The sequence below is a fragment of the Ruditapes philippinarum genome, unplaced genomic scaffold (assembly GCF_026571515.1).
Source record: "Ruditapes philippinarum isolate M1 unplaced genomic scaffold, ASM2657151v2 ctg3495_1_1_1_1, whole genome shotgun sequence".
Taxonomy (NCBI): Eukaryota; Metazoa; Mollusca; class Bivalvia; order Venerida; family Veneridae; genus Ruditapes; species Ruditapes philippinarum.
Genome location: NW_026853797.1, coordinates 187754 through 297133, shown reverse-complemented (window position 1 = coordinate 297133; position 109380 = coordinate 187754). Strand labels below are relative to the sequence as shown.

General features: G+C 34.3%; 5 protein-coding genes and 1 long non-coding RNA gene across 9 annotated transcripts; 2 read left to right on the top strand and 4 right to left on the bottom strand.

Moving 5' to 3' along the window:
* Positions 1-336: 336 nt before the first annotated feature.
* Positions 337-7703, bottom strand: LOC132737911 (uncharacterized). 2 transcript variants are annotated; one of them, XM_060725284.1, is made up of 9 exons: positions 7556-7703; positions 5498-5536; positions 5000-5101; positions 4496-4598; positions 3215-3250; positions 2518-2636; positions 1739-1904; positions 1190-1339; positions 337-639 (listed from the first exon to the last, which is right to left on the bottom strand). In XM_060725284.1, the coding sequence occupies exons 1-9, from the start codon at positions 7634-7636 to the stop codon at positions 398-400; spliced, it is 1038 nt and encodes a 345-aa protein (XP_060581267.1). In that variant the 5' UTR covers positions 7637-7703; the 3' UTR covers positions 337-397. The 2 variants fall into 2 exon arrangements, with proteins under 2 accessions (XP_060581267.1, XP_060581268.1); XM_060725285.1 differs by lacking the exon at positions 7556-7703 and adding an exon at positions 6922-7192 and having other exon boundaries at positions 344-639.
* Positions 7704-16793: 9090 nt separating this feature from the next.
* LOC132737926 (uncharacterized) lies at positions 16794-20249 on the bottom strand. Its single transcript, XR_009626798.1, has 2 exons — positions 20129-20249; positions 16794-17818 (listed from the first exon to the last, which is right to left on the bottom strand). It is a non-coding gene; the product is annotated as an uncharacterized LOC132737926 (long non-coding RNA).
* A 20668-nt stretch (positions 20250-40917) lies between these two features.
* On the bottom strand, positions 40918-49608 carry LOC132737925 (peroxisomal 2,4-dienoyl-CoA reductase [(3E)-enoyl-CoA-producing]-like). Its single transcript, XM_060725307.1, has 8 exons — positions 49449-49608; positions 47891-47959; positions 44292-44409; positions 43904-43973; positions 43467-43591; positions 42518-42611; positions 41941-42045; positions 40918-41492 (listed from the first exon to the last, which is right to left on the bottom strand). The coding sequence occupies exons 1-8, from the start codon at positions 49523-49525 to the stop codon at positions 41278-41280; spliced, it is 873 nt and encodes a 290-aa protein (XP_060581290.1). The 5' UTR covers positions 49526-49608; the 3' UTR covers positions 40918-41277.
* A 4447-nt stretch (positions 49609-54055) lies between these two features.
* On the top strand, positions 54056-65621 carry LOC132737924 (SUMO-conjugating enzyme UBC9-B). Of its 3 annotated transcripts, XM_060725306.1 has the most exons (8): positions 54056-54144; positions 57579-57663; positions 58867-58950; positions 59458-59530; positions 59911-60020; positions 61628-61707; positions 62141-62224; positions 64982-65621. In XM_060725306.1, exons 2-7 carry the CDS (start codon positions 57598-57600, stop codon positions 62205-62207), a joined length of 480 nt encoding a protein of 159 aa, XP_060581289.1. In that variant the 5' UTR covers positions 54056-54144; positions 57579-57597; the 3' UTR covers positions 62208-62224; positions 64982-65621. The 3 variants fall into 3 exon arrangements, with proteins under 3 accessions (XP_060581289.1, XP_060581286.1, XP_060581288.1); XM_060725303.1 differs by lacking the exon at positions 62141-62224 and having other exon boundaries at positions 54059-54144; XM_060725305.1 differs by lacking the exon at positions 62141-62224 and having other exon boundaries at positions 54080-54144; positions 57583-57663.
* Positions 65622-67354: 1733 nt separating this feature from the next.
* Positions 67355-94225, bottom strand: LOC132737922 (transducin beta-like protein 3). Its single transcript, XM_060725301.1, has 23 exons — positions 94069-94225; positions 85650-85701; positions 83788-83931; positions 82359-82436; positions 81969-82117; positions 79643-79813; positions 79006-79081; positions 78419-78515; positions 77374-77603; positions 76713-76913; positions 75898-76004; positions 75278-75479; positions 74211-74300; positions 73495-73563; positions 72863-72933; positions 72282-72438; positions 71948-72006; positions 71420-71523; positions 70520-70591; positions 70077-70235; positions 69360-69450; positions 67993-68839; positions 67355-67666 (listed from the first exon to the last, which is right to left on the bottom strand). The coding sequence occupies exons 1-23, from the start codon at positions 94086-94088 to the stop codon at positions 67415-67417; spliced, it is 3498 nt and encodes a 1165-aa protein (XP_060581284.1). The 5' UTR covers positions 94089-94225; the 3' UTR covers positions 67355-67414.
* A 5-nt stretch (positions 94226-94230) lies between these two features.
* LOC132737923 (ankyrin repeat domain-containing protein 40-like) lies at positions 94231-98076 on the top strand. The gene is made up of 4 exons (XM_060725302.1): positions 94231-94429; positions 95467-95615; positions 96225-96404; positions 97270-98076. The coding sequence occupies exons 1-4, from the start codon at positions 94302-94304 to the stop codon at positions 97581-97583; spliced, it is 771 nt and encodes a 256-aa protein (XP_060581285.1). The 5' UTR covers positions 94231-94301; the 3' UTR covers positions 97584-98076.
* Positions 98077-109380: the final 11304 nt, after the last annotated feature.

The window sequence follows — 109380 nt, the reverse complement described above, 5'->3', positions numbered from 1 at the left end:
TAAAAAAAACTGGTACTCTCCTGCGCATCGGTAGAATGTTTCACTATCGCTCACTTCGTCTGAAGTAACGTGAGTGTATTCAGTGAGCTGCGAAGGGAGCGTACTCATCTGGCAACACCATGTCAGATGAAACTTCTGGCATAGGTAAAACTAACGGACACGCCAGTCTGATATGTAAGAACAATCTATCTTAATTTGTAAATTTTACGCTATTGCTTTGCGTTGTTCTGCTGCTGGAAAAGCATTAATTCTTACATCAGAAAAGCCATTGAACATATGATACTCTGAACCTGAATAAAATGAAGCTCCTTAAATGAAGATAATGTGATTAATAAATATAAGCTCGATTCGAATTTGAATTGTAAATGAAATGGATTAGATCACTCATCGTACCGATCTATAATAAATAGCTACATTGTATATATTCTGTTAAATACCAACCTTTTTTCTGTACTGCATAATCATTACAACCTGGTAAACTAAATTCTCGTTTGTAAACTTCTTCTGTGCCCTGCATTAACAGACAGTACAGATGCGACCCGTTACCATATTGGTAGATAACATCACTCGAGACTTCAGTGTTACATGACACAGTGTAGCCGTCGTCGCCGGAATACACTGTCTTGCAGGACATAGTTTCTAAGACACAAACAAAAAAGTTAAATTGCATTTCACATTAAAACTTACACAAGAGCTTTAATAGTATCATGCGTTGTTATACCAATGATAACGTCGTTGAAAACAAACAAGCGTTCTTTGAATTAATAGCGAAATTTGTAACATCAATGGAGTTATAGAACATGTTTCGATATATTCTGCCTTGGATAAAATTAATTCAGCAGAAGAAAAAGAAGAAGAAGAAAATGATGTTTTTTGTTTTTATATTTCAGGGTTTTTTTCTCATGTTATAATCAAAAATAGCGGGGTGAATCAATATCGAAAGCGGCATTGGTTCCTCATATTTGTTTCCTTTAAAATGCTTATATTGTCATGTTATAAGATCCTGCAAAGTTTAATTCAGTTTTTCATTCTGCTGATATGTCTTTTAAAATATGGCATACAATTTTAAATTTGTAAATAAGTGTTGTTTATTCTATGCGGATAATCGCTGTTAAAAGAAAATGTGATAAAATAGTTGGACAAAGAAGCATTTCATGAACATCTGAATCTTTATCAGAAAATGTTTTACCAGTTATATCTTTAATTGTTTTATACTCCACAAATTTCATATCATGGCTCAAACAATAGCCTTTACTTTCACAGCTTAGATGAAATGTTGATGTTGAACCATTTCCATTGTAAACCTGCTTGGTTGTAGTACTGAAATCTCTGTCATGAACTGAAACAAAATAAAGAACACAAATGTCAAAACGCCTAAGTGCGTGTGACTTTTTTGCGTTTAATCGTTATCATATTTTCATTTCGGAAAGAAAATAAAATTCTTTTTTACGATGTGTGTCCGTTGCAATGTAAATTAAGAATACCATGCAAGTGTCTGAGATTACAAAATTTATCAGACAAGGCTTCGTGTCGAGTCTGATAGATTTTATAATATCAGACACTATTTACATGTATCATGTTTGCAATTTTAATATGCGTTTCTTTCGTTAACTTTTAAATGAAACCATAACCTGTCGAGAACTTCACGAGGTCATGCTGTACGCAGTATTATGCCAAGGGGCATGTTTATAAGAAATAGTCCCAAATGTTTTATTCTTTAAAATCAATATAAATTTACCTTTTATATCTATACCAACTGTCCTCGTATGTTTCACTTTATTTTTAGAGTCTATTAACCGAATTTCTACATCACCAATTGAACTACACTTAGTTGCATTAACCGATGTACATTGCACATTGATTGTTTTATTAACTTTCATAGTACACCTGAAATCTGATGTTTTCTGAAACGATAAAAAATAAGTCATTGCTTTCAATATCTATGAAGTAGGAATTTAAATGTTTTCCCTGCTTGTCGATTTCTTTTTTTATACTTTTTATGTTTGGCACTTTAAAGTCTGATATATATTTTTGTTTTTGCAGATGTGTACGATCAAACAGACAAAGTGTTTTTCTTAACAATGGATAACCACACCACTCTTTTTCAGAACTTTAATACTTCTTATACAATAAGAAAAATATGATTTCTAGACTACCATACTAGAATGAAGTATGATATTATTTTGGACTCTGAAAATGAGGCTATAATGGGTACTTTGTGCATTTGATATGACCTTTTGGACTGTTGAAATAGAAACGACGCTGGAAAAGATAGGATCCAATAGAACATCACAGGTCAAACGCTGAATAGAATGGTTCGTTGTATATATTACAGTAGGACTGGTGACTGTTAGAACATCACGTTTTTCAAACACGGAAAGAGCATCGATTATATTTTTATTTTTATTAAGTGTGACGGTACTGGTATAATTCTAGACGTCAGCTTTACATATTTTGAAAATCAATATTTGATATAACTAATGTGGATTTTATTCTCCAATTATGTAATCAACATACCGCATCAGCAACGTTCTTATATATAGCCGTTACGTTAGAAGGATTCAACCTGGTGGGGAATGTACATTGAATAGAGTATGTTTCTCCGAGTACGACACTTATCTTGTCCGGACATTCCTCTGTAAATAAGTAACAATTGATAAAAATCATTATATTTTGAACCCCATCAGCAATATTTCAATAAAATGTGTATTTGTCATGGTCATTCGTTAGAATGGCGATCAGATAAGCGTTTTGATGGCGACCTTTAAATACTACCCGAGGCATTTGCGAAACTACACTGAATTCATCCAGAATACCCTTGAAAAGTAAGGTATTTGATTGGTCAGAAATTTTTCCAGAATGTACACTGACCAATGAAAATCTGAGATTTGAGACAGAACTCAGAAAAATGTTTTATAATTATTTGGTGAAAATGGTGCTAAAAACTGACTCAAGAGTGAATCTGTAATAAAGATTCTTACATAACTGACAATTAAACTAATTGTGTATTAACTATTCTAAAATCCACAGGAAAAGGATAATAAATCTGAATTCACTCATAAAAAAACTATGACATGCAGTATCATTTTAGTCTGTGCTTTATGTTGCAGATATCACACATACAGAAGAGTTTCTTATCCAAGGTATATAAAATAAATTTAACTCTAGCATGGACCTTTTTCATTATAGGAACAAATAATATATTTATACATACCTTGAGGTCTTTCAGTGAATACTCGACCTCTTGATGCTGCAAAAATAACAATGTATGAGCCACGTCACGACAAAACTAACATAATGCGTTTGCGACCAGCATGGATCGAGACCAGCCTGTGCATCCGCGCAGTCTGATCAGGATACATGCTGTTTGCTATCATTATACTTGTTATAGGGCCTGTAAGCGAACAGCGTGGATCCTGATCAGACTGCGCGGATGCGCAGGCTGGTCTGGATCCATGATGGTCGCAAACCCATTATGTTGGTTTTGTCGTGACACGGCTAATATATTGAAAACTGAGCCACTGCATGTCTGAATTAATAACACAAGTTTATACTTTCTACACAGGGGACCATTTTTGTCAATTTTAGGTTTATTTTCTTGTCGCATTTAAATGGATAGAAGCCAATAATGTCAGCTTTTCATCGATGTCGGCATTCTTAAAAATTGGAAAAAATTGAGAAAAAAATGCATTGCATTTTGACTTATCATCGGTTTCATGAGTTTACTTTTGTAAAACTTGAAGAATTTGATAAATGAGTATTTAAAAGCGAAAATCTGTTCTGCAATTTATCAACCACAAGAACGAACATCAGTATGTTATGCTCTTGTGTGGTCTTACTACGTTCTTGGATTTTCCTTCAGTTTACAATACCATAATACCACATATGATTTTCCTGTGTGGTATTAGTAACCCTTGGGTTTCCTTCAGTTTACACGGTCATATGTGAGGTTTTCTTGAGTGGTCTTATTTAGACCTTAGGTTTCCTTCAGTTCACACGGCCATTTTTGAGGTTCATGTTTGGTCTTATTTAGACATTGGGTTTCCTTCAGTTTGCACTGCCACATGTGAGGTTTTCCTTTGTCGTCTTACTAAGACCTTGGGTTCCTCCAGATTACATAGCCACATGTGAGGCTCTTGTGTAAATTTTTTAAGATAGTTTACACTACCCAATGTGAGGCTCTTGTGCGTCTTACTTAAATCTTTGGCTTTCTTTATTTGTTAGTTTATTTTTTGTTTGTTTCATTTTACGCCTTTTCTTAACAGTATTTCAGTCATATAAGCGGGTAGTTTCCTAACCATCGTTCCTGGAGAGTTGCACCAGTACTAGACTACCTTCCTCCGCGCTAAAGTACCAAAGCATCTCCCGGGGATCGAACCCACGACAGAGAAGTAACTGGATTAGAAGTCATCGACTCTAACCCCTTGACCACGGAGGCTTTCATCATTTAACACTATTACAAAAAATCAGTTTAGTAAAATTGTAAAGTACTCACTAGGATCATCATCCTTATTGGCCTCAACAACAATTACAGCCGTTCCGATAAGTAATGCCAAAAATACTGTTACGAGAATCAAACATTTCAGTACGAAGACGACCTGTTACGTAAAAACGAAATATTCATAACACATTATAATTGTATGTATATGTAGAACTTTGATTTTGTAGAAATATACATAGGATGGCTGTGCAACTACATGTACTTCAAAGTTTAATTTTATTTTTCTTTAGATAAACATCAATTAGATGAAATAAAATAATAAATTGTTGTTGGTTTGTTGTTGTTGTTGTTTTTTGTTTTTGTTTTTTTTTTGTTGTTGTTGTTTATTTGAGTAGGAACATGAATCTTCCGGTAGCTTGCTTAATAGCTTTTTCACGTCAAAGAGTTTAAAGTCTGTGGGGGATCCGAACTCACAACGGTGAGGTGCAAGTGGTTCTTTGACTATTCAGATATTAAGTCGGCAAAGGGGTTGGGTTAAAAATAATGAAAAATAATTACTGTCTGTTCTTTTGCTTGACTCTTATTCGTGTTCATGTCTACACTAACTTGGTCTGTGCTAACGACATTGCCCAGCTCTTCAATTTCAATATTTTCGTTCCTCTAAAAAATAATAAACTGCATGAAGCATGACATTGACTCACATGACTTTTTTCTCTTTTTATCGTCTTTCTCTTAAAAGATTGTCACCCTTTAAAAATACGAAAAGCAATAGGATATACATATTACCAATATTATCTACACAACCACCACCCTCCTCCCACCACCACCCCGGAATAAAACCACTCCATTTGCCATTGTCGTTTTTGCCTCTCGTGTCCATATTTTTGTCGCTACGTATTATATGCCTAAAATTTCATGCTTAAAATCTGTCATATTTAAGTAAGTTATTTTTTGGAAATTTGATATAGACATATGCAGCATTCAATTATAAATGATTGGCAACAATACTAAGTCTTAATAATGACATATCAATACTTAATAATGACATAACAATACCTCATTATGATGACGAATGAAATCTCGTTGTGTTGCTGCCTGTAATAAGAAAACAAATGAAATTGTGGTTTAATCCGCATTTAATCAAACACTTGTAGAAATATGATATTTTATAATTGAGCCGTGTCATGACAAAACCAACATAATGGGTTTGCGACCAGCATGGATCCAGACCAGCCTGCACATCCGCGCAGTCTGATCAGGACCCATGCTGTTCGCTATCAGTTTCTCTACATGTTATATGGTTTGTAAGCGAACAGCATGGATCCTGATCAGACTGTGCAGATGCGCAGGCTGGTCTGGATCTATGCTGGTCGCAAACCCATTATGTTGGTTTTGTCATGACACGGCTCATATACTGGAAACGACAACAAACGTTAACTACGATTAAAAGCGACTGTGCAACCTGGTGTCTCTGTTCTTGTGGCTAATGTTAACGGTGAAAATTTTCAAAGTTTATATTGTACAATATTTTCTTTTTTGTGGGGGGGGGGGGGGCATTATAATTAATTAGATATAACCCTATTCAATTCAAGGGCAAGTAATTTACCGATTATTTAAAGTTACACGGCTGAAGGAATAATCATAAATAATAAATGTTCTTTACGTAAAATAAACAATACTCGTAGCTCAGAAATCAATAAACGTATAGAAAATGAAATTATCGACCAGGAAGAGTTTCTCCCAATCCATTTTATGCTTAATTTTAATAGTCTTTTTTAAGCGACATAGTCTTTAGTTAACAAAACACATTGTAGTGTTTTTTTGTGTTGCGTGTGTAAAACTTACTTCTTCACTTTTTCCTTATTTACTTATTTACTTCTATACCATGTTTGTATTATTATTTTTGTTTTGCTTGATTGTTCACTCTTATGCCCTTAAGGGCCATGAGTCTTTGTTTATAAATTTAAAAAAAATAAATAAATAAAGTCACATAAAGTCACTTCCTGCTTATAAAACAGTGAGCACTGCATAATTTAATATACAAATATCGGTCTTATTGGTGGAGGGTGGCGGCTGTAAAAAGATCGCCACATGATTTATCTACACAAGCAACACGCGCTTAATAGTCTCATTAAAAACTCAAACAGATCAAGTTCTTGTATAACTGTTTTCTTCTATTTATAGTCATGCGCTGCATATTTTCTTTTACTTATGATCGAAAATGGCATGTTCTGATCTGTTTTTACATAAGTATACCATATCGCTTATATATAGGCTTCAGTTTCTTTAATTTAAATCGTGCTTATATCAATAGTGGTTCACAAAATAAAGTTAAACATTCAAAGTTAAAAAAAGATCAGACAATAATAATACATCCACACAAAAAGGAAGTTAAAAATAAATGAAATAAAGTCGAAATGAGTGTAAAATTTACATTTAAATATCTACTGGTTTTATAAAGCCGGAATAATAAAACTTACCAGTGGATTCATTATTCTATATCCTTATTTACCAGTTATTTCATACTAACAATTGCTAACTTTTGTAAAATTAAAATCCCACAAAATAAAATATCATTTTAGCTTATATGAAACGTGTGCACGCTATTGTTTGCTCCGTTAAATATATTGTACAGTTTAAATGCCATGTAATAGTATATACTTTTCAAATTGATATAATTACCGACATTTGAAACGTGTATCTCAACGTATAATAACAAACATTGAATGGAAAAATATCATTATAAATTAAAGTAGTAATTTGATAGTTATATTTGCAAAACATTCATTGATCTGCAAGGCTTTCTTGCTCGTTTGGGGTTATTTTTACAATCGTAAATACTCGGGTTTCTCCGGCAACTCCGTAACTTCTTAAAAGTCGCCTGAGGTGTTCCGAGTGTTTCTTCATAAAACGTGACGTACAATGACATTACATTTCAAATATTGCGATTTGTAATAGTATGATTGTAGTCAGTCAGATTATATTCTAGTTACTACAGAATGTATAATAATAATAATAATAATAATAATAATAATAATAATAATAATAATAATAATAATAATTATAATAATGATAATAATAATAATGATGAAAAATATTTTAATTTTAACTTACTAGTCCAAATGTGTCTCTCAGAAGATTGCCTCTAGTGACTGACCCCTGAAGTAATAGAATAAACGATAAGCTGACAATCATATTACAAAAAAAAATAAAGTTGAAAATTCAAAGTGATAAAAGCGACACACAATTTAAGTCCATTCCCAAAAAATACAAAGCAAAACAAAATAAACAAACGCTAAATGAGGCTAAGTAAAAATGAATGTACTTTTCACAGTTAAAATGAGCCGTGCCATGACAAAACCAACATAATGGGTTCGCTTAAGCACCAGTCACATTAGAGCTTACGACCAGTGAAGACACGTTCACGATCACCTGTGACCTTTGGTCGCGGACAATCTTTAAAACGTCTTACGACGGTCATCGGTGATCTTTGACAGTCGCAGGTTATCTTATTTAGGTCCCACGACCAATTTCAGTCGTAGAGAGGTTTTTGAGCTTGCACAAAAACCTCCTTGCGATCAAACAGGTCGCTATAGTGATCTTATAAGGTCTTAAAGCTGTCGCACGATGGTCGTTCGGAAGTACGACAATCTTACGACAGTCTTTATAAATTGCCACTAGTCACTGATAATCTTAAGTAGTCTTTAGTAATCGTGTGATGGTCGTACGACAAGTTGTAGGTGATCGCATGTTATGTCAAGAGTAGTCGTAAGTAATCCCAGGCAATCTTGAGACCATCGTACGTTAACTTATGACCTGTCGTGCGATTGTCAATGATGACTTGTCTACGATACTCGCAAAAGTAAATTTATCTGTGCAAAAATGGTTTTGGTCGCAGACAATCGCTGATGATCGTCCGTTTTACAAGTCGCCGGTGGTCGCAAGTAATCGTAATCTCTAGTACCAACTCTATACTGATAGCGAACAACATGTGTAGCGCCGATATATGTCCAAACGTCGAAAAATGTCCAAACGACGATAAATGTCCAAAAATTGACGATAAATGTCTCAATCGCCGATAAATGTCCAAAACTCCTTTAACGATAAATGTCCAAAAATTGACGAAAAATGTCGCAACAAATTAGGTGCTCATAAATGTCCAAATCGGTTAACGATAAATGTCTCAACTTTTCATATGTTAATTGCACTTATATCTGTGATCAACAGTAATGCATCAGCCAGTTATAAAGGTTTCCATAGGGATTAAAAGTACCGATTTAAGTAGCGTTCTCACCAGCATCCCGGCAAAGCCATGCAGGTCCACCCCAGACGATCGGGATGAAAATATTGCTGCAGTCTCAATAACCCCGGTAGCGCTACAGCGATACCCAATTTCCATACTTATAACAACCAGGATTAACTCCGGGCCATCCATGCAGAGTCCAGTTGAAACTACGGATAATGCAGATAGTAAGTGGACGACGGATGACCTAACACGATATTCAAACGCTGTTAAGTCTTCGACCAAAGAGATAATAAAAGCTAAGATCCATGCTAGCACAGCCCCGGATGATGTCGGCAGAGTCCCGGATGATCCCGGCAGAGCCCCGGTACGGTCAGATAGAGTGCCGACAATCACCGGTAGAGTCCCGGCAGAGCCCTTGATCATCCCGGACGTTGCCGACAGAGTTACGGACGTACCCCAGTTGTTCCTGGATCACCCGACCGACCACCGGAACTCTAGCGGGATGTTTGTGAGATTGTTAAAAAAAGTTTAAAAGTGTATTTGAAAATAAGTTGATTGTTGGATACAGTCTATCTCACTTACTATTAAAAGGGAAAAAAATAAGTTAAACCGAAGTGCATTGTACTGGTGCTTTGCAAGAACCAGGGTCGCCTCTGGAACGGGGCGTCTTCTGTATCATGCACCGAAAAATAATATACTAACAATCTTCAGGGGGCGTTGGTCATATGGGCAACCGGTACCAACGATAAAAAAGTCAAATAAAATAAGTTATTATGCCCCCCTTCGAAGAAGTGGGGGTATATTGCTTTGCCCATGTCGGTCGGTCGGTCCGTAGACCATGCCATTTCCGCTCAATAACTAGACAATGCTTTGGCTGATGGTCCTCATATTTGGTGTGGAGGTTGGTCATGACTAGTAGATGACCCCTATTGATTTTGGGGCCAGAAGGTCAACGGTAAAGGTCACAGTGACCTCACCATGAAAAGCTTGTTTTTAGAAGATATTTTGTGTGTAACATTGTCTCATTGACAACTACAGGGTTTACTCAATTCATTGCCCCATGGGTCATATTGGTTCTGCCCCATGGCAATGATATACATGTATTCCATAACAAATGTACTATGCATTTTTATACACATTTAAAAATATAATGTTATAATATTAAATAATTGGCTATGTTTAGGGGGCATAAATGTTTTACAAACATATCTTGTTAACATCTGCATTGCGTTACTCTACACTTATAGCTATATTCAGTGTCGTCACTCGAACTCAACCTCCACTCAAACTCGGGAAAGGCTTCCTTAAGGACGAATTGAGGACGCCTTGGTCAAGGTGAACTCAAGTGTAGAATTAGTATTCATATTTGAAAGTCTTCCTCGACTTACCCGAGAAAGGTTTGAATAGCAAATCACCCTTAAAATCACTATTATAGGTGATCTGTTCAATAAAATATACAATAATTACATAATTCGTACTACTGATGCCCTTTGTTGGTACGAGATTGCAGATATATGGTACAGAAGACCGTAAGAAATGGCATCAGTACATTACCGAAGTTGCAACCAAGACATAACCAAGTGTAAACCAGTTAATGTATGGGTAAAAACAGTTTAAAGATGAAAATATTCATTGACAAGTTGTGATAATTTCAAAATAACGTTTGTCGAATGGAGAAGAAATGTTTTTGTCAACAGATTAAAATAAATATTACACAGTATTCGAATAGTAACATTATAATTGCTATATGATGGTGTCATTGTGTCGCCTCTACGGAGTAGTGGCGACATATAGGGATCACTTCTCCGTCGTCTGTCTGTCCGTCTGTCTGTCTGTCTGTCTGTCTGTCTGTCCGTCCGTCACAAAACTTGTCCGGACTACTCCTCATAAACTACTGGTGCAATTTCATCCAAACTTTACAGGAATGATCAGTACCAAGTCTAGTTGTGCATATTGTCAGCATTTTCCGGTTCAATGATTTTTGTCAGAGTTATGGCCCTTTAATAATTTTTATTTTTAAAGTTTGTCCGGACTACTTCTCTTATACCACTCATGCAATTTCAATGAAACTTTACAGGATTGATCTGTAGCTCAAGTCCTTGCGCATATTGCACTGGTTTTCCGGTTGAATGATTTTTGGCCGAGTTATGGCCCTTTGATAAAAAGGTGTTTTTTTTCTGTGTGTTGCCAGATACGCAAAAGCTTGTCCAGACTACTCCTCATAAACTACTGGTGCAATTTTATCCAAACTTTACAGGAATGATCAGTACCAAGTCTAGTTGTGCACTGTCCGTCTGTCTGTCCGTCTGTCACAAAATTTGTCCCAACATGAAATTGGCCATCATGAGGCGACACATGTGATTACTGATCGCTCTTGTTTAAACATTTATATTATTATACCTCAATATATCCGGATCTGCAACTGGCCATGCACAATAATGAATGATACATTTTACGTGGGGGTAAACCAGAGGGTAAAATCACGAGTTAGTTGGATAGACTGTTACAGTATCCAATACAATAAATTACAAATTAAAAATTGAGACATTTATCGTTAACCGATTTGGACATTTATGAGCACCTAATTTGTTAAATTTGATAAATGTCCAAAAATTGACGATAAATTTCTCAATCGCCGATAAATGTCCAAAACTCCTTTAACGATAAATGTCCAAAAATTGACGAAAAATGTCGCAACAAATTAGGTGCTCATAAATGTCCAAATCGGTTAACGATAAATGTCTCAACTTTTCATATGTTAATTGCACTTATTTCTGTGATCAACAGTAATGCATCAGCCAGTTATAAAGGTTTCCATAGGGATTAAAAGTACCGATTTAAGTAGCGTTCTCACCAGCATCCCGGCAAAGCCATGCAGGACCACCCCAGACGATCGGGATGAAAATATTGCTGCAGTCGCAATAACCCCGGTAGCACTACGGCGATACCCAATGTCCATACTTATAACAACCAGGATTAACTCCGGGCCATCCATGCAGAGTGAAGTTGAAATTACGGATAATGCAGACAGTAAGTGGACGACGGATGACCTAACACGGTATTCAAACGCTGTTAAGTCTTCGATCAAAGAGATCATAAAAGCTGAGATCCATGCTAACACAGCCCCGGATGATGTCGGCAGAGTCCCGGATGATCCCGGCAGAGCCCCGGTACGGTCAGATAGAGTGCCGACAATCACCGGTAGAGTCCCGGCAGAGCCCCGGTACGGTAAGATATAGTACAGATATATCGGCGCTACATCCCGGTCTAAAAACGACGATGCCAAATCTCCTAGATATTTTGCTTGGGTTAGGGCATTTGACTTTATATTGTTTAAAGAAGACCTTACATGTTGGTTTTGTCGTGACGCGGCTCATATTATGGATCTTTAAGGTTGATGTAAAACCGTCTGATTTTCTTGAATCCTAATTTTTGAATAATATATATGAGCCGTGTCATGACAAAACCAACATAGTGCGTTTGCGACCAGCATTGATCCAGACCAGCCTGCGCATCCGCGCAGTCTGATCAGGATCCATGCTGTTCGCTTACCAACCCTTTTACAAGTAGAGAAAATAATAGCGAACAGCATGGATCCTGATCAGACTGCGCGGATGCGCAGGCTGGTCTGGATCCATGCTGGTCGCAAACCCATTATGTTGGTTTTGTCATGACAAGGCTCATATATATATATGATCGTCTTGACCCTGTAAAGTAAGTTTGCTTTCTTCTTTTGTGGTTTGTAACCGCATTAAATATACTACATAGATATGTATGAGTATTATATTTGAATGTCATGAAAGACATTATATACGACTGATTGGGACAGAACAATGAGTTCAAATATAAAGACATTACATTGTAATTTGCTTATCTATAAAGTATTTCGAGAGCGCAAGTACTTGTATAATTTGCCTTATTTTTTTTCGCTGAAATTTGGTAAATCTTTTAATTTGACAGAGCAATGATTTCAAATATAAAGAAAATTATTCGCAAATCTATAAGACGTTTCTCAAGTGTGCAAATATCTTAATGATTGTTTATGTATTAGTAGACGATATAAGTGATCAAATGTTGTCGCATGTTCGTGAAGTTGGCAGCCTGGCAGTCTAGCAGCCTGAAGTTGGCAGCCTAGCAGCCTAAAGTTGGCAGCCTAACAGCCTGAAGTTGACAGCCTAGCAGCCTAAAGAAAACTAAGAATAGTATAAACATGAAAATGTTCGGAAATACATAAGTATCACTTCTTTATATCATTCCATGCCTCTTTTTCAATATCGTGATCTTTGCTTTTTAAGATGTTGAACTTTATCATAACATCTTTTTTTCATTCTGACGCTTCGAAATTTGTGAAGTTAGCAGCCTAGTGTCGTATGGTCCTTTTCAGATGTATGAATGGTCTGTTTATGCCTGTAAGGACATAAACATACGCCTTGATAAATAAATAAATAAATAAGATGACAATTTCTGGCGCAAACCAAGAGAAATATTTATATCAAAGTGCATTTATAAATACAGATCCGAAATACATAAACGATCAATGGAAATATGCATGATAATGAAACATAATGAATAACAAAAATTACCTGTAAGGACATAAACATACGCCTTGATAAATAAATAAATAAATAAGATGACAATTTCTGGCGCAAACCAAGAGAAATATTTATATCAAAGTGCGCATGCGTGAGGTGGATTTTCCGGGAAGTTTGTAAAAACTGAGGCCCGGCATGCAAATTATGTCAAAATGAAATATGAGAAATTAGTTGTTATAATGAGATGATGAAATGGAATGATATAGGAATGATATGGGATAATGGATTGTATATCGGACTGTAAACAGACAAATACAAGAGATATATATACAAATACAAGGACAAAATGATACATAAAAACGATATTCAAAAACACGAATATCGACCACATGACACTAGCAACCCAGCAGCCTAGCAGCCTCAAGAAAACTAAGGATAGTACAAACATAAAAACGTCGGAAATGAATCGGTAGCAAATACTTTGACCATTCCACGTCTTTTTTCAATATCGCGATCTTTATTTTGTAAAATATCGTTTGTGGCGAATTCCTAAAAGTCGTAGGTAGTCGTATAAGTTGTAGTCGTTATCGTAGTCATAACTGTACTCGTAGTCATTAATGGTGTAGAAGACGTAGTCGTGGTCGTGATCGAAGTCGTAGTGATCGGAGCCGAATTAAAAGTCGCAAAAATATAGACGTGGTCTTTGTCCTTGTCGTGGTCGAAGTTGTTCGGACGATATTTCGCCAAGTTAACCCTTGGCATTAACAACAACATATTACTTGAAAATATTACTAAAATTCATTTTTATTGGTTAGATTTTTATGACCCCAAAGTGCGGTCGTTTGTCTGATGTTAGAAATTGCGTATGTATCTGTGTAACGCACTTTGGGGTCAAAATTTGAACCCAAAGTGCGTGACGCACTTTGGGGTCCAACCCCAAAGTGCGTTTGACACCAAAGTGCGGTGTTACAAGGCATAATGATAAATCGTTAGATTAAGAAAGTGTTTTACTAAAAAATAATTGGGATGAGGAAGGCGTAATGATGATAAAGTTATGAAACGTCAAATGATCTAAATTTCACAAATGAAAAGTTTTCTTTGTTGTTGTTGTTTTTAGTTATTGTCAATTTCAACAAGGAAAGCCCTATCATAGGTATAACACAGTCACGTTGTTAATAACCAAACCCAGATTAAATTACAGGTGAACATCATGGTTCTGTATGTCAAACATGTCACTAGTGAATTAATTGTAATGGCAATAAAATATTGACTAAATTGGTCTAAATTTGTATTTATACAATTACATTTAAATGTCACGGGATCACTCGTCGGTAGAGATCTCGCAGCTAATAAGCTGGTCTGTGAATATACACCTGTCTGATGGACATGGGTCCTTTGGAAGGGATTGAAACTCTGTTAACAAAGATATATCAAAGATACATAAACATAATTTATTTGTTGTTTTACTAAATATACCTGTGTACTATACACAGATAAATGGTAAATGCAATGAAGCATTGTAATTGTGATCAATGTTAACGGGTCACATGTTAGAAAGAAAGCTAGATAGATTTATTGTTATGAGATTAAATTAGTATATAATGGGACGGATAATCCGACGATTGTGTAGGAGGTATACAGGTAATGCACGATGTAAAGTAATCTAGTATATGCGTAATGAGCTAATAAAGAGAGTAATAATCTGAATGAGGCGTAATGGTGATAATTATACTGATTATGAAACGTTATGAGCCAGATAAGGCGTAATGAGGTACATAAGCGTAATGAGCAAAAAAGATGCTTAGCAAGCTTGTTAAGCTGTATGGATCTGGAAATATATAGGCGTAATGAGCTAGTTTCATGGGGTACCAAATCAGAACGTTTTGAGTTAAATATATGTATTTATATCCCAATAGCAACGTCTGACCCCTAGCGGGAAGATATACATTTTAACTAATGACCGACAAGAATCATAAAGAGAGTCGGGAACATGTTTTTTTTTATGTATATTTTAAGTGGAACTAGAGTGTGATGTAGCTTTTACAGATACTCTTAGCAACAGTTTCCATCCAAACCGAACAGTTGTACATCATAATCATCATATCACCAGCAACACCCATTACACGTCACAGGTTAAATTCTTTGCAGATGGTACTTTCTTTAAAGAAATAAGTGGCAATCCCCTTTCGCTAAAAACATGGTACGTTTCGCTCTTTGTATTATAAACATTGTCGACAATTACTCAACTATACGCAAGAGAGCTATCTGAATAATAATGTTACAGTTGTAACAAATAATTATGTTGTGTGTTTATTTTGTTTTCGTGGTAATCTCTTTGGCTAAGCTGGTGGGCTTGCTGACTTCGAACCACTTGGCCCTCACCATTTTGGGTTCGAAACCCGATATGGACTGGATTCTTTTATGTCAGTAGGCTATCCAGTTAATTTCCTAAGGGTTGGTAGTTCTACTGGGGTGACCGCGTGGGCATAAATTCATGCACATATGGGCATCAGACATGTTTTTTGTATATTATATGTTTTTGTTTTGTTGTTGTTGTTTTTATTATTTATTGACTTTTTGTGTTTCTTTTCTTTTTTTTCTTTTTTGTTTTGTATATGGGATAATTTTGTGAATGTGATATTTTTTAAGGGTGTTTATTTCTTTATGACTGATATTTACTTCTACCTAGGTGAAGATGTGTACGTAATGGTAAAAATGTCGTCTGATGACGTCAATATCAAGATGAGAGTTTACAGCTGTTACACAAAGCCGTCTGCTAACGCTGGCGCAGCGTTAACGTTACCACTTATCCAAAATGGAGGTACTGCTCAAACATTGTAGAGAGTTAAATCCCTTTAAAACGCGTTTAATACACATATGATATAGACTTACTCTTCTTGTTTGCATGTCGTTGATTTTTTTCTTCTGTCTATTTCATACCACATGGCACAGCGCTTTAAAATATCGTCAAAAAGTCTTATACATGTAATTATTTTGGAAAACAATATTTTGCGATTTTCTGATTCTCTGATATACTACTAAACTTATTGTCGTTTGGTTATTTTCAAGGTGCGTAGATGATTCTTATCGCAGGGGAACCTCGAGACCAGATTCGTGTTTACGGCGTTCGAGTTTCCCGATAGTCGAGATACAGTTAACATCTATTGTAACACGACTTATTCACGGGGGTGGAACCCCATATGAATCTCAAAAATGAGCATCGGTAAAAATGATATGTGAATTTCCGCTGCACCAGATGTGAAGCATAACATCAGATGTGACTGGAAAAATAGGCCGATCGCAGGGTAAGTTTTCATCTTTTTAAACATTTATATAAAATTCAATCCTTTTTTTAAGAAAATCGAAATGTGATTCTACCCGCCTGACTCTCCTCTATATTACCCCTTGTTGTTTTGGATTTCTATGCAGTCTTCATCGAGATATTCTTTCCGTCGTGGGTTCTGGTGTGTCCAAAACATGCAATATGAATGAAGAAAATGTCACTAAACGGACTCAAAAAACATAGATTTTACGAAATCTCACTACAGGTCGATGCTAAACATTCAAACAAATCCTGGTTTAAATATTTATTGAGATTTGGCTACATACAAGGGAATCGCTGCTCAAAATTGCATTTGAGCTCCAGATGTGCTGAAGAGATTCATAAGTGATGTAGAAAACCATCTACAAAACTACGGACCTCTTCCATATAATCATTGAATAGCCAATGTATAGAAACAATATAGGTTTTGCATCTTTGGCTGAAAGTTTAATTGTAACATTAGTGTGTTTGATTACCACAGTGACAGAGCTTACTAGCTTATACTAGCATTAGAAATACTAAAAGGCTCGAGTACATGAAAATGTTGACGCAGAGCGGATAGTACTCTTATGAGTACCTATCGTGTCATATAATATGTTTCTTTAATAATGTTTACATTCATAAAAATATCTATAACTTTAATATTCCACAAGTTATAGTTATAGCGACAGACTGTTATGTGTAAATATCATGGCCTGATGCGACATCGAAGGTTTTTCTTTACAGGATATGGGCCGAGAACATTGTCTGTAAGGAAAACCCGAGATGCCGCCCCAGGTCATGATATTTCTACATAATAGTCGAGTTCGATATATTATAACTGTTTTATCGCATGATAAACAGAAATGAGAATTTTAATAAACATAAAATTTCAATTTATGATTGGCTTCTCTCCATAAATTAAATTTCCCACCCGAAACCTCGGTTACTTTTTATGTAACCCATGTCATCCATAATGTCTATCTGTTCATTGCAACTGACTTTATTTATCTTTGCAAATCCTTTCTGTGGAGAACATTTCATGGGACTTAATAGTTGTGAATTGAATATTAAGCGTTTTTTCTTTGAACTGGAAAAAGTAATACGTGCACTTTCTGGTGAATTCTTGGACTTTGGAGTCTGCGATACGCGGAATCTTTTGACACATGGGGACAATTTAAAAGGCGAAAAAAGGATATGTAAGCGCTGATGACTTCCTCTTTTCACGATACACGTGACGTTTTATTCTTGAAAGTTTTAAACCTTTCCTTTTTGTGCCTAGAAAACGACCCATTTTCCTGAAAAATAACAAAAGAAACGAAATACGAAAGTGTTTATAATTTACAGTTCCCACTGAAACAAGAGCCATGTCAACATGGCCATCCCCCGCCGAATGTGTTTGCTCATTGGAAGAATGTATATGTAGTAGAGCAGAATAATTCCATTTTAAGAGGTCTTTTGGTAATGAAAACTGATGGCTATAGTGATTACAGATTTGAAACCTATGTGAATACTGATGGCTGAAAATAACAAAGGGCAATAACTGAAAAATAATGCAGGGTAGGTTATCATTCTTGTGTGCTGCATCCCTCCTCAGTAAAATCTATCCACCTATGAAATTTCAAGTTGATACCTCAAATACTTTGTGAGAAAAAAATTGAATTGAAAAATTAAGTATGAAAAATAACAAAGGGCAATAACTCAATAATTATAAAAGGTAGAGTTATCATTCTTAGGCAGTGCACACCTCCTGAGTGAGATCTATGCACCTATGAAGTTTCATTTTGATATTTCAAAGGCTTTTTGAGTTATGCTCTGGACAAAAATTAATTTTGAAAAATAACAAAGGGCAATAACTCAAAAATAATGCAGGGTAGAGTTATCATTCTTAAGCACTTCACTCCTCCTCAATGAGATCCATCCACCTTTGAAGTTTCAAGTTGATACCTCAAATACTTTTTGAGATAAGCTCTGGACAAAATAGCATGAAAAAAAAGGGCAATAACTCAAAAATTGTATAGGGAAGAGTTATCATTCTTGCGCACACAACATTCCTCCTCAATAAGATCTATCCACCTATGACATTTCATGTTGATATCTCAAACACTTTTTGAGTTATGCTCCACTCAGGTGAAAAATTAGGTATGAAAAATAACAAAGGGCAATAACTCAAAAATTATGAAAGGTAGAGTTATCATTCTTGTGCACTGCACACCTCCTGAGTGAGATCTATGCACCTATGAAGTTTCATGTTGATATCTCATAGGCTTTTGGAGTTATGCTCTGGACAAAAATCAATTTTGAAAAATAACAAAGGGCAATAACTCAAAAATTATGCAGGGTAGAGTTATCATTCTTGTGCTCTGCACTCCTCCTCAATGAGGTCTATCCACCTATGAAGTTTCAAGTTGATAACTCAAATACTTTTAGAGATATGCTCCGGACAAAAATGTCGGACGGAAGGACGGACGGAAGGACGGAAGGTCGGACGGACGGACGGACGGACGGAGACTATTTCTATATCCCCCGCCGAACTTTTTCGGCGGGGGATAATAACAGTTATAAAGCGGAGAATACAATGTAAGTTTAGTGATCTTTTTGCGTACATGAACATTTTCAGGAAACAGTCTATGTGCATTATGAGCTACGCATGTCCGCTCAAAACGGTTAAGATATGTTAAAGTTTCTTTAAAACCATTCAAAGAATTACAGAGCAGGCATAAAATTCAGATAGGCATTGACCCATAATTGCGACTGTGGGCATGAAGTGAACCATGTAAATATTCTACAGGGACGTTTCTTAATGTGGAAAATAAATATGCAAATCTTCTTTGATCTTTTTTTTAAAAGTTTATCACTAACTTTCTTACAGCATCATAACAAATTCAAACACGCTTCACGTTACTCTCCTATTAAGCAGTGCAGTCGAGTGAATAATTAATTAATTAATTAATTAATTAATTAATTAATTAATTAATTAATTAATTAATAAATGCATGGTGGCATAAAAAGGGAAATATTGCAATACACACAACGTCAATAAGTCAAAAAAGCAAGGCCTTCCCACCATATCTACGTATTTTAAAAACCTTTCGTATGCAGAATGTCTTATATCTCTTTCTATATGGATACTATGTTATTCAAGCTCGTCTCGTGAAAATGTGTCTATTTCGGATAAAAGTATTTATTACAGAATGATACACAATAGAATAAATTCTAGATTGTTGCAAATTTTTCATGCTATGCACGTATGAATCTCTTCAGCACATCTGGAGCTCAAATACAATTTTGAGCAGCGATTCCCTTGTATGTATCCAAATCTCAATAAATATATAAAACAGGATTTGTTTGAATGTTTAGCATCGACCTGTAGTGAGATTTCGGAAATCTATGTTTTTGAGTCCGTTTAGTGACATTTTCTTCATTCATATTGCATGTTTTGGACACACCAGAACCCACGACGGAAAGAATATCTCGATGAAGACTGCATAGAAAACCAAAACAACAAGGGGTAATATAGAGGAGAGTCAGGAGGGTAGAATCACATTTCGATTTTCTTTAAAAAAGGATTGAATCTTACATAAATGTTTGAAAAGATGAAAACTTACCCTGCGATCGGCCTATTTTTCCAGTCACATCTGATGTTATGCTTCACATCTGGTGCAGCGGAAATTCACATATCATTTTTACCGATGCTCATTTTTGAGATTCATATGGGGTTCCACCCCCGTGTTATTGTGACGTCAGAGACACTTCTAACAAATGACCCAGCTGTGCCATGGCTCCCCATCACTTGTTGTCCGAGAAATTGGCTCATGGGGTTATGATGACAAAATACATTGTATGATGAATATATATAAAAACTCCATTATGATTCTATTCGTAATGACATTGACTTATTCCGATGGTCATGCTCACAGGCGTTAGTTACATAATCAAATATTTTACATAATCGGCCTATATAATATATGTATATTAAGATACTGTATAAGGCCCCCAATGGACTTTCGTTCAGTTAAGAAAAAGAGTTTGTTTAAGGAACGTATGTGGAAATTTTAGCCATTTTCTGTTTATTTCGTAATCGTGTTTGTATACATGAATAGAATGGACGTCGAAAACGACATGGATTGAAAATATTGGCATTTTGTGAAACTTTTCGTCATTTCTTTAATATTTTAGTGATTTTAATGAAATAAAAAGCTTTAACGCTGGGATTGATCCTTTTCAATGGCGACGAAAAGGAGATAACTGTGATCTGGTCGTTTCTTGCAGCAGTGGTCTTGTTTGTTCGGCATGATGTTTTTTGTTCTGTTGGAGACCGTATATCTTATTATAGTATATAGCCTATATAGAACATAAAAAGTTTGTTTCAAACCCCTGTGGTCATGATGCAAGCGATTGTAACCTGAGTATTCGAAGTAGTTCACTCCCTGACTGGAAAGACAAGCTTCTGTCAGCTTTGTACAATAGTCTGAAATGTAATACAAGATAAAAAGTAAAACAATTACAAGTGCAATTATGATCAGACGTAATGCTATGAAGCGATCTTATAATGAGTGAAAGTGATGTTTGTGACGTACTCTTAGTGACAAAATATGCAAAGATGTGATAGTAAGGAGGAGTAATGATGATGATGAAGCTAAAGATAATGGGATATAATGCATTTGATGAGACGTTTTAAAAAAGACAAAATGAGGTAGGTGATATGTTACAATCTAGTACAGATAAAGCGCATAGTAATATCAATTTAATAAATAATTCAGCCAAAGTATACATTATCAATTACTCAATTTGCTTAAAATACCCTTTTAACTTCGCTTTATTATTACCCCATCTCGCATATTATGTTCTGCTTACGCCCCATTACAACATACTATCTTTATTAAGTGTTTAATAGTGCTAAGACAGTATGATGCTGACGGTAATTATTCAAGAAAAATATCATAACTTGGCGTTCTGATGGAAAGACGAGATAAAATTGGCGTTATGGTAATTCATAATGGTAATTAGGCGTAATGTTGACATTGCGCTACGAAAAGGTGAAATGGTAATAAGGCGTAATGTTGATATGGCGTTATTAAAAGGTGAAATGGTAATAAGGCGTAATGGTGATATGGCGTTATGAAAAAGCGTAATAGTAATTAGGCGTAATGTTGATATGGCGTTATGAAAAAGGTGTAATGGTAATTAGGCGTAATGTTGACATTGCGCTACGAAAAGGTGAAATGGTAATAAGGCGTAATGTTGGTATGGCGTTATGAAAAGGTGTAATGTTGGTATGGCGTAATGATAAGGCGTAATGACGAGAATGATAGTAAATACAGAAATGAGTTTAGTTCGTTTGTTAATCAGTTAATAAACACACACTTAATCTTGTTCTTGGAACCAACCAGGACCGAGCAATGAGTGTGCAGTTTTATGCTCAATTAAACAATTAGAAGCTATAAGCTTATCGAAACACTCTGAAATTAGTTCCTGGAACTAACAAGTACTAAGAAATGAAAGTAAAGGAACAACGGTTTGCCCCCGACGGTGTTTAAACCGAGGCAGGTATTTGTTTTATTTTTTGTCCGACACGTTAACAACTCGGCCTGCCGCTACTTATGACAATGGTGGTGAAAATGTTGATTAAAACAGAACAGAATATTTCATTGACATTAACAATAAACCGTATTTAAAGCCATACTATTAGGCGTTATGGTAACGGCTAAAAAGTTATTTCATTAAAACGTGTTAATGAAATTCAATGATATTCAGGTGTAATGATAATCGAACGTAATGATAATCAGTCGTAATGCTAATCAGGCGTAATGATAATCAGGCGTAATGATAATCAGTCGTAATGATAATCAGGCGTAATGATAATCATGCGTAATGATAATTAGGCGTAATGATATTCAGACGTAATGATAATTAGGTGTAATGATAATCAGTCGTTATGATAGGTGTAATGGTTGTTAGGGTGTGAGGATAACACATTATTACATATGTAATGTATTATGACATAATTGAATAAGTGGAACGTGCTTGTCTTAATGAATTTTCAAAAGACTGTTACCCAAGTTGTCAAAGTTAAAGGAATTTCAACCAATGACAAACTTGATACTATGATTTTGATATTCCAAACATAATACATTGTCAGGACAAAGAAATATTCAAACATTTAGCCACTGAACATTTACGCATTAGTACAAACTTTCTTATGTTAAATTATGCCTCAATTGTGGTCTAGTCGTCTGTGCTCATTAAACATCTGCTGTTAATGTTTGTTTTTTTTTGATCATTTAGCGTTATCGTTATGTTAACGTTCTGGTTGAGACTTAGACATTTCAGAAATGATAAAAATGATGATGATGAGATTTTTGTTCCCAATAGAAGTGTTGCGAAAGTATTGAAAAGAAACGAGCATTTAATAAAGATCGTTCAATCTTTGTCTGAAGAACATGTTTTAAAGTAAATTGTACGACAATGCCTGTTCATCGTCACGCCTATTCATTATTACACCTTGTTATAAGGTAACATAATAACTCACCATCACGCCTCTTTTCTCACATTACTTTTTTCTACATATGAGCCACGTCACGACAAAACCAACATAGTGGGTTTGCGATCAGCATGGATCCAGACCAGCCTGCGCATCCGCGCAGTCTGATCAGGATCCATGCTGTTCGCTATCAGTTTCTCTATACTTGTAATAGAGTTGGTAAGCGAACAGCATGGATCCTGATCAGACTGCGCGGATGCGCAGGCTGATCTGGATCCATGCTGGTCGCAAACGCACAATGTCGGTTTTGCCGTGACGCGGCTCATATATTACATTTGAGGATATCAGGCCACATCTAAATAATCATTATTTCTCATGATTTCTCCTTTTTTTCTTACTATACGCTTATTATATGCGATTACACTTTCTGTAATTACCATTTTTCTCTTTACTCATTACTCCTTATAAATCACACATTTTGCCTCATTATTCACGTTTACAATATTTTCTCAATAAAAAACACCAAAGTAACGTTAGTTGCCATTTTGCATAATATTTCACTATTATGTCTCCTTAATTTACCCCATTATTCCACATTTTTTCCTTATTTGTATACCATCATGCCACATTATTCGTTCTTACGCCTCTTTATTCTATAAACGCATCATTATTAACTATAACGACGTTTCAATATTCCCATTACGCCTCATTATTCGCCATAATGTCTCATCATCCACAAGTACGCATCATTTATTTACGCTTTAAGTGTTTTAACTCCTGATTCGCTATTGTAACTCTTACTCACAATAAAACTTATATTATACCATTGTGTCTTATCAATATAATGCCTTAATATTATCACACCTAAAACTTATCAGTGTCACCTCATTATTAAACCTATCATCAAACATTTTGCTATTTCCTAATTCGCTAGGCTCAAACGTAAATAAAATTTATACCCCATAATAAAGGCAATCGAAGGAAGAAAGAACAACACGTACATAAATTCACATTTAGGATTTGTTATCTACAATGCCGTATATATACATTACTAATACATGATCTTAGAAACAGCATACATGACATAAACATCTCAACGTTTCATAAATCGGTGTAATCTGAAATGACTTTCTTGACAATAATCTCATATCTTAATTATGAACAACAACATGGAAAACACACGGTTATGAACGTACTTTCCCTGTCAGTATGCTGCGAGTCGGCTGCGCAACCCTACTCCATCGTGGGAGGGGGACATAGAAGGAAACCAAAACTCAAGACCAGCCACCTTCCGTAAGTGTTCTGACATAATGTAATGAGAAAACCCATAAGAATACTATGTAAAATGTAATTAAAAGCCGAATATGTAAGCTCAATAACTGCACACCTTCCATCAATAAGTTCAGAACATTTACAAAAACGTATAAAATATGGAATCTCTTCTTATATACAGAATATAAAAATTGAAATCAGAAAAGTTCAAGGTATCTTATTTCACTAACTAAAGAATCGTTCTCCAAAATAACGAACATAATGGAAAAGTAGTGCATCTTATTCTTGGAACAAAATCTGAAAAATATAAACTAAATTAATTAACAATATTTTAGTTTAATTCAAACGTAACCAAAACGTAAAAAACTTGACTGAATTAATAAAAAAAATGCATCTTTATAATATCATTTACCATTAATACATTTTGTATTTATTAGTCAATTATATACCTTGCAAAATTATTCTGCAGTTGTAAGAATAAGCTTCACAATAAATATTACATAGAGGATATTTGTTTAGTTCAGTGTAAGATCGGAATATATTTCACCGAGTGAGCACCAAAAGGTATATTTCAAGAGTGGCGCAGCCACGAGTGAAATATGAACTTTTGGTGTTCACAAGGTGAAATATATTTCAATCTTACACTAAACTAAACAAATTTTCTTTTTATTACATGCAAAGAAACGTTTTAAAAAGACAATAAATCTAATAATTAATGAAAAGCGCGCCAAATAATAATGCAACGTGACGTCATTTACGACGTCACGTCATTAAGTTGGTACCCAGTACTGTGCACGCTGCTATTTCACTGAAACAACGTAAGGGGCTTAAATTCAAACAGTGAAATTATCAAAGTGGAAATTTCACTGTTTCAAACAGTGAAATTACCCGTTTTATATCACTGATATATTTCTATAAACCACCAAAAAGCATGTAATAAGCCTCATTATTTGTCATTCCTCTTCATAACTCATTATTACTCCCTTTTATCCATATTACGCCACTTCATTCCTTTTACGCCTATTTATTTACCATTACGCTTCATTATACAAATTATGCTTCATTATTTGTCATTCCTCTTCATAACTCATTATTATACCCTTTTATCCATATTACGCCATTTATATGTCCTTTTAAAGCCTAATTATTTACCATAACGCTTTATAATAAATATCACGCCTCATTATTTGTCATTCCCCTTCCTCATTATTTGTCATTCCCCTTCTTAACTCATTATTACTCTCTTTTATCCATATTACGCTACTTTATTCCTTTTACGCCTATTTATTTACCATTACGCTTCATTATACATATTATGCCTCATTATTTGTCATTCCCCTTCTTAACTCATTATTACTCCCTTTTATCCATATTACGCTACTTTATTCCTTTTACGCCTATTTATTTACCATTACGCTTCATTATACATATTATGCCTCATTATTTGTCATTCCTCTTCTTAACTCATTATTACTCCCTTTTATCCATATTACGCTACTTTATTCCTTTTACGCCTATTTATTTACCATTACGCTTCATTATACATATTATGCTTCATTATTTGTCATTCCCCTTCTTAACTCATCATTACTCCCTTTTATCCATATTACGCTACTTTATTCCTTTTACGCCCATTTATTTACCATTACGCTTTATTATACAAATTATGCCTCGTTATTTGTCATTCCTCTTCTTAACTCATTATTACTCCCTTTTATCCATATTACACTTCTTTATTCCTTTTACGCCTATTTATTTACTATAACGCTTCTTTTTTATATTACGCCTCATTATTTGTCATTTCCTTTCATAACTCATTTATGATTATTACACTTTTTTAACGTTATAATACTCATGTTTGCCCTATCTGATGAGAGAAAATTGTTTTAATTTCTAAAACATAATGTGCCTTTAAATACATTTTCAAAATTTTCATGAGTGAGGGCCTCCTGCTTTCAAACATTGCTAACATTGTGATCATCATAAGTATGCTAAATTTGAAACCTCCAAGTTTTTATTTATATTTGTGTTTCCCGAGATTATCAAAGAACACTCAATATTAAGGACCAAAATGGATAAACTTTTCCTCCTGATTTCATCTCTTTTATCTACCTATACCCTATGTAGCTTATTAACATCTTTATTTGAAATTACGTCTCTTTTTCACACAATATGCTATAAACCTCCCTGGTCCCTATCGAAAATGCATAATAGTGAGACGTAACGAGCAATATTATGAGTAATGATGTGGCGTTACCTATAACTTGTAATTGTATCTCACCGTCTTTACGTATTGTCATCATTACGCTTCATTACATTACTTTGACATAATGGTTTAATATTTCTTTACCATAACAATTTAACAATGTTTGTAAATCAAAACATTCATTATACCCTATTTGAAATAAGTTTTAGGCATTCTGTATTAAGTCTTTAATAGTCGGATATTGTCGAGGAGAAAATGCTATAAAACGCAGAGTTAGAGCGCTAAAAATAAAGAAAGTCATTGAAGTATTGATAATTAGACGTAATAATTATGTGGCGATAATAGGGAGGCAAAAAGAGTTGAAATTTCAACGAGACAAAGTCTGTTTACGGAAACATTTCGTAGTCACATGACAAATACATGGATTCTGGCTTAGAAAATACTTAATGTGAGAAATATTACTGCAACATGAATTCCTTATTTGTTAACCGAAGATAAAAAAGCAAAGAGCCAAAACTGCTAAGAAAATGTTCAAAATGATTCTGGATTACAAAAAGTACTGATGCTGTTTACCTGAATTCACTACTTCGACAGGGTCTTCAAAATAAAATCAGGTTAACCAAAAGTATATTCAACAAAGTCAATTATATTAATCATTTTATTTATACATGTATTAGGGAAATACATTAAGGTAATTTGATTTTTTCTCGCGCTCTGATTCCAATGTCCACAGTGAGCGTCCCATAAGTGACGGTGAGCCGTGACAAATTTGCGTGCACATGTCGCTAGTGTCCGTAGTCTTACAGAACGTGGAGTTACAGAAAATATACACGCTGTTATGAGTCTGGGGGAATTCAAATGCACTGAAGACAAACCGGGTCTCGTGTGTTCCTTGTGAAAAAATATGAGTTTCGGGATCTACCACACATCTGAAAAAAAAATGAAAATGTTCTTAAAAACAGATATAATAAGAAACGGATAATGTCCATAAAGAATGCAGTTAAACCTGTGAACACAAGAACTGTAGAGGAAAAACCAAACACGGCCACTATACACAGGTTGTCTTTATTTGGAGGTACTTTTGTTCTATCTAATCAATGAAGGTTTGCGAAGGGTGGCTTTTATTTACAGGGTGGTCTTTATTTGGATGTCACTTTTTCACTTTGAACGTTTGTCAAAGAGTGGTCTTTATCAAAAGAGTGGTCCTTATTTGAAAAGTGTTCTTAAACACATGTTTGGGTGAATGTGATTTATCATATCAACTAAAAAAGCAAATAAAAAGCGAAGCATGTCTTGAAAAATTGTGTTTGTTCATGAAACTGTTTATATCACAAATAATATAATATTAAAGAAAAATGCGCCGAAAGCAACGACATTTTTTGACGTCATTTATAGCTGAATGACGTTTACTCCAAAAAGGGCTCTTTTTGCGTGGCCGGTCACATGAATAATTCAAAAAGTAATCAGACAACCTTTTTATGAAGAAGCGTACCATCATTAAGATTAAAATTTGTAGAATTTCACAGGTCTTACCCGTTTTGTATTAAAGGATATGTTACTCTTGCATCCGCATTAGGATCAGGTTTTGTGTAACATATATGAAGATGCATCTTCACATACACATCATCAGAGTTTATTTTAACCGCAACATTACAAGTAAAACAAAGAAATATGAGCCGCGTCATGACAAAACCAACATAGTGGGTTTGCGACCAGCATGGATCCAGACCAGCCTTCGCATCCGAGCAGTCTGATTAGGATCCATGTTCGCTTACAAACCTTATAACAAGTAGAGAAACTGATTGCGAACAGCATGAATCCTGATCAGAATGCACGGATGCGCAGGCTGGTCTGGATCCATGCTGGTCGCAAACGCATTACGCTCATTTATCAATAAAAAAGGGGAAACATAAATGCATTAAGTCCTTCGTGATGTAATGAACTAGATGTATTTTAGAAATAATTGCACCTTAATTGTATCATGAATAGTTAACATTTTAATTTTTAATAAGAATCCGCGCCTACTTTAAATGCAATTTATATGAATATTCTACCGACGGAAAAGCAAGCACTGTTTTTATATTAATGTGTTACTCATACAGTATTTTTCATCCAGAATGCTTTTCAATTTTCAGGGTATACAAGCTGATGATTCTAAAACAAGATTCGTACTTCATCAATAACTTAAATAAAGTTTAAATCAAACGAGCCAACGCAAAGAACTATATTTTATACGAGGCAATGCAAAATTAGAGCAGTATGTGCACTTCAGTCACTCAACAATATATTGTACAGTTGCTTTATGTTTATTTCTATCTTGTAATCAATGGGCTTCCACATGTGCAACAAATTTGCACAGTTAAATGAGGTTTCTATACATATTCGGTGTCCTTTCAGAATTATACGAATTTGTCACATTGATTTTTAACTGCCACATTTTTGGACGTTATCTCAAGAATTTGCTTCCGATATTTTAATGTTGAATTTTACTATATATTGCTTATACTGACGTCATAAACAATTGTCGTTGTCATTCCTGTCGTGTCTACGTGACCCTCAATATTTACATTTTACTAGGAGTCAATTAGTCAATACTGATATACTGGTATGCGTATTTCTGTTTTAAGCGATTTGAAAGTATCGTGTAATTTAACATAATTAATGAGCCGCGTCATGACAAAACCAACATAATGAGTTTGCGATCAGCATGGATCCAGACCAGCCTGCGCATCCGCGCCGTCTGATCAGGATACACGCTGTTCGCTTATACAAACCCTATTACAAATGGAGAAACTGATAGCGAACAGCATGGATCCTAATCAGACTGCGCGGATGCGCAGACTTGTCTGGATCCATGCTGGTCGCAAACCCATTATGTTGGTTCTGTCATGACACGGCTCGTATATGCATCTTTAAGGTTGATGTAAAACCGTCTGATTTTCTTGAATCCTAATTTTAGAATGATATTCACAGATCTATATTTTTAAAATTGGCAAAGAAATTTTGGATTTGGGTCAATATATATGATCGTCTTGACCCTGTAAAGTAAGTTTGCTTTCTTCTTTTGTGGTTTGTAACATCATTAATAATAGTACATAGATATGTATGAGTATTATATTTGAATGTCATAAAAGACATAATATACGACTGATTGAGACAGAACAATGAGTTCAAATATAAAGACATTAATTTGCTTATCTATAAAATATTTCAAGAGCGCAAGTATTTGTATAATTTGCCTCATTTTTTTCGCTGCAATTTGGTAAAACTTTTATTTTTGACGGAGAAATGATTTCAAATATAAAGAAAATTATTCGCAAATCTATTAGATGTTTCTCAAGTGTGCAAATATCTTCATGATTGTTTAATTTCTATGCGGGTTTTACCAAATATATATGTGTACCATACACCGATAATGGTTAATGCAATGAAGCATTGCAATTGTGTTCAATGTTAACGGGTCACATGTTAGAAAGAAAGCGACTTATTGTTATGAGATTAAATTAGTATATAATGGGACGGATAATCCGACGATTGTGTAGGAGGTATACAGGTAATGCACGATGTAAAGTAATCTAGTATATATGCGTAATGAGCTAATAAAGAGAGTAATAATCTGAATGAGGCGTAATGGTGATATACTGATTATGTAACGTTATGAGCTTTATAAGGCGTAATGAGGTACATAAGGCGTAATGAGCAAAAAAGATGCTTAGCAAGCTTGTTAAGGTGTATGGATCTGGAAATATATAGGCGTAATAAGCTAGATTCATAGGGTACCATATCAGAAAGTTTTGAGTTAAATATATGCATTTATCTCCCAATAACAATGTCTGACCCCTATCGGGAAGATATACATTTTCATTAATGACCGACAAGAATCATAAAGAGAGTCGGGAACATGTTTTTTTATGTATATTTTAGGTGGAACTAGAGTGTGATGTAGCTCGGACAGATACTCTTAGCAACAGTTTCCATCCCAACCGAACAGTTGTACATCATATTCCTCATATCACCAGCAACACCCACTACACGTCACAAGTTAAATTATTTGCAGATGGTACTTTCTTTAAAGAAATAAGTGGAAATCCCCTTTCGCTAAAAACTGGTACGTTTCGCTCTTTGTATTATTAACATTGTCTACAATTACTCAACTATACGCAAGAGTGCTATCTGAATAATAATGTTACAGTTGTAACAAATGATTTTGTTGTGTGTTTATTTTGTTTTCGTGGTAATCTCTTTGATTAAGCTGTTGGGTTTGCTAACTTTGCCCCTCACCATTGTGGGTTCGAAACCCGTCATGGACAGCCTTTTATATACGGCCATATAACCTGTCGTCAACCATCTTTATAACGAATTTATAATACAGCAAGCATCATTTTTAGAGAAAAAAGTAAGATTTCTTCATGAATGACAGCAGCCGTGTATACAAAACTATGTAAACGTCATGATTATCCAATGAAAAATGACGTTACAAACGTGCAGTATTATAAAGTTCTATGACGAACAATTTCAAAAGTATTAGAGTTAATCACAACTTTCAGAAATTAAAATTTCAATCTTATCTTAAAGAGAATCATTGAAAAAGAAGTTTCCGGCTACAATTATTCATGATGAAAATTTTAACGACTTTAGATATGTTATATTATCTTTACTGGTTAATATTTTGATGGCATTTTCAATTACAAGGGACATTTTAAGTTGATTGAATATAATGGAGTCAGGCTTTGAACACGGTCTTTATCAGAACATGTTTATGGAGTGTTTTAGGTGATTAATAAATAAGTGATTAAAGGGAGTTTATCACATGGCGTAATTTGATTTCAATGATAATATAACCATAATTATAATTATGTTGCTTTGCAGTATATATGCACATTTTGCTTCATATGGTAACAATGGCGAATGACCCTATATCGCAAGCATAAGCTTCAATGTTAGAAACGGTAACAATTCTTCAATGTAGAAGAAAGTAAGTAGATCACATTTTGTTTGTCATTATTAGAATGTTATTATCGCAAGTAAACCTACGGTGATATCCTCAGAGAATGCAGAAATACTCACAAAACCCACGGCCTGTAACGGGTTGCTTATCTCAATAAAACCCATAGTGATAGCCTCAGGGTATGCAGTAAAGCTCACACAGCGCACGGTGATAGGCCTTTTAGGGGGTTAATATGGCAAGTTAACCCGCGGTGATGGCTTCATGGAATGCAGTAAAGCTCACATAATTAACTGTCACAGACCTTTTAGAGGGTTCTTGAAGTTAACCCACGCTGAAAGTCTGAGGAAATACAGTAAAGCTCACACAACCCATGGTGATAGGCTTTCTAAAGGGTTCTTATCTCAAGTTAACCCGCATAGATAGCCGTTAAGAATGCAGTAAAGCTCACTCAACTCACGATGATAGGCCTTTCAGAGGGTTCTTATCGCAAATTAACTCACAGTGATAGCCTCAGGAAACGCAGTAAAGGTTAAACAACACATAACATAGTGTTACGGATTTTAAAAGGTTCCTGTTAGATAGAGGATATTTGTTGAGTTCGGAAGTAAAGCTTACGCAACACCCGATAAAAATCTTTTAGAGGGTTCTTGTCGCACAAAAGAAACCCCACGGTGATAACCTCAAGGAATGCTGTGAAGCTCACACAACCGCCGATGATATGCCTTTTAGAGGGCTCTTATCGAAATAAAGGCGATCGCTACAAGGAATGCAGTAAAGCTAAAAACAAACCCACGTTAATAGGCCTTTTGGTGGGTTCTAATCACAATAAGACCAAAATAAATGCAGTAAACCTCACAAAACCACGAATTACCTACGGTGATAGCCTCCGAGAACGGATTAAGGCTCACAGAACACATTGTGATAGGCAATAAAACAAACAGTGATAGCTTCGAGGAATGCTGTAAAGCTCACTCAACCAACAATGATAGACCTTTAAGAGGGTTCTTATCGCAATGAAACCCACTTTGATAATCTATAGGAATACTGTAAACATCCAACAACCGACGGCGATAGGCCTTTTAGAGAGTACTAATCGCAATAAAACCTACGGTGTAGCCTCAAGGAATGCAAAAACGCTAAAACACCCCATAGGAAAATAGACCTTTAAAGAGGGTTCTTATCGCAATAAAACAAACAGTGATAGCTTCAAAGAATGCTGTAAAGCTCACACTGCCAACAATGATGGGCTTTTTAGATGTTTCTTATCGCAATGAAACCCACTGTGATGGTTTCAAGGAATGCTGTTAAAACATAACACAATGCACGGTGATAGGCCTTTTAGAGAGTTCTTTTCGTCATAAAATAACAAGAATAAAGATCAACAAGGCAAAGGTGATAGCCTAAAAGAATGCAGTAATTGCAATAACACACAATCATAATTATCATGAAATGGGTGAAACTCACACAACTAAATGTGATTGGCCTTTTAAAGGGTTCTTATCGCAATAAGCTGATAGCCTCGGGGAATGAAGTAAAGTTTATACAACCAACAGTGATGTGACTTTTAGAGGGTTATTATCGCAATAAAACCCAAAGTGATAAATTCATTGAAAGCAATTAAACTCACACATCCCAGATGATAGGTTTTTTAGAGTGTTCTTTGCAATAAAGCAAATGTTGATAGCCTCAAGGAATGCTGTCAAGCAAATACAACCCATCGTGATAGGCCTTTTAGAGGGTACTTATCGTTATCAAACCCACAGTGATAGCCTCAAAGAATGCAGTTAACCTTACATAATCTACAGTGAAAGGCCTTTTAGTGGGTTCATAACGCAATAAAACCGCTTATGATAGCCTCAAGGAATGCAGTAAAGCTTACACAGCCCACGGTGATAGGCCTATTGTAGGGTTCTGATCGCAATAAAATCCACGTTGATAGCCTCAATGAATGCAGGAAATCTTACACAACCCACGGTGATAGGACTTCTGGAGGTTTATGATACAAGTACAACCCACGGTGAAAGCCTCAATGACTGCAGAAATGAACCAACGGTTATAGGTCTTTTAGAGGGTTATTATTGCAAGAAAAGCCACAGTTATAGCCTCAAGGAATATAGAAAACCAAACACAACTCAATTGAAAGGCCTTTTAGTTGGTTCTGATCGCAATATAACACATAGTTTCAAGGAATGTAGTACATTTAATACAACTAATATGCCTTTTGAGTTTTCATATCGCAATCAAACACAAGGTAAAAGTTTCATGGATTCAGTAAAGCTCACTTTAACCAGTTGATAGGCTTTTTAGAGGGTTCTTATCGCAACTAAACAATAAAAGCCTAAATGAATGCAGTAAACCCAATATTACCCACGGTGATATGCCATTAGTGGGTTGTTATCGCAGTAAAAACCTACTGTGATAGCCTCATGACATGCAGTAAAGCTTATACAACCAAAGGTGAATGGTCTTTTAGTGGGTTGTTATCGCAATAAGACCTACCATGACAAACTCAATGAATGCAGTAAACCCAACATTACCCACAGTGATAGGCTTTCAGTGGGTTGTTATCGCATTAAAACCTACAGTGATAGCCTCATGGAATGCTGAAAAGCTTATCAACCCAAGGTGATTTGCCTTTTAATGGGTTGTTATCGCAATAAAACCTTCTTTGGTAGCCTCAATGAATGCAGTAAATCTCGCACAGACCATGGTAAAAGGCCTTTTAAAAGGTTGTAATTGCAAAAAAGCCAAGCTTCATGGAATGCAGTAAAGCCCAAACAACCCACGTTGATAGGCTTTCTAGAGGTTTCCTATCGCAATAAAACACACGGTGATACCCTCAAGGAATGAAGTAAAGCTCACACACCCCACGGTGATATGACTTTTAGAGGTTTATGATACCAGTACAAGACACTGTGAAAGCCTCAAGGACTGCAGAAAAGAACCCACAGTTATAGGTCTTTTGGAGCGTTCTTATTGCAAAAACACCAACGTGATAACATCATGGAATTCAGGAAAGCTAACAAAACCCATGGTGATAGGACTTTTAGAGGCTTCTTATTTCAATAAAAACCCACAGAGAAAACCTCAAGGGATGCAGTAAAGCTCATACAACCCATGGTGATAGGTCTTTAAGAGTGTTCATATCGAAATACGGTAATATTGACGGTAATAGCCCCAAGAAATGCAGTAACCTAACACAACCCACGGTAAAAGGTCTTTAAGTGGGTTGTTCTTGCAATAAAATCTCAATCGTGATAGACCCAAGGAATTCAGTAAAGGTTGTACATCCCACCGTGATAGGCCTGCTTTAGACCTATTATTGAAATAAAGTACACAGTGATAGCTTCAAGGAATGCTGTAAAGCTAAAACAAACCACGGTGATAGGCCTTTTTCAGGGTTCTAATGGCGATAAATTCCACAGAGTTAGCCTTAAAAATGCTGTAAAGCTTACACAACCCACGGTGATAGGCCTTTCAGAGAGTTCTCGTCGTAATAAAACCCACGGTGATAGCCTAATGTTTAAACAACGCACGGTGGCCGGCCTTTTCATTGGTTCTTATCGGAATAAAAGCACCGGTTATATCCCCTAGGAATGTGGTAAAGCTCAAACAACTAATGGTGATAGACACTAAAACGGGGTTAAATAGCAATTAAATACACGTTAATAGCTTCAAGTAAATGCTGTAAAGCTCACACTAACCAATTTGATAGGGCTTTAAGAGGGTTCTTATCGCAATCAAATCAACGGTGATAGACTCAATGAATGCTGTGAAGCTCACATAACCCCGGTTACAGGCCTTTAGGATGGTTCTTATCGTAATAAAACCCACTGTGATAGCCTCAAGTAATGCAGTAAACCTTACACAACACACTGTTATAGACCTTTAAGTGGGTTCTTATCGCAATTACACTACCGGTGATAGCCTCAAAAGTTACAGTAAAGCTCACACAATCAACGGTAATAGGCCTTTTAGAGTGTTGTTATCGCAATAAAACCGAAGGTAATAGCCTAAGTGAAGGGAGTAAAGTTTACAAAACCAACGGTAGTATGCCTTTTTGAGTGTTTGCTTTTAGCTAAACCCCACTATGATAGCATCAAGGAATGCAGTAAAGATCACAAAACCCACGGTGATAAGCCTTTTAGATGGTTCTTTTCGCAATTTTACACACGGAGATAGCCTTATGAAATTCAGTGATAGGCCTTCTAGAGGCTGTTGATACCAAAACAACCCACGGTGATAGCCTCAAGACATACAGAAACCTTAAAGAACGCACGGTGATAGGCCCGTTTGAGTGATGTCATTGCAATAACACCCACGGTGATAGCATAATGGATTACAATAAAGCTCACAATACTCACGGTGATGGGTCTTTTAGAGGGTTCTTATCAGAAAAACACCCACGGTGATAGCCTCAAGGAATGCAGTTAATCTCACATAACATACGGTGATAGCCTCAAAGAATAAAGTAAAGTTACCCGCGGTGATAGCCCTTTAAGAGGGTTCTTATCGCAATAAAACCACGGTGATAGCCTCAAGAAATAACTTGAATCTCACACAAACCACGGTGAAAGGCCTTTTACAGGGTTCTTTTTAGGGATGTCATCTGGAGCCGAAACGGCCATCCGGATATCCGAATAAAACATCCGGATACATCCGGATGTTCGGATCGTTGTTATATTCTTAGTTGGCTGATACGACGTAACCATTTTTTCGCGAACTTTTTCAAAGAGTAGCATTTTTTTCAAAGTGTACTGTAGTATTTTGTTTCATTTCCTTTTCAATTGAATGTTACGTATCAAAATAATTTTGGTATTGATTTTATTTTTTCTATATAGAATATGACTGTTATCGATAAATTAAGTGCGTATGATACTTACGATTTCAAATGAAATGAAAATGAAATTCATCGCCGATTGTCTAAATTCCTTAATTAGTGCTATAATACACAATAACACTTGCTCACATTTGTGGAAACAAAATAACACCCGTAAAAAATTAAAAGTTTCCATTGTTCAATAACATGCATACAATTTACACACGATGACCTTTGACAGGTGTGTAGTCAGCTTTTCAAAAGAATCTGCCAATCTTTGATGTTTACCAACATGTAGACCTGGCTGTTTGATTCGAATCATCAAAGAAGTTGCCGAAACTTACATGAATTACACACATTTTAAGTGTTCATTAGTGAAAAAAACTGTGTTTTTAAAAAAGGTACATGTTTGATAAATACTAAGGAGAAAGTTATTTTGCCGGATAATTATCGTATCAATTTCAAAAAAAGCTGTGATAATTAACATATTATTATTCGTAAGTGCATTTCTTTATTTGCTAATTTTATTTCTGCAGATTTTTCATTTTCTCAAAATATATGGAGACGACGGGTCGGTAAGCCGAAATATATGTAAAAAAGCCTAATTAAATATTTAAATTTGGACATAAAAAATGTAAAATCGTTGCCGATGACAATCGCACGGAACTTAGAACATTCATCTTGGATCCTACAAAACTTAAATTTGTTTGGTGTTAACATACATGTAGATTAACAACATGTGTCATACACGACCCGTAATTATTATAATAATAATTATTGATTTTTTGGGGGGTCTGCAGAGATAATGATGTGTATTGTCAAATTAAGGTACAATATGCAATATAGTGTCAACACCAAGTCTACGTCGATTATCGTCGATTATCTCAAGGCATGTTCATGTATTTTTCACATTTTCTCAATATTCTGAAATATTTTATACGAACATCCGGATCCGAAAATCGGCTCCGGACACCGAATCGTGATCCGAACGTTCGGATATCCGGACTCCGAATGACATCCCTAGTTCTTTTTGCGATTAAACCCAAGGTGATAGCTTCATGTAATGCTGTAAAACTGCCACTACTCAAGGTGATAGGGCTTTAAGAGGGTTCGTATCGTAAAAAAACCCGCGATGATTGTCTCAAGGAATGCTTTGAAGCTCACATAGCCCCGATTTATAGGCCTTAAGGAGGGTTATCATCGTAATAAAACCCAAGGTGATAGCATCAAGAAATGCAGTAAAGCTCACAAAACCCACGGTGATAAGCCTTTAAGATGGTTCTTTTCGCAATTATACACACGGTACCTTTAGGAATGCAGTAATGCCCACACAACCCACGGTGATAGACCTTCTAGAGGCTTTTAATACCAAGACCACAAATGGTGACAGCCTCAAACCATACAGAAAACCTTAAAGAATGCACGGTGATAGGCCTATCTGAGTGATGCAACCCAAGGTGATAGGACTTTTAGAAGTTTCTCATCGCAATAAAACCCACTGTGATAGCTTCAAGGAATGCAGCACAGCTTATACACAACCCAAGTGATAGACCTTCTAGAGGCATATTATCGCAATAACACCCATGGTGAAAGCTACAAGGAATGCAGTAAAGCTCTAATAACCAACGGTGATAGGTCTTTTAGAGGGTTCTTATCACAACAAAACCCACAGTGATAGCCTCAATGAATGCATTGAATCTCACATAACCCACGGTGATAGGCTTTTTAGAGGGTTCTTATCGGAAGAAAACCCACGGTGATAGTCTCAAGAAATGCATAATAGCTAAGACCATCCACGGTGATAGGCCTTTTTGTGGGTTGTTATCGCAATAAAATCTTTTGTGATAGCATCAAGGAATGCCGTAAACCACACACAACCCTCGGTGATAGGCCTTTTACAGGGTTCTTGTCGCAATGAAACCACGGTGATAGCCTCAAGGAATAAATTGAATCTCACACAAACCACGGTGAAAGGCCTTTTCGAGGGTTCTTAACCCAAGGTGGTAGCCTCAAGAAATGCATTAAACCTAAGTCAACGTACAGTGATAGGACTTTTTGGGGGTTTTCATCGCGATAAATTCTCTGGTAATAATTAGTTTGAAGGAATGCAGGAAAGCTCACACAACCCTGTATCCACGGTGATAGGTCTTTAAGAGCGTTACTTATGCAATAACACCAAAGTGATTGCATCATAGAATGCAGTAAAGCTAAGAGCAACCCATGGCCTTTTACAGGGTTCTTTTTTGCAATAAAACCCACGGTGGTAGCTTTATGTAATGCAGTAAAACTCATACATCCCAATGTGATAGGACATTTAGAAGTTTCTTATCGCAATTAAACCCGCGGTGATAGATTAAAAAAATGCAGCACAGCTTACACAACCCACGGTGATAGACATTAAAGAGGCTTTTTATCGCAATAAAACCCACGGTGAAAGCTACAAGGAATACAGTAAAGCTCTAACAACCAACGATAATAGGCCTTTTCGAGGGCTCTCATCGTAATAAAATAGACGTAAATAGCCTCGAGATTTGCTGTTAAGTTAACACAACCCACAGTGATATCCCTTTTAGAGCTTTAACATTGTTTAACGCAATAAAGCCCAAGGTGATAGCCTCAAACAATACAGTAAAGTTCGCAAAACCCATAGTAACAGGCCTTTTAGAGGGTTCTAATCGCAATAAAACCTAGCGTGATAGCCTCAAAGAATGCAGTTAACCTAACACAACTCACGGTGATAGGCCTTTTAGTGAGTTGCTATCGCAATATAACCCATGAAGATAGCTTCATAGAATGAAGCAAACCTTTCAAAACCCACGGTTATAGGCCTTTTTGAGCGTTCTTATTGCAATAAAACCCATTGTGATAGCCGCAATTAATGCAGCAATCCTTTCACAACCCACGGTTATTGGCCTTTTAGAGGTTGCTTTTTGCAATAAAACGCTAAGTGATAGCCCCGATGAATGCAGGAAAGCTCACACAAAGCACGGTGTTATGCCTTCGAGTGTTCTTATCACAATAAAATCTGCGGTGAAGGCCTCAAGGAAAGCAGTCAAGCTCAGACAACCCACGGTGATGGTCCTTTAAAGGTTTCTTATAGCAATACAAACCACGTTGGTAGCCTCAAGGTATTCAGTAAAGCTTAACCTTGGTAATAGGCCTTTTAGACTACTTTTCTTATCACAGAAAAAAAAACACGGTGATAGCTTCTTGGAATGCATTAAACCTTACACAGCCCAGAGTGATAGGCCTTTTAGAGTGTTCTTAACGCAATAAAAAAAACAGTGATAGCTTTAGGGAATGCTTATCTCTCACAACCCATGAGAATGCTGTAACGGAGAAACAACCCACCGTGTTACAACTTTTAAAAGCTTAATTCTTATCTCAAGTTAACCTATATACATGGCCTCAGTGATTGCAATAATGCTCACACAACCCACGGTGATACGCATTTTAGAGGATTTTTTATTGGAAGTAAATCCACGTTGATAGCCTCGGGGAATGCTGTAAAGCTCTTCCAATCTTTAAGAGTTTTCGTATCGGAAGATAAGCAACGGTGACAGTCATATTGAAAGCAGGAATGCTCCACAACACACGATGATAGGCCTTTCAGTGGGTTCTCATCGCAGGTTAACCCACGGTGATAGTCTCGGAGAACAAAGTAAGGCTCACATAAGCCATGGTGATAGGCCTTTCGGTGTATTCTTATCGCAAATTAATTCACGATGATAGCCTGAATGAATGCAGTAACAGTAAACCGCACACAATGTACGGCAGTAGGCCTTTTAGAGGGTTCTTTTCGCAATAAAACCCATGTTGATAGTCTCAAGAATAGCAGTAGAGCTGACACAACCCACGGTAAAAGACCTTTTTCTCAATAAAACCCTCGGTGATAGCTTCAAGGAATGCAGTAAAGGTCTTACCACCCAAGGTGATAGGCCTTCTAGAGGTTTCTAATCGCAATTTAAAACCCACGGTGGTAGACTCAAGGAGTACAGTAAAACTCACACAACTTACGGTGATAGACCTTTTACAGAGTTCTTATCTCAATAAAACTCTCGGTGATAGCTTCAAGCAGAGACATAGATAACATGTTATCTATGTTTCTGCTTCAAGGAATGCAGTAAAGGTCTTACAACCTACGGTGAGAGGCCTTCCAGGCAATAAAACCAACGGTGATAGCCTCAAAGAAATGCACACCTCACACAACCCAAGGTGATAGGCTTTTCAGAGGTTTCTTAGCCTCAAGGAATGCAATAAACCTCACCCCCTCCCCCGCTGATAAGCCTTTTAGCGGATTCTTATCGCAAGTTAGCCCACGTTGAAAGCCTAAGGAAATGCAGTCACAATAGCCACGGTGATAGGCCTGCTAGAGACTTATTTTCGGTGATAGCACTAAAATATAGACACTTAAAGGGGCACAAATCTCACAGAGAGCAGGAAGGTTATGGCATTGAAATTTTTTAAGAAAGAGTGTAACAAAATGACGTAGTATTTGTTACTTTTTAATACATTGACTCTACTGTTTAAAATTTACATACATGCAGTTACAAGAAATGCAATTTAACATAAATACTAACAAAAACATTTAGAAACATATACATGTAATAACAAATGTCAAAATTACTTCATTTGAATATGAACATTTTTTCTTTCACTATTAAAAAACATTAAGGGCAACATGTTTGTATACATGTATAACTATTCTTTAGCTGTTTGAGCAGAGAAGATATTCGCCCCGTGGCAAAAAAAGGGCATCATGTGGATTAACCAACTGCATGTAATAAAAGACCAGTTAATTGTTAACAAAAACAATTGTGTCCTGTACATCAATTCAACAATGCGATTCTTCAACTGGTAACAGTACTGTTGCACTTTACTGCAATATCTTATATATAATTGACTTCAATAAAATGACTTTATAATTGCAATATTTCTACATAATTCACTTCAATAAAATTTTACTTTTCTTATGTTGGTATAAATAATATAAAATAGTTATCATATCGCATTTAAGTTTTGATCTGTTCACAATTTTGAATACATCTCCACAATACGCCTAATTCTGCCTAGATTGTTTTCACTTGTCAACCAGGCTCCACCGTCAGCTATCACAGTTGTTCCAGTTAACAGCTGGGCAGCATCACTGATGCAGTAGAGTACAGTATTAGCAATGTCCTCCCGTTTACCCAGACGTTGTACGGGAATGGTTTTAATGTAGTCATCTCTTATAGCCTTTCCTCCTAAAAAAGTTAAATTAAAAAATAATCCCATTTAATTCGGGCAAGAACTTGACAATTTGATTTGATTCAAAACTTTTTTTTATTTTTGTGAAATAAGAAAGTCAATTCATACAACTTTTCCCTTTGAGCCATTGTTTGTTCTGGTTTTATGCTGATTTAACACATTTTAAGTCAAATCTCGATAGCCAGTTCATCTTACCTATTTTCCCGGATACTAGTATCAATCCAGTTAATACCAATTTCTTCTAAAGGGACTAAATGACCATTAAGACTACATGTCTGAGATCAACCGTCACAGAAACATTTCCCTCACCCAATGACCAAAACCAGCTACCCCAGGATTACAAATTTGATGCTCTTTCATTTGAGCTTAGAGGATGAACTTTGGATGAACTTTGAGCCATTGTAATATGGTAATAGTAGTCCAAAAGTCATCAATATTATTTACCGAGCCTGCTAAAGCCTTCAGTATCAGCTATAGGTCCAGGTGCTACACACATAAGTCGAATCCCCTTCTCTCCCCACTCTACAGCTAGATGTTTAGTCATTGTCTCTGAAAGTATAAAATTTGTAAATTATTAATCGTCACTATTACTTTATTAGATTATACTTTGGCTTACATTTTAAAGGTGTATGTTCATATACATGTATTGTGAAAAAAAAATATTTCATGAAACAAAAATATGTCCCAAGTAGTTTTTTGTTGATTTCTGTATCATTTTTTTTCATATCTGTCAAAGTTGTTGGCTTTTGACTTAATACTCCAATCATAACGTATTTTTGACGTCCAAACTTAAACGTCAATCAGTGACGCCGTAAAGTCATATTCATACAACAAATATCTTGACGAAGGCAATGCTGTAATGGGGAAAGTCACATTTAGCAAGACTTCACTGTATTTAATTGCTATAATTAATCATATGCTTTCAATGAGATTGACAATAAATAATTTTTAGATTACTCTTTTTGGATGTAGATAAAGGTCAAAGTTTTTGTTACTTTACAAAACCTTTATCAATTATTACCAATAGCAGCCTTGGCACATCCAGCATGACACTGATATACTTGACCTCTGACCTGTAGAGTGGCTGTTACATTTATAATCACACCGCCATGGTTCTGAAAATAATATCATCAAAGACATTTAATTTTATCTAGAATACAGTCATAAAGTGATAGAAGTGATCAGCACAGGGCTAATATTTTATTTCAAGCTGTAATGGTAAAAGAAAGTACAAGGTATGACCATTTTAAATATAGGTTTAAGTGTATACATTTGCAGAAGCACCAGGATGCAATAATTTAAGCCTGATCCCGCAGGCGCAGAGATTTTATATGTCTGAGAGTTTCTGCAGATGTTAAAGCTGCATGCCTCCATATAAGCCAAAATATTTAAAGAAAATCAAACTTGAGAAAAATGTACTTAGATTTTTAAAAAGGTAAAAAGATTCAAATAATTATTTACATGTAACGTGCTATTATACTGATCTTGCAGTAATATTGTATCACCATATTTCTACTACATGACTAATGCAATATAATTTAGGGCTATTTTTGTGTATTTTGACCTCTTTTCGGTAATTTACTTGGATAGTAAGTGGTTTTTTCAACATGTAAACTACTTTCCTCATTCACTTCACAAAATTTTACTTTTAGATACATTTTCAAAATTTTCATTAAATTAGCATGAATCTGGAGGCATGCTGCTTTAATTTAATCATAATTTTATCAAGAAATAATGTTTAATGCACAAAATGGTGTATATGCACTATTTTTGCATGCCTCATGTGGTAATTCTGTGTTTCGTTATATGTTTTAAGTGTAAAGAGACAGGTCTTGCCGTGCATTTTATGTGCTATTTAAATTAAATAAATTATAATTAAAATGTTTTAAAATGGAATACTAGAAAATTTTTTGGCCATTTTCAAAGTTAAACTATGCCTTTGCCCCTCAACAGAACAAATAAAAAAATACCTTCATGTATTCATCAAAAACAACTTTAGTGGCATTAAATGTGCCCATGGCATCAATGTCCATTACTGTTTTAAATGCATTGAATGACAGACCTTCAGCTGGACACAAAAAGTTACCTGCTGCACCTGAAAATAAATAATATGTGTGTGCCTAAATGCAGTATTAATGAATCAAGGTTAAATATGACAGCTAATTAGTTTAAAATACAAGCAAATGCTGTACTGCATCTGAGATATCATCGAGCTAAAAACTTTATTTTCAGTAATATTTTTAACATGGCTTCCTACATTTTTCCTTTTTGCTTGACAAACTAATCTGACACATTCTGTACAACATGCTTAACAATGCTTAGTGCTGACCTTGTTTTAATATGGTGACAATGAGTATAATAGGCAAGTCATTTTTGCCAACAGTGTTTTAAAAATTACAATACTTACTATTTATAAGGAAGTTAATTTTTCCAAATCTTCTCATGGCCTCACCAACTGCCTGCTGGACTTTCTTTGGCTGAAAAAAGTAATGAACATGATTACCAAGTTTTTGATTTGGAACAGTCCATTCTGGGACTTATCAATTTTTGTTCCAGCACATTTAAGATAAATGGGCCATGACCATACAAGATTTAGTAAATACAAGTCCAAAATCAGCTAGGGCACTCTCAGTAGCTGTCTTTTTATAGTAAACCTCAACAGTATCATCCCTTCCCGATATTATATACATTTATGTACAGATTTCCATTTTTATGCCAGGTCTTAATTAATTACTTTTATACAAATGGTATATATAAGACAGAATATATATATGAAAGATATATAATATTTATACATCTCTGACATCCATCTGTACAGGGATACATTTTCTCCCTGTAGCCGCCTCTAAAGTAGCTGCCGATTCTTGTAGTTTATCCAAACGACGACTTGCAATCACAGTATCACATCCATGTCTGAAAACAATTATTCTAAAATATTTTAACGTGCCTTCAATTGTTTTAAATAATATTTATGCAACATTTTTTATAAATATACCATTTAAAGTATTAAAAATAAATTCAGTTTCCAAAAAATTTGGGGTGGAGAAAAAAAGTTTCTTATACTACATCCTACTAATGATCATATTAAGGTAAGTATTTCTTATTTACCATTACCAAGCTAAATAACTTAAATGGACTTGTCCATCTTTTAATCTGAACAATACCATTCAAAACACTTCAAAATCAAAAATTTTCAAAATATGTCCTCTGAAAAGCTACATGATTTGCAAAGTGTAAAATACAAAATATGGTTACACTTTTGAGTAACAAGAGCCACCGCTGGGCGGGGGCAACGCTCGACTTTTTTACTTTCTCTAAAAGCAAACAAAGAAATGTTTGAACAAAATCTTAATGTTTCCTTTTTATAAAATTAATCGGTTTGTCTTGTCTCATAAGTTTTGTCTATAGATTTTGTCTATAGATTTTGTATATATAAATATACTAAATTATATATATATATATATATAAATAGAAACACACAAATCTATAAATAGAAAATTCTATAAATAGAAACATGCAATTCTATAAATAGAAACACGCAATTCTATAAATAGAAAATTCTATAAATAAATACACATGGGGGAGTCACATGGTTGACATGTGGTGGTGCCTTGTGGTGGTGTCACGTGGTGGAGTCACCTGGTGTCATTATACAGTGGTGGATTCAGGTGGTTGTGGCACGTGGTGAAGTCATGTGGTGGTGTCATGTGGTGAAGTCACATGGTGGTGTCACGTGGTGGGTGGTGTCAAGTGGTTGAGTCACGTGGTGGTGTCCCGTGGTGGTGCCAGGTGGTTGTGGCACATGGTGGAGTCACCTGGTGGAGTCATGTGGTGGTGTCTTGAGGTGGTGTCACGTGGTGAAGTCACTTGGTGGAGTCATGTGGTGGTGTCTTGAGGTGGTGTCACGTGGTGAAGTCACTTGGTGGAGTCATGTGGTGGTGTCTTGTGGTGGTGTCATGCGGTGAAGTCACATGGTTGAGTCATGCATAGGTGTCACGTGGTGGTGTCATGTGGTTGAGTCAGTGGTGGTGTCATGTGGTCGAGTCACGTGGTGGAGTCATGTGGTGAAGTCACATGGTGGTGTCACGTGGTGGGTGGTGTCAAGTGGTTGAGACACGTGGTGGTGTCCCGTGGTGGTGCCACGAGGTCGAGTCACGTGGTTGTGGCACATGGTGGAGTCACGTGGTGAAGTCACTTGTCATGTGGTGGTGTCTTGTGGGGTGTCACGTGGTGAAGTCACTTTGGTGGAGTCATGTGGTGTGTTCTTGTGGGGGTGTCATGCGTGAAGTCACATGGTTGAGTCACTGGCATAGGTGTCACGTGGTGGTGTCATGTGGTTTGAGTCAGTGGGTGTCATGTGGTCGAGTCACGTGGTGAGTCATGTGGTGAAAGTCACATGGTGGTGTCACATGGTGGGGGTGGGTGTCAAGTGGTTGAGTCACGTGGTGGTGTCCCGGTGTGGATGCCACGAAAGGACTCGAGTCACGTGGTTGTGGCACATGGTTGGAGTCACGTGGTGAAGTCACTTGGTGGAGTCATGTGGTGGTGTCTTGTGATGGTGTCATGCGGTGAAGTCACATGGTTGAGTCACGCGTATTATGTCACGTGGTGGTGTCACGTGGTTGAGTCAGTGGTGGTGTCTGTGGTAGAGTCACATGGTAAAGTCGCGTGGTGGAAGTCACGTGGTGGGTTCACGGGGTTGAGTCACATGGTGGTTCACAATGTGTTGAGTAATGTTGTGGGTGTCATGTGGTGGAGTTGTGTGGTGGAGTCATGTGGTGGATTCACGTGGTAAAGTCATGTGGTAAAGTCATGTGGTGGTGTCATGTGGTAGAGTCATGTGGTGGAGTCATATGGTGAAGTCAAGGGGTAGAGTCACCTAGTGGTGTCACGTTGTGGTGTCACATGGTGGAGTCACGTGGTGGAGTCACGTGGTAAAGTCATGTGGTGGTGTCATGTGATGAAGTCACATGGTTGAGTCACGTGGTAAAGTCATGTGTTGGTGTCACATGGTAGAGTCATGTGGTGAAGTCACGTGGTGGAGTCACATGGTGGAGTCACTTGGTTGAGTCACGTGGTGGTGTCACGTGGTCGAGTCAGGTGGTGAAGTCATGTGGTGGTGTCATGTGGTAGAGTCACGTGGTGTGATATGAAGTTGATCCCTTCAATAATAGCAAAGTTACACCCCATTTACACCAAAAAAAATAAAAAATTTCAATAATTTAAAACTTAAAAATCAATTCATTAAATGATAAGGGTCAAGATCTGTTTTGGTTTTTTTAAAGGGGTTTTACCCTTTTAAGATTATTAGTTAAATTTTTGAAAAATCCTTTTTAAAAAATAAAAAGTTACACCCAAATAATAGCCAAAAACATAAAAATTTTAAAAATAATTTACCTTAAAAGCCCAAGGGCATTTTTTGATGAATAAAGATCGGGTCGGGTTTTTTTTAAGGGGATACCCTTTAAAATTATTATGTTCAATTTTTGGAAGAAAATTCCATTCAAAAAATTTTAAAAAATTTTACACCCAAATAACAGCATAAACAAGCAAAATTTAAATTTTTTAACCCTTGGGAAGGTAAAAGGTCATTTATGGATGAAGTCAATTTAGTGTGGCCCTACTAAAAGGGTCTTGTTCCCAAGGGTTGTTGTGGCCAAGTATGAAGACAATACACCAAGAAATAAAAAAGTTATGATCCAGGTACAAGTTTGTGGACGGGAACGGGAACGAACGGCAACGCCGCCGCGACTATAGATAGCAATACCTCTATTTTTTTTTTTCAAAAAAAAAAAGCCGAGCTAAAAATGGAAGAACACACTCAGAGCCTTTGAAGTTTAAAGCAGCAGATTTATGCTAATTTTCATGAAATTTTTTTAAATATGTGTAAACGTATGATAATGTGTATAATTATATACACTTAGTGGCCAAAAGTAAGCAATTTACACCTAATAAATTGCACTTACAACTCACTTTAATTACTAAATTGAGGTAAAAATGTGCAAAAAATCCCTTACTGCATTAGTAATGTAATAGAAATATAGTCATACTATTGAAAAAATCAGTCACTAACCACATATAGCATGTCAAATATTACTTGAATCTTTAATATTTTTACATTTCTAAAGTCTAAGCAATATTTTTTTAAGTTTGATTTTATTGAAATATTTTGGATTATCTGAAGGCATGTAGCTTTAAGAGACAATCACACCACCAGGCCTGACTGACTATCCCCATGACGTTGATGATGATGGAATCTTTTATATTAATTTTTTATATCTTAAATCTTGTTACGATGTAACATCAAAAGCAGGTAAAGTAACATGATATTTTTAATATCATTTTTAATATGCTGTTATAAATATAATATAAATTTTCAATTAAAATAAATTACCTCATAAGAACCTCAGCAATAGTGAAGCCAATGCCTGTTCCCCCTCCAGTAACAAATGCCACCTTATCTCTGAAAGTTAATCATAATTAATTAATTAAGCATCTATCCAGAGTTAGTTATTAAAGCAATTCTCAATAGATTTGCAGCAATTTAATTTTGTTATCAATATATATATCATGTATTGTTTTATAAATTATATGCATTACCATTTATCTTCAGATTTTTAAAATGAAATTATTTTACCTAATGATTATATATATGCTTAATAAGGCGGCACACCTTAAATTTTACTCAAACCACTATCAGATCTGCTCCCTAGAACTTTGCCAACTAGTATATTGTATAATTAAGTTTCCTATGTCACATGGTGAGAAAGTATAAAGCCTGACCCCCTTGAGTATATAAAACTTTTTCTGAGTTCTGTCTCAAATCTCAGGATTTTCATTGATCATAACATATTGTAAGCTGGTTTCTGACCAATCAAATGCCTGAGATTTAAGTATGAGCTAAGAAATTTCTTTATGACCTCACACAGTCCTTGAGGATTGGCAAACTTTGAACCCTGCTGAAGTGTTGATCGTTCATCAGACAGCTTGACCAAATGAGCTATATAGCTATCTGGCAGTGTAATTTATACCCTTTCTCCCCAATTATTTGAAAAGTTCAAACTTTGATGTGAAATGATTGTTCCTGTGACATGCTATACTTAAGGAAACATTTTATGTTTATTCAAAGTAAGCTGGATCATTGTAAATTGAATCAATAAATAACAAATATGTGTTTATTAGTTACTGATAAAAAAAGCCTAATCTCTTTGTATAGAGACAGGGCTATATTTTCTTATATAATTATGTGCATATTTTGATATTTATTGATTAAATATCAAGTTCCTGTCTGTAACATGTCATCCCTATTCATATTAATATTATTTACCACTTGATGGGTACTGTTCCAATTTTACTTTCAGTAATTGAAATTAATTACTACACTTCACCCTATTCTTCTTTACATTGTTTGAACATTAACTTTTCCTACACATTGTGAATAAACTAACAATTCAACAACTGATTATTGAGAAATTTTCAAAATAACCCTAATTGTACATGTATTTCATTGAGGTATATGTAATTAAGTATTTTAATTACTAAGACCTCTAAAATATACTTTATACTAAAGACCCATGTATTAACTTGTGAAAATAGCAATCTGTGCATGAGAAAAGTATTAACTTGTGAAAATAGCAATCTGGCGTGAGAAAAGTATTAACTTGTGAAAATAGCAATCTGTGAGTGAGAAAGTTGGAACAAGATAGATTTAGATCAATCATAAGCTTACTAATTAAGTTACACCAGTGTACATATATACAGTGAGTTAGCCAATAGCGGATCATAGCCAATAACGGATCAGTCTGTAATTTAACGAAATATTCTTCTAACAGTTTTGAGCTTAAAAATGTTTTTACCTAACAGGCATGTGCATTAGGATGTTATAGCTACTTGACTGCGGAAAAAAATGTACATGTAAAAAAACTTCAAAAATATTTCATATATAAACTTACTTTAGCAGATCTTTATTAAACACATATTTGTATCCGTCGATGCAGTTTTCTTTGCTTGGTGCTGTTGCTCGTGACATTTTGTATAGATGTGAAATATGTCAAAAATTAGGATGTAAATAAATTTATAACATTTGCATGGTCACATGACTATCACGTGATCTAGGTTAAAATGCGTGATGGTCAGATTCGTTTGGTTCGTTTCAAATTCATGTCGGATTTACTACTGCACGAGGGGTTATCTAAAAATTTGTGGACTTTCTTTGTTGCGTAAATATATTTAAGATATTGATTTGAAATTCTAACACTGCTTAGAAGAATAAATAACAAATAAACACAGAAAATTCATGTTAGTAGCTTCTTATATTACAACAATATTTGATTTTACATAATCGTGCACATGTCAGCGACAGCGGCGCACTCCAAAAAGTTATTGACAACAGCGTCATAATATTTAACGTACAATTTATGCTTCAACATTACGCAGTCAATAACCATTGCTGCTTCACAAAGTAATCGTATCGATTTATTCAGGGAATAGACATATACACATACAATGTTATCACATACATCAACTTGCATATATATAAAAACACACACATTTAATAAATGCAACAAAAATAATTATAAGATTAATTAATGAGTATGTTCTATGTAACCCTAGGATTGCCCATTAAGCTAAAAGCTTATTTCCAATGGGGTCCATTTACTGTAAAATTATTACACTAACTTACATAATAATAAATGAATTATAAAAAAGTTAAAATAAATGACAATTTTCAACAATTATAGACACATTTTTCAATATAATAAGACAATTACATTGTACACAAACAAATGAAATGTCCATCACTATATTTTTTATGCCACATTTAAAACACTAATGATAGATCTAGTGAAAATTTATTTTCTCTGTTCGCCTGCTGTTTTTTTTTTTTTTTTTTTTTTTTTTAAATGTTTTTGTTAGTGTAATTCCAAAATTACAACAAAATTTTCAATCTCCTACGCAGTGATCTCCCCTTATCAGTACAGAGATTACAATTCTGCCAAGGGAGGTAATCAGTGTGAGGAGTTTGCAAAATTTTATGATCACGCTATTTTCTAATTTCTGCGTGTCCGTCATTTTCCCGTTGTAAACAATATCGACAAAAAATTACGGAAATGACGTCTATGATTTTAAAGAATTACTTAATATGTGCGATGTTTAGCGGGTTTTCTACGTTAATTAGTAGTTTTTTAGCAAAAAAATATATGATGACTAACTGCGCTTTTCTACTAGCATAATATAGCATAATATAAAATCATTATTTATTGACGCAGTTAACTTTTCGTTTCAAAACGTGTTGATAATATTCTACAATGTATGCTTACAATACACGTTGACGTTCAAAAGGTATTTAAAAAGTCCAAGAATTTTTTGATAACCCCTCGTATGTCACAAAATAGGTCGGCAAAATATTTAATTTTGATAATAAATAGATTCAAGGTTGCAATCTGTGATGACACACGGACTTTAATGGACAAAATTGTCAAATTCCATGGTCGGCAGACGGACCAGGTTTTTTTTCTTGGAATGAATCATTACTTTTATAGTACAGTGAACCGGCATGAATATCTGAACACAGGGGTTCACTTTCAATAGAAAATATTTATTTTCTTATACACATTCTTTGCATGTATTGCATTTTATAATATAGAGAGAATCATAACAACGTCATTTATGCTTAGTATTGTAGTATACTTAATTAAATCAGCGAGTATTATATGGGGAAACTGTAATTTAGACACGTTGCACTACTGGTCATGAACATGTTGCACTTTTAATTGAATTCGGAATATTGTGTTGAGTAAAGAGAGATGTTAATCAAATCATTGAAATATAAAATAAATTATTCATATTGCTTAAAAGATATCTTGAAATCATTCAAACGCGCATTTTTTTAATTAAAGGGGAAATTAAATTAAATATAATTTTCAATGTTTGAGCCTTTTATTGATAAACATATACATATTGATATAGGGACATACTTTATACGTGTATATTTATATTTTCCAAGTATTTCGACCTTCCCCCCCCCCTCCCACACACACACCCCAACTTTCCCATATACATGTATATTGACCTAATAAGTTGCACATTTTAATGCAATGCAGGTGGAGTTTCCTTTTCGAAAACAGGAACATATATTTATAATATACAACCAAACCTCTGTTAAAAACCACCTCCGAATAGAGACCACCATAAACACAAAGATCACTTTTTGACAAACCTTCATTATTGAAAATACAACAGATTAAACTTCAAATAAAGTTCACTAAAGGTCATGTATGATCTCTCCTTTGGGTGGCCTTTATTCACAGGTTTGAATGTACATCCTTGAAGAAAATGAAAATAGTGCCAACAAAAACAAAGACGATTCTTAAACGGTGAGAGTCGGTTCTATATTTGTAGAGAGTAACCACAGTTTTTATTGAATTTAAGCCTTGGTGTGACCGATACTGTATTTTAGTACATGTATTGAACTTATTTGAGTTTGAGTAGTTTAAACAATATCTACTTCAGTTCGAGTAAAAGGAAAGCTTGTGTATATTTTAGTTGAATCACTCACGAGACGGACTTTTCACGTATACATTTTGTTATGCCTATCAAATAATTGATAATTTAATTAAAATCAATATCAGTCCGTTAAAGGCAATTATGCCTCAGACATCCATTTTTTTTAATTCTTTAGAGTAAATTAGATGTTTAACAACTGAAGATAGTCGCACTGAATATGCGGTTATGTATCGTAATGGTAGCAAAATGTAGTACTTCAAACATACAAAATACTCATTCACTGTGATAACAAAGCAAAAAATTAAAGATAATTCATCTATGTGGGAAATGAGTGAGTAACCTTTCAATATTTTTTTTTACTTTTTTTTAATTTAAACATAGTTTATTTCAAACAATGATACAAGTACATGTTGTTAATACATTTACAATAATTAGATACACGAATGAAAAAGGATTAGAGCCGAAAGCTATAAAGCTTATAAAGGTCTTCTCCTACATATTTGCACAATGCAGTTAAATTATGACAGTGTTTGCAATATTGTTTGAAACAATGAAGTTAATTTTTAACATATTTGAAACGAAAAAAATCGAAGATTTTAGCTATTGTTCAAAAGATCTTTTTTTAAAGAATATAAATAATTGAAAAGAATAAGAAAGAAGGTAAAGAAGATTCATTCGGATAGGTCAAGTTGGCATATTATTTGCTCATGAAAATCGGTTACTTTCACGTATATATACATGAACTGCTTGAACAATTTTAGAATTAATGTCATGGCTAAGATTCTGGTCTCCGTTTAGTAAGGTATGAAGTGTTATAGTACAAATATTAGAAACAGCATCAAATAGTCTGAGTCTGATATCATTATAGAAGTGACACTCAAAGAAGAAGTGGTGGTTACTTTCCAGGAGACCACATTGACAATTTGGTGAGGGGGACATATTTTTTCTGAATAAGTGACTTTTTTTTAAAACTGCAACAAACTGCCAAAAATTGGAAAGTTTAATAGAAATAAAAATGAAAGAATTTCTTTTTAATTAAAACATACTGGGCAAGATAGAAACTGCATAAAATAGCAAAGGCAGGTATTCAGTAACAGAGAAGAAAATCGCAACGTGCATTAACGAATAAATTAAATCACGCGAGCCGATTGTGAGTGCACTTTTTGTATGACTCAGTAAATACAGCTTAATTTACTGGAATGGTGGCTACGGTAGTTTCATTATTAAAACATAACAGTTTCTATCAAATGACATCGCACTACCCCATGAAAACCATGACGAAACATTTTTTCTTTTCTTTTTAATAACGAAACGCGGAAATTTCTAATCAGACTTATACTTTTATTCAAGAATAGCGTTAATTCTGAGTTCATACCAGCAGAAGCCCTCCCTGCAAGCTTTCTAAAGACCCTGCTGTGGGCTCGGGATTAAAATACATCCTCGTGCTTCTGTAGATGTTGATACACGAAAAAAGGTGCATTAACCCTCTATTTTACATTTATAAGTTTACATGTATCTTATTGTCCGTGGAACATTTTTTATCTCAATTTTGTAAATTTTAAACTGGAGAGGATTTGATTATTTATACTTAATTTCTAATCCAGTCTTTCTTTGTTGAGAATTGTAAATGATGTATGCATACAATTTATCGAAAACATTCATAAAATTCATTCTATACGCAAACTTGGTGTTAAAAAGTCGTGCAAAACACAAGACTGCAGGGGTATACATCGCATTGACATGACGCTCAGTTAACCATAGGGTTTATATGATGAAACATTTTATCCTCATTTGATAGGCACTCTCTGTATAACTCTGGGTCGGAAAATAAAATGCTTCTATTTCTTAAAAAAATATTCATAAAATATAGATGTAAAGTACATTGAAAATAAAATAAAAAGAAGGCTGGTGCGATTATTGAGATACGTGGAATGATATACTGAAAAGGGAGTTTGTATAGCTGTTGTTTACTCGCGGGTATTTCATACCGAAGACTGTTTGCAATTCCAGCGAGAAATGGCTGGATAAAAACTAATTGTGGTGTCTTGCCTAAAAGCGGGAAATCATTTAGTGGTGTTAACGTAGTCACGTGACCAGAAAAAAGAAAAAGGAACAACAAATTTTTGAGCCAAAATTAAAAAGGTTTGATAATGTCTTAATCATGGATGGTATCACCCATGGGAGTTTTAAGGAAAACAATACAATTATTGTTTTAAATAAAATACAATAATCATTCTCTGTTTGATTACAAATTTACTAGATCTAGAGAAAAATAAAATAATCAATTTTCGCGAGTATCAAATAATTTATGCTTAGGGTCAGACACTCACATTGATATTTCCATAGACTTACATTATAAGAAATGGTCCCTAATCCTACCTTAAAATTGAGTTTTCATGCTAAAGAGGTAATAATTTGAGGTAATTTTTCTAGCAGAATGAAATGCCTGACACATAAAAATGTTCCTGTTATATAGGGGTAGCCGACCAAATTTTTTGCAAAATGACTTCAAAGAGGATTACCCCCATTTCATTAAAATTTTCTGCTGATCACAGGACTGACATACACTTTTTATAAATGCAAATATCCAAGTCAAAATTATCACAGAGACTCATGAAATATTTCATTTTCTTCAGAAAACAATGTAGTGTTACTTTTTAAATTAGTTTTTATACTTAAAAATACCCCACTTTCATCCAATCACCTCATGTATAAATTGACTCATACGGTTTTCCCTGCACTTTTTTTCAGCCAATCGCTGGCCGTGTTACAATGCGTTACCCTGACCTAAAGGGAATATTAAATGTTTAGTATTCTAATATCTAATAATTAATGAAGTTGCATATACAATTACCAATTATATGGATGCATTTTCACCACTCTTAAGTCATTTAAAACTTTGAAGTTCCCTTTTTTCTAACAAGCGCCACTATGTCGCATTCCGGATATTCTGAAAATGAATGTTAGCATGTGATTTTCATACATAATTCATTATTCTGAAGTCAATTTTGTAACAACTTCCATAAAATCACTCAGATAGCAAAACTTCACTGTTTTCATTACAGAAGTGCTTCAAAATACTAATTTTCTAACAAAAGGATGTAGCAGGGAGCAATTTTATCACCCCACCCATAACAAAATAAGTGATTTTTCACCCAAATTTCAACATTTTATTACCAATAGACTTCCTGAATGAAGATTTAGCTTAGCAAACATACTTAATAACTACTTTATAGTGACCTGATTATGGATTACACATTATTTGTACACACATAGCAACATTTTGGGTGTAACTAGGTATTTTAAAACTGACCCTGCTGTATTTTTTTACTCCAAATATTTGCTTATATAGTCTTAAATACAAGCCAAAATGTCAATAAAATGCCAAAATTCTTTATATATATTTTGTCTCTCTCTCACATGGATATTAAAAAATGCAATATATGGAAAAACCAAGTTCCACTGGACTTAACAGCACAGTAATAGCTTAAAATCTGACTTCTACACCCATTTTTTGGCCATTTTTGCATTCATTTGGAGCCAAATATGACAATTGAAACCTTCTTTCAGGTGTTTTACCATGTAAATCACCTCTTCAGACCAAAATGTACTTGGAATGGATAGTATTGTGTATTTTCTTCTCATTTAGGTAGCCAGAAACTAGAATTTATGCACTTATCTAAGTTTCTCAATAAATAAAGGGAGGTAATTCACTGAAGTTGTGCATAATCACACCCTTTGTGTACATTTATCTACCAGAATAAGTGCTTTTTCTGTTTATAGACACATCAGAGACACTAAAGCTGTGTTATAATTGTGCCTAATATGATTGTGAAAAAGTAGATCAACTTTTACTTATCAATAAAATTTTTTCTACAAAATAATTCTACCCTTGGCCATTATGATGCTCATTCAATTATGCATTAAATAGTCATAAAGTCTAAAAACTATGGCATTATACATTGTGAGTGTGTAAATATGTATTACCAAATAGAAAACAATAAATTCTAATCACTATTTTGCATCTTAACCACATAATAAGAGGCTATTCAGAGGCTACCTAACTTTAATTATGCTACATTTTTCAATGGATTTCAATTTCTAAGTATGTATTGATATTCATGCCCTGAAACCAAGAAAATTTTAAGACAGAATCCTTAAAATGCTATTTATTTGAAGCTTTTATGCTATCTATGCCTGTAAATGAAACACAAAACATTCTTATATGGGAAACAGACATAGAAGCAATTTATTTGTGACATTCTATGTTATTATATGAGCAAAATGGAAAAATATTAGTGCCGAGCGAAGAAATGTCCGCCCCTAAAATAAGTCGAAAAGTTAACCGAAACAGCACCCTAGACTATTTCTAGTATTAATCTATTAGTTTTGAACCTGACAATATGCATTTGTATTGATATACCTGCAACACCCATCAAAAGTGGCCAATGTGCTTACATCAGGTCCTGTCAAGTTATACATAAGTCTTCAAACCTGGCAGGTGTATATCCAATGTACAGCATTTCTTTGAAATCTGAAAAATATTTTTAATGACCAAGGTCAACATTATTCATCATCAACATATCACCAATTGATTATCACTCAAATTCACTGTTTAAAGAAAACACAAACCATTATTAACTTTTAAGTAACAATAATACTCTTCTTCATATGTAAACAATGCTTGTAGATTGACCCCCTTGACACATTATCTGCTGTAAACACCAACAGTTGCATTGAAATAATGAAATTTTATACCTAGACAGGCTGTAAACATCCATTCTTCCAAAATATCAGCTTTTCGTGGCGTATCAATGAAGACAAAGTACAACAAATGAATTATGACAGTTCCAATTTCCCTCTCTTTAGGTCAGACACTCACATTGATATTTCCATAGACTTACATTATAAGAAATGGTCCCTAATCCTACCTTAAAATTGAGTTTTCATGCTAAAGAGGTAATTTTTCTAGCAGAATGAAATGCCTGACACATAAAAATGTTCCTGTTATATAGGGGTAGCCGACCAAATTTTTTGCAAAATGACTTCAAAGAGGATTACCCCCCATTTCATTGAAATTTTCTGCTGATCACAGGACTGACATACACTTTTTATAAATGCAAATATCCAAGTCAAAATTATCACAGAGACTCATGAAATATTTCATTTTCTTCAGAAAACAATGTAGTGTTACTTTTTAAATTAGTTTTTATACTTAAAAATACCCCACTTTCATCCAATCACCTCATGTATAAATTGACTCATACGGTTTTCCCTGCACTTTTTTTCAGCCAATCGCTGGCCGTGTTACAATGCGTTACCCTGACCTTAGGAGTGGTTAGTTTATTTCCTCAGTACTGGCTTGATGATTCAGTGTGACTAGGGTTTTTGTGAAAGTTTTTTTATCTGTTTGTATGCATATTACAAATTATCAAACAATGTTAACACTTTAAAATCATACAAAAAGTGAAACAAACTTATTTTATAAAATATCTTCATGGTTTTAATAACATAAAATTTCTGTCAACTAAAGAGAAAAGTTTTTTTTAGAAAATATCATTTCCTCACCATTTTAGACAGGCTGTTGAATAAAGAATGTCTGGAATTGCCCTAGCTAGACTTGCAGAGGAGAGAAAGGCATGGAGAAAAGACCATCCTTTTGTGAGTATTTAATTAACAAGATTTTCTAAAGTAAAAGCATGGTTATGTAATAGTTATAGTACATGAAACTCATTAGTTACAAGGATATAACACTGGCTGGGGCGACATCAAGGGATGTTTCTGCTAAAAATGGCGAGGCCGTTAGGCCGAGACAATTTTTTGCAGAAATATCTCGAGATGTCGTCCAGCCATTGTTATATCCTCATAACTAACAAGTTTCATATACTATAACTGTTTTATCGCAATGGCATTATGATTTCTTTTTTTTTGTAATATAATTAAATAAATAGTCTGCTACATTACAATTATTTATGATAAGGCAGTTTTTTCAAGTTGTTTTCGCTGCCGCAAAAAAAGATATATACAAAAGACATCCAATGTTAGAGGTGGATTGTAAGCTGTTACCAATATTGATTCAAGATTAAATGGCTTTTTTCAGTGAAAATAATTTATTCAGCGGATGTACCTTTTTGATTAAATGAGAGTAAATTTCATTTCATTAATGATCTTTGTTTTTTTTTTTTTCATTGTATTTATTTATTTTATTTTATTGATTCCTTTTTTTGTTTTGCGACTGGGAATGTTCGTTACCACTGCCCCATTGGAGCCTCTGAAAAAACTACATTGATATATACAAGGTGTGAAAAAAACTCAACCGATATATAGCAGTCAAGTTTTTTTCCTACATGAATCAATGAAAAAATGTTCTGTTATAATTATATCAATACAGTTTTGAAATGCTCATTGAAAGTGAACTGAGTATAATTGGTTAGTAAGAACAAAGGAAAAGTCCCAAACCATGCGATAATAGATTGATGAATGTTTGCTTGGTTGGTTGGCTTAACCCTTTGCCTGCAAGTGGTAACTAAATCTACCCATTATATGACCAGTGCTGACCAAGATCTGCAGTCTGATTATTGTCGGTACTGTTAGGTATTTAGTCAGTGATGTAGTTTAAAATTTTCCCTAAGAATGATGGACTTGTCTACATTGTAAGATGGACAAGTTAATTTAAGATATTCAATGTGATGAGATTATGAGCACTACTCCCTATATTTCTCAAAGGGTTTCAACCAAACTTTCACAAAACTATTTCAAGTACCTTCTCACATAATTGTTTCATACATTGTAAAAGAATCACTGTCCTTATGAATATGTAATTTCACTACTGAATGTTTTACATGCATGTCTTTGCTGTTGTAGGGCTTTGTGGCCAAACCAACAAAAAATCCTGATGGCTCTCTGAATCTTCTGAATTGGGAATGTTTCCTACCAGGCAAAAAAGGGGTAAGTGAGAAAAATATAGACAGAATACATTTAAGATTAATAATAACATTCTAGTAACTTGGTCAATTCATTAGGAAAATTTTGATCACCTGGTACAAGAAGCAAATGGAGAGACAGAATTAATTTGAATTTTCATTCCTAGCTTAATTAGAAAGTGTGTGTGGAAACCTACATGTACATACTCGAATGAAAGCCTTACTCATTTCTAGTTAATTTCTTTGACATTAGATAAAGTACTGATTTGCTGTTTGAACCTCACTTAGGCTGCTGAAACTTCAGTGAGAAGCTTTTGGCTCTAGTATCTTGATATCTCAAAAATTGGTAATGGACAGTCCCTGAAGTGGCAGATGGTGGCCACTTTGAAATTCAGCAGCTTATGGGTAACCTTAAAAATCAATCTGACTAGCTTTGAATTATTGAAGGAAACTGCTATTATTAACCCATAAATCTGGAGTATAATAATATAATTATATGTATAATTTGTGATATATGTATTTCATTGAACAGACAAACTGGGAGGGTGGTCTTTATAAAATCAGAATGCTGTTTAAAGAAGATTACCCCAGTTCACCACCTAAATGTAAGTACACATATTCTCTTGTTTATGAAACTAGATTGATTTCTTACAAGCTGGCAATAGAGATTTATGCAATTTACAGTTACCAATTTGTAATCATAAACAGAGTGATGGCCCCTTCGAACAATTATATTGGCATTGTCAGATTTTCTTTGATCATGGCTGGAAATGTTCATGTGCAAGTTGCCAAGTAGAACTTAATTTCTCTGATAACCAGCTTTTTTCAACAGAAAACTACCGGTTATATGATTGATGAATTGGGAGGGTGGGGATTTGCAAAGTATGTAAAATTGACAGAAAACCTGAAACCTGGTGTTGTGACTATTTTCTGTAACTTGTTTTAAATAGTTTGAATGTAATTTTTTTTATATTATAATTTTCAGGTAAATTTGAGCCTCCTTTATTTCATCCAAATGTTTATCCATCTGGTACAGTGTGTTTATCATTGTTAGATGAGGAAAAGGACTGGAGACCCGCTGTCACAATAAAACAGGTTTGTATCTTAGCTCAACATCGCTGACTGCAAAAATGTATTATTTAAAGCCAAGTTAAGCTGGTGAAATGGGTGCTGAAGGTACATTATTGACATATTACAATAATGTATTATGATAGTGTATACAGTGTAACTTCCGAATTCCGGAACTTCTGAAATCCGGAAACTTCTAAAAACCGAACAATTTTTTCGGTCCCGATTTTTCCCTTCTATTTTCTATTAATATAATACTTCTGAATTCCGGAACTTCTAAATTCTGAATTCCGGACGATATTTTCGAAAAATTAGAGTCAAATCAATGCAATTTTACCTCCAAAAACCGGAAATATCCAAAGGTGTAAAAATACATTGTAAACCCTTATCTCCCTATCGATTGTTTACTAATTAGCGGTGATCGTGTAATTTGACACGCGTTAAAATCACAAACTGAAATGGTATGTTTGAAGTGATGCGGTTAGTCAAAGTAATTTACGGCGGTCAGTTAATTTGAAGTGTTTATTAGCGGATTAAATGACAATTAATGGGACAATGTATGCATCAAACGTCTTTAGGGATTTTATTGCATTTGATGTAATAATTAATTAACTAGCATCGGACGATATGTAAGTTTATGCAATTAACAACATTTTTACAAACTGATATGATATTACAGTAATGGCCACATCGTCCTTGACATTTAGTGATATTAAGTGGCTTAGTCTTGTCCACATTATCATAAACTTCTGAATTCCGGAAACCTCTGAAATCCGAACTTTTTGACAAGTCCCATGGGTGTTCGGTTTTCGGAAGTTACACTGTATATGAGGATATTGAATGAGTGTAGGTTCAATACTTAATTTATTGAACAAGTTGAATAAAATAAGGTTTTACAAGCCTTTGGCGAGCATATTAAAATAATTATTGCAATAAGTCAGTGTTTTTTCTCACTTAATTGGGAAGAGGCCTTAGCCTCTTGATTTTGGGAAAAATTATCGCTAAAATTGCTAATTTGGGAAATAAAAAATCAGGTTCAAGTTAAAGATTTTTGGGAAAACTGCATTATTTTAAAAAAAAATTCAATTGGAAAGAGGCTCTTATCGGAGTCTGTTATAGAAGCAGGAAAATTACTTTTAAATAAATTAAGTTATGAACCTACACAAACATGCATACATAAAGTTAAAATTGCAACTCTTATAGTGTACTAGAAACATCTGACATATTTTTACACTATGTTTGTTTGGCGCAAATGATGTCATATCAAAATAATATGCACATGTGTGTAATACCAGTTTTATGAGGTCTGAAGCATGGGCTATGTGATAAGATATTTAACTTAGTCAATTATGTTGGTATTCAATGCCTTGAAATATTCTTGAAGGGTGTTAAGATGTAACTGGCAAAATCAACTTAACACATTCAGAAACTGTGCAAGAACATTGTTTTCATATTCTTATGGACATATATGGGATGAGGGTTTGTAGTTTTAAAATAACGTACATTTTAAATGTAAATTTGTAATGCACTATTTTACAAACAAAGATTCTTTATTTGTAGAAAACTTAGGTTTGTGTAATACTAAATGTTACCAATTTATATAAATGTACATAAATATACATTATTATTTCCAGATCTTATTAGGTATACAAGAATTGCTGAATGAACCCAACATCAAGGACCCTGCACAGGCTGAGGCTTACACTATTTACTGGTAAGTCGAGACATAAAACAATGATTTAGGCTAAAAATCAGATGAAAAAGACAATTTACTTTTTGCCCAGGCCCTCAATACATGTTAGAAGTTGTGCCCTATATTTAGGATTAAATAGACTTTTTGGTTTGGTTTTACAGATAAGGATCTTACACCGGCTGCCCGTACAGACCGGATTATCTAGCTCCCAGGTAACTGTTTAGAGCGGTAACAAGGCTCTGCTGAGTTTCCACTAAAAGTTACCCCAAGAGCTAGATATTCGTGTCTGTATCTACATACGGTGTTAAATTTTTTTTCTTGCATATGACATATTAATCATAGTTGGATTCTACTGGTATATGTGACCTGGTTAATACAGACCTAGTAAGTTTGACCCGATTTCTCTAGATAAGAAAGACGAGGGTCCTTCAGTTAGGTGTATTAAATATTTCAGTAAAAACAGAGAGGAGTATAACAGAAGAATAAAAGAGCAGGCATTACTCAACAAGGATCCATCCTAATAGAATCTTCACTTTAGGTACCATTGTGATTATAATCTAGAACTCTGTTGATTTTTACAAGCATTTCCTACTTATGTCACCAGTCTGTCCTACTTAAATATATCACCATATATCCCTACTTAATTTACCACCCATCGGTCCATATGAAAGAGAGGTTTAAGGGTGTTTCTCCATCAGTGAAGTAAGGTAGGTGCTGTGTGAACTAAAGAGTGTTAGTGTGGCACCAAAAAAGCAGTGTCATCATGATCTAAAACTCCACTAAGATATAAGATAATTTTATGGCAATTTTTTTTGTCACACAGACTGCTTTACCAATTTTACATATTTAAGTCTCATTCTCATAACTGAAGTTATAAAGTTGTTTAGTTGGCCAACTGCGAATCATTTGCTGCCCAATACCCGTTTGTTTGAATTATGTCAGTTTCAAATTTTTAATTGTGAGAAAGCTCATTTTGCTAACTTACGAATGTTTGCCAATTTATCAAGGTGATAACAAGAGTGTTGATATAAGCACTAAGCTTGTCATGCAATAAAGGTGTTAAATTGCCATGGTACCTGAAGGGTATCAGAGTGACTAAATACTCTTAACAAAAATAGAATTTGTATATGCCATGCTCTGAAAATTTTGTCATTGCTAAAAACAGTGCTTAAGAATAGGTTATAGGTTATAAACAAGAGTTTTAAGAAATTAATTTTTGAGCGAACGAAGTGAAGCGATAGTTTCTTAAAACTCTGTATATATAACCTATAACCCACTTACAGTTAGTCCCGCCTATTCAAACTGAGTGCACTATGTAAATAGGCGGAGTCCATTAAATCGGCTCATTTAAGGTATTTAATACATACAGTTGCAGGGCTAGCACTGGCAGATTTTTTCTTTGAGCCAATTTTTCGCAGCGAAAATTACGTGCCTGTATTTTATTTTCAAGAAGGCAATGGTACTGCAAAATAACCAGAATTCGATTGTCAGACTTATTTATAGCATTATTTCATATATGGAACACCTTAAAAAGGCATGAGATATTTAGAAGAAAAAAAACTACATATATATCCAACTTTATTTTGGTAGCTACATTTTAATCACTTTAAAACTGATCATAAAAGCTTGCAGCTCAGTAGCTATAAGAATAACATTTTCCAGGCTAATTTAGTCAGCAATGTTATCATAAAATCTAAGTTATTGGCATGACAGTGACATCAGAACCACATTCCAATGTGCTGCTTCAGCTTGCTTGGTTAATGCCAAAGATTTGGTTTGAGGACTATCTGTATCTGAAATTATAAAAACAGAAACATTTGAGAGTAAGAAGAATAATTATTAATGAAGAAAAGAATATTAAAAAGTTCTAAACTGAACATAATTCAGGAAAAAAAATGCCAACTATTCATTATAAGAGTAAAGTAATTAGCTTAAGTTTCCTAAAAATATGTTGTATGCTTCTTGAAATAAATGCTCCAGATAGAGGTTATGTACAAAGTAAGGTCAATTTTTTTTTTCAGGAATACTAATTGTCAAATATACTCCTTGTCAAATTTATGCTTTTTTGGAGCCATTATTAGGTCAGATTTAATTTGCAATTTAAAAAAAACAACTTCTATTCTATAACTCATAATTCCTTTGATCTTTTTATCAACAGCAATAAAATTATATGAATGTAAACTTACCGTAAAGTCCTCCATTTCATAACCAAGCTGTTGATATGATTGGCGATAATCTTGAGATGCTGCTAGTTATTGTTTCATATTGAATATAAAGACCAATTACCCAGTGCACATTCAACAATTCACACCAATTAGTGTCATATTTATCAGATGATAAACATGTAAACATACCATGAGGTCAGTGAGTTGAGTTACAGCACTGTATATGGAAAATACTTTGGCAAAATTTAAACAAAATAGATCGATTTCATTGGTAGACAAACCTTGGCGAACTGTAATGATTTATAATCTCATTACTTTTACAATGTTAATATAGATTTCTAACAGGCATTGGATGAAAATTTTCTTGTTTACTGGTTATATAAAAGTCCATTGAAATGATATGTTAATGTTACTAACAGAGTTAAACTACATGACTTATGAGTTTAGATTTAAAGATGATATGTCGGTCATACAAATTCTTTGCTAATATTAACAAGTTACCTGCTCCTGGGAAGCCTAATAAATCAATACAGTACAAATGTGATTTTTCAGATCTTTTAGTTTAACCTTTTCTTGTATGAAGGTGTCAGTAACTTAACCCTAGCCGACTAGTTTACCAAATGTTTGGGGTTCTACTCAAGTGCCTGTTCTTGCCTGAAATAATGCATCGAGTGTCACATGAGGTCTGCCTCCACCAGTAAAGCTGGAAAGTCACCATAATTATGACCTTAAAGATATTGGTGTGACATTATGCCCAACCATTTATATAAAGACAAAACAACCAATATTTAGGATAATGTAAACATGTCACCAGTTATAGTATGTAAATGCGTAATGTCTCAATTTGAATGAGCCTTTAGATATAGAAACTTTGTTGAAGTTACAATGCACCTTTTCCAAATAGATGTAGGGCACATTTATGAAAACAGCTGGCATAAAGTTTGAAGAATGTGTGAATTTGGAAATAAAACAAGAAATCAGAACACAGAATTTATTCTTTAGTTCTATATTGTAAAAATAAAAGAAGAACATTTGGGCTTTTCAAAAAAAAAAAAAAAGAATTAAGGAATTATCATGAATTTGTTTATCTATATTAGACCAATAAGGTGATTGTTGTTGTTTGTTTTCAGTCAAAACCGAACAGAATACGACAACAGGATCCGGACACAAGCTATAAAATACAGAGACCCTAATGTATAGGTTGTTTGGTTTAATCATCCATGTGTGAAAATAGGAAGAGTGTTTCATCTGACAGAAAAGTGCTCCAGTTTGCATTATAAATGTAGCTAAAAAAAGTTACTAAAAACCTAGATTATTCAATTTAAAGAACATTATATGCTATAGAACTTTAACATACTACCTTTGTATGTAATATTTTGCAACTCAGAAATTGATATTTTCTTAAAGAGATTTGAATGTTGTTTTTTTTACATGGAAAATGAAATCTGTTGGAAATTATGTTTATTTTATTTAGGAAAAGGATCAAAGCTATGCACATAGTATGTGTATTTTTAAAAATCTTTTTGTTATAGAAAAGAAAACCATAGTATCTTAGTGCATTGTCAGGCATTGTATTTATCTGTTGTTAGTGTTTCTTTACACTCCCATCCCAAAGAAATTTAATACATGTAGAAAAATCAGTGAAGAAATATGAAGTGCTTATCAAATGAGAGATGCATTTATACATAACATTTCCTGAGCTTCTGTGGGAGAAAGGGGAATTTTGGTGTAAATTATATTTGTAAATAAATGTAATTACAAAAAACAGAACTATTCTTCTTGTTTCTATATAATATTGGTTAACAACTTTATATCATTTGCTACTCAACACTGCCGATTTCAATTCCACTCGAGTTTTTTGCTTTTGCTTGCAAGTCAGTGGTTCTCTGGTGTTGGCTGGAATGGATGAAATAATGTACAGGGTGCATGTTGGTCACCCTCCACCAGTGGATGCTGGGAAGTTGAACTTTAGTAATGGGATAAGTTTGACTGTTTTTGGATAAACTGGAAGAAATCAGAGTATCACACAAGCCAGATGGGAAATGACTGTTACTTGTCTGCATATCTCAAGATATTTGACCTGCATTAGGATCTATTACCCCAAGATGCAATTCTAAGCATACATATTTTAATGGGGATTTTATCATTGAAGGTTCTTTTTATATCTTAATTTAGGCTAAACAAATTTTGTCACTTTAACAGTCACAGGACATTTAGATGATCAGTTCCACAAACTAGAACCATGTGTTTGGTAAAGTCAATTCTTGTTGGCAACCAATTTACTTACCAAAAATTATCCATTCACTCAGTTGTAGAAAGGTAAATTGCCAAAAATTGTTTAAAAAACATTAAGGTTATGACCTTTGTTCTTATTCAAAAAGTGTAAATTGGTACATCATTACAAGTATTCCACTTGCCAATAACCTTGACATCCACAATTAGGACTACTCCAGGCATCTATATACCAAATATGAAAGACAATAAAGGCTGCATAAGCTAAAATGTAAAACCCAGTTTTAGCGCTGCTGACCCAACAACCAGTGGTATGTCCCTACCAAATGAGAAGACATTGGTCAATTAAGGATGTATTAGTCAGGGTCATATATCATATTTTATGGAATTTATTGCAAGTGAAGCCGAAATATCTATTTTAGCACCAGTGACCCTAATTTCAGAATGCATTTTTCCAAGATCATGAACTTGATGTTTTTGGGTAGTATGAGGGCATTGGTACACTACAAGTATACAATTTATATCTAACTTGGCAGTTTAGGTTTACAATGTACAGACAGATGGATGGATGTCCTCAAATTTTAGATTTTAATTCATTGTCCTTTGGTTTAAACATTTATTTAAGCTCAATTGCGAAATAAGTTCTTGCAACTTATATTAATCACTTTGGAGTCCTCTTCCTGGAACCAACCAGTACTGGTGTCATATGAAGAAACATGGTCGTGAACCCATAATCCCTGGGTTGAGAACTTTAGAGGCAGACACCTTAACCACCGCTCCCTATTGTTCTTTTAACCACGTAAAGAGAAAAAGTTGCCACTCAAGCTTACGTAACAACCAAAAGGAAATTTACTGTTACCTATTGTTCCCTTATTTATATGTTAATATATGCCCAAGCCAGGGCATAAAAATGATTTCACCTTTTGTCCACAAGGTCTCTATCTGGTGACCCAATTTCAATTGAGAGAAACATTTCAGGATGTTTTATTTATGTAAGGTAATGACTGAGCAACTGATTTATTAAAAGAAGTTTTTTAATACTAGAAATCCACAAAAAGGGGCAGCAAGAAACTACATTCATTGCTCAGTAATGGTTGAATCCAGGAACAGATTCGAAACTGTATAAGCTTACATCTTCCTGCACAATCGAACTAAAAAAACAAAATCCAAGAATACTTGCACCCCGAACCTTTTAACTATTGAAATTTTAGAATGATGTAGTATGTATGCACATTTACTTCATTAATTTATAAAACAAGTAACAAATAGTAAATGTACACGATTTATTCAGTATTTTATTACAAATATAATGTTAAAATCAAGAAGTTTTATCATCTTCTCCCGGGCTTTTTTAAACTCTTTAATTTAGCTGCTTTTGTTAGATTTCTTGTTAGCGGTCTCGACACCTTATTCTCTTTATCATCTACAAGATGTGTATTCTTGTCGGGTTTCTTATCGACAAAATACTGCATGCCGATAACTTTCGGTGTTTTATCCTTAATCACTGTGTAATCATCAGTAATTTTTCTTTTTTGTCCACCTCTTCTGGTGTCGGTCTTTTTGCTAACCTGAGCATCCAAATTCTGTAAAGTAAAATCACATATTAAATTTGTTTGTTCATTTGCAAAATGAAGTATTTCATGAAGATAACAGATGAAGGATGTGACCTTGGTTGCCTACAAATTTTCACAAACACAGGTATTAAGAGTAGAACTACTGACCTGCTATCCAATTGGATAGCCTGTTCACAAAAAAAATATTTCAATGTCAATGCTGGGGATATTTCCATAAACTTATGTGATTGTGAAACTATTGTTCATGCTCCATTCATCACTATGATCTTTGTATCAATTAAACTTCAAATTAAAACTTTACATGGGTAAACCTTTCTTCCTTTTTTTTTACTTACCTGTTTTGAACCCCTATTCTTTTTCTTCTTAATGTAGCTTTCAAATAAGTTTTTCTTGATATTTTCTTCACTAACACCTCCCCTGTCACTTGCGTCTTCTTCTACATCCATCGTAACTGCCTCGGATGAAGATTCAGGTTTAAATTCCACTTCAGAATCAGACTCATCATCATCAGTGTCATCTGAATCCTCTAAACTGCTGCCCTTTTCCAACCTTTTACCAGCACTTGATTTAACCTGAGCTAATCTGAGCATTTCTTTTTCACTCATAACACTTGACAGTGTGTCATCTTCACCACTGTCTGAGTCACTCTCAGATGTTTCTGAATCCAAATCTTTACCTTTGATTCCTACTAGCTTCGCTTTTGTTTTATCTAACTTTTTACCTTTCAATGCAACTCTACCATTTTCCTTTCCAGAGTCACTATTATCTGATTCATCACTATTGTCAGATAAGTCTTCATTAGATAAGTCCTCAGTTTGTAATACCACTTTTTCATCCAGTGATTTACCTTTTTCTGAACTTTTTAGTTCCATTGATTTTATCTCATCAACTTTTGTTGACTTGTCTTTTCCCAGTGTTTTGGTATTCTTCTTCCTGGCTTTTTTCCCCTTCTTTTGTGTTAAAGATTCTTTTACAGTTTCATTATCACTCTCAGAGCTGCTGGATTCATTTGCTTCTGAATCATCTTGTAGATTTCCTTTCCTGATTTTATCATTTGCTTCCGTATCATTATCCATGACCGGTTCTGATTCACTTTCCGAACTACTCTCTTCACTTTGGTCAACAGTTTCTTCTGTAATTCTAGCAGTTTCCTGACTGATTGGTTCTACTTCAGCATGTGGTCTAAACAGAAAAGCTTTTACATTTTATACAATTATCATTACAATAGGCATATATAGTTAGCTATATTGGTTATATATTTCAAAAGATGAACTAATATGATTGTCAGTGACCAATAAATGATGATTGAAAAAAGATTGGGATAAAATACTGTTCAAATAATTATAAGACTCCCCACCCCAACTTATTGTTTGTATTGAACATTTCTAACAAATTCATTAAGGATTTTTTTTAGAATTTTCTGTGGGTCACTTGGGCCATTGATTAAAAGTGTGAAGTAGAATATTACATTATTAAATTAAAAACAATTGTGACAAAATGTAAAGTTATTTTGACCATACCACTGACACTTGGATTGGCATAATCTAACTTTTAAGGTATGAGAGAAAAGTGCCATTGGAAATGTAAGATATGTTCATAAAACACAAAAGAAAATGCCCTGTCACAAATTTGAAAATGTGTATCTGATCTAATATATCTATTGATAGGGTGGTATAAAGAGTGATAAATATATAACACTTACTGTAGAGAGCTAATGCCTTTCATACACTGCCATGTATACTCCAAGAACATTGACTGTTGTACAAGACGAGACATTCTGTTAAAATGACGCCCTGGAATAAAAGATACACATGTACATTTGTATATATATATTTTTTATTAACTTGTATAAAATACAGTCAAAGAAACACAATCAAGATGTACTTGATTCTAACTGGATTTTTTTTTAAATCTGATACCGGTAATTTAAATCAACCCAAAAATACTAATTTTTTTTAAAATTAATTTCAAAAGCATTACATTTTGCATGCTTGATCAAGTTGATGCATATGAGAGAAAATAGAACTTAGGTCAACTTCTGCAAATTTTTAAACATTTTTAGGTCTGGACAATTTCTGTAAATTTTTATATGTTATAAATGTATGTTATTCCTGTGAACAGTAAGTGACTTGTACAATATACAAACAGTGTATACACTTGACAACAGTCTTACTAATAAGAAAAATCTAAAAATATTCCATCAAAATTTACACAAATCTGGAGGTAACCTGCTGGAACCAAAAGTGATAAGCCTTCCCACCAGTCTCTATACCATTGGTATATTGGTGGTAGCTCAATTCTTTTCATTTTCTTTCCCCTTTTTGAAATCTCTCATTAGGATGACGACCCTTAAAACCTTTAATGGACTGTTCCAAATTAAAAGCATAGTAATTTCATTACAGAAATTGAGCAGGTTTACCTGTATAGGGTAGTAATCCTTCCACTGATGACTTCAGGTTTCCAAGTTCATGTAACTGTTTAGGTGGATATGTCTTCAGAACGGATGAAATAATGACCTGGGCCTCATGACAGTGCCTACTATTAGTGTTCCACTTCACTGCAAATCTCAGCAATGCGTCTAATGAAGGGGAAAAGAAAGATCAAAGGTCATTTAACACATTTAGTTTGTTTGTTTCATTACTAGTATCTAGTTCTTACGCCATTTTTAACAAGTTTTTGCACAAAAGAGAATAAAGTCAGTCGCAAAAACTTGTTTCACAACCAAATATGCAAATCAATAAATAAGATTAAGCTAAGAAATGAACTACAAGAGATTCCAAGACTATGATGTTAATCACTTTCCCTTGACAGACTCGAACAATAATATATAACCAAAGGTAATACCTTTAAATGAAAACTTACCAATCTGGTCCATCCTGAGTTTCTGAAGTGTACTGAATAACTTATCATTTCCTCCCTCTTCTGACAGTATTTCTAAAACATTATAAAATGATAAATGTTAATAAGCTGTAACGTAAACCTCTGTAAAAACTGTTGTTATATATTTCCACACAGAAGATTAGTTAACCCTTATCCAGCTAAATATCTTAAATGAACTTGTCCACCTTTCAACTTCAACAAAACCATTCACCATTTTAAACAAAAATTTCAAAATAAGTACTAACTGATTAGCAAACAGTACAGACCAGGCAGCATGGACGTGCCGGCTGATCTTGGACTGCACTGTTCCCAATTTAGTAATGGGTTCACTGAAGGCTTTTGTAATGGTTTCAGTTACGGATTAAAAAGCATTTCAATAAAAGCTCCAAAAAATTTCAGTAAAAGCAACAGGAATGGTTTTAATATGAGCTTCAGGAATGGTTTCAGAATCACATTTCACATTGCAAGTGCCAGGAGTCACTCGTTTGAGGGCTCTACATAGCACTTGCTTCAAATTTGCGCAGTGATTTGTCATCATTAACAGTTCACTCTTGAACAAAATCCATTTCCAAAATATACAAAGTTAAAGCCTGAAGAATTGTCACATGTATAACTTCTATATAAAGTTCATTGATATATGAAAAAGTTGTTCTATAGGCATACTTTTATCTTTTTTCCCCTTACAAAGTAACCTTTGCATGCACTCTAATTGATACAAAGTTAGTTCACACACTTCCGAGAAAGAATGGCATTTTTCAAGTTTGGAAAATATTATTAACTGTAGAATACATTTTCAAATTTAGACATTATCAACCGTAGTATACATTTTCAATTTTTCTTTTTCAAAAACAAACGTTAAACATTAAAAATTTATAAACTAACCTTTAAGAATATTTAGAAGTCTAAATGGTTGTTCCAAAGTAATAGCCAATCCAATTGCCTTCAAATATTTCTTTTGCTGAATCAAGTTAGATAACTCCTGACCTCTGTAAAATAACAATTTTTGTTTGACTACAAAAAATAATTAAACTACGTAATTATAATATCAACAAACTGATTGATATCTTGTAAACTTTTCCATAATACCAGAGTACTCTTTCTATTATACAGAGACTATCTAATCTTAGAATGAAAAGTAATATGTGTGTTTTTTTTTCTTTTCTTTAATATTGTTAGGTTTTAGCTACTCCTTTCCTTAGCCCCATAACCTGCTGGGACCAACAAAGATTAGCCTTTCCCACCACTGTAGTGCCATGCCAGCCTGCATGTCTGTGCAAAAATAATTAGGCTCTCTATACTATCAGTGGCTGAATTTTTGTATTTTGATATTGAAATCCCTTACACTATGAATGGACTATTTGGAATTCAAAGCTAAGGAAATCCATGTATTACAGCATAAAGATGACTTACTGTAAGATGAACTGTTCTTGTTTCTCACGGACCTCATTCTGTTCTGTTTCTGTAACATCCTAAAATTAGACATCAATTTTATCATTATCTATATCATTCACACAGCTGTCACTATTAAAGAGACTGATGGTTCTGACATGGACCTTACTGCTAATTGTTTCCCTATTATAAGAATTAAAACAATGCAATTAATATATCTATCATGTTTAAAAAATATAAGTTCATTCTGGATATGACAGTAGATCAAATGTGTTTTGCACTAAGCAAATTATATCTAAATTCACTTGAAGTCTGTCTATATCTTAATAAGATATAAAATAATTTCTATTAATACCTTCCAAATGATAAGGTTAGAGTCTGCGCCACCAGTAATGAAACTGTCACCAGCATCGTTCACAGCCATAGCCCATACTTTATCATCATGTTCATCCATAGTTTTAACACATTCATTGTTCTTAATGGTCCATAGTTTCACTAAACCATTTGTGCCACTGAAAGTAATACAATTCTTATGTTAGCATGTCTAGTCATTTATATGAGAGTTGTCCAAAAAATTTGTGCACTGCAGTTATTGTCGTGAGAATTATTGATAAAAAGGCATGAATTATATATCACTTGAAGGGGAGATCTGTCTCAAATAAGAAAACAAAAGATAAAGCCGTGTAACCGGCTTGTCGTGAAGACGAATTATCATACAGTTACCTTGGTAACGTAATACACAATAAAAAATTATGACCCTCATAGTCACCCCCAGTGGTCTAAATAAACCATAACATGCTAAATTTCTTAAATAAACATGTTTAGATTCCTTTTCTTGTGGCAACTTTCAATTACAATTATTAAATTTGAAGATATCAAGATAAAAATTTAAAGCTGATCAGCATACGTAACAAAGACATTGAAAATTATCAATACCTAGACAATAACTGCATCCCTCTGGTAACAAATGTGACTTTGAGAACAGCACAATCATGACCTTCAAATGTCTGAAATATAGCAAACAAATCATTTCTACCTGTTATAATATTGTCCATTTTCCATTCCATAAGAGAGGCAACCATTTCCATTTTTTCTAAAAATCTGTTAAAGTTTTCTATGAATTTGAATTACTTTCAAGAAAACTTTAAAATGAAATTTAACATGTATGTTAATATTTTCAATAGAGATATAGCCTGTGAAGATGATGTGAATTTTGAAAGGTAAATTTCCTAGTAAAAATGCAATGGTTTATATAATTTATGAAATTGGTCACAGTTCTTTTTATGTACTGTAGATCAAAACTATAGGGTATCTGTAGCCAAGTGTTTAATTTTTTTCTTTACTTCAAGTCACCTGCCACTCAAACTTGTGGATAAGTGTGACTTTAAATTCCAAAAGTCATTTAAGCCAAAGACAGTTCACTGTTACAGGTTGACACATCAACTTCTGTATCAAGATCACAAAGTTTCCCCAGTTAAACTAATACAACTATAACTACTAACTATGCACTGTTTTGATTACTTGAACTCTTGATGAAATCTCTTGAAATAAGACTATCAAATTCTTACCCTGACACAAGAGAAATCTGAAAGTGACCATAATTTCACTGTCCCATCTCCAGATGAAGTAGCTAATATCTGTAGAAAATAAACTTGTTGATGAATATCTGAAGTTCTTAAACCTAATTTCTGCATTAAAGTGACATTATGCTCATATTTTCATAGTCAAGTTGAGCTGAATTGACTTTATATTTCAAAAGATTGACTGTTAAAATGGTGTTTGACCAACAGTTGATATTAGAAAACGTTCAGGATAACATAATAAATCTGCCTAAAATATAAAAAGACTAAAAAAGACTGCCCCACTCTTTTTATAAACTGAGCGTTAGAGGAAAATTCTAATGGATATTTACAACAATTTTATTTGGATCTGTGCATTATTTATTGTTTATGGGAAGTAAACTATTAAATTAAAAGGAATTATTGCAAAACGAAAACTGATTTTGATATTCGCCTGTTCCACTCACTATATACCCTTAAATGGGCATAAGGTCACTTTAAGTCTCTTTCTTGGTTTTTTTTTTAAACAAGTCAATCTGTTTTATTGTGATTTCAAGTACCAATGTCTTTAATCTTCCTTTCAAAAGATTTGTTTCTCGATATGTTTTAAGAAATAAATTGTTTGTATAAACAATAAAAACTTCACAAATTTTATTTACAAACACTAATACATCAAAACTCGTAGTAAATGTAATTCTCGACACAAAGTAAAACATGTTTCTAACCTGATCGACTGGTGAGAACTGTACACACCAAATACCTTTCCTGTGTCCCCTCATCACACCAATTAATGACAGGTCACTGGCCTTCCATAACTGTAAAAAGAACATTGTTATCACTAGCAGATATGGTAATTTTTATTCCTGAAATTTATAAGTATATAGTTACTTGTGAATAAATAAATTGGGATCACAAGTGCTTAAAGGCATGGCAACCTTGTCATTATTTCTTTGCAATACACTGTTTTGCTTATTTGTAAAGTTTTTTTTAGTGATTTTTTATTTTTTGTTCATATTTCAGAAGGTTGATCCACCTAACAGGCTTTCCTTGATAACTCACTACAAATTTCTCCACAAGTGACCAACAACTTATCCCACACTTTCAAAATCAAGAGTGACAAATGAACTTTAGACTCATTGTCCAAGATAAATTGTAATGGAGAAATTTTGTCATACAAAAAAAATTCTGAATCTAAATTTAAAATAATTTACCTATAAGGTTATGGTCATATTTCAATAAGTCAAAATAAAGCCCTTGGGCTATAAGGTTATGGTCATATCAATATGTGGTCCATCCAAAAATATAAAAGCACTAGCTTTAAGAAATGAAGATGTCACGGCTAAAGTTTAAAGATATACTATGCTCAAATTTGATTTTTGAAAATATTGATAATTGCTATACAGCCTCTTTATATGTATAAAATAAACATGTTTCGACTTCATTTAAAGTAGATATGTTATGTTTTGAAATCTACACACTATAGGTGGACTCAATATGAATATATAGTGTCGAACTGGCAGTTTTTTTAAGAGATCAACTTTACTTGACCTGTAATACAGAATGCAGCTTCCAATTCATAGTTTATTCATTCTTTTATTCAAATTAAACATATTCAGTAAGAATTTCATGGATTTCAATGCATTCCTAAAATAAAAATATTTTACCCAAAGATGAGCATAGTATATCTTTAATTTATGATTATCTGCAGGGAACAAACAAACAAATCAGACAGAAACAAAATGCCCCATGCACTCATACAATTTATCAATTTAAGGCATAAAGATAAATTTACTTTGGCAGTTTTATCCATAGAACCCGAGGCAATAAACTTATCATTTGGAGCAACAACAACAGAACAAATTGTCTTGTCATGGGCTTTCTCAGTGACAGCTGCATGCATCTCCTTGGTTACGGAAGGGTCAAGGACATCTGACATCAGCCATAATTTCAAGGTACAGTCTTCACTACCACTCACAAAAAACTTTGGTTTTACCCTGTCAATAAATAATTTGTCAAAATGTCACAAGATCAATTTCAAAAGAAATATTCCTCATATCTATAAGAATTGGCAAAATCAAGCAACTGACAGAAAATGAGCTGCACTGATAAATGAAACTGAAAAACTAAATACTGTACTAGACAAGTCAAGGAACTTAGACAAACAAAACATCTAAATTTACTTCATTTGCTTCAGCATGAATACAAAGAAAAGATTTTTAACTAATTCTGATGTTATATACAGAAACATGGTTGCAAATGGAGAATGATTTGAACATATGAGCCATTGCTTGACAGACTTATGCCATACAAACTTTACTACTGCTACCTTCAACACAGGGCATTTTAAATTTAATCATGCATTACAGCATATATATTTTAAGATTTAGAAATTATCATAGCCTTCTAACTTACTTTGACATTGCAATGGCACCCACAGCATGTGTATGACCTTGACCTATGGCCAAACAAGAAACCTGCTTCACAGCTGGGTTAATTTTCCACACCCTTACAGTATTGTCCTAAACAAAGAAAATATATTACTGACATTAATGCAGGAGTGAAATAATTACAAACCATCAAATAATGGAACTCATCACCTAAGTCATTTTGGCATAGTAGGTACTTTCGATTAACATATGGGATATTAGACCAATGGCCAGTTTCAACAAGGAACTTATGATTTGCAGTCCTAAACTTGAGAATAGGTAAGTATAAATGTTTTGGCAATGATGTCAAGCAGTCTTCACGCTCAAACTGATATTTGAACAAGCTATAGAGTGTAATTATTTACATTTTTTCAAAATCTAAACTGTCGTTGCAAAATTTAAACCGTCATTCAACTGAAGATGAATTAACAAGTCATTATACTTATATCCACAATACCATTTTAACATTTGTACAGAATTTGTAATACTTATGTCAGAAACTACACTGTCTTTAACCAATTAAATAATGAATACATACACTCATACATTAATGAAATGATCCAAAATGAATTAAATCATCTTCCTAAATTACATAAATACATGCTTTTTCAGCCGACTGGCAACAGCAATTAAGTTACAACAGCATGTATATGACTTCATTTACTTATGACATCATTCTAAGGTTTGAAATATTTCAGGGTTTGGTGCAAAACAGCTGTAACTCATATTACATAATGAAGGAGTTATGTCCGTTTTGCACCCATCCATCAATCTACTTATATATTTTAACTTAAGTCTAACCTTGGCACCAGTGATAAACATATCCGACTTGTGTACCACATCAAGACACATGACAATGTCCGTGTGTCCGTACAGAATCTCACAATCAAAGTTTGACAACTGGAACACTTTAATATGCATACTATTGGTGGCAACTACAGCGAACTTTTCATCCTCGCCAAAATACTTCACATCCAATATCTCGTCATTGTTTCCTGCAAACTACAAAACGTATAAAATTCTGTTAATTTCTTGTTGTTTAAAGTCAAACTGACTTGAGTAACAGTCTTAAGGCAATGATCAACATTTCAGCTTTAATTTTTGAAGTGTAGACATCTGGCCACTGCGCAAAGAGGTATTGAGTACCTGAGTATTGAATTTTAAAAAGCTTGCAAAGTAGCTTCTTCACATGAAATAACTGTACTGTCCTTTGGAGGAATTAAAACAAAATTTATGCACGCCTATTAATTCTAACTAATGTAAATATATATTTTTTTATTTCACATATAGACAGACAAATGGACTCAAGAGGTTGAGATTATGTTTCAAGAGAGCTGAGGATATGTTTATGTGTTCAACAAAGTATTAATCATGCAAAATCGTGTGCTATAAAGGAAGAAAAGTACGACTTTTTTTATCAATTCTTAATTTCTTTTAATGAAAGCATTTTACAATTTCTTACCTGTTTCTGTAACCTGAGCTTTTCCAGTCCTAATATAGAAATGTTCTGGTCAAACGTTACCACGGTAACATTATTCTTCTGTTTGTTATAAATCATCTGTACAATATTCTGACTATCGCTGTCGGTTTTAGACGAGTCGGAGCTGTCGACAGTGATCTGATTTGTGGCATTGACAACATCAGTCGTGAACACACATTTTCCAGAATCAGAATTCCAAAGTCGTAAATTACCTGAGAAAATTATCAATAACAAAATCATAATCATTATAATATCTCTTGAATATACTTTTTATCACATTATGGAAAGCATTATATCATTTAGTTTGTAGACTAATCTTAAACTGTTTCTATAGCCTTACTGGTGGAAAAGAGTCAGTAGCTCCTTTGTGCATTATCTTAAGCATGATCAGGCACCTGAGTAGAACCAACGACATTCCATAAGCTAGCAGGACTGCTTCCTCACATGAAAAAATCTAAAGTCCCTGTTGGGAATCAAACCAACAATGGCAAGGGGCAAGTTGTTTGAAGTTGACAACCTTAACCACTTGGCCATGGATGCCCTTGGATGTTTTTCAGAGCACACAAGTATCACAATTCTGTATAAGTTTATGGACAACAGCAGAAAGTAAACAAGTGTGTCTGATGTCATATGATCACATTAAAATTTGTATAGCCAGACTCTCTAATGCTTTTGGGTTTAACATCAGTTTCTGGCATAAACCATCAATAGAACAGCAATAGAACACAGTACAATATATAGAAAGACCTACACATTTATATTAAGTTCACAACCTTTCTTTAAATATATATCAATGGGCAATTAATATCAAACAAGTTTCTATGGATACTGGACCAGTATTTCCTTAACCATATGTAAATTACAAACATCTCCACACTCTTATCATAAGTAAGGGATGACTTATACTTTTCCCTAGGATACGACATACTGCATATCGCCAGATCTTTGATCGGTAAACAAATGTCTAAGGGAAAACTCGCATCTCTATGATCTTTATAACTATACTCTCCTTACAACATGTACATACCTTTATTACCAGCTGTTATGAAATATATACTTTCACCATCTACATTAATGGCTGGATATTCTACATTCTCTGGAAGAAGCACCACTGACTCAATGACCTAATTATACATCAAAATGTTTTTTTTATTTTTTTATCCAAACAATAAAATATTTATTATTACAATGCATAAAATGAATTGCAAGGTTGAGTGTCTATTTTTGTATGCTAAAAGTCAAACCTCTGAAAAAGACCACAAGCTGTCAAGAACAGATAGTGATTTTTATTGTATAAAAGGAGACCTTTTGACGGAACTGTAAAAATTCCTGTATCAAATGTTGAAAATTACGTCCTACAAATATGTTGATTTTCTCAAACTAACTCAAAATTAAGACATAACAAGCTTTTTATAAGACAGTGCTTTTTTATAATCTTTAAAAAAATTTGAATGTTTTAATGTTAAAATTTTCCTTATTATCTCTGCCAAATATCAGTTATTAAAGGCTTTCATACTATTTTTTTTTCATTTGAACAATTATTCTAAAAACACAGATACAAGAATGGTTCAAATAGGTCTAAAGCTTTTATCATATTATTTTCTAACCATTTACCTCAAACACTGGTATAGTTTTCTTGATTGTTAGCGTATTTGTGTCCAATATCCTCACCACCCCATCTCTACCAGTCCTATTTGTGGAGAACAAAAAACATTTTTACAGAAATGCTTAATTTTGAAATCATATGAAATGCTTTTTTTAAGCCAGGACCTTACTTAACAAAAAGTAACAGGGTTTGAAAATTCCACTTGTCGAAAGAAAATGATTATTAGAAGTTTTAGCGGTTTATTTGCATCCGCGAGGTACTATTGCATCGGAGAAGTTTATATTTATAATCGAGGCAAAAATGCAGGACTAGTAGCAAAGCAGGCAGGACAAGTAGAAATTTGAAGCCTGGACGAGTGGCTCTGAAAAGAATTTTCGATCCCTGGGTAATAATGTAGAATTGTATCTTGTAGAATCATGGGTCTTGGTAGGTGACCAAAAGCCATAACCTTAAGGTGTTTAGTTTTAAGTGAATATCTATGGTAGATTTAAAGAAAAGTATTGTGCCTGCAGGATCTTAACCAAATGTTGCGCAAAAGCTGATGTCAACACTACATCTCCAGTATGATACAAACAGTTAAGTCCTTACTGTATCTTTTTAAGTGTTATGTAAAACCTAACAGAAAATAAAACCAGTAACACATACGTGTATATACTTGAACCGTCAGCAGAGAAATCAACACTTGTAACAAGACTGTAATGTGCCGCCACTTCTGCTAAACATTTACTAGTATTCAAGTCCCATACTCGTATTTTGTAGTCTTCACCAGCAGTATACAGCAGCAAGCGTGAAATATCCGGATGGAAGGCAACAACACTAAGAAAAGAACATACAAATAACAATAGTCAATATAATATAAGGGTTAATTTACTTCAACATCATCATAATATATTTGTCGTATAAAGGAGCCTACTGTATCATTATCACTTCTAAATATTTTTTTAAAAAAACTAGAACTGCCACTATCATGGCGTGAATACCCCCGCATACCACTTTGTCAGAATCAACAGTGGCCATTTAGAGCTCAAGGACAACCTCCCTGCCAAATCTGAGGTTACTATGCCAGTGCATTGCTAAGTTATGTATTCTACATGCTTCAAATGTGAAAATGTCAAAATCAATACATTGCGGACAGGACATTCTTTAGCAATTGAGAAGAAAAGCTTTTTTTGTCAAGGTCCCTGTGACCTTGACCTTTGACCCAGTGACCTCAAAATCAAAAGGGGTCACATTATAGTCATGATCAACATCCATACCAAATATGAAGACTGTGGATCAAAGGCATCTTAAGTTAATGGGTGGACAAACTTTTTGAAGTCAAAGTCCATTTGACCTTGACCTTTGATCCAGTGACCTCAAAATCAAAAGGGGTCATCTACTAATCATGATCAACATCCATGTCAAATATGAAGACTGTGGGTCAAAGGAATCTAAAGTTATTTGGCAGACAAACTTTTTGAAGTCAAAGTCCCTGTGACCTTGACCTTTGACCTGGTGACCTCAAAATCAATAGGGGTCATCTACTAATCATGACTAACCTCCATACCAAATATGAAGACTGTGGGTCAAAGGAATCTTAAGTTATAGGGCAGACAAGCTTTTTGAAGTCAAGGCCCCTGTGACCTTGACCTTTGACCTGGTGACCTCAAAGTCAATAGGGGTCATCTATTAATCATGACTAACCTCCATGCCAAATATGAAGACTGTGGGTCAAAGGAATCTTAAGTTATTGGACAGACAAGCTTTTTGAAGTCAAGGCCCTTGTGACCTTGACCTTTGACCTGGTGACCTCAAAGTCAATAGGGGTCATCTACTAATCATGACTAACCTCCATGCCAAATATGAAGACTGTGGGTCAAAGGAATCTTAAATTATTGGGTGGACAAGCTTTTTGTAGTCAAGGCCCCTGTAACCTTGACCTTTGACCTGGTGACCTCAAAATCAATAGGAGTCATCTACTAATCATGACTAACCTCCATTCCAAATATGACGACTGTAGGTCAAAGGAATCTGAAGTTATTGGGCGGACAAGCTTTTTGAAGTCAAGGCCCCTGTGACCTTGACCTTTGACCTGGTGACCTCAAAATCAAAAGGGGTCATCTACTAATCATGACTAACCTCCATGCCAAATATGACGACTGTAAGTCAAAGGAATCTGAAGTTATTGGGGGGACAAGCTTTTTTGAAGTCAAGGCCCCTGTGACCTTGACCTTTGACCTAGTGACCTCAAAATCAATAGGGGTCATCTACTAATCATGACTAACCTCCATGCCAAATATGACGACTGTAGGTCAAAGGAATCTTAAGTTATTGGGCGGACAAGCTTTTTGAAGTCAAGGCCCCTGTGACCTTGACCTTTGACCTAGTAACCTCAAAATCAATAGGGGTCATCTACTAATCATGACTAACCTCCATGCCAAATATTAAGACTGTGGGTCAAAGGAATCTTAAGTTATTGGGCGGACAAGAAAAAACCGACGGACGGACGGCCGGACGGACGGACAGCCGGACGGACAAGCTGATTCCAGTATACCCCCCTTACAACTTTGTTGTGCGGGGGTATAATGATGATCTGATATGTACATTCAATCGAAAAATAATACTGATCATCTCTTCCATTACCTAGTTGTGAAGACTGACTATAACTTTAACTAGTGCTACTTCTGGTACAACTTATAAATAAACCTCATGTAATTTCTTTAAAATAATTTGAATACATGTATTGCTTAATAGAATGTATCACAGATCTGACTTTATCCTTGCAACTCAAGCTTTTATGTTAGAGATACATGTATACCATCAGTTGCCGTTTTAACAATTTTCCAGTCAGCTCAAATTAAACAATAATCCTTTGACCTGTCTGCAAACCTTGACCTTATAAGACTGAGGTTGATCGTCATTTTCGGTTATTGAAAAATACACTTTAAAGTGTTTTCTACATAAAACACAGAAAAGCTATAGGTTTAAATACCTGATAATGCCCTGATGTCCCCGTAGATTGTGGGTACAGTACTGTTTTTCCACATCCCATAATTTAATGGTAGAGTCTGCACTACCAGTAGCCAACAATGTTGATGTACAATCAAATGCCATTGATACTATAGGTGCAAAATGTATAGCCTGAAAAAAAATTTAAAACCAATTTTAATTCATTTGTTAATTCCACTCAATTGTAATCATTGAAAAGAAATCTGTCTACTGCCAGTTGCTGCTCTAAAATACTTGAATTATTGAAAGAAATATACACTACATTCATGTAAGGCTATGAAAATACCTAAATCCAATGTTTATTTTCTCTCAAAATGTCAGAGGCACTTTTCTCTAAATCACAAATCATGGTCAGAAAGTTATGGACACTTACCTTCCATGTCCTCACAAGTTTCTGAGCTTTCCAGTCCCATTGTCGTAACAATAACTGCTGAGTTGCTATAACAACATACTGAAATTTGAAATAGTTTGTACATGTATAATAAAGTAATTGAGATATACATAATTTGTTTGTTTGTTTGATTTTATGCCTTTTCCCAACAGTATTTCAGTCATATAGGCGGGTAGTTTCCTAACCATCGTTCCTGGAGAGTTACACCAGTACTAGACTATATTGCTCCGCGCTAAACTACCAAAGCATCTCCCGGGGATCGAACCCACCCCAGAGAGGTAACTGGATTAGAAGTCATCGACTCTAACCACTCGACCACGGAGGAGGTGATGTGATATACATGTATTGTAGGGCTGTGCATCGCCATTTTTTTCTGTCACGATACATATCACGATACTTGCATTTCCAAACGATGCGATTCACGATATGTATTGCATACTTTGATAAAATCCGATGCATATTGCGATTTTTATGTTTCGATGCAATACGTATCACAATACAGACTTTCAGACTTTATCTATATAAAAAACTTGGTCATTTGTTCACAGCATAATATTAACGAATGTTATATAAAACTTTTACAATAACAAACAATAAATTCTACAACTTGTTATTATAACTTATTTTCAAGTTTTGATCTTTCAACAATTTACATTACTTATTACTTAACGATTTTTACTTTTTACTAAAGGATTAAAGGTATTTTTCATTATACCATAACTATTAGTGTATTGCGATACTTTCCCGCTATATCGATGAATCGGGTGGTGAAATATGTATTGCATCCTGATATATTGGAATTTATAAATTCATTACGATGCATACATCGAAGACAGGGCAGATCGCGATATATCGATGCATAGATGAATCGTTACACCTCTAATGTATTGTGTATCCCAGTTTGGTTTGTCTTTTCAGTCATATCAACATTTTAAAGCCCACGTGACAAAATACCAACTTTTCTAGTACAGCAAGACCTTGGGTGCACCTCAATGAACTATTTTATCCAAAATGCTGCAGTTTAGTAGAACCACTGATGTAAATTCTATGTTGCTAGATAGCTTTCATACAAAAATAATTTTCAAGTCCCTGTAGCGATTGACTGTTTAAAGCTCTTTAAGCAAATTATTCCAATAGCTTGATAGGTACTTCAATATTGCATTTTCCAAGTTTAAGGCTACTTATCATCTCAAAATGGACATTATGTAGGTAATTGCTTTCAAAACATAAAAATGTGAGCCTTGATTGAACTTTAATACTGGCTAGCCTGGCCTTTCACTGGTTGCATGGGAATGTATTTATTGCCACAGATGCTCAAAGATTCATCATACTACAGTCCAGGATAACAAATCTAAACTGATATAGATATGCAATTTTAGCAAAGATGCTCAAAGTGACTAATTATACTGACCTGATCATTTGGACTTAAACAAAAACTTGTAATTTCTTCATCTTCATCCTGACCAATGGTCACATGAACTTTGCCTGTTTCAACATCTAGGACATTAATCCTGTTACCACACCCACAAAACATATACCCTCCATCTGACGATATCTGTAGATTAGTTTGAATTGAATTTTTACTTAAAACAATACAAGCACTATTACTTATGCAAATATATAAATTATAATTATAATGATATTAATTATAAACAAGAGCCCGGTTTGAGCCGGGTGATGCTCCCCGAATAGGTTTTGGACACAGGAAAGTACACCTCTTGAAGTTTCAGAGTTATGTCCGTGGAAAAAGTTCAAAGTGCAATAATTCTAAAATTAGGCAAGGCCGAGTTACAGTTCTTTGCACTGCACTTCTAATCAATGTGATCTATCAACTTACAAAGTTTCTTGATGATATCTCTTATGATTTCCGAGTTATGTCCTGGACAATTCAAAAAGTAAAAATAAACAAAGGGCAATAACTCCAGAATTAGGCAAGGTAGAGTTATGATTCTTGTGCACTGCACATCTACCCATTGAGATTTATCTACCTACAAAGTTTCATGTTGATATCTCTTATAGTTTTACAGCTATGTCCTGGATAAGATTTTTCTAAAAGGGGAGATTATTCAAAAATAAGGCTTAACAGAGTTATGGTTCTTTTGCACTGCACCTCTACTCAATGAGATCTATCTACCTACAATGTTCATGTTGATATCTCTTATAGTTTTAGAGTTATGCCCCGGACAAGATTTTTCTATAAGGGGAGATAATTCAAAAACCAGGCAAAATAGAGTTATGGTTCTTTGACACTGCACTCCCCCTTGATGCCCTCTACCACTGTATGAAGTTTCAACAAATTATCTCCAAGGGTTTTCAAGTTATGTTCCGGACAAAGTTCAAGTTCAAAGTATTAAAATAAACAAAGGGCAATAACTCCAAAATTAGGACAAAAAGAGTTATTGTTCTTATGCATTGCACATCTACGCATTGAGATCTATTCACCTACAAAGTTTCATGTTGATATCTCTTATAGTTTTAGAGTTATGCCCCGGACAAGATTTTTCTATAAGGGGAGATAATTCAAAAACCAGGCAAAATAGAGTTATGGTTCTTTGACACTGCACCCCCCCTCAATGCCCTCTACCACTGTATGAAGTTTCAACAAATTATCTCCAAGGGTTTTCAAGTTATGTTCCGGACAAAGTTCAAAGTATTAAAATTAACAAAGGGCAATAACTCCAAAATTAGGATGAAAAGAGTTATTGTTCTTATGTACTGCACATCTACCCATTGAGATCTATTCACCTACAAAGTTTCATGTTGATATCTCTTATAGTTTTAGAGTTATGCCCCGGACAAGATTTTTCTATAAGGGGAGATAATTCAAAAACCGGGCAAAATAGAGTTATGGTTCTTTGACACTGCACTCCCCCTCGATGCCCTCTACCACTGTATGAAGTTTCAACAAATTATCTCCAAGGGTTTTCAAGTTATGCTCCGGACAAGACAACGGTCGGACAGACGGACGGACGGACAGACGGACAAGGCGCCGACTATATGCTCCCCCGAAATTTTTCGGGGAGCATAAAAAATTCTTTAAATTTAGTTCTTTACTAATTACCGTAATATATCTCAGAGTTTCTTTTCACAACATAAATATCTCTAGGCCATATCATAACATGTACAATGACTATGATTAAAACTTACAAATCTTGTTCTTGGCGAAACAGTGAAGAAGCTTTTGATTTGTTTTTCATATCAAATATACAAGTAAAAGCAATAGATGCAATTTTATTTTTTCATTTTTGAAAAGTTATTCATTCAAATCATTACCTGGATTTTTCCACCGGTGTAAAATGCTTCAAATTTGCTTTTCACTGCAAAACTGAAATGTAAAGATTTCATCAATTTTTATATCCTATAAGAGTTAAAGAAGTGGCTAGCCACTAGCAATACAGTCTCAAGCATTACGTGGTAACATGTTTACATGAGTCACATGTGGCTAACATATATTTTCTGTATATATAGGCTAGCTTAAAAGTAAAATAATGAAGGCAAACTAAAAGATTTTTCTGATACAATAAAAAACCCAAAACACTAAGATGGAATCCTAAGTAAATATATTTTTCAGAGTCCCCAACTGCCTAAGTATGTTCACTCTCCTATTTTTGTTTAATATACATGTACATGACATGTACAGTTAATACTCATAAATCCAGAAATCTGGCATTAAAAAAAAAATCAGAAGCATTTGTCAATTGTCTAAATTATTTTTAGTTACATAACAAGATGATATTTTAGTCAATGATATATTTTTTACTGAGAATAAATCAATAAGAATTGATACAAGAGGGCCATGATGGCCCTGAGGTCGCTCACCTGTATATAGGCCCCCCCCCACCAACCCCCACACCCAACGTTGCCGGGCCAATTTAACCCAAGGGCTTTTATTTGCACAAACTTGGTAGACACCCATAAGAAGATGTTTCATGCTAAACATCTAAGCTCTAGCTCATTGGGCTTTTTAAAAGAAGATTTTTTAAAAGTTTTTACTATACACATATAGTTAAAAACAATGACACCCCTGGGGCCGGGCCAGTTTTGACCCCAGGGCTGTTATTTGAACAAACTTGGTAGACACTTACTAGAAGATGTTTCTTGCTTAATATCTAAACTCTAGCTATTTGGGTTTTTTCAAAGAAGATTTTAAGTTTTTGCTATACACATATAAAGAAAATCAATGACCCCCGGGGCGGGGCCAATTTTGACCCCAGGTCTTTTATTTGAACAAACTTTGTAGACACTCACTAAAAGATGTTTGATGCTCAATATCTTAACTCTAGCTATTTGGGTTTTTTCAAAGAAGATTTTTTAAGTTTTTGCTATACACATACAGGGGTTTTTTTTAGGAAAAGGGGAAGACGCTGGACGCTGGTAGGGAGGGGAAAAATATACGAAAAAAGTCAATTTGGGGAAACTTTATTATGACGTTATTTATACTATATACTTAACTACATAGTAGAGAGTTACAACTATATCTTTTTCCCCTTAAAAACTTTTTCATCATGCAAAATATTCTTTGCAGTATAACATATTTTCTTAATATGTATGGTGGTGAATGGTTTTTATACTTCTATTTTTATATGAAAGTTAATACAGTATAGGTATAATAGTGTATCTGTGACACACTTTGGCTCCATATAAGTCATTTTCATAATAAGAAGTACAAAATATATTACTTTACTAAAAATAACCAAGAAAATGACAATATTTTGATAGCAACTGATTTCCAGAAATAGTACCGTTCAGTACGGGATATAGCCAAGAAAAAAAATGGCTGCCTCCATGTTGAGACCTGTTGAGACAGTACTTGCAGTTTCCTGCAATGTTTTTGGTTATTTTGGACAACAATTGGTGGTTTATCCTGCATAAAATGAAGAAAAATAATATTTTAAACCATGTAATTATTAAATCTGATCCAATTTAAAGGAAAATAGATTTTTTTGGGGGAAAAAACTTGGCTATTTACCGAGGGGAAGACGCCGACTATCGGTGTCAATTTGTTAGTAAAAAAAACCCCTGACATATAAGGAAAATCAATGACCCCCGGGGCGGTGCCAATTTTGACCCCAGGGCTTTAATTTGAACAAACTTGGTAGACACCTATTAGAACATGTTTGATGCTAAATATCTTAGCCATAGCTCTTTGAGTTCTTTAAAAGAAGATTTTTTAAGTTTTTACTATATGCATATAGGGAAAATCAATGACCCCCCAGGGCGGGGCCAATTTTGACCCCAGGGCTTTTATTTGAACAAACTTGGTAGACACCTATTAGAACATGTTTGATGCTGAATATTTTAGCCATAGCTCTTTGAGTTCTTTAAAAGAAGATTTTTTTAAGTTTTTACTATATGCATATAGGGAAATCAATGACCCCCGGGGCGGGGGCCAATATTGACCCCAGGGCTTTTATTTGAACAAACTTGGTAGACACCCATTAGAACATGTTTGATGCTAAATATCTTAGCTCTAGCTCTTTTGGTTCTTTAAAAGAAGATTTTTTTAAGTTTTTACTATATGCATATAGGGAAAATCAATGACCCCCCGGGGGGGCCAATTTTGACCCCAGGCTTTTATTGGAAACAAACTTGGTAGACACTTATTAGAACATGTTTCATGCTAAATATCTTAGCTCTAACTCTTTTGGTTCTTTAAAAGAAGATTTTTTAAGTTTTTACTATATGCAATATAGGGAAAATCAATGACCCCCTGGGGCGGGGCCAATTTTGACCCCAGGGCTTTATTTGAACAAACTTGGTAGACACATATTAGAACATGTTTGATGCTCAATAACTTAGCCATAGCTCTTTGAGTTCTTTAAAAGAAGATTTTTTTAAGTTTTTACTATATGCAAATAGGGAAAATCAATGACCCCCCCGGGCGGGGCCAATTTTTGACCCCAGGGCTTTTATTTGAACAAACTTGGTAGACACCCATTAGAACATGTTTCATGCTAAATATCTTAGCTCTAGCTCTTTGGGTCTTTAAAAGAAGATTTTTAAGCTTTTACTATATGCTATAAAAAAATTTAAATGACCCCCTGGGCAGGGCCCTTTTTTACCGGGGTTTTTTTTTAACAAACTTGTAACACTCATAAAGAGTTTCATGAAAAATACTAACCAGCTCTTATGTTTTAAAAAGATATTAATTTTTTTTTTGGTTGCCAGGCACCAGATTCTGCTGGAAAAAAATTTCTTAAACCCAAATTTTAATGACCACCAAAGAAATTCCGGAATTTTGGAAAATTTTGGCTCAGCGTTTATGAGGAATGCGTTTAAAAAAAAATTTTACGGACCCCGGACGGACCCCGGGACGAAAAGCGATACAAAATCACCTGTCACTTTGACGGGTGAGCTAAAAAATTTTTCATGGACAAAGTAATAACTAGATTTTTTTGTAAGAAAACGGCATTTTCTTTTTAAACAAAAAAAATTTTCTCAACATTTACAAATGAAAATCGAAACAAATCCGTTTAAGCGTATAACCGTGGGGGCCTTGCCTATCAGTGAAATTTTCAGTGTCATATCTAGTTTTCATTTTTTAATTTAACAAAATGATAAAAGGCGGGGTATTCTGATAACAGAACAATGGCAACTTTTCGGCTTAATAATAATCTTCGAGGTATTCAAAGTGAAAACGGAAGCGGCACATGAAATACCGAATGAAACCTTTAAAACGAAAAATATAAAATAAAAAATGAACTATTACAAAAAATGTAAAATAAAAAATGAAATATTATTTTCTCAGTTCATTGGCTTTGTCTAAATTCTTATCAATAATGCTGTAAAACTGTGAGTTAGCGCGTTAATTTTTATTTATTTACAAGAGCGATCAGTGACCACATGTGTCGCCTCATGATGGCCAATTTCATGTTGGGACAAGTTTTGTGACAGACGGACAGACAGACGGACAGTGCACAACTAGAATTGGTACTGATCATTCCTGTAAAGTTTGGATAAAATTGCACCAGTAGTTTATGAAAAGTAGTCCGGACAAGCTTTTGTGTATCTGGCAAACCACAGAAAAAAACACCTGTTTATCAAAGGGCCATAACTCGGCCAAACATCATTCAACCGAAAAACCCTTGCAATATGCGCAAGGACTTGAGCTACAGATCAATCCTGTAAAGTTTCATTGAAATTGCATTAGTGGTCTAAGAAAAGTAGTCCGGACAAACTTTAAAAATAAAAATTATTAAAGGGTCATAACTCTGACAACAAGGGTGCCATAGTCACAAAATACGCCCGTTTACGAAAAAGCTTTAGATGGAGATGGGGGCATTATGGATAAGTGTTATCTAGCAAGCAAGTTTTTATTCTTGGCACTGTGTTGTTAAATGAACCTTAAAACAAATCAATAGGGAAGATATGCACAGAATGTGTGACCTTGACCTTGGTCGCAGGGACCTGAATTTTATGCACGGCACTCAGCCTCAAAATGATGAACATTTGTGCCAAATTATATTGAAATCCCTCTATGCATGTAGAAGTTTTGCTCCAGACAAGTGTTTTTCTATGAGCTCTAACTGTGACCTTCACCTTTGACCTAGAGACTTGGTTTAAGTGCAGGGCACTACGTCTCATGGTGGTGAACAATTCTATAAAAGTAACATTAAAATTCCTCCATGCATGTAGAAAATATGCTCCGGACAACATCTGGATATTTAATCATCTCCAGTGACCTTGACCTTGCAAATATTAACCTAAATTAAATGTGTAACACCTGTAGTCATGATAGTTACCATTTGTGCTACAATCCATCAATAAATGATGACTAAATGGTCCCTATAACCATCTTCAAATTTTTATCTGAACTTTGACCTCTATGTGTAACCTTGACTTTGGTCGCAGGGATCTGAATTTTGCATGCGACACTCAGCCTCACAATGGTGAACATTTGTGCCAAGTTATATTGAAAACCCCCTATGAATGTAGAAGTTTTGCTCCGGACAAGCGTTTTTCAATGAGCTCTAAGTGTGACCTTGACCTTTGACCTGGAGACCTGGATCATGCATGGAGGTGAACATTTCCATAAAGTATTATAAAAATTCTTCCATACATGTAGGAGATATGCTCCAGACAAAATCTGGATATTTCACCATCTTTAGTGACCTTGACCTTGCATATATTGACCTAAAGTACATGTGTCACAGCCGTAGTCATTATAATGACCATTTGTGTTACAATCCCTCAATAAATGATGATTAAATCGTCCCTATACACATCTTTATATTTTCATCTTTTTTTAAACGGGCGTATAAAAAGTACATGTAATTTAATAACTAAAAAATTCTGATTTAAGATTTTATTCTAGGGAAATACATTTCATTACAATTCTTAATCTTTGAATGAGCTGAACTGATATTTACTTGAAAATTAAAATATAATTAAATTTCTATGAGAAAGTATTTACATTTGATAAGGTAATTACTGTATGATCTTTATGAACAAATACCAAGTCTACAGAACACCATAGTTATCACAGTTAAGAATCTTGACCAATGAATGAAACATGTGTAAATAAATGTTACATTCTTTAGAACATACTCAAGTCCAAGAAAGAGGATTATTTCATGCCCTTTGATTAAATTCTATTTTAGAATTGAAAATGAAAATAGATCAAGGGGAGTAATTGTGTAAGTCATTTATGAACAAAGTAATAACTTTGTTGTCTCCCTTTGATTAAATTCTATTTACAAAATCTGGATATTTCATCATCTTTAGTGACCTTGACCTTGTATATATTGACCTAAATTATATGTCTCACAGCCATAGTCTTGATAATGACCATTTGTGTTACAATCCCTCAATAAATGATGACTAAATGGTCCATATACACATCTTCATATTTTTATCTGAACTTTGACCTCTATGTGTGACCTTGACCTTGGTCGCAAGGACCTGAATCTTGCACGCGACACTCCGTCTCACAATGGTGAACATATGTGCCAAGTAATATTGAAATCCCTCTATACATGTGGAAGTTTTGCTCCGGACAAGCATTTTTCAATGAGCTCTAAGTGTGACCTTGACCTTTGACCTGGTTCATGTGCGCGACACTGCTCCTCATAGTGGTGAACATTTCTATGAAGTTTCATTAAAATCCCTCCATACATGTAGGAGATATGCTCCGGACAAAATTGGACGCCGCCCGCCCGCCCGCCCGCCCGCCCGCCAGGGGCGTTCCCATAATACGTCCCGTTTTTCAAACGGGCGTATAAAAATCATTGAACCGGAAAATGCTGACAATATGCACAACTAGACTTGATACTGATCATTCCTGTAAAGTTTGGATAAAATTGCACCAGTAGTTTATGAGGAGTAGTCCGGACAAGCTTTTGTGTATCTGGCAACACACAGAAAAAAACACCTTTTTTATCAAAGAGCCATAAATCGGCCAAACATCATTCAACTGGAAAACCCGTGCAATATGCGCAAGGACTTGAGCTACAGATCAATCCTGTAAAGTTTCATTGAAATTGCATTAGTGGTATAACTATAAGAGAAGTAGTCCGGACAAACTTTAAAAATAAAAAATATTAAAGGGCCATAACTCTGATAAAAATCATTGAACCGTAAAATGCTGAAAATATGCACAACTAGACTTGGAAATGATCATTCCTGTAAAGTTTGGATGAAATTGCACCAGTAGTTTATGAGGAGTAGTCCGGACAAGTTTTGTGACAGACAGACGGAGGTTCTCACAGGACAGTAATTATGTGGCTACTCTATTGTTCTCTCTATTGTTCTTTTTAGCCACACAAAAGAAAATAGCCACATAAAAGCATTACGGAATGAATGACATCAAAGAGAAAGAACAGTTACCTATTGTCCCTCTAGCCACATAATTACTCTCCTGTGAGAGCGGACAGACAGACAGACGGACAGACAGACAGACAATGGAGAAGTGATCCCTATATGTCGGGCGACACAAAAATGCTGTGTTGTAAGCGTTTCATGTTCGGCTAGAACTTTTGGCAAGTAGTACTGGCACACATTAGGGCTGCAACGATACACTAAATGTTCGATTCGATTTCGATTTTAGACACTCCGATTCGATTTTTTCGACTAATTTTCTGATTACTAATTTATCTTTGGTATATAATTCTGCTTGTCTGCTCCAAAAGTGAGTGGCCTTCAACCTAGTGCTTTGATTTTCTGTTGTAATATAACTATTATATAAACTTTTTTGACTTAATAATTGTGTTTATGAGAATAAAAAGCTCTTGTCTATTTGGAAAATAATTTTAATCAGGCAAATAATCATTAATCTCAGTAACATGACTATCACAGATACCTTCTGCTGACTAGGAATTTTAACAAAGTATGTAAATTGTAAAGTAAATAATAATGAACAAAGTTTCACAATGAACAAAGTTTCACAAGGTTGTCAGAACTGATATTCATATTTTCTGTTTATAATTCCCATAATATGTCAATTTCAACTGATCAGCAGATAAGTTACAAACAGACCTTTTTGCTGAACTTGAACTAGGCATGTCATGCTTACCAAACAAGTCCACATCTTGTTTTCGTTTCATATGTTGCATTAAATTAGACTTACTGCCGGACTTTGGATATGACACGTCCGTAAAGCATATTTTGCAAGTAGCTTTATCCGTGTCCTGGCCTTCCCGAAACCCAAAGTGTTCCCAAACCTTTGATTTTAATTTTTTAGTAGGATTTTTTAATTTTATTTTATCAACATTGATGTTGGTAGCCATTTTGACTTGTTTGCCGAAAATAAAACATTACGCTCCCACTGATTGGATGACCGAGTTTTAACTGGCCAATCGTATGTAATGTGATAAAGCGCGAAGGGAAAGACTAAAACTCTTACTTTTTTCCATGTTTATTTTTGGATGGGGAATCGAATCGAAAATGTTACAGTTGGTATCGGGAATCGAATCAGCGCTCATAAAACCGGTTTTCGATGCATCGAAAGGTATCGTTGCACCTCTAGCACACATGACGCTATTCACTTTCTTGAGTTAAATTTAATTATCTTTCCAGGACGGCCATTTTGAAAGGGTTATATTTATCTTTTAACACTCTGGCGCCAATACAGCTATGTAATGTGGGATACCTGTAGGATGATTCTGGGCTCCGATTAAATATATATATATATATGGTCAACGATAATATGAAATTAGGCAAAGCCTATGAACGGGGAAGTCCTTAAAAAATCCTTTCATTCTTTCCGTTTTAAAGGTGTCATTCGATATTACATACACCACTTCCGTTTTCACTCGGAACACTCGACGATTATTACTAATCCGAAAAGTTGAGATTTGTTCCGTTATCGGAATACCCCGCCTATTGACATACATTGTAAATGGCGGCGCCCTACTAGAACTGACACTGAAAATTTTATTGATAGGTATAGAATTCTATATATTTTTTAAAATGTTTTTTATTTGATTTTCTTTTAAATATTCACATGTAGTCTATAGCCGGGCAAGCTAAAGCCCGGACCCGCTTCGCGGGCCTGGTCTTTGACTTCCCCGTAATAATGCCCTGGGACGTATTAATTTGTTAAAATGCCTTTTACAAAGAGTAAAAAGATATTTCCTGCAAAACCCAATGAAAATCACAGAAATAAAGGTCACACATAATTCAAGATAACTTGTGTTCACATCCGAGTACTGTACCAATACATGAAATGATTAAACTTTTATATTTTTAAAGTTACCTTGATTTTAACTGGCTCATATTCTTTGGCAACTAATAATGCATCTATAGACAATTCTAGATGATATCAATCTGATTGAAAAAATAGAAAACTATTTACAAAAATAAATTGAAACATGTGTTTGCGGTGATCGTGAAAATATTCATTTGTAACAATCACTCACTGACGGTGTTGTGTTAAATTCTCTTCATGCTATTTTGTAAACAGACAACTGCAACAAAAAATATTGAAAAATGAACCAAGAGGCAGAAAAAGAAGAAAAACTAAGGGAATCAGCTTGTATTGGTGATCTTGATCAACTTAAGAAGTTGATCGAATACGGCAACATAAATATCAATTCACAAAATAACATAAATGGATGGTAATTTCAATAAAATTTGACCAGTGTTTCTGCATACCTATATGAATTCACATCTATTGAATTTTAATTTAATTTTGCCTCAGTAATATACAAAACTTCTTGGTATATATTCATATCATCTGTTCATCATACAATAACACAGTTTTGAAGTATGAGGGAGGGATTACATAATTTGAGAATAAGCTATGTGGACCTCATCAAGGCCTAATTATATGACCTATACATTAAACCTATTTCACATTTATCCTTAATTAATCTTGTTTTTTACATTTGTCATTTTCCATGTTACTTTGTACCATGTACTTTGATGTTATGTTGAAAAAGAAACGCCTTGATAACAGAAATAACATGTCGCAATAATAAATATAAAACATGAAGTAATATGTTCATGCAGCGTTTTTTTTTCTCTACTTTGGGAATGGTGCCGGTACCAGACTGATTGGGAAAAAATGCGTTATTTTGACTAAAATTGGGAATTTTTTTAATGCATTTTTTCAGCTACAAATGAGATTAGACATCATGAATAAAGATAGCTAACAGCTTCCACTGTCTAGATAGAACTATTGAGTGGTGATTTATATGAATATGTTGGATTTAAATGATTTTAGGAAAATCACTTTGCCTTGTGGGCATTTTGAACAGTCAGTTTGGGAATTTAACATTGGAAATTGGGAATTTGGGAATTTTAATGTGTTTTTTCTATTGGGAATGGTACCGTTTTAGGGTAGTAGTTATATAAAGAAAAAAAACACTGTCATGTCACATTTTTTTGGACTTTAACTTTTGTTATTAAACTCATGCACATGTAATTGCCCAATTATGTATTTTATTTAAAGAACTTTATTATATAGAAAATTTCTTTGTAGCTAGGTTTTGTAAAGTCTGTGGTTCTACTAACCTGTAATAATGCAAGGAGGGGCACCTTAGGAAAACAAAAGAAAGTGGCAATATGACTTGAAGGTGTGGGCATGACAAAAAACATTTTTCATATTGTAGTTATGAAATCATTAAAGTTCATTTTCTATTTTTTTGTAAAGGACTGCTCTTCATTGGGCATGCAAGAGAAATCATGTGGCAGTTGTCAAGTATCTTCTATCAAAAGGTGCTGACAAAACCATACAGAATTCCAATAAAGAATTGGCAGCACAGTTGACAAACACTGCAGAAATACGCCATATTCTAGATTGTAAGTACTAGTAATATTATATTTACTCCTGCTTCAAAATTCTGTTTGGCAGGGAGGGTATTAACTTCCCAGACTTTCAATGTTTCAAGTCTTTGGAGCAATATACATATTTTAATATTCTGATGATCCAAGGCTATATCATACATGTTTAATGTCTGATTTCAAACCCGATATGAATGAAAAAATTTCATGACAAATATTCCAATTTATAAATCTGCTAACAAAACTTGTAAATTAATTAATATCTTATGGAGGTTGAAAGCAGATCCACTGTGAGAATCAGTTATCTGTAAATGAATATAAAATTATGTATTTTATTGTTTTACATATTAAATGTCATTATGCATGTATCTTTATTGAACATATATGTAAACTTTTTAATCAAATACCACCATTAACATAAATATACTTCCTTGGGTAAAACAATGATGACAACCCATGTTTGGAGGTTACCTGCTTCAGTGCCTGTCCTGAAACTTTCATCAGAATTTTTAAATCTAAGCTGGGATAACAAAAATTTATGACTTATGTCTTCCAGATTAAAGATTTTATTGGTATTATACAATGAGTTTTTCACCTGAAAATATTACCTAATAAGGTTTATTTCAGATTCTGGTAATGCTGCCGAGGGTGCTTCATTGCCTATTCTCCCTAGTTACCTGAAGCATCCGGTGTTTCCATACATAAAAGACAGGGCCGACGAACCAAATCCTGTTCCAGATGTAAACGGGCATGTCCAGTACCAGCAACATACTGTGCAGGCTAATGCAGGTCCAGTAGACCCAAATGGTAACTATGACATGACAATTAACCCTTTTACCTGTTGAATCTGTGTAATGGAATATGCCAATCTTTGAATTTGGAACATTCCATTCATAGTTTGAGGGATTTAAAATCAAATTTCAAAATGAAATGGTAACTACAGTGTATTACATGCAAATTAACCCTTAACTTGTTGAATTTGTGTAATGGACTCTGCCAGTCTTCAAATTTTGACAGTCCATTTGTATAAGGGAGTTGGAAATCAAAATACAGAAATTGAGTTGCAAAGAGTATAAAGCCTGGCATCAAGGTTATAAAATTTGTTTCTTAGATCTGTCTCAAATTTCAGGATTTTTATTGGTCAGTGGTAATTCTGTGGCAGTTTCTGACTAATCAAATACCTGAGATTTGAGTTAGAGCCAAGAGTATGTCTTTATAACCTTGGACCCTGTTCTACTGGGCTAACTCATGGTGGCCAGAGGCATTTGGCACATTTGCCTTGCCAATAATGGTCAAAATTATCATAAGTAACCTCTCCTTGATCATCTTGAACAAAATTACTGCCCAGCACCCATTTACTATAATATAAACAAGGTAAATAACGCCGTAGTGTATTTCCTGTCACTGTCAACATTTTGCTTCGCATTTTTTTTTAAAGAAGACATATTTTCATGATGATCAGGGGGAGTTTGTTTCATGATAATTTAACCCAAGTATACATATATAAAGATATATAATTTTGGAGAGGTTATTCAAAATATTTGTACATGCATTTGTATAATATTTATTTTACAGTAGTGTTTATGGATATAATTCTGAAATTAAGCTGCATATTTTTCATGGAGAGACTTTATTGAGGTTGAAACACGTTCATTTTGATTTAATGTTACAGAGATAGTGCTGAAATCGAGAGTGGCATATTCAATGGAAAGAGACTTTATCGAGGTTGAACTTCTTCGCAGTAAACTAACGTATGAAGGATTAATGTCGTTACTTACAAAAGAACTCGGAGTCGATCGTCATTTGGTACACAAGATCAGAAAATTACCTAACACTATTATACGGAAAGATAAGGATGTTCAGCGATTGGTTGACTATCAGGAGCTTGAACTTGTATTGACCAATAAGGCGATGAGTGCGATGTCGAGGAACTACTCGGATGTGTCGGGCAGCGATGGTTTTAAACATGAACAAATACTGTATTAGATATTATTCTATACTCCCTGAACTTAGTTTTTTTATTGACTTTAAAATTATTAAGCTCAGTATTGATGCAGTAATAAAATTTTGTTTTATCAGTATTTTGATATTTTTATATCATAAATGAACATTTATAAGTAATTTCTGCATCACAGATTGTTTAGAATAACTAAATAAGTATCTCATTTTTGTTTTCTCAATAATGGTTACTTTCATTTTGGTTAGAAAATGGGATATTCTAATCTCTACCTTATAAAATTTTAAAAAAGACATTTTTTTTAAGATTTAAAACATGTTTTACACAGTGCAATCTATTTACTTACCTAGATTAAAAACTTTAATGTGATGCTTTTCTTAAAAAATATTCATTTTTGTGTTTATTTATTTAAATCTTTATTCACCTATCACAGTATTTAATTGTCCATACAAATCCAAACTGTCTCCAACTATTACCTTATTTATGTAAAATGTTTCATTTTTAAACTTAATCGTTTTTTCCTAGCAAGTGTAAATAAAATTTAGCTATTTGTACATGTACTTGCATTGTTCATCACTATTATAGCATTGTTACTGAATTTGAGGGACCACAAAATTTAAAGGTTGTTTTTTTATATAGTTAAGTTGTAGTGATTTTGGAGTTAATAATATTATTGGAAAGTATTTCTAAGGTTTAAACTGTGTGTTTGGCAACATGTTTGTGTAGATTTTAAAGCTGCATGCGTCCAGAAGAGCAAACATATTACCAAGGAAATCAAACTTTAGAAAAATGTACTAAGATTTTAAGAAAAGTAAAAAGAATCTCATGTAATAATTTTAATGTTATGTGTGATTAGTTTATACAAATTTATTTTTTAATTTGATTGTGTTGGAAGCTAAAAGCTTATTGAAACACTCTCAAATCCGTTCCGGGAACCAACCAGTACTAAGCATTGAGTGTAAAGTTCCTTGCTCAAGGAAACACCGGTTGCCCCTGACAGGGTTTGAACCCATGCGGTCAGCAAATCCTTAGATATTACTAGTCTGATGTGTTAACCATATGGCCACTCTTATTTTTCTACTGCATAATTTTTTCTACTGTGTAATGCAGTAAGAGCTATTTTTGCTTATTTTGACCTCCTTTTGGTAATGAAAGTGGATTATAAGTGCTATTGCAATATTAAAGTTACTTTCTTTGTTCACTTGAAATATTTAATTACATAAACATTTTTTAGAATTTTCATGAAAATTAGCATGAATCTGGAGGCATACTGCTTTTATATGAAGGCATATCAGTCATTGCAATTGCTAAAATGTTACTGTATGTGATGATTGCACATTCTATATGTGACAGTGTTGGAATAGAAGCAAGTGTGAAAAAATTGAATGGGTTTTCTTGTTGTTGTTGTTGTTTTTAATTTAGTCTTCCAGTTTCTCACAATATTTGTAACTGCTTGTGAAGAAATATACATTGGTGTACAACTTGTTTTTCCCTGTTTATTTTTTTTTTCTTCTTATGTATAAATAGAACTTTAAAACTGGAGCTTACAGTGTTACCATTTAACAATTTGTTATAAGTGATTCATGGATCAAGTTGACAATTTTCAATTAAAATCAGATATCCCATTTTCCTCCCTTTTTACCTTCTTCCTAAAAAAATCGAAAGTGGATTTGACAGTTGGGTTTAAATATAAAATTTTTAAATGGGGGTTTGGGAAACAAAAAAAATTGGGGTTTGTTTTTAATTTTTGGGAATTTTAAAAATTTTTGGGAATGGTATATTTTTTTAAACCTTTTTTTAAATTAATTTTTGGGTGATAAACCCTTTTCTTGTTTGTTTTTCCCCTTAAAAGAAATTTTTTTTAAAGTTTATTATGAAAGATTTTCATTATCGTTTTAAAAGGGATATTTAGGGTTTTGATTATTTTTAAATTTGGTCACCCAGCAGAGTAGGGCATGGGTCCAGTCTGCACCAAAAATCTGATTTTTAACAGGAAAACCCCCTCGCCCCAAAATTGTGGAAAAAAACTTTGTTGGCTTAATTTTGATACTGTTAAAGTGAAAATCAAAACTACCAGTTTCTAAGGTGTTAGTTGACATGGTGCTAAAGTGGGGTGCAAACCCAAAAGGTTTGAGTGATACCTTTAGACCTTATTAAACTATCATTTCTCCCCTTTTCTTTTCCTAAGGGATAGCAAAAATAAAAATCAAACCAAATGTTAAAAACTACTTTAAGTTTATGCTACTGTTATTTTTATTACTAAATTTTATATTTTATTTGTTAATGAATGTTGTTATTATCATCTACAAAAAAGCACATTTTCTTTTAACATTTGCTAAACAAATGTATTGCATATCAAAACAATTTACCCATCCATATTTTTCTAAATGAAATATTTTTACTTGAATTTACTTCAATCAACAGTTACTGTTATGGCCAATTTATTGTCATGGTCATTTTAAATAACCAATACTCTCTTTGTAAAGCAAAAAAACAACATAATATTGAGATTTTTTTTACCTATACAATGAACTATCCCATTTTTTTTGTCCCAACTGATAAGCACTTTTGTGGTGGAAAAAGTCTGAATTCTTATAAATTTGAAATAGATACTATTTTCAAAACTGATATGTTTTCTCTTCTGAACTGCATTATTTGTTATTTGTATAGCTTAAGTCCATTGAATTGAATGTAAATGGGTTTCCTATCTACTTTTTTACTTAATTAATAAATATCATCTTTTTTTTGGCCCAAAACCATGAATTTCAAAAAGAAAAAGGGAAACAAAATAGCTAAATTTGTAAATTTTGCCTTTTAGGATAAAATTTTAATTTTTAAAAAAAATTTTTTTTTTTTTATTTTGGAAGATTTAAATTGGTTTTTGGTTTTGGGGAATTTTACCCTAATTTTATTTCTTTTGAAAGCTAAAAACTGAAACTTTTTTTTCATTTGCCACTAAATTGTCGTGAATTTATTGGGTATTTAAAAAAGTGTCACATTTGCTTTTTTCCAAGCACAGCTCCATAATCATAAAACATGATGTAAATTTTTATATGTCATTATACATGTATTTTGTTAAGCAGTAGTTGAATATGTCTACATAATATTAAGAATTTTGTTTCCTGCAAGTTGTTTTCCTTTAATGTTAATACATGGTATTTAATAAATGTACATGTTCTATATTTTTGGGTATGGTTTTTCATATTGGTGAAAGAAAAAATGTGCCATAACACATTCAAAAATAATTATTTCATGAAACGACAGAACAACCTACTTTCTTCAATTATCTAAAACAAGAACCGGGCATTTACACCCTAACACCAAAGGGGCTTGATTAATTAGGCCCCTATTGCAAATAAAAATAACCTGTTTTACAAAATTTTAAAAAAAATTCTGCAAAAAAACAGCCCAAAACAAATCAAATTTTTTTCAACTTCTGGGAAAATTGTCCCTTTTTAGACTTTTTTTCTTAAGAGATTATATGGGGACAGTTATTTGGTCATACTTTGGGGTTAAACCCAACTAAAAATTTCATGTACAAAAGAAAAGTAATCCCCCTTAAAAATAATTAAAATTTCAAAAAAAAAGAAAAATTTTGCCCCGAATAGCTAAAAAGGGGGCCCAGGGCAATTAGAGAGAACAATTTTTAAAAAATTGGGGTGATTCTACTCCAGTGCCGGGCCCGGGTGCTTAAAATATGCACAGAGGAACACAGAAAAGGTTAAAAACCAAAAAGGGTTGGGGGAAAATTTTTATGACACCTTCCCCTGGTAAGGGGATTTTAAAAAAAACCAAAAACCTTTAAAGAAGCATAAATGATTTTCCCTTACTTTTAATAAAGTTTTAAGGGTAAATGAATAAAAGGGTTTTTTATTTTTTATCTGAGGCAACAGCTGTGCCAATGAAAACAGCCGATTTGGTCAAGGGGGATATTGTAATCTACAGACTGAAAATACAACCGATTTAAAATAGCATTTCAACCGATGATATGGATCGCCAATCAGTTTTCAATGAAAACCCTGTGCACCTTAAATATTCAGAGCCCCTGTTACTAACAAGAAACCATCCATTATTGTTACGGGTATCTATAAACTGTGCATTAAACTTAGAGAGAAACATAAAGAAAAGCTTGTGTTGTATTTATTGATCATTGAAATTCTAAAAATCCATCTTAATATAATGTATATTTAAAATTTTTACCAAAAATAAAGATATTGTGCTTGTGAAAGATTTGTGTTTCATGTTTTTCCTATATATCTAGCTTACAGTATTCCAAATCTCCCCTTGTGGCTTAAGTTTTTCCTTGATGGGTTGAGACATAAGAATTGCAGCCACCGTTTAGCCTGCATAATCGTAAGGGGCGACTAAATGGGATGAATTTCTTACCAGTCTTTTCATCTCTTAGCTCAAGCAGATGAGGTGGTTTTTACCCCTGATGACACTTTAAGTTTGTATACCAGAGGTCAGCCAAAATCATCTTTCCTGTTTTAGTGCCATATGACCTAAATTGTGTTTGTGGGGCCAAAAATCCAAAAACCTTTAACCCAAATGAAAACAATTTTTAAATAAAATCCTTTAAAATTTTTTAAACTTTAAAGGCCCTTTTTCGGGTAAAACTACAATGCCAATAAAATTAAAATTTTTTCCATAATTTGGGCTTTAAATCAGCCATGCCCCTTTGTATTTTTCCCTACAGTTACTTTTTACGGGTGCCCTTTTTTTCTGTTGGCTTTAAACCCAATTTAAAGGGAAAGGAAAATTTAAACTTTTTCGGGAAGGCAGAAACACTTCATTTTAGGCGGGGAAAAATGAGCCCTGGCAAGACATACCCAGACGGGGTCAATAAAAATTTAAAAGGGAAAGGCCCAAAACCACTTAAAATTCGGCACTGAAAAATTTAAAAAGTTGTGCAATAACACACGGGGTTTTTGTTACTAAAACTTTCCAAGGCGATCTTTTTTAAATTTTAAGACAATTATCTTAAAATGGGGGTTTCCCAAAAGGATTTTTTTAAATTTTATCTTAAAAATATGTTTTTAAAGGGTTTAAAAGGGGATGCTAAAAAAAGCATCAAAAAGCCCAATTTTTACGCCCAGCCACCTTAATGAAAAACCCTGTAAATTTCCGGGGGTTTGGAAATAACACCCTTATGCGGGGAAAAGGGGGTAAAAAAACCATAAAATTTTGGGCCCAAAAAACACAATTAACTTTTGTGGTTTTTACCCCACCCTTTTATTTAGTAAAGTTATTTTTAAACAAATGATTTTTTAAATTTGGGGAAAAATCCCCAAACCAGGGGAAAATTTGTAAAAAAATCTTTTTAAATTTTTAAACCATTTTTAATGGGGGGCTTTTAGATGGGGGAAGGGAATTTTGAAACCAGTCCCTTACATAAAGGGTCATCACCTTAGTGCAGTAAGGGTCCCCCCTTTAAATATGGGTTCCTTTTTAGGAGTTAACCGGGTTACGGCCACAAAATTTGAAAAATATCTAAAATACCCCGGGGGCCCTTCAATAGGTTCTAAAACAATTTTTAAAAAATTTTGAAAAAGTTAAACGGGATCCTTTTGCCTGTTTTAAAAATTTTTTAAAAATTTAAACAAATAAAGGGAAAAGGGTTTCGGGACAAAATTTAGTTTTTTTTTCTTTTTAAAAAGTACACGTATTTTAAATTAAATGTTTTTTAAACAAACGGGTACAAAAAATTTAAAAATTCATTTCACCTTTTTAAAATATTTTAAATTTTTGATTTTTCTCATTCACATTTCTTTAACGGGGCTTTTTTGATTTATTTTTAATTTTTGTTAATGTTAATTGATAGTGTTAAAAAATTCAAAAAAAGCCCGCCCCCCTTTTTCGGGTTTTTGGGGTTTTCCCAAACTTGCAAAAATTTTAATTACATATTAAAAAAATCCAGTTATTTTTTTTCCCAAGGGTTTTTTTTGGGCTTTTCAAACTTTTTCCTTTTTCCCAACTTCTTGTCAGTTTCCCCTTTTAGGGGAAAATTTAAAGTCCATTTTTTTTTCCTTTTTTTCCCACAGTAACCCCATCATTCCCCTTCCCCAAGCTTTTCCCTTTCTGTTTCTTTTTCCAGATTTTTGCAACAAACTTTTCTTATTTTCCTTTTTTTGTCTGAACATTGTCATTTTTCGACATATCATTCTTCTAAATTATCTAAAATTTCAGAACTTAAACTTTCATTTTAATAAATATCTTTAAACCTTCCCTGCTGCATCAAAATTCTTCATTTTTTGTCTTTCCCATCCTTTTTGGGCGGGAATTTGGGTGCCACTTTAAAAGGAAAAACCTTCCTTGAATTTTTCCCTCGACTTTTTTCAGAAACCCTTGGTTTTTTCCTTGTGTTTTTTAGGCTTTTCTTTTTACCCCTTGCTTTTTTTTTCAAAATTTTTAAGGGGACAATAACCTAAACCTCGCCTCGAACCTTTTCCCCTTTACCAAAACCTTTCTATTGGAGAAATTTTTCTCGGTCTACAAATTGGGGAAAATTTTGGTTCCCCTTCCCAACTGCGGGGAAGGGTTTTCCCCTTTTGGGGTTTTTCCCGACTTGGAAAAGAAAAACGGGGGTTTATTTTTAAACCCTTTCAGTTTTTAAAAAATGTTGATTTTTTTTGCTTTTGTAATGCAAAACTTTAAATTTGGTTGGTTTGTTGCAAAGGGGGCCATCAAACCCTATTTAAAATCCTTCTTAACTTAAGATTTTTTAGCTTTTTTTGGGAAAAACATTTTTTTTCCCTTATTCAAGCACGGGTGAAAAATCAGAAACCCCCCCAAAAGCAAAAAAAGTTTACTATTGAAAAATAAAATATCTTTTTAAAAAATTTTAAAAAGCATTATGAACAGAAATTCTTCACAAAATTTTTAAGGGACCTTTTCCCCTTTTAAAAACCTTTAAAAGGAAACAACTTTTTTACAAAAATTTCCCAACTAACCTCTTAAAACCGGCAATATTTTTTTGACAGGGGAAAAATTTTTTAATAAAGGCATAACATTAATTTTGGGACTTTTAAAAAGGGGGATTTTAAACGGTTTAAAATAAGAAAAATACTCCCTTTTTAGTTAAAAGGTTTCTCCCATTAGGGGATTCCTTTTTTGGGAGTTGATCTTTAGAAAAGGTTCTCATAACAGAAGCCCTTTTATTATTTTGAAAGTAAAACAGAATGTGAATCATAAATTTCCAGATTAAGATTTTGGGTTTAACGAGGGTTTTTTGTTTTTCCGTACTCTTGATGTCCCATTTTTACGTTGAAAACTCTTGCCCCCGGGTACCTCCCCCCTTTAAAACTGTTTACTGCTCCCTTAAAACTTTTCCCCTACAATTTTTCCCTCTCCATCTTATCATGGGCAACTGTTACTAAACTACAACAAACAACAATATGATCAAATAAGTTGATATAAATATTTACATGTCAGTTAAAATAAGCAGTATAGTGCATGACAAAAATTTAACCAGACTTAAAACTGTCAACCATTTACATAAAATGTAAATCCAGAAATCCACACCAGTACCTATTCTTTGCTTGGTTTTAAATCACATGAACACTGTTATGGTCATATGAGGATTTACAAGCTTTTCTATAGAGATACCTCGGGTATTCTTCTGTTTATTGTTTCAGGCACAAGTGTGTACCTGAATAGAACCACCTATTTTCGTAAGCTAGCTAAATTTTAACTTCCTCTAAAAAATTTCCCAAGTCCCTAAAGGGGGTTTTAAAGCCCAAACAGCAGGGGGAGGACAAGTGTTTGAAGAAAAAGGCCCCTTAACCACTTTTCTGTCTCTCCCAAAGTTCCCCTTCAGTACCCTTCCAAAAAAATTGATACCCAGTACCCAGTTTGTTGTGTCCAACTATTGTATATAGCGATTGTTTCAAAGATGGAAACCAAACATTGCCAAACATAAACTTTTATTTCATAGGAAAATTTGAAACCTATGTGGCAAATTTAAGGTTTCTTCTATCTTTCAGATAAGTGCTTTAATTTTTTAAGACAATGAAATTTTAAGTTAATTTAGGACAAAAATTCATTTTTTCTTTAAAGGGAAATTTAAAAGTAGTTTTTGCAGGAAACCAAAATAAATTAAAACTGCCAATAAATATCGGGGGCCTTTAAAGGTATTGGCCAATAGGCTTTTTGGAATTAATTGAAACTGGCCAGAAAGTTTCTTGGCGGGCGGCCAGGTTTTAACCAAGGGTTTTTGAATGAGTTAACTGGGAAACAAACTTTTTTTTTTATCACATATCTACCATTTTTTAACTTTTCATCTTTTAAAAAACAACTTCAACAGCAAGCACTTTTAATTATAAAATTTGGGCCCTGCCCATCAGACCAGTAGTTAAAATTTTTAATTTTGGTTAAAAAAATAAAAACATACCATGAAGTTTCCTGTCCCTTGGAGGGTACATCTTGGTATTGTTTTACAGCCTTCTCCACAACTGTTTTTCCAAGTCTTTAGGCATTCTAGATCTACTTTCACAGGAACTGTCCTGAAAATAAACTTGGGAAGTGGACAATAATGACTTCCCCAAAAAAAAGGCAAAGAAAACACACTGGGACTAAAATCAACCCTCTTTACACGGAATAAGAGGTTTATTTAATTAACCCTTTAACCTTTAGGGTAAGATTTAACTGTAGTTAATTCCCCTAAACCATCTGATTATTATGATTATCCATTTATGTCATTCCCTGACAAACCGTAAACGAATTCTTCTTCATTAAAAAAAAAACCCCTAATACATACACTGACTATAAAATACGAACATTTTATAATTTGCAAATTTTCTTTGACAACAAGAGCTGTCAGTGGAAAGCTCGCTTTGACTTTTCTTTGTAGTGCTTGATTTGTAAAACCCAAAATCCTTGATAAATCAATGTAGAATTTTGTAAGTTTAAAAGGGGCCAATAACCCAATCAAAATCCCATGCCAGGAATTAAAAGCCATGTCAGATATTATGGTCATCTGGGATACCAACTTCTCATTGTGCCTCTATAAATAATGTGTGGTGAAGGGTTTCAATCTGTTCCCTTCGATCTATTTTTATAGATTAACTTGCATGTAATGTTTGACAGGTGACCACCTCCTGAGAACCTTCCTTTTATTCTTTTTGAATAGCCAAAACTAAAAAACTAAATTTGTTACTAAATAACAAAAAAGTTAACCCACTTTCCCCTTTCCCAAATAATGTCTCCACTTTTACTTTTTTTCTTGGGGCGTAGAATATTTTTCCTAAAATACCAGGTAGAAAGGCCCATCAATACTGGTCCCCCCAGGTATAAGAAAAGGGCTTGGCCATACTGTACTTCTAGATGGGAAAAGCCTATAGTCTGTTGTACGCCAGTGCTTTTAATATTGGGAACCAAACTGTTCAAAAGAAAATCGTTGCTATAACAATTGGGGATATTGAATTTTTTCATATTAAAAGACAAAATTAATATCCAGTTATTAAAGCATTATTGATAGGGACACAGATATTTAAAAAAGTCTAGGGCATTAAATAAAATTTTCCCAAAACAGTGAGATTTTTCTTGTGTTATAATTATTAATAATTTATAAACCCAATTTAAAACGGTAAAAGCCAAAAGCCTTTATATTTTAAAAACAAACTTAAAACGGTAAAAAAAAAAGGGCCTTTTTATATAAGTTTGGAATTTTTCATTCAGGGAACAAATTTTTTGGGCTAATTTGGCCCATGCAAGTTTTTAAACTGGTATGTGTTGTTTCATTTTCTCTTTATTCTCATACAAAAATTATCTTGTTTTGTAGAGATAATTGTAACAACTAAACTGGCCCATGATCTTGGCGTGAATACCCCCGCATACCAAATTTGTCCAGAACAACAGTGGCCAAATTTAAGACGGCAAAGGAAACCGTCCCCTGGCCAAATCTGGAGGTGTACTAAGCCAGTGCATTTGCTTAAGTTATGTAATTCTAAAACATGCTTCAAATGTGAAAAATGTCCAAAATCAATACAGGTGGGCAGACAGGACCATTCTTTAGCAATTGAGGAAGAAAAGGGGCTTTTTATTTTTGTCAAAGGTCCCTGTGCCTTGAACTTTGGGCCCAGGGTGGACCTCAAAATTCAAAAGGGGGGGTCACCTTATAGTTCGCATGATCAAAACATCCCATTGCCAAAATTTTGAAGACGGTGGGTCAAAGGAATCTTAATTAATGGGTGGGGAGACAAACTTTTTGGGAAAGTCAAAATTCCCTAATGACCTTGACCCTTTGATCCAGTGACCTCAAAAATCAAAAAGGGGTCATCATAACTAATCAATGACTAACCTCCTTTCCCAAAAATATGAAGACGTGGGTCATGGGAATCTTAAGTTTTTTGGGCGGACAAGTTTTTTTTAAAGTAAAGGGCCCCCTTTTGCCCCTTTGCCCCTTTGGGAACCCGGGTGCCCAAAAAAAATAAAATAGGGGTCTTTAAAACTAATCAAAAAACTAACCCCCCAAAATTCCCAAAATATGAAGACTTTTGGGGTAAATAGGAATTTTAATTTTAATGGGGGGAAAAGGGTTTTTAAAAATAAAGGGCCCCTGGGGACCTTGAGCCTTTGCCCCTGGTGCCCCTCAAAGTAAATTTAGGGGTAATGCTAATTAAAACGACAAAACCCTAAAATGCCAATAGGGGAAAAACTGGGGGGGAAAAGGAATCTTAAAGTTATAGGGCGGAAAAAAGTTTTTTTGAAGTAAAGGGAACCCCTTTTTGACCGTTGCCCTTTTGACCGGGTGACCTCAAAGTTCAATAGGGGGTAACCTAAACTAATTCAATGGGACATAAACCTCCATGGGCCAAATTGACGACTGGGGGGTCAAAGGAATCTTAAAGGTTTTATTGGGGGCGGAAAGCTTTTTTTGAAATTCAAGGCCCCCCTGTGACCTTGACCTTTTGGAACCTGGTGACCTCAAAGTAAATAGGGGCATCTACTAATCATGACTAACCTCCAATGGGCCAAATATGAACGACTGTGGGTCAAAGGAATCTTAAGTTATGGGGGGGGACCAAAGCTTTTTTGAAGTCAAGGCCCCTGTGAACCTTGAAGCCTTTGACCTCTTAGTGCGACCTCAAAAATCAATAGGGGTCATCCTACTAATCATGGAACCTAACCCTCCATGCCAAAAATATGGACGAACTGGTGGGTCAAAAGGAATCTTTAGTTAAATTGGGGCGGACAAGCTTTTTGAAGCCCCAAGGGCCCCCCCTGTAAACCTTTTTGACCAAAAGTGACCCTAAAAATAATTTGGGGGTAAATCTTTAATCATGACTAACCCCCAAAGGGGGAAAATTTAATGCGATTTAGGCCCAAAGGGAAAATTTAAGTTTTTGGGGGGCCGGCCCAAGTTTTTTTTTAAAGTCAACCCCCCCTGTGCCCTTGCCCCTTTTAAACCCTAGGGGGATTCAAAAAAAAAAGGGGTCACAAACTAATCATGAACAAAACCCCCAAATGCCCAAAAAAATGACGATTGGGGGTAAAAAGGAAATTTTAAAGGGTTTTTGGGGCGGCCCAAGTTTTTGGGGGAACCCAAGGCCCCCTGTGCCCTTTTGAACCTTTGCCCTAGTGCCCTCAAATAAAAGGGGGTTTTAAACAAATCATAACAAACCCTCCATCCCAAAAATTAGGGACGAACTGGGGGCCCAAGGGGAATCTTTAGTTTATTGGGGGGAACAACCTTTTTTAAAAGTAAAGGGCCCCCCGGGTGACCTTGACCTTTTTAAACCTATTTGACTAAAAAATAAATTTAGGGGTCATCTCCAAATTTCAGGGCCCAAACCCTTTCCAAATCCAAATAGAAGAAAAAGGGGGTAA

Excerpts from the sequence above, each read along its gene's own strand:
- LOC132737911 (XM_060725284.1), bottom strand. The coding sequence starts at position 7,636 with ATGATTGTCAGCTTATCGTTTATTCTATTACTTCAGGGGTCAGTCACT. Across the intron at positions 5,102-5,497 it reads TCATTCGTCATCATAATGAG|AGGAACGAAAATATTGAAAT; the intron begins GTATTGTTATGT and ends ATTATTTTTTAG. Across the intron at positions 1,340-1,738 it reads AGTTGGTATAGATATAAAAG|TTCATGACAGAGATTTCAGT; the intron begins GTAAATTTATAT and ends ATTTTGTTTCAG.
- LOC132737925 (XM_060725307.1), bottom strand. The coding sequence starts at position 49,525 with ATGTCACGAGCAACAGCACCAAGCAAAGAAAACTGCATCGACGGATAC. Across the intron at positions 42,046-42,517 it reads ATGTGCCAAGGCTGCTATTG|AGACAATGACTAAACATCTA; the intron begins GTAATAATTGAT and ends TTATACTTTCAG. Across the intron at positions 41,493-41,940 it reads TGAAGGCTTTAGCAGGCTCG|GAGGAAAGGCTATAAGAGAT; the intron begins GTAAATAATATT and ends TAACTTTTTTAG.
- LOC132737924 (XM_060725303.1), top strand. The coding sequence starts at position 57,598 with ATGTCTGGAATTGCCCTAGCTAGACTTGCAGAGGAGAGAAAGGCATGG. Across the intron at positions 57,664-58,866 it reads GGAGAAAAGACCATCCTTTT|GGCTTTGTGGCCAAACCAAC; the intron begins GTGAGTATTTAA and ends TTGCTGTTGTAG. Across the intron at positions 60,021-61,627 it reads CCGCTGTCACAATAAAACAG|ATCTTATTAGGTATACAAGA; the intron begins GTTTGTATCTTA and ends TATTATTTCCAG.
- LOC132737922 (XM_060725301.1), bottom strand. The coding sequence starts at position 94,088 with ATGAGCCAGTTAAAATCAAG. Across the intron at positions 77,604-78,418 it reads CATAACAGCTGGTAATAAAG|GTAATTTACGACTTTGGAAT; the intron begins GTATGTACATGT and ends TAATTTTCTCAG. Across the intron at positions 72,007-72,281 it reads CTAACCTTATCATTTGGAAG|GATGTTACAGAAACAGAACA; the intron begins GTATTAATAGAA and ends GTCTAATTTTAG.
- LOC132737923 (XM_060725302.1), top strand. The coding sequence starts at position 94,302 with ATGAACCAAGAGGCAGAAAAAGAAGAAAAACTAAGGGAATCAGCTTGT. Across the intron at positions 94,430-95,466 it reads CAAAATAACATAAATGGATG|GACTGCTCTTCATTGGGCAT; the intron begins GTAATTTCAATA and ends TTTTTTGTAAAG. Across the intron at positions 95,616-96,224 it reads AATACGCCATATTCTAGATT|ATTCTGGTAATGCTGCCGAG; the intron begins GTAAGTACTAGT and ends GGTTTATTTCAG.